The sequence below is a fragment of the Apteryx mantelli genome, chromosome 18 (assembly GCF_036417845.1).
Source record: "Apteryx mantelli isolate bAptMan1 chromosome 18, bAptMan1.hap1, whole genome shotgun sequence".
Lineage (NCBI taxonomy): Eukaryota > Metazoa > Chordata > Aves > Apterygiformes > Apterygidae > Apteryx > Apteryx mantelli.
The window spans coordinates 10900547-11021433 of record NC_089995.1 but is presented as its reverse complement, the minus strand read 5'-3'; the positions used below and the strand labels follow the sequence as shown (position 1 = coordinate 11021433).

At 45.5% G+C, this 120887-nt stretch overlaps 1 protein-coding gene across 4 annotated transcripts; it reads left to right on the top strand.

Moving 5' to 3' along the window:
- The first annotated feature begins 19939 nt into the window (after nt 1–19939).
- On the top strand, nt 19940–106594 carry NFATC2 (nuclear factor of activated T cells 2). 4 transcript variants are annotated; one of them, XM_067308017.1, is made up of 10 exons: nt 19964–20499; nt 21932–22100; nt 40044–40246; nt 42373–42545; nt 53663–53803; nt 66826–66881; nt 67825–67951; nt 69561–70256; nt 94827–94914; nt 100282–106594. In XM_067308017.1, exons 1-9 carry the CDS (start codon nt 20003–20005, stop codon nt 94868–94870), a joined length of 2106 nt encoding a protein of 701 aa, XP_067164118.1. In that variant the 5' UTR covers nt 19964–20002; the 3' UTR covers nt 94871–94914; nt 100282–106594. The 4 variants fall into 4 exon arrangements, with proteins under 4 accessions (XP_013806873.2, XP_067164118.1, XP_067164120.1 ...); XM_013951419.2 differs by lacking the exon at nt 94827–94914 and having other exon boundaries at nt 19940–20499; XM_067308019.1 differs by lacking the exons at nt 94827–94914; nt 100282–106594 and adding an exon at nt 88657–88669.
- The last annotated feature ends 14293 nt before the right edge of the window (nt 106595–120887 follow it).

The following is a 120887-nucleotide window of genomic DNA, read 5'->3' as shown; positions in this document are numbered from 1 at the left end:
CCCCTTCTCCTCCATGGCCACTCGCAAAGCTCTGGGAGCAGCAGCCAGATGGAGAAAGGTTCCATCAGGAAAGTTTAACTCAGCCATGAAGCTGCAGCCAATGGAGGACACGATTCTCTCGCTGAACTCTCCAAAAGCCTTGGAAATCTTACAGTTGTGTCATATGCTGGTTTGGGGAATGCTAGCAGTACCGAGGCCGCCGCCAGCCTTCTTTCACTTTTTTTTTTTCTCTTCACTTTGCACTGAGTTTAATTTGGGTAGCAGGATTCAGCATTTTTAAGTTGGAAAAAACTTGGTGGAAGAAGATATTTTAGGAAAACCCTGTCATGTGAACTAGCGGGAGCCGATCAAACCGAGCTATTAAAAGAAAGACATTGTATTTTTAAACGGTCCAGACTAGGGAAGCCAACCTGTGTGCCATAACCGCTGAGCTGTGACTGCTCCCCCAATTATAGCTCAGCGTGGGAGGAGGCGAAGCTTTCCGTCGGGGTAGCCCATTCTCCGCTCGCTCTGGGATACCCTTTGGCAGCCGCGGTGCTTGTGGGCCCCCCCAGCTGCTTTCCTTTCCCCCCCTGCACCCAGCTGCCCCTCCAGCTCACCCCTTCCTTAATTATTTACCCTCAGCCCTTGCTTTAATGTTAACCCTCCCTCATTCCTCTCCTCTGGTTTTCCCGGTGCAGTTATTATAAGTGATGCTGGGGTGATGAGTTTGGTGCCATGGTAAGGGGCTTGGAGGGGGGGGAGAAGTCAGGCAAAAATAATAGCTCTGCACTTCTCTCCAAGCAAACCAGTTCTCTCTGCTTCCCCTTAATATTTCACAACAGCCATCAGGTCGCTCCAACTTTACTTTAAAGCAGCAACCGATGCAAACAGTGGGTCTGGTCTTGAGCTTGCTTGGAGAATGCGCTGTGGGCTTTAGGCTTTAATAGGCGTGAAACCTAGCACTCATTAAAAGTCGGAGAAATTCGCAGGCAGCGAGGGCCACATGCTCCTGCCGCTGCGGCTCGTGGAGGAGCAGCGCCGGCGCTTGTGCGGGGTCTCCTCTCATACACGTCGTGACTTCAAAGTGGTCAGTTTGGAGGGCTATTAAAACACAGAGTACCTAGATATGAACCTAGGTTGGAGGCATAGGGGTTTTTTGCCTTTTTGAGCCCACTGCAGGAAGTCCCTGGGGCTCAGGGGATGCTTCTGCTGAGCCTGGCATGAAGTAACCGAGAGAAAACTGCTGCAAAGTGGTCAAAAGGCAAAGCTTGCTAACTGCCTTACTGCTCGGCCCCGAACGGCACAGGGGTTTAAACGGGGACGGAAAGAGGAGGCTTCCAGATAGCCACCTCTTGGGGGATTTGCAAATCCCCAGATAGCTCTTATCCCTGAGCGGGGTCGTGATTGATTAAGACGCGGTGCTGGGGTGGCTGGGAGCTGGTCTACACCAGGGGACCTTCCAGCGGGGGGCTGTGCAGCTTAGTTAATTGAACTTAGGTACACGCCGTCAGCGTGAAGCCCCGAAGAGCGGGCTCCCGGACACTTCGAGGGTTCAGTGGAAGTGCATTACATAACAGGCCCGTGGAGCCGGGGAAGGTATTTCCGCCTCAGCATGTCCAAAAATGACAAAGGCTAGGAAAGTGAGGTGCACTGAGTTTCCCTGGCCTGCCTGCAGTTGCTAGTCTGCAAGACAACAAACCAGAGAAGCAGAAAGTTTGATTGTGATACCTCCTTCAAGTCGATTTTGGGACTCAGAGAGTGAAAAATGGAAATGTCGGGCGGGTGCCAGCCAGCCCTCCATGCAGCTCCAGGCCAAGTCCATCTGCAAAGTGACTCACTCCCGGTTGCTACCCGAGACTCTGACCCCGACAGCCATCCCTGTTTAAAATGTAAATGTCGAAGATCGGTCGGATTATACACAAACACTGAGGAACTGCAGAGCTGTCAAGGTCCCAGATGAAGCATTTTATATATCTGAACTCTTGATCCCTTCTGGAAAAAATATATGTAAGTCCAGTTGCATGTAGCCACTGCATCCAGGAAAGACTCAAGAGGCAGATGCTTGTTAACATTAACAGTGAAAACTATACGTTGTAACACAGCACACACTTCACGATATCTTTGACTTTATTTTCCTGTTTTCTTTTGCTTTATTTTCCTGTTTATACATAGTATGTGTAAACACACAAGGGTTGTCTTGGTTTCAGAGGCTTCCTTGGCTATTTCATTCTTTCTAAGCTCCACGTGTATCAGTGGAAAGCCATGGGGTTGCTCCTCTCACTTTCTAAGTGGATCTAAAAATAGCAACAGAGAGAGGTCTGTGAAATGCCACTAAACAAATGAACCGATTTTTTTTTCGTCTTCTGGGTAAAGAATTGAACCAGTGGTAATTAGAAGCCAAAGACTGTGCCAGTAACAAGATGGGCATTAATAGGGTGCTGGCAAATATAAAGACATAAATATAAGCTTGGGACTTGAGTTTTCTGAATGATTTATTCAAAGGTAAAAGCAGCAGCAGTCCAAGCTTGTCTCTGCTGGGAAGAAGGAAAACTTCTGCACAGAAGCCCCGTTGCTTTGAAAGGTTTTGCAGTGCCTGCAAGTTTTGTTTAAAAAGCACACTCTGGGATTTTTAACATCATCCATATTTCTTTCTTTCTCGCTCTCTAACTTTCTGCTCAACAATTAAGTGCTTGTGCTGCAGACTGAGAAAGCCGCAGAGCTGCCTTGGCCCGGAGCTGGGAGACGTCATGGATTCCTGAGTGTGAAGTTTGCAGGAAAGCCCTCAGTTTGGGAGATGGAGGCGATCCAGGGGTTTCCATGGCACTGGGATAAACAGGAGGAAACAGTGAGGGAATCCCGTTATTTTACAGCATTCAAAGACTATAAACACTCGGAGCAGGGAAGGAAGTGGCCTTTCCCTCTCTAGTAACCCTCATCTCAGAGCAGAGAACTGACTTCACTTCAGGAACAAGCACAGCCCAGTTCGGATCCCTCTTTGCACCTCCAAACGCTTACGGAGGAGGCGAGCAACAGGGGTTCCCTCTGTCCGGGCAGCACTGGTTGAACATGGTTTAAAGAAGATTTTTTTTTTTCTTTCTCATACTATTGATTTTTGTTTTTTTGTTTTTTGTTTTTCTTTTAATTCCTGATGCAGAGAGAAACTGCCTGTAGGCTGGTACGCTACCACCACATCATGAGGTCTATGGATCAAGGTAGGGTCTTACTTCTTCTACGCTCTATGTTTGTGTTGTGCGTGTGCCCTCCGGCGCACGTTCCCTTTCTCGGAGGGGGTCCGCGCAGCTCGCTCCTCTGCCCAGGTGGTTTATTCTGCCGGTTTTTACGCTCGCTTGCAGGCAGCTCCGCTTGGTAGGCAGGGAGGGTTCGTGGCGAGAAGGTCCGCGGGGAAGGGACTGAACTGGGTTTAGGTTTGGTTTGAAGCGCTCTGCGAAGGCGATACAAATCTGTCTGGAGAAACCTCCTTTAAACTCCAGCCAGAGGGACTCTCCTCTTCCAAGCCAGCACCAGAGGAGTCTCGCTTCCTAACCTCCCGGCCGCTTAACCCTTCCCTCACCTGCCCAGGTCGGGATTGCAGGGCGTTACAGGCGGCTTTCCCGGGCCCGGCGGAGGCTGCGGCAGGGCTGGGCCGGGCCGGCGGCCCCGCTACCGGCGGGGCGAGCCCGGCTCTGGCGGCCGCCCGTCCCGTCCCGTCCCGTCCCGTCGGGGCCGGCGCCGGCGCGGGGCGCCCGGCCGGGCCGGCGCGGGGGGTGCGCGGGGCGCCGCGGGACCGGGCCCCCCTCGCGCTCGCCGCGGCCGTGCCGGCGCCGGTGGAGGCAAGAGTTAAGCGCGGCGAGAGGAGGAGTCTGCCCCGCTGTGAGCGCTCAGTGCGCGCCCCGTGCGCGGCGCGGACGGGCCGCTCCGCTCCGCACCGGGCACCGCGGCTTTGCGCCGTCCCTCAACCGTCGGACCCCCCCGCGGCCGGAGGCCGCCGGGGGCTGGCGGCAGCGCTCTCCCTCTCGGCCCCGCCGCCGCCGGGACCGGTGCGGGGGCGGCGGAGGCCGGGCGATGCCGGAGAGCGGCAGCCGTCCAGGCATCGTCCGTCCGCGCCCGGCGCCCGGGGCGGCGAGCGGCGCGCCGGGCCCCGGGGGAGGGCGCGGCGCCGGGAGCGGCGCGGCGCGGGGCTGCGGCGGCGAAATGCCGCCACGAAGCCTGGGGAAGGGCAGCGAAGGGAGAGGAAGGGGCATCTCTCCGGGCGGCGGGAGCAGCGGGGACGCGGGGCCCCGGTTTGCGGGCGCGGCCCCTCGCTGCGGAGCCGGGCGGAGGATGCTCCGCGCTTGGGTCCCCGCAGCCCGGCGCTGGTAAAGCCCCCGCGGGGCAGGCAGCCCCGGGGAGCGCTGGCTGCTGCCCGGCGGTGCGGCCCCCCCACCCGGGTGCTCGGCGCTGCACCCCCGGGGGTGGGCGGGGAGCGCAGGTGAGTTACTATTTTTACACGTCAGCGAGCTGCTGGTCCGAGGAGCTGTTTGGCGAGGGGTCGGGGGGAGGAGGTGGGGAAGGGAAGCACTTTTCCATTGACTAGCTCTAGTTTAGATTCCGCCCGCCCCTCTCCCGGCCAGCGCCGATCAAGCCTGGGAACCTGCTCCGCGCCCGCGGAGGGGAGGGGAGCGGAGCGGAGCTGCCCGCGCTGGCAGCGGCGCTCGGCGGTGACTCACCGCGGCCGCGCACAGGCTCGGCCCCGCCGCTGCTGCCGGGGCCGGCGCAGAATGTGCAGCCGGCGTGAAACGGGTGGTGTTAGAGAGCTTCGCTTGAAGGACTCCCAATAGTGGCTATTTATTTTCTTTTGCCTTAGCAGCTCTCATAGTACCTGCCAAAACACACTCATTAACGCATGCACCCGAAGGGGCTCATCCAAGAATTTATAAAAGCCGGTGGAAAGGCTCTGACTGGCTTTGCTGCCCTAGGATCAGGCCCATTGCCCTGTCCCGTTGATGCCCGGCTTTCTCCAGCCATAACCTCCTTTCCGCTGAGTACTTCAGCTGCTCGTAGTCACTCTCATAAATCCCGGAGAAGTTATTTTGCTGCAGAGAAAGCAGGAAAGGCAGGAGATAAGAGACTGCTTGCTCTTCCCCGTGCTGGCAAGGCCACATTCTCACCTGCTTTATGGTAGCAGCATATCAAAGCACAAGGCAGCACTCTGATGGCAGCTACCAAATTCCCTTCCATTATTATGCAGCTCTCTGCTTTCCCCAAGGGTGGCTGTTCCCCGGGAGATCCCTTCCCTCGGGCCCCTGAGCCCTGCAGTCACAGACTGAAATGAAAAGCAGTGATTTTTTTTCCAGATCAAATATTTGAGACCGCAGTAGCCAGACTAGCAGTGCAGTCAGTTGCACAACCCAGCCCAGAGATACTCAAGGAAGGACATACTCCTGCGTCAGGCGTGCATTTTCCCTGAAGTAAAATGCTTGCTTCTGCCGGGGAGTAGGGGTTCAGCCTAACACTGATTTGCCTTTGTGTCACAATTCTGCTCCCAACCGCTCCACAAAGAAAGAGCTGCATTAGGCTGCTAGGGGTTAACAGCACAAGGCACTTTTGGGATCAGCGTCTTGCTTTGGGAGGATTTCAGTACCCACAACAAAGTACAGTAGTCTCATAAATGTAGGGTGTGTAAAAGATACTGTGTTAATAATCCTGGGGCCGAGCTCCTATTTATGATTAGAGTAGGCTCAGAATGGGAAATGAAGACTGCTTGGCCTAAGCCTGTTAGAAAAAGATGCTTCAGCGTCTTTGGTCCCTCGAGCTGTGATTCTGCGAGTGTCAGGGAGACACTAGACACTAGCCATAGTAGGGAGATTCATCAGGTGACCGTGAGCCCCTGCGTCATCTTGTTGGCCCATATCTGTTGCTGCTCTGTCACTTGAGGTGGCTCTTTGCTGGCTGCCTGTGTACACTGCGAGACACAGTCACACCATCTAACCACCAGTGAATCATTCTCAGAGTCTTTCTTATAGCACAGAAATCACATTCACAGATGGGACACTGACATAATTGGAACACTCTTTTATAACATTCCAATAGATATTCTAACTGAAATGTTTCATCATTCATTTTTTGAAATAGCCAAGGATAATAATATCCTAGAACTTCTTTTCCACTACTGGCTTAATCTATTTTTTTTTAACTGTGATATGTGCATTCCTTTGGTTTGCACAGCAGACTTCAGAACTTAATAGGAACATGGAGATATGAGCGATTTTTCCGTTGTCTTTTCTTGCCAAACCGCTTTGAGTCTGAAATTGGGGGGTAATATCTCTGACTCAACCTGACCCCAAAATTGAATAGTAGTGTGCGTGCGTGGGCGTCTCTTAAAGGACGTACCAGAATAATATTTCCCTCCTCTCTTTTTTTCTCTATTAGCACTCCCCACAGTCCAGACCAAGCAACTAGTCACTCACAGTCTGAGCTCATTTTAAAGAGCTTGGATTAAGTCCATGTGCAAGTTTTAGTTGCCTGTTAAATTTCTAGTGCCTGCCACATACACCATTAGAACACTAAGATTTTGAGACAGTATTGACTAGTATTTTCTCTGTTTTTTTAGCTGCTAAATGGAAGTTTTTAATTTTAAATACACTTTTCTCTACTTCTTTTTCTGTTTAAAAGTTTAATGTAAGGGTATTACAGTATCACAAAACCAGTGTAAATTGTGTCATCTGGTCCACTTAATGATTAGCATAATCAACATATTTCTGAGATGATTTTCTAAAACTTTCTTCAGTTTGGAACATCATGTGATCACTTGCATTTGTGAAGCTGCTGATACAGGGAATACAGTAAGATGATATAAGTAGAAAATGAATAATAGTGAAGGACGGGTTTAAATTACTGCAGTAAGTTTAAATACTGAGAAATATGTTGAGCACTTCTTAAATCGTTAAAATATAAAAGCATTTGTATTGCGCTAGAAACTGCTCTTTCTTAGCTTTGTTTTCAGACTCCTAGTCCCTAGTACCTGGGTTGTTCAGTATTCACATACTTTTAAAGTTTATTAAAGCAAAGCCCTGCCAAAGTCAAGCAGTGATCCAACTATGTGGAAAAGGCCTCCTTCCATTCTCCAGTTCCCTGAAATGGCAGCACAGTGTATTTCCAGTTATGCTCTGTGCAGAGGCTGCTGCAAGTATACGTGGCTGCAATTTTTGTTAAAGCTGCCAAGGACAGATTTTGCTTAAGATCTTGAAACACCTTTCTGGCTCATGAAAACAGCTTTACAGAAAAATAGGAGTTAATTCTGACTCCCAGCTCTCTAATATGGGTATTAGGAACCCGAGCAGGGTCGTGGCTGGGGGTTGTGACCATGTTGGTCTTTTGATGGTGGTAAGAGAAGGGTCCTTGAAATGAAGGGTCCCTGTAGGAAGGAAGGGTTTCTGGTGTGAAGAAGACTGAGATTTAGGGAAACCAGCTAGTATTTCCGGTCTTTGGGCACTGTATTCTAGCATTTCACTCCAGCCCTAATGGAAAATAAGCATTAGGAAGTGTTTGTCACATTGTGTTTTTCCTTTGATTTGGTGTGGCTGTGTGCTTTTTCTGAGTGCATGTGTTGAACTGAAGAGTCCACAGACTATTCAAGTCTAGTAGTTTTCCTGCTTTTTCTTCATTGCTAATTATTAACAACAGACTGTGGGCAGTATTTGTAAGTTATGTAGCTATAACAGCTAAAACTTAAACAGTTTATAATGTTTTATTTTCACTGTTGGCCAGAGAGTGTGTCTCAGCTAAAATATGCTCAGCCCTTGGAGGTCTTCAAAGCTACAGCTGTCACTCGGTCTGAATACTGCAGCTGCTCGAACCTAGTAATGGTTTCATGCATATCTAACATTTAGGCCAGATCTGTATTTTGTGGATTTGGACCACTTCTGCTCAAAATAACACATTGGTATGTTCCAGCACAGCCCACAGGGTGTATAGCATTTTAATTCACACCTCTATGCACTTGAAGCCTGTGGAAACTGTTATTCCCATACGATACACCATCATGGTCATGTGGGACCAATGTCCTTATGTGCCCTGGTCCATGTGTTGCAGAAGGGAGCAGAGGGAATCTGCTCAACTGCACGCCCGCCGGGTATTGCTCTGGACATCTGTGAAGCTGTCCGTTGGGCGAAACGGTTGAATTCTACAAGTTGAGCTAATCCATACATTTGTCCAACACTTTTCTCATTGCTGTCTTGTCACCCTAATTCCTCGCCAGTGTGAGAGTTTATGATGACATGAAATAGTGGTGGAACTATTTGAAATTACATGGTCATCTTGGAAAGCAAAAGGTACATTTTCCATTCGTGGAGCGTTACTAATTCTAGGAGTAGCTAAGGATACATTTGAAACTTAACGTTCTTAATAGATTTGCAGGCCAGTTAGGAAATAAAGGATAAAGGACAGGGTAAAGATTTGGCAGAAATTGGGGTCATTTCCCCAGGCTCTCCTGCCAGTCACCCATATCTTACTTTAAAAAGGCCTATGTTATTGTTCATGTCTTTCCTTTTTGTGGCTAGTATAAATTATGCTATCCAATCATGCTCCATGTGTTGTTAGTTGGAAAGATGACAGTTCTCTTTAGTGCTAAGCCAAAATCAGCAAGTATATTTAGTTTTTCTAATGAATTTTAAGTAGAAAGGCGAATGATAAAAGGCTAGCTCTCCAACAAACAGTAAGCATCATTTTAAAATGGATATATAAATATGTCAATTTAATATATTTTTCCTTCAAATTTAAACAATTTAGAATGAAACGGGCAGAACAACACATGCTCCCCCAGGGGTCAGCAGCCAGCAGCGCCCCAGATGCGTTCCCAGGGACAGGACTCAGCCCTGTGCGCAGCACGCCTGCTGGGGTGGCCTCACTTCTGCAGCCAGTAGCCAAGACCGCTAATCGCAGGCAGCGCGGGCCTCCCGCTCCGTGCCGGCGGCGGGAGAGCCCCGTCGCCAGCCCTACCAGAGAGTCAAAGAAACTCCCGCGAGCCAGCGCCTTGTGCAGCAGTGAGAATCGCTGCAGCAGATGAGGTAGACTTTAGCTGTGGTCTCCAACTCAACCACAGAGAGAGCACTGGCTGCTTTTCAGCATAGGCTTCAGCAGTCCCCGCACCAGTGAAAAAGCCACAGCAGGCCAGGAAGAAGCATCGTATTGCACAAGAGCAGACATGCACAGCCTACGAGCTTTTCACGCCTCTTACACGCACATGCACGCGCGCACACACCGAGCTGTGTGCTGACAATGTGGAAACCCAGTAAATTGCTGTTCCTGGTTGTTTTGGCAGTACGTGCAGGAGAAGTTCAAGCAGCTTGGTCAAAGGAAGCTATTGTGTTACTATGTATATTATGCATTAATGAGAAAAAATACTGTCCTTTTAGTCTCTGCTGAGTGAAAATATGGCATCAGTTGCAGTGAAATTGCTCTTTAAGCTAGGGACTATGAATATAGAGTAATGGTTCTTCCGTCTCTGTTTAAAACGCACTCCAGTACTGAATGTATAGGGAGCACATATGAGTAGGGTTCCTGGTATTCCCAGGTAACCATCTCTTTATGTAAATGTCTCAGTAAAAAATCTAGCAAATCAGGTCTACAGGATCACCTGCCCTTTCTGAAAGTCTGGTTTCCCTATCCCTTGGCACTTTCCACTAAAGTATTAGTGTCATAAAGGCCTAATTCCAGTTTGATTATTCCCCCACACACCCCCGACTACATGCAGCTACAAAAGCAGTGCTCTTGCAGTCATCCTTCCTTTCCCTTCATGCCAGAAAGTGCTGTGCAGTGTTTCTGTTCACCAATAGGTGCCTCTAACGCATCCTGGTAGCTGCTGTTGGATGAAGGGGCCATGTGAACATGAGCTGCTGAGGTTCTTCAGAAGCTCCATGTAGAAGCTGATTTGAAAGCATAGGAAAAAGTCTGAGTTCTTGCATCCTAAACTGGTAAAGGATAGAGGAACAGGATGTGACGACAAGCGTGTGTACTGTGTCATTACTTGTGTGGCCATATTAATGATAAAAGTGACAGGGTATTAGCCAAAATGTAGAGATGCTGGTCCATGTGTGCTATAATAGAGACTTTCTGTGACCTGGGACGAGTAACTTAGGGTCAGATTTGTAGAGTATGTACCTAATGCTGTCATGCTAACAGGCTTAGCAAACAAAAACAAAGTTGAAGTAAACAGCAAAATATTTCTGTAATGATCTTGGTCCCTCTACTTTTGCCTCCTTTCCCTGTCTAGAGACTAAGAGCATTTTTCAGACTCAGGCCTGGTGAGAGCAATCTGTGCACTTATAAAGGGGGCCATATAAACAGGTAAGTGAGGGAACAGTCTTCTGACCACAGATGCTCTAAGCACACAAATTTAGGATCCCCAGGTACCCACGAGTGAAGTCATTGCTGTTAGTAGCAGCCATGGGAGGGGAGAAGGCCGTCGGGAGGCAGCGCCCAGCACTTTGTGAAGTGCTCAGGGAAGAGGTGATGAATAGGGCCAATGTGGCGAAGGTGGCCCGGGACCTCGGGAAGCTGGCAGCGCTGGCGGTGTGGTCGGTAGGGAACATGGCAAGAGCCGTGGAAGGCCCATTCTGTGAAATACTGTTTATGAGCGAGGCAGGGAAAGAACAGCGGCCTTGTGCACGATGCAGTTTGCACTTCTGAAGGCGTCCCAGTTAGGAGAGGTTGGCCTGCGATTGCAGAAGGAGACGCATCCAGAAAACTGCCTGCTGCTGCCTTAGCAGCAGCCTGGAATGAGACGAAGGAGCACGTGGCGGGGGATGCACGAAGCCCGGAGAAGGCAAGGGAAGAGCCTGGAGCTGTTGGAGACCCTGGAAACCACATCAGAAAGGGGCCCTGTCGCTGGGGAGCAGGAGGCTGCAGACAAGCGAGCGAGCAGTGCTCAGCCCAGGATAACAGCAGCAGCCGAGGGGCAGAGAGCAGCTCGCTGGAGGGGCTTCCTGGAGGCTCCCCTCGCCGCCGCCGCCGCCACCCCCAGCTCCGTGTAAGGCCATTGCGCTCCCTCGCCCCCGCTGCTCCGCCGCCCCGAGCTCCGCCGGCGCGGCCGCAGGAGCCAGCGCTGCCCCGGGGCCGGGGCCGGGGCCGGTGCGGGCAGGGCAGGGCTCCTCCTCCGCGGGGGCGGCCCCGGGCGGCAGGTGGCTGCTCGGGAGCAGGAAGCCGCCGCGGCTGCTCTCGCCGATCCCCCCTCGTGTGCCGCCGCCGGGGCTCGCCGCCCGCACCCCGCGCCGCCCCCAGGGACCGGGGGAGATTCTCGTCTTTTTTGTTTTGTTCTGTTCTCCCTTCTCCCTCCTAACTCCCGCCGCACTTGCACTTGGAAGGATACCTGCAGGTTTTCTCGCGGCTGTTGCGTCTTGGGCTCCCCTCGGCAGCAGGCCAGCCCCGGGACGAGCCTCCCGCCTGCCGGTGCCCGGCAGCAGCTGGCCCAGATGAGCGCCGCTGCCCCGGCTGCGGAGCCGGACCCGCAGGAGGGGGGGCCCGGCCCCGGCCCCGGCCCCGGGCCCGGCCCCGGCCCCGGCCCCGGCGCGGCCCGGGCGGGCAGCCCCCAGGAGGAGTTCGACTTCTCCATCCTCTTCGACTACGACTACCTGAAGCCGATTGAAGGTTGGTGAGGAGCCCCGGCCGCAGGGGCTGCCCGCCGCGGCGGGGCCCGGGCCCGGGCCTGGGGCCGGGGCGGCTCCCCGCAGCCCCGCGCCCGCCGCAGCGCCCCGGGCCGGGCCGGGCCGGGCCGGGCCTCTCGCCGCCGCTCCGGCGCCGGCGTGCGGGATGCCGGTGGCTCGCGGCTTTCCCCGCTCTGCTCGGCGCTGCGCGTTTGCTCTTGCGCTGGGAAGCGGCAGCCGTCGCTGGCGGCTCGGTCTGCGCGCGGTGATGCGAGTGACTGAAAGCGCCCTGGGACTTTCCTCTGCCTTGCACGAAGTTGTGCACGCGGGAGTCAGGGCGCAGTTGTGAAAGAACAGGCAGCAGAGCTCGGCTGGGTCAGTCTGCTTGTGACTGTCCCGTCCCGTGAGAGGCTGTTCTGGAGCCTCAACCGAAACGGCGGCCCGAGCGCGGGGCGGAGTTGTTACCCGAGTCTGACCCATCCTGCCTGGACGGCGGGGAAATGAGGGGATCCAGTTGGGATCCAGACACCATAAGCTTAAATTAAAAAAAAAAAGAAAGAAAAAAAAAGAGCTAGTCTATTTTCATACTTTCTTGAGCCTGTGCATGTGTGGGATACTAAAAGCATTGCAGCAAGTGTTCCCTGACTCATTAAATGATAGTTCTGTTAATGATGCTAAGAAGTGATGCTTCCTGTCCCATAAAATGCAGGTTTGTGTAAACTAGACGAAGTCAAAGGAGACAGGACCCAGAGGAAAGGATTGCTGGGGTGTTGTTTCTAAGATACGCTCATCGTGATCCAGCACAGTTAAGAGATGGCGTTTCTTTAGGGCATTTGAAGAGAGAGATGTTGCGCTCCTAGGGGACAGTGCAGGAGAAGGAGCCCTATTAGGCCTGAATCGTGGTATCGTTAGTAAAACAGAGTTATTACTGAGTTTTATTCTCATGTTTACTTGTTTAAGTATAAAATATATGTCAACATCAGGATCGTTAATTCATCAAATCTACAAAGTTGCATTTTCTTTCAAGGTTTAATGCAGATCGAAACTTGCTAAAATAAATCAATGACAGGGAGAGGTCAGTGATTTTAATGAAAATGCATTAAATCTCAGTGAAAGCTTCAGATGCTGCTTTTGTTCAGGGCTTTATAGCAGAGACAACTGCTGTGAAGCCTTAAGTGGGAAGTTCCACAAAATATAGTACGTAGGTGGGGGGTAGAAAGTTAAATCTTCTCAACCGCACAAATGCAGAGCAGCGTATGCTTGTAGTAGAAGTCACTTCCTTCTTAAGCCTGCTTTCTCCCCATTTGAATGACTGGAAACCATAATTAGTAGTAATTTTGTTCGTTCCAAAGATGGAAATCATTAGCATAAAAAAAGATCACAACCCTATATACTAGCGTTGTAATCTGGAGAACATTCTCGCTCGCTTTGAAAAGACACCAGCTAAAGTCTGTAAGCAATCCAGTATACATCCGTGACCTTTAATGTACAAAAGATTAAAGCATGTTTACACGAGAACAGAAAATGTTCAAATTTTGAGAAAGAGCTTTATGCGCATGCTGTGGTAAAACGATGCTGGTTGTTGATGTGAGATTCTGGCCTCATCTGAACTGCAGTGGGGAAAACGAGGCCTTTTCGGTGAAGGATTCAGAATGGAACCAAAACCATAGGAGTGTCTGGGGAGCCCAGAACTTGACTCTGGTTCCTACGTTCAAAGACCGGCTGAAAGAGGCTCTGGTTTCCTCAGTCTAGGCTGCTCCACCCACCATTCACAACCAGTCCTATAATAACAAATCTCTGTAAACATGCTAAAAGTGATTTTTTTTTTCTTTTTAAGAAAAAAACCATAAATCTCAGGCTGTAGGAATGAATGGGGAGGAAAGTTGATCTTCGATAAAAATGATTTTTTAAAAGGCTCTGATTTGACAGTATCCATTTAAGCTCATGTTTTAAAAGTAGGATCTATATCACAACTTGTTGCCATGGAAATGCCAGAAATATCCTTACTGAAAGCAGTTGGCACTCACTAGTGCTTATGTGTGCCTGAGACAACAGGAACATGGACTGCTATAAAAGCAACAGGGAAAAAAGGGTAAATAAAAGTCCTACAGTCAATATTATTAATATTAGATATTCCTCTTTAAGCCAGCCATTTCCATAAGCAGGAGCATTGTACAAAGCACCATTTTCCATGTGCTTTTTACTTTTAACTTTGCTTGCCAGACTTTTATTAGTGATCTTCTTCCCAGCATTTTCAAACCAGAAACATCTGCTTTTAGCAGGCTGAACTTAGAGATGTGTCCAGGTGAACAGCCATCCGGAATTTTGCAGAGCAGGTATCCCGGACCGTTAGGCTGAGTTTGAGATTTCAGTTACTCAAAGAAGATTTTTTTTATGCTTCAAAAAAATGTTTTAGATTCATTCTTGAAAGATGCATGTGGAGATATTGTCAGTGGTATCCCAAGTTTTATCTTATTCAGCACCTTTCAAGTTTGAAATATCTTTTTTTCTCAAAGGAGAAGATTGACAGAAAATAGTCACACATGATGAACTTCCCAGTCACGTTACAACTTCTCTGGTCTCAAACCCTATATATATATAGGGGTGTGTATATATACACACACACACACACATACATACAGATAGATTTTTTTTTTGTCTTGTTCCTTCTTTTTTTCCCTAATACAAAACTATTAAAAGGAGGAAAAAAAAAATACTAGCAGCTCAGTCCTGGCAATTGGCTCAGTAACACAGGACACAGTGTTCATCAGCAGCCCCACAGTAAAGAAACAAATATGCACATGTAATAGAGAATACCAGATTTCACTCAGAAAACCAACTTTCACTTTAAGCTTCCAAGCAGCTAGTGTAAATAAGAGAATACAGAGCTTTTGAAAAATGCAAAAAAGGATCTGGACTGGCCCCTTGAAATTATAAGAAGCTACTTAATTTTGAAATTTTGGGCTCTTTTCCTCATGGAGCTAAGTCACTCCATTGAAATCACAGGAGTTGCACCACAGTAGGCGGATGTGAGGTCAAAACTGAACTTCTCCCCCTGCGTTCCCTTGGCTCCGTTCTCCTGCAGGGAGCTATCTTTAGCTTTTCTTAGATGATGATTTGTATAAACCCATCGTGGAACGCAGTTGCTCTGGTGATCTATTATTCCCTAATTTCATGCTAATTGGCAAGGTCACATTTGGCTGCCTGAACAGCTTTGAAGTTACTGCCTTGTTTAAAAAAAAGGGGAGGGTGGGTCATTGCAAATCCGTGTGTGCACGCACTTGGCTCCGTGGATGCAGGCTGGGGAAGTCTCTCAAGGCGAGCAGCTGGAGTGGGTTTTCCTCTCGCTGCCTTTCAGAGGTGTGTGGAAAGGAGTTTTTTTTTAAATCAAGAATCTTTTGAAGGCCTTCAAAACTTACATTTGTTTTTTTCAGCTGTTTTAACTGATCAGTTCTAATGTGGGCCCTGACTGTGAGCACCTGGGGATGTGGCCCAGCCACCAGCTGGCTAGCGGAGCTGCCTGGGGCGTTTGGGAGCGTGTCTATGGGAGCCGCCTTGCGGGTTATTTGTAGGCCCCTACAAATGGGAGCACCCTGCTCCCATTCCCTATTGTGAGGGAATGAATTGGGAACCCGTAGAGAACACGGGACGAAGGGGCGGAATAAACAGCAGGCAGCTTGCAGGCAGCTCACAGGCAGCGATCCTGAGGGGCTGGGAGGGAGGACGTGCTCCAGTCGCAGGACGCCTGGGTGAGAGCTCAGGGGTGAAATAAGCTTGCCGTCAGGCCCAGCTGATGCTGACGGGGACTGCGAGGGCTTGCCCGTGCTGTCGGGATGGGATGTGCGTCTCTTCTTCTATTTAACCCCCTTTCAGCCAAGGGGGCACTGAGTCAGAGGAGGCTAAAATGCCAGTGCGGACTAAGGCTGAGAAATGCCCGAGCCGTGGAAGCTGCGCGGCTCTGTGACGCTCCACCCGGAGCGAGGTGCTGGAGGAGCTGTGCTGCAGCGGCTGCGGATGGCTCGCTGAGAGGCCGCTCCAGCGGCGGTCACAAGAACGGTAGCGAGGACAGTCCTTCACGGGACGGCTTTCAGGCTGCATTCGGGGATGCAATGTGCAGGAAGAGAGGAATCCTCGAAGACGGCGGGAAGAAGTGCAGCGCGGGCGCTGAGCCATACCTCCGCGAGGCCGCCCGGCAAGGGTTTCCAGACGCTGCTTCAGCTGAGGGAACACCTCCTCCACCAGGCTGCTTGGTCGCGTGACTCTCCTCTTGCGGGGGGACACCGTGACCAGCGGCCTCCATGGGGCCCCTGCTGGGGGGAGCAGGGCCGCTGGAACGCCGGTGGCCGCTCCGGCCACGGGAGCAGCCGTTCTCCCGGCCCCCGCGTGGCCCCTCGGCGCAGCAGGCTGCCGCCCTCTGCGAAGCCAAAGTCGTGTGGAGAAGCGGGATGTTGGTGCAGGCTTCCCCCTTCCCGGAGCGATTCCGAGCCCTGGCGGTCTCGGCCAAGCTGGCGGCGAGCGGAAGGCTGCAGGCCCGTTCCCACCGAAACTAAAGGTCAAATTTGTATGGATTTTGGTGCAAGAGCGGTTTCCCTGGGGAAAGCAGGACTCGCCGCCTCACCCAGCCTTGCCTCTTCCTCCTCCGGCCGGGTCGCCGTGTTGCGTCTGTACCATTGCAACCGTTCCCGTGGCGATGGGCCACGACATCGCAGCCACGGGCAATAGCCGCCTCGGACGACGGTTTCGCTGCACCACTGGAGCTGTGCAGGGCTGGGACTTGGGCGGGAGATCTCCCCAAAAAGCCAGCCCCCTCGGCCCTGCCGAACCCTGCGGATGAGTCAGGGAGCAGCAGCCGCCTCTGAGTCAGCGGGAGCTGGAGCGGCCGGGCGCGCTGGCGAGCGTCGCGGCCTCCCGCTCCCGTCACCTCTGCTTATCGCGCTTCCCCAGGCGCTCTTGAAACAGGCTGAGGTTTCTCCTCCAGAGCCTTGCCCCCGTTCCCCTGCTCCTGCCTGCTGCATTGATAACTTGCCGTGGCGGGGGAAACAAAGCAGTTTTGCTCCAAAAAAGGCTGTGGGTGTTGTCTGGTTGGCAAAGGGTGTCTGCCTCGTTCCTTCTGTATTAGCGATGGGTGAGCAATGCTGGCGCGCGTGGCCCGTAAAACGCTCTGGAGCGCTTTGTGAAGGAGGCTGCGTGAAGGCAAGGTCGTGCTGCAGCTCGCTGTTGTGCATGAGCGTTGTTAGGAATGCCTGGGACATGAATCCTCTCAGAGGGAGGGTGAATCGTGAGGATGAAAGTGCTTGTTTAAACACAAAATATTTCAGTGAAAAGCAAAGAAAATTTAAAGTAAAGCTCAGTTTATTTCTGGCAAAAAGTGGGGTGTATTTATTTATTTGCAGGGCCTTAAGAATTGCACTTGTCCATACAGATATGTCTATTGTATGTCTGTCTGCCAGCGGATGGCATTGATGGTACGGTTTGACATGTGTGGTGGGGGCAGTTACTGCTGTAGATGAGGGGAATGGGGAACTGAAACGGTCGTCCGTTCCTTGATGTAAAATCGTCCGGCGTGGAGAGCTTTTCTGCGATTACTGAGGCACTGCACCAATTCTTGTCTCGCGCCTTGATGTCAAGCCCTGCTCTGTTTGATGCGTGTTTGGCTCTCTTGCATCACTCTGAGTAATTTCTCTGGAAGCAGTGGGGATGGTGTTTGGTGTGACCGCGCAGGGCTGCGTTGCTCTGCTCAGCCTTAGGGAGGGAGGTGTTCTTGTTAAAATGAATCATAGCATCAATATCTACGCTTGATGCCTCAGAGGTTGAGTGATGTGAATGGCAGTCTGTTTCCGCAAATGCCAAAGCTCTGATATCAACGATGCTAAAAAATGCTCACCTCAACATTCAGTTACTCTCGTTGCTGTTTTCCCTATCCCCAAAACAGCTATGTGCTGGGATTAAAAGCCAGAGGGAACCTTAAGAGGTCTGCAAGCTGGACTCTTCCCACCGCCTGTGGTGCTGTCACGTAGCAATTCTGTGTGCTGGTTTGTTTGGTTGGCTGGTTGGCGTTTTTCACTAAACACTATGGCTCAGCAATACCTGCCAAATTTGAGAAGAGTTTTCTCCAGGTTGTGCAAAGCATCCGGAACAAAAAGTAGAACTTGTCCAAACTACAGCTTTTTCTTTGTTTTTGCAATCTTGAAGATGAGTTAATCCCTAATGCAGCTAATGAGTTCTTCACTTGGAAAATGTCACCATTTTTCAGGGGGAAAACAGGCTCATCACCAAAAAGTAAAGATGGCTTTGAACTTTTTCATATGCTCACTACAAAGCCATCAGTGGAGGATTTTGCTTTCACATGAAGAAGGATTTAAACCTGAAAACTAACAGAACACCCCTGAAATGAAATCACAGTCTTTCTGTGTGTAAAAGTTTCACTACACCCTTTCGCTCCTTCTGCAAAAAGTACAGTCAGCTTCTACCAGGTTTTATGTGTAATGTTATTTGTTCATGAGAAGCGCTGTCTCATGTAGTGTAGGAGTTAGAGAAAATGCTGGAAAAGTTATTTGAATATTTAAGTGAAACACTCTTTGCCTCTGACACATACTGATCTTTGCCCAAGAGTGAACAGACAGTGCAAATTAATCTAAAACTGTGGAGCCTTTTCAAATATTTTCTGCCAAATGCATTGAAATCTTTAAAAAAAAAAGCATATAAAAATCCTCATTGTATTTTGCATGTTTTTGCATAATGACAAGTATTGTTCAGCCCCAGGCTAGGGAACCCACAACAGCATGGCAGCTGATGTGTTGTACCTTGAGGGGTCTGTCCCAGGCCATTTGGCATGACTCTGCCCTCCGCCACCGCTGGCGTTAAGAACCTGATGGGATGGTGGGACGAGATCAGGACTGGGCTCAGGAATGCCTAGGGGAATTCTGCTGTTGCCTAGAAAAAGACCTATGCGCTGCCATTGGAGACAGTTTGCAAAACTGAGAATCTCTGAAAATGGAGGGCTTTTTTTGCACTAGGAGAGAGTGGTGGACTGAATGCTTACTAGTTATTCTGAATGTTATAATCCCTCTTTGGCCATAGTGTTCCTTGAGCTGGGATTGGGAAGTGATTGACTGTAAGCATAGGGCTGGATCCCTTCTATCTCTCTTCCTTTTCTAACAAATATTTGTGATTGATTGTATTTTCTGATCATCTGGTGCTTCCTCATGTGAATCCTGTAACCAGAATTTGTTGACATGATATGGAGCCAAACAAATCATCACACAGAACTGACTTTTTCATTCAAGAGCTTGAATTCAGCTTTGGTTTCATTAAGCCTTTTTTGGCTGGACTTTGCTGTATAAGAAAGGGTTTTTTTTGGTTTTTGTTTTTCCTTTCACCAAAACCTGCTTCTCAACCTTTTAGTTTTATGTAGTCCTATTTGGAACTGGTTTAGTGATGTGATGGTCTCAGTCCAGCTCCTTGTTGACAAAAGTTGACCAAAATCACACCACCCCAATCGGTGCTAACGGTATCTTTGGCAGAATCAGCAGAGAGGTCAGCAATTAAACAGGCGGAGAGGCTGAAGTGTCTTCTCACCTTTGCAGATGATCCCTCTAGGTCAGGGTTTGGGTAGCAGGAGGCAGACAGGGCAGTGTGGAGAAGTTTGCACTGCTGTGGTCCATGCTGCATCTGCTTTGAGCACTTGAGCTTCCCTGGCTGTTAATCCAGTACTTTTCATGAGCATTAATTGCAGTTAAAAATAATTAAGCAAATCTAATATTTACCTATTGCCAGATCGCATCCAGTTTATAAATATGCTTTTTTTTTTTAATCCATGATTGCTCAGCTTCTGTAGTAATATTTATAGTCTTAAAGAGACCCTTCTTTTTCCAGAAGAACCGACTCCACATAAAATCAACAGCCCACCCTCTGGAGTTGCATACGCTCATGATGTCTTGGACTGTGGCCTCAAGCCATGCCCCCTGGCTTTTTCTAGCCTTTCTGCAGATCCCATGGGCAGATATGGACAGCCAGATAGCATAGGGACAACACCTACGCACCCTGCAAATGCTGCAGGGGCCTCTGCTCCGAGCCCTAGGATTGAAATTACTCCATATCATGAACTGATTCATTCAGGGGGTCCCTTCCGCAGCAGAGACACAGATCTTTTGGTAGAACATCAGTCAAACTCAGCTACCACTAGCCCCAGGGTTACCCTGCCTGTCCCTGGCTTTGAGGGCTACAGAGAACCGCTGTGTTTGAGCCCAGCTAGTAGCGGCTCATCTGCAAGTTTCATTTCAGAGACAAATTTCTCTCCTTACACATCACCATGTGTTTCACCAAATAATGGTCCTAGTGATGACCTTTGTCCACAGTTTCAAAACATCCATACTCATTATTCTCCTAGAACCTCTCCAATAATGTCACCACGAACAAGCATCACGGAGGAAACCTGCTTGGGACAACATTCACCATCACCCCGTCCCAACTCAAGATCTTCATCACCAGGTGCAAAACGGAGGTACTCTTGCACTGAGCTCTACAATACTCAGCCGCCTTCCACTTCTCCACGACAGTCAAGGACCCCCTCTCCACAATCCTCTCCTCGCATCCCTTTGAGAGAAGACAGCTCTTCAGTTACTTACACGCAGTTGCCCAGCGCTTCTATTTCCATGGATGCTATGAGCAGCCTTCCTACGGATCCTTCTTGTGGTGTTCCCACGAAAATTTGGAAAACCAGCCCTGATCCTTCATCGATGCCTTCCCACAAAAACAGCATTCCATGTCACGTCTTTCAGACTGTTGACTTCCATGGGCCTTGTGAGCAGGAGGACAGGAGAAACTCAGCCCCAGAATCGATTTTGTTGGTACCTCCATCTTGGACAAAGCAACTGATGCCTGCCATACCTCTCTGCAGGTATGTAACACTTCTTGTGCTTGTGTGTTTTCTTATCTCATGAAGCCCTCTGTCATGTGTGATGACTCCTAGGGAGTGTTTCCTTGGGCAGATCATCCTGCAGAACAGGGCTAAATGTTCAGGGATGGCAGTGATTGTGCCATGGTGCTCTGTGAACCCAATATATTATGATTCTGAGATAAATCTGGGTTTGGAAGAAACATCAGGAAAGTTGTTCATTGATGCCACAATATACAACAAATTTACCTCAGTTTGCCAAACTATTTGTCTAAAAAGCAAATTCCAGGCAGCCTTTGACAAAGGTCAGGCACTCTCACTCTGTCCTAACACTTTAAATAAAATAGTTTGATTGCTATTCTAAATTCAGTGAATATGTCACTGAGAAATTTCCTTCAAGGATGAAAATGCAGTAAATATTTCCTGATTCAAAATAGAGCATACTGCTCCAAGTCAGACTGAACATTCATTCAACCCCTAGTGATTTATTGTTGCTTGTTAATTTGTTAATTGTCATTTAACCAAGATCTCAGTCGCTTGCACTACCCTCGTCTACTCCCTCTATTGTCTGACGCTGGCACTAGAGACACCCGGCAGCACATGCAGGTTTGGACCCTGCTCGCCTCAGATCTGCCAGGATAGTGGTTTCCAAACTTGTGACTCCACTTCCAATTGCAACTGGAACCCTGTCAGCCCTCTCGTCGGCAAGGTTATCCCCACGCTGAGGTTATCCCATGCTGCTCCGGACCTAGTAAACACAAATTGCAAGCAAAAGAACATGGGCCATGACTTTCCATGGTTAGTTAGAGCAGTCTTGGCGGCAGTTTATACTAATAAGGTAATGGCTGGTTAAAATCCACTGCAAGTTCTAATTGTGCTTTTTAACGTATTCATTTCATGTGATAAACTCTTGTGCATTTTGATAACAGGAAAACTAATATCAGGTAAGAATATATAGCATTTTATTCTTGTTCATCTTGTTATTTATAGAAATCATAAATTTTATTTTAAAATAGTCTTTTTAAGGAAACAATTTATGCAACTGGTAAGTAATGGTGAATGGAGATAATATTTCACAATATATGTTAGCTATGATCAAAGTTTAAGATGCACAACAAAAGTTAAATAAAAGAGGGGGGAATCTTTGAAATAACTTTACCACTACAGACACTTCTATTGAAGAATAGGGAGTTCCCTTGCTTCTGCGAGGAGAGAGGCCCATAGAAAACATTGTGTCCATCCTGAATTTCAGCGAAATTTGTAATCAAAGGTGATTAGGACAGCATATTCTCACTGAAATTAATAGCGAGCTCCTGGTCACTTCAGCGAGAGCAGGAGAGCAGCCGCAGGGGGGTACCCGGAGGAAGAGCAGAGCAGGGCTTTGAGAAATAAAGTGCCAGCAGGGTGTCAGACTGTGTGATCTCGCCCTGCCCAGCTTGCCCGTGCAGTCGCTCCCGCCGCTCGAGTGGCCGCTCTCCAGCCAGTCTGGCTCTTACGAGTTACGGATCGAAGTGCAGCCGAAGCCCCACCACCGCGCGCACTATGAGACGGAGGGAAGTCGGGGGGCGGTCAAGGCACCGACCGGAGGTCATCCCGTCGTCCAGGTAAGGGACTGGAGAATACTTGGATAGCAGTGAAGTTGGGGATGAGATCATTTTTGAAAATTTCGCTTGGGGATGACCCTGAGAAGGGGGGAGCATGTGCATCTGGGTGTGTTTGTAAACAGGCCTAAAGTGTCTCGAGTTGAACAGTGGTGAATTTCTAGAAGCTTGGAAGCTTGGCTTGGATTAGTCTATGAAAGCTTAGAAATGTAGCCAAAATATTTGCCATCTTTTCTGTGCTAGATGTTAAACCTCCTGTGATTGAACTCTGTCATAAGTTGTCCAGCTGTGCTGAACTCCAGCTGCACCCGTTCTGTTTTGGAAACGCTCCTCTGTGTCGCTGCAGACTTTTCGTGAGGTTCAAAATGTGCAAGCGTCGAGCCTGGCTTTCCAGCTCAGCTTTAGCACAGCGTCCTATCCAAACTGAGATTTAAAATAAATAGTAGATTGTGTTAGGTGTGAAGCACCAGGGGCGAATGAAGGTGTCAGCCCTGCTCCTCTAGGTCCCTTCAGCGCAAGTCGGTGCAAAAGGGAGGCGCTACGGGTGTTTCGACCCTGTCTGATCCTTGGCTCCCTTCTGTTGCCTACAGCCAAGCAGAACAAGACTCTTCTACATCCTTTCAGAGTTTAAGAGAAGGCAAGGCAACCTTCATTAACCTTACCGGGAGATGGACTAGCAGTGAATTGATGGATTTTAAACTGCAATTTCCCCACAGTTAGTAACAGAGCCCACACACAACCCACTCGCTGACCCCTGGCTCAGGGGCTTCCCCGTCGGGTCAGGCCGTGCCACATGGGATGGCTGCAGTCACCAGCTGCTCCGTCTCTGCCGTCGCGCCGGCTGCTTTAGTCCCTGCTCCAAGCAGTCGCTGAATTGACGTAATCCAAAAGCGAGCCGTCTTCAGGGCAGGCTGCATCGGAGGTTGTGCAGACCTTTGGAATAGTTTGGGAAACGAATTTCAAAATTATCTTAGGCTAACCAAGCATTTTTTGCACAGTAGTGTAGTGTCCTCCCTCTTCTGATTTGTGCCTCAGGGGCTTTCAAAACCTGATTTCTCTTCTTGTACCCCAATCGGCTCCTTTTTATTTCGTTGAAGTATCAAGAGTGAGCTCACCAATGTAAAAGAGAGGAGAATGTGGCCAAGTGTTTTTCTACACAGTGAGAAGTCTTTGCTTACACAAGGGGGTTGGGAAGCTCAGTTAGCTGAAATGAATCCTTTGTATATCATACTGTGAACTAGTTTTATTTTTCCAGTGAAATTTCTCTTTATGCCCCCTCCGCCTTTGCTAGTCATCTTTTTCCTGCGTTTGCATTTTTTTCATAGCTCCTCTTCCTTTTCCTCCCTTTTTTTCTCTCCCAGATAGGTAGCAGAACTTCTGATTTTAAGCCTGTTTAAGTTTAGGTCAGAGAATTTCACCTGTGTATAATTCGGGCACTCAGCACATTCCTTTTGGTTGATACATAACTTGCTGACACAGGGTCCTCCCTCGCGTGCAGTTCTGCTCGTCATCTGTGGCAACACTGCCTTCTTCTGATGTCTGGATATATGACGCCGATAGGAAATCTCTGCAGTAGCTGTAGTGGTGGTGTGATAAGGACAACTTAATTACGCAGCAGCGAGGATGGCTTCAAAGAAAATTTTGGTGGCCTCTCTAAAGCTGTATATACAGAGAGGGTCATGTTTGCTGGCTTCGTAACCCTAGAGAGAAAGGGTGAGAGAGTTTCGGCAGGAGCTCGCTCGTGAATCGGGTTGATGTCACGACAGAAACAACTGCAAGTGGTGAACAAGCTGCAAACTGACAGTGATGGAGGTAACCAAATCTGGCCCTTTGCTGACCTGAAAGGTGAATGAACTGAACCATTAGTGTGTTACAGAAGGTGGAGGGCTTCTCCTTCATCATGGCAAGTTTTATGTAAAATAATGATTGCGTAGCTGAACTGTGTTCATTTGGGGCCACATCAGTCTTTTCACTCGTTTCCTCCTGATTTCAGCTAGTACCATTCAGGAAGTAAAGCCACGCTTTTGGCCGGGGTTGCAAGGTGCTATTGTGATATTACTAGTAATGATGTACAGCAACTGCACACAGCAACCACAGCTACAACTTTTATTAAGTGAAGTTAGGGTGCATCCTACACATGCTCCAGTCGCAATCGTGACTTGCTATGGCAAGGCTGAGCCAGGAAAACATTTAAGCCTATGCTTAATTTTAAGCATGTGATCAATACCACTAATTTCACTGGTTGATCTGTGCTTAACATCAAACATATGTTAAATGTTCCCCTGCAGGCTAAGCCCCTTTTAAAATCAAGCCATAAATTGTTAAATCAATGAGTTTGTTTACTTTGGTAGGGCTGGACTTATGCGTATGGACTGGATATTTGAGTAAAGGGTGCAGGATAATAATAAAACTCATTGATTTAACAAGTGATCACATTTGATATACTTTAATATATACAATCTTTTTAGTTTATGAATCTGACAAACTCGTAACCCACTGTGGTGTGTTGCAGCCACATGGATACATGAACTACATGGCCAGTCAGCACTTACTCATTTCTCAGTGCGCTTACAAACTTGTATCATTTACCTTCCCAAGATATTCCTATCAACAGGATGTTTATTGCAATGAAGGAGTGTCTTGTGACATGGGGAAATAAAAGTGCTTTATTTCCTTCCCGTAATCAATATCAATTAGAGAGGGATTTATATTTTCAGTTGGAGACAGGAACTGATATTCCTAGTTTTATCATAATTTACCATCAGGCTTAAGGATCTTGAACTGTAAATTCAAAGATGCACGTTAAAGACTCCCAAGCAGATGTGCCTCCGCACAGCTGTGCCTGCATATGGGGAAAATATAGACAGTTTCTTTATGGAGGTTTATTATAAACATGGAAGTATTCATTGGATTTGTGTTCATTTTAACATAACAAGGTTCGTATGGGTACAATGCAATGAGATAGTTGCACCTGTATGGTTTATGACATCTGAAACTTATGAAGGCTAGTAAAATCTCAAGTTTTCATGTCATAAAAGTTATTTGGCTCCAAGTTTTTTTTTTATTATTATTATTATTATTATTATTTCCCCTTAGTGAATTTCAACTTTTGTGTTTTTGTCAAGTTCAAGCAGTACAAAAATAGACAAAACGAAACAGGCAAACATCCATTTTTAAATAGTAGATGCTGTGTTGAGGAAAGTGCAGGAGTTAAAGGCAACTGGTTGCAATGAAATGAAATGAGTTTTCAACAAGATCTATCAATTCCCAGTCCCCTTGCAGGGAATGGTGCTGCTTACCTGGGGATGACCAGGCTGTAGCTCTCCTGCAGGCTACAAACCTTCACTAGAGACTCATGGCACCTTGGAAATGATGGAGACTGGAATCCACCATCCTTGGAATTTTTTGGAGTGCTAGGACCTCTCCGTACCAACTCCCTTGAATTCAGTGCTCTCTCTTAAATCCTTGCACTTAAGTACTGAGAAGCCAAACTCATCCAGAGTGGGAGAATCCCATCAAAGCAGTGTGATTTATACTGCAGCTGAATGCCTCATTCATGTTTTACAACCACTTTTGATAGAATGCGATTCCAGCATTTTGATTAACTTCTCTAAAATATTATCTGGTTCTTAAATTTTCCTGACAGCTTCCCTTTAAATTAATCCTCCATGTGACTCATTATCCAGCTGAACCTTCTGCAGGAGAAAGTGTTGGCTAGTTTTTGCAGCGTGGTGTTGACCTGCAATATTTATTTTTTGAAAACTGTGTTTTGCATGTGAGTTTCTTCTTTTGGGTGCTCTGAAGCTACAGACCAGCAGATCTCATATCCTCCAGGCCTTATCTTGTGGTTTATCTTTCTGATGCTGCTTCCTCTTCTTCACGTGTCTAGCCCCGAGAGCTTGTGCACAAGACTCTGCACCAGTTCTGCACTCGCAGCATGGCAGAAGGAGAGTCTGGTTAAACCAAAACCTCTGGTTAGGTGGTCCATGCAGAAGAGGGCATTTACTACTTTGTTTACCTGGGCAGAAGGAAGAGAGAAGCCCATGTAATGTTCACACTGTCTAACTTTAGAGTCCACCCAGAGCTGCACAGAGAAACGTAGACTCCCAATTTAGGTGTTCTGAATCACTCTTGGGAGGAAACTGCAGCTTGCTATTAACTATAGAGGAGCTGGGCTTCTATTTTAGGGACCGAAGTTGAATGCCAATGTTTAGACAGTGTGAGTATCCCCTAGATGTTAAGTCACTGAAAACAGCAAGGAAATCCGGTGTAGCAAGGACAAAGCTGAAGTTTACATATACCTATCGCTTTGCAGGTCCGCTCAGTGACTGAGACCGCAGAGGGGGGTAGGCACGATTCCTTCTTTCTAACTCTTTCAGCAAATTAGAGGGACAGCTGTTATTTGTACTACAGCTGCCCCAGTCAAAGCTCTGAAAGAGGCTGTCCTCCATGAACAGCAGAGATTGCTCCTGCATCAAGAGCTTATGGATAAAACTGGGATTGAGATGGCAATCCAAAACCAAACCTAGTTCTATCCAAGTTTGCCCAGCAGCAGACTCCCTGTCCAGAGGGGTAAAAATCTCCATCTCTGCTTGCTTTTAGGCAAACATCTGCTAGGAAGGACATGGATATATTTGAATTCTGCTTGGGACAGGAGAGATGAGCTAGAGGATCCCTTGAGATCTCTCCCAGCACTATTTTCAATAATCTTTCCAAGAACTCCCACCACTCAGAAGATATTAACATTTTGGGGTTGTTGGCATTGCTCACTCTCCCACAGTCCCGTTCCCCTTGACATGTGATAGCACTTGAGTCATGCTGGATGCTGGCATGGGCGTCCTTTTCCTCATACTGCCCACAGGAAAATGTTGAAATAAGACCTCTTCCCTCTGTTACCTCCCAAAAAGGAGGAGAGAGACAGAGGATCCTGAACAGAGATTTTAATTTCCTCAGCAAAGTTTCTTCTATCTTTGAACTGTTTAAGACAGTGCTGAGAAGAAAAGACCTTCTCAGTAGCAAAGGTTGGGTTTGGAGGAGCTTCACCCATGGTCAAGCAGAGTCTATGGTCACTTAAAAGCCATATAAATATTATTTTGAAGACTTCCATTAAATTTAGTGGTTCTGGTTTTGTGCTTTGCATGAAGCCAATTTTTTTTCAAAGCACTCAAACATGTGGAAATGATGTTTCACACAATTGTGTGACATTTCAGGGAGTTGTAAGCAGAGCCCTTGTCCTTCCCTAGAAGCAAGTGGGAGTGAAAGGAAATGCTTTTAAAGAGGATAGGCTGTTGCTTTATGCAAATGACTGTCCACATACTCTGGATAATTGGATCTGTACTTGTTTCATTAGAAGTGTGTTGCAGTTACACATGTGTTGCAGCCCACGTGTACAGTTGACACAGACCCATTTCACGTGATAATTTTCCCCCATTCTGAAGTCCTCAGGGCTCCTTGGAGAGGAAGGTGCTCAGTAAACGTATGATTTACTGCTGGATTCGCCCAGTATAACTGGGAGCAGTGACACAGGGCATCAAGTTCAGCTGTGCATCTGGCATGGACTATAAAGAGGTGGAGGTATATGATTTTGTTAAAACGTAGCTGAATTCTCATAAACAAAGTCTTGGGGTAAAGGAGTACATACAGGATTCCTTATTTTTACTTATTGTTACTACTTCCCCCACCCCCATTTTTTTCCGTCTGTGTGTTTTGGACTTATTTTGCTGTACACAATCCTCAAGGAAGCTGTTTTTCTGCACAGCTCTTCAGCATAGTAATTTGTAGTAATTTTCTCAAAGGAACATGCCCAGCTCTGGCATTTTGTTTTTTATTGCCGTCTCAGCAAATCTTTCCCCTGAGGTATTGCTTTGCTAATGTATCTTTATAAAAGGCTCAAATACTTCTGCATGAAAAGCAGTACATAAGTAACCATTGACCTCCTTGAATCTCTCACTTCTCTCATATTCACTGTATTGTTAACTCCATTTTTCATCGGAGACCTTGGTGGTTTTTTTTTTTTTTTTCCACTGCCAGATAATCTAATCAATTCAGTGCAATCTGAGGTGGCAATTTTTGAAAGCAGTTAAGGACGTGAGCCACTCGGGCCCCCAGTTTCCAAAGGCATCGCTCTGTTCATGGCGCGAGGCCAGAACGATGCAGACAACCGGCCGAACCCACGACGCGCCCTGCATCCACGACCACCTGATTCGTGGGGGGCAAATTCCTCCCTAGAGGCCTCCCGTGGGGCTTGGATGTTTGCACCTTCCCGCGGGAGGAAGGGAGGGAAATGGGAGCCGGCGCGACGCAGCGATGGGCCGTGCCCTGGCTCGGCGCCGGGGAAGGCTGCGCCGGGAGCAGCGGAGGTCGGCGCCGTCGCAAAAAGCCGGCGCGGTGGCTTGCGTTTTTAGATAGGGGCGGGAGGACGAGTCGACGGTGGCACTGCTGCCGCCCGCCTTTACGCACCAGCTCGGCGGCTTCGGCGCTTCCCCAGGAAGCGGGGGAGCTGCGTGCGGGCCCTCCCGGCCGCGGCGCTCAGCCCGGCAGCCCCGCCGGGGGCCTCGGGAAGGTGAACGCCACGGGAGAAACGGGGTGGCGTGGCTGGGGCAGGAGGGACCTTTTCCCTTCGAGCTGGACCTCAGGGCTCCTCCTTCCCCCCGTTCGCCCCTCGCAGCAGGAGGAGGTGAAATCTCGGGTGGACCCTGCCCGCACCCCAGGTCCTAAAACCACCCGGGAGCATTACTTAGCAAAAGCTCTGGTGACACAGGTGTCTCAGACGTCAGTGAGGTCCTCGGTCTTCTCTGTTCTGGGTGTACAAGGTAGCAGAAGCTGTTGCCAGTTCCTCCATGGGAGAGGTTTTGGAGCAGTAACCTCCAGCGGGGCAGCGATGGGCAAACTGGGCACGGGCTGGCCTTCAGCAGGCGCCACCGAGCCCAACAAGGTTGTCTCCCCGCAGCCTCGATCCCCGAAGCGAAGGGGAGGCGGTAATTCCCGTATGAGTTGTCATCCTGCTCATGTAGTTGCATCTGTTTGAGGGCTTTTACTGGCTTGAATGTAATGGTAAAAAAAATTAAATAAATTACCTAACTGTTTAATGCTGGTGAAACAGCCGAATGTGGACCAAGTCTACCAAATACAGGTATTGAAATGGAGGGCAGGGAGGTGTGCGGCGTGTTGCCTGATCCCGTGCCGCATGCCTGTGTGCTGGGCTCCTCCTTACTGCAGTTATTTAATGCAGGAAAACTCTCTGGAAAGGGGCTCTTTCTGTTCAGCAGCGCCAACCCAACTTTCCCTTAGGTTTTAACCTCTAAAGTTGTGGTGACTTTCACTGCCTTTTTTTTTTTTTTTTTTTTTAATTAAAAAGAAGCTGTAATTGTAGAGTTGTTAATGGAACACACAGGAGCTGCTTTGCAAGAACAAACTTCTGTTCCACTTTCCTTTTATATTTGAATTTTTGCCCTATGTGTTTTCTTGTGGTTTCGAAGTCAAAGACGACATTGTTTTCTAGCCTAGGCTTCCCGTGGGGCCCCGACTTTTAAATGTATGTGACTTCCAGCATGCTGCTAATTCTCTCGCTTATTAGTAGAACAAGGACCTTTGGTGGAAACTCAGAGCCAGCTCAGAGCCTGATGTTGTGATTCGCACTCTCACGAGTAGGGCTTGATTAGAGACACAGTCCTACTGAAATCAAAACTAGCTTGCCAGGAAGATTTGCTGGTGAGGGCAAATAGGACTGGTTTAGTCCTTCTCTGTCTGCCTTCCGACTTGCCTTTTTTAGCTAAGGAGAAGTCGGGAGCCAGAGCGAAGCTTGGCGTGTTTGCACTTCCTCAGCGTTGGCCGGGCTGCACTCACGCCGTGGAGCAGGCTCGTGCTGTAGAGCGTTTTTGTGCCGTTCTCATTGCATTTACTTCCTTTTTCTAGCAGCAGGAGACTCGTGCAGGCTCTGCTGCTTTTGGATGTTGTAAGGATTATACCCACACAGGGCAGTGCATGACAAATTGTGCATTTCACGCCTGATTTACCTGCAGGATTACGGGGGCTGTTTGCACCACGGTGGTGGTTGTGTGTGCCATTTAAGCTCAGAGCTGTTGGTTTCTGGATGCGTTTACTGTGGTTACATGTGCTTATTGCAGGGATAGATGTGCAGGTCTGAAAACATAGACCTCAATTTTAGGTACATCTGGGAAATTCTGTTCAAAGATATCCCATCAAATTTAAGGGTAGACCAGCCAGTACCCCTCACACTACAGCTTGTGGTGATAGCATGTCCCTACCTTGAGATCTGTCTATCTGAAGGCTCACTGGGGCCACTGAGGAAATGAAATTACTAGATAAATTAAAAGTAGTGTAGAAAAACACAGATAAGCCTGAACTTGGCTTGTGTTAAATGTGGGACTGGATGGAATAACAGGGAATATCAAATATGATCTCTGATAAACCAAGATCAGAGGAAGAGCTGGCTTGTCAAGACATAAATGCTTTCTCTAATACTCATGCAAGAAGAGAGCTGTAGGATAACGGTGAGGATAATTAGCTAGTGGGAGAAATTAACTGGAAACAAGCTGGATCCTGTGTTGCTTAAAGTCTTTAAACCAGGCCTACACGCCTGTGTATGGAAGGGATGAGGTCGCTCCAGCAGACGTTGCATGCAGAGGGAGTGCGTGCTAGGAGAGGGTCTCCGCTTTGGGTTCCTCAAGCTCTTTTCGTAATTGCTGGAATTCCCTCAGACCGATACCCTCCGTGTCACGGGTGTCATGTGCTCTGACCCAGGAGAAGGTGAGGCAATAACACCCTGGTTTGCAGTTGGGGTGCCAAGTTTGGGTGCTGCTTTGTGCTAGAGATGACTGAAGGGTCGTCGCCGAAAGTTTCAGTGTCCAAAAAATAGAGTTCAGTCTAAAATGCATTGCTTTGATAGAAAATAACTTTTGGTGGAGGGGAGGGAACAGAGAATACCAAACAGCTGGAGAATACAGATGTGCCTGTGAGATGCAAAAGGCCAGGGTTCGAATTTCTTGATTAGGTAGATCCAGGGCTTGGGCTACTCTTATGAGTGCTTTAGCTGGGGGACTGTACTCAGGGCTTGTCTGCGTGGGGGAGGCAGCATGCAGGAAAGCAGTGCTGGCGTTGATGGCTGTTAGCCGTGCACGTGGACGCTCACGGCCCAGCACTGAGGCCTGCAAAGCTTGTCCCATTCGCAGCGCGCTAAGAGCAAGAGAAGTTCGTGCATAGCAGACAGTGTCCTGTAAACTCACATCGGAGCTTTCTGGTCGCCCGCTTCGCTGTGCAGCTAAGCCTCTAGTTCCTCCCTGCCTCTCAAGACCACTGTCTATTTAATTGCAACTCTGCCTCGCTCCAAGCAAGGACCTGCACCTGGGTCTCCTGTGTCCTGGGGGAGCATTTTGCTTGGTAGGCTGATAGCTCTTCAGGGCGAAAGGGACTGGACTCCTCCTGCCTGGCTCTTGGTGAAAATTTTCTAGGGTCTCTCTACTTCATTCTGAAACAACTGTTGAAACCTTGACACTTCCAAAAGGCCTGAGTTATTTGCTCTCTGAGCATGCCTCCTGTTGCGGATTTCAGCATGAGAATGAAATCGGGAAGGAGAGAGGCTCCTGGGGCTTTTTTTTTTCCCCCCTCTCCAAAAATGCTTTTTGGCCACAATTCTTTTCAAAATCTGACATTCAGTCAAATAGCCTGTGGCCAAGCAAAAGACTGACCTGGTGTGCCTGGACGCAGACCCTCCTCTGGCGGGGAGACACGGCTCTGAGCCTTGCTGGAGAGCAGCAATTTGGTTTGAGGTTCAATTCTTTCAAATCAGTTGTGATCACAGGCTGAACCGAGTCGCTCTGTGATGCTCTTGCTGCTACTTCTGTCCCGTCTCCCCGCTTCTCAAGCTGTGTGCCCTGCCTCGGCCGCACAGCGGTGTCGGGGCTGTCCAGCAGCAAACAAGTTGCACCCGAGGCCGCACGCTCGGTGCTGCACCTGAGCATCACTGCTTCTTCCATCTACCAGGAAGAGTGAATTGGCTGTTGCAGAGGAAGCTGCAGATTTAGGCAATAAGGCAGCATTTCAGCTTGCCCACCTTCACGCTGCTCCAGCTCGCGGGCTGAGGGCTGTTCCCACACCACCGCTGATGGCCGCAAGGGAGCAACCTGGCGAGCGGGGACGCATGGCGGCAGAGCCATGGGCCGAGGTCACGCCAGCTTGGTTCTGTCGAAGTCTTGCACCCTCTATGTTACTCATGGCAGAAACAATTTTGTCTTGCCAAGAGGTGTTTAAAACTTTTATCTTGAGTGTATGCACATGGAAGCTGTTTAATTATTATTTCTTAGCATGAAGAAAATCACATTTTCACTCAACTGTGAAAATCTGATCTCTACGTACCCATATCTGCTTATGTGCAAATAGTGAGATGCATAATGCCTTTGTTTTTAAACTTTCAACTGAGATAGTCAAAGCATCTTGAAAATGGGATCAGCTCTTCATAGGGGCAGGGAAACTGAGGCGCAGAGCAGAAGCAGCTTGCTCACGTTGTGATGTAAGATCAGTGTCAAAAGCGTCAGGGACAAAACCCTGCTTCAACCCTCGACTGCTTTCTGCTGAGAGTTGTCTTCCCTGGCCTAGACCTTTGTTTTAGTCCAGGGTGAAAGTAGAAAGCCCAGTTAGACTCTGGGAGTCTGGTTGTCATTTACTGTAAGGAGTAGTAGAGCAAATGAGACTCAGTCCTTGGAATTTTGACAAAATCGTCACCAAAATAAGAAACATGCAAAACTAGGTATAATAAAAACTCATCATTTAGCAGAATCAGATGTTCAAAGGATTATCTTCTGAGGCCTTTTTAGACTGCTTCAGTAAGGAGTAAAAAAAAAACCTGAGGCAGAGATTTCCTTCTGGTTTGTGTTCTTTTGCTATGTCCCAAGTACATTAAATTGAACAAAAACATGTGACAAGTTTCAACTTTATTGCTCAATGTCAGCCCCTAACTAAAGCAGGCAGGCGAGCCGCTACATGATACGGTGTCTGGATGAGGTCTTTGTGCTAATTACTGACAGCTATTGATATGCCAGTCTCCCCGAGACAATACAGCGAGCTTTTCCATCTCGGTCAGCGTATTATTGAATAAAGACCCGAAAAAATCCTTGAAATTGTTGCAGTCAGAGTGCATCAGTGATGAGAATTAATGATCAAACCCAAAATGCAGAGTTCCTTCAACCAGGAAAAGAAGTGAATGGGCACAGCGAAAGCGCTGCGGCCAGCCGGATGCATTCAGGCAAGCACATCTTCATCTCGTCTGCTTTGTATTGTCCTAAAACGCTTGCTGGCATGGAAAACTGCCTCGGGGCTGATGGAGAGCCTGCACGGAGGAGTCATTTGTGGTGTCAAAAGCTCGGCGCCACTGGTTTGACTGCAAGCTCTTGCTGTTTCTGGAAGAAGGGGGGCGTTCGGGGTGCGGGGTCTCCCCGGAGCGGGGCAAGCTGCCTGCCGAAACCCGGTGCCGCTCCTTGGGAGCCCGGGGAGAGCTGTGAGCGCTCCCTTATCTCCGTGTGTACAGCAGGAAAAGGGAAGCGGTAGGAGGAAGCGATTTCTCACGCGGCTTTGTATTCTCTTCTAATTAAGCGCTGCCAGCCGAGCTCTGTTTTCGCACTTCTCACCGACGGCTGATGACTGTCTATCTGAATCAGCACAGCCTTGTTTCCAAAGCTGACCACACACATGCACGCCCCGTTCTGAGGGAAGCTAAAGTGACTTCCACAGGGAGATAGCAAGTCATACGCGGCGGTTAATAGGCTAAGCCTCATGTTACAGTGAGCTGAAACAAGCCGGAGAGCTGAATAGTTTCAAGCAAATAAAATCACCAAGACTAGTGAATTCATTCCCCAATTTTATATTTTCCTTCTGGCAGTAGCTGGCGTTGTCTAGACAGGAAGATGTGTGCAATCAGCGTTAAAGATGCAGCTTTATACCTCCCAGGGGAGAAAGTCCTAAATGCCTGACGAGCAAGGCTCTGCTGGGATGAATGGGAAACAAATTATTCCCTTCTACTCTCTAAGGCAACCAGCCTTGGTATCGCAGAGGGTGCTGTTTTCACCGGGGCTCTTCAGAGGTGCCCATGAGACTTGCAGGTGCTCCTGCATTTCTCCTGCAAAGCCCCTCGCCATTAGCATGCGGGCCAGGCCTCTAACTTTCCCATGCGCAATGCCCAAACTAGAAATCCTAAGGAAAATTTGGCTCTGAAACCCGTCGGCTGAAAAAGCAAATAGAGCAGCTTGCAATGCTGGTAGGAACCAAGGTACCGTGGCCGGAGCACGCTGGTGCCATTTGCAGCCCGAGGTTGGCGGGCCATTCTGCCGTGTGCAGGGCGACGGCACCCTCGGGTTTCTCGCTGCCCTTGAGCCACGCGTTCCCCCGGAGCCTGGCAAATCACTGCTCCTCTCCACCTTGGCTCCCCCTTTTACAAAGCTAAAAGGAATATGACTTATTTCCTGCCTACTGGTAATCCTCCTACCTCCTGCTAATAATATTATTCTGTGTAAAATACAGTAATATTTACACTCAAGTAAATATGTGCAAGGTTCAACGGTCTGCATTTCAAAGGTCTCACTGAATTCCCTCTCTGCATACATACATTGCAGCTATAGGTGACCACCTGCAAAATCTTTAAGGAATTTACCTCTCTCACTGACTCCACTGTCAATTTACCACTCAGTTATCTGATAGCATAACTGAGCAATGTTGCGAGCGTCACTTTTGCAAAGGGATTTGCTATTTATACAGCACAGTAAAGATGATTCTGTGTTTTTAAATCCCCACAGCCAGAGGCTATGCAGACTGTGCAGATGCAGCAATTTGGTTCATCTGAACACCAGGACAGGGACTGAATTTCAAACTCCCTCTTTAAGTGCTTGTGTTATTTGGAGCTGAGGTATCAGTTTGTAAGAAGACCAGAGATTTAAAATAGTTCAGGAAAAAATTGTGTTCATTTGTATGCCTAACGTGTGCTCTCAATTGCTGTAGTTGCCCACAGAGTCACAGTAGCTGTGTGTTTAGGTGGGTAACGGGACGGCTGACAGGCAGACGCTCACGGCACATCTGCTCATTTTTTTTGTGCGGAGAATTTTACACATGTGCCATTCTGTGCGATAACATGTGCCTTTAACCCCTTTGCCCAAATTTAACGGGCGTTGATCCGTGGAGGGAGTGCAGAATGAATGAATTTTGTTTTTGCAGAGGTGAGCCAATGATTTTAATCCTGCCACAAATTTCCATTTTGTTTAGAAACCCAGTCGTAGCAGCAAACCAAACAAGAAAAGCCTCCTTGTTTTCTGAATGATGTTATTTGTTTATCTGCCAAAGTGCTTTGCATTTCCTCAGGTCACAGACCAGCCCATGTCTGGCTATGTTAACATTATAAGAGTAATGCAAAAGCAAAGTTTAAGAAAAATCTTTCGACTGAAAGAAATAGGATCTTAAAATCCCAAAATAGAGTATGGAAAGGTACACATCATGTCTGGCTTCTCTTTCCCCTTGTGGCAAATGTGACTCAAAGGAGTTGGGTTTTTTCCAGCGTGATCTGTATACAGTTTGGGGGAGTTTTATTGTGAATAGCTCACCTTATAATGCACACAAATATTTCCTTCCAGGGTTCTCTATTCATAAATCTTTCTCGATTCTCACTCTCCTGAAATTGAAATCCAGATGCTTTTTTTTTTTTCTTCTTCGCTGAAAGAAGAGTGGAAAAAGCAGAGAACACCTTGGCCCTGGGTTGCCCCCTGGTCTCCTCTCTGGTGAAACTCCCATTTAGCCCGAAAAAGTAGTGTAGCCTCATGGCCTCCCCTGGGGCAGCTGCAGCTCATTGCAATGCGAACTGGGTCTCCCTTTCCCTTAGATGAGCAAAAGTGTAGGACTGAGAAATTGTGGCTTTTAGAGTGATTTGGTCATTGCTAGGGCAGAAAAAATGAACTGTAAAGTAATAATTTTAAAATTGTTTTACGTCTTCACTTCTCCATAGAGTTCTTTTAGGGATTGCTTTTCCTCCTCCCTTCTTTGTGCCACCAAAGAAAAGATCAGCTTTTTGGTTACATTCTGAAGTGGCTGGCTAGCATAGCGTAGGTGAGTGTTTATCAGGAATAACGGTCTCTCAGATTTCAATATTGAGGAAAGCTGCATCTGACACAGAGCCTTAATGTGTTCTTTCACTCTTGCTCGCAGTGAATTTCTCTATATAAAAATGCAGGACAAAATATTAACTCATTACTGTCCCTGTGAAGTGGGGTTAGCATCATTAGTCCCATGTTACAGATAAACAGAGAGGTTATATGACATGACCAAAGCCATGCAGCAAATTCGTGTAAGAGCTGGGTTAGGATGCTGATTGTAATGTGCCTGGAGCAGTTCTGCGAGCTCCCACCTTCATTCTGCGCTCCTAAGTCAGCCTGGTGTGTTCTTATAATGTGAAAGGTAGATGGAAATGCTTATCGTAAATCATCACCTATATTAGCCCTTTAAATGCAAAATGTAAACAATTAATTAAAGATAAGGACGTACGCTTTAAGCCTCTGTGCTTGACTCGTATATATATTTTTCTCATTCTATTTGCATTTATAACACTATTTTGATTTTCCAGTGATGTCATCCCAAAGCATTGCCATGATGTCATAAATTACCAAATAATTTTCTTTCTTTCTTCCACTGATCAAACAAAAGATTTAAAATCTGGTCCTTTGAAGGATCAGAAGCTCTTATACTGCATGTTTTATACCCCCTAGTCCAGCAGGTGGTATAAACATCGCCATACGAGCAGGCAGCCAATTCCTTTCTCCTTTAAATATGTATATGTTTATACAGACACCCACCCACAGGCATAGATATTATTAGAAGACCATGAATAGTTTTACCTTGGAACTCATTCTATACATGAGCAAAACCACTATTGCAAATTACTTTTAAAGGTGGCCAGTATTAAAAACTGTGCATGTAGCTGGCTCTATTACAGCTGCTACCGACTATGTGCTCATGGGGGGCAGATTTTCTTTTGTAATTTATTATCCATTTTGCTCCATTCCAGTCTCCCACCTATAATTGGGGGATTTTGTTCTGCCAGGGCAGGGGGCAGAGGGAGTGCTGTTTTGCTGCCACTGTAATAACTCTTCCAGTGTGAGGGATCCTCTCCTCATCTTAGCTGGATCCACGCAGAATTATTTCTGTCAGGCATGAGAATAAACACGCTCAGTATTTAAATGTACTCCTCTCTCCTCCCTTCCCCTTGTAAAGACAATATGGCTTTTTGTCGTGCACTGGCTTTTCACTGAAGGCCAGGAAATCTTGGATTTTGGAAGTACCAAGGTTGGGATGATTTCAGTATGTCTCTCCAAGGAACCGGGTTTAGTGGGCCTCCGCGGATGAACAAGGGATGATCCGAACATTCACTCCTGTTCCCAACAGACCTATCGTTTTGACCTCTGTCGCCCTTAATCTTCTAACTTTCAGCCTCACTCCTTACATTTCTAAATCTCCTCATGGCCACCACTGTATTTATCACATTCTTGGCAAAGCTGCTTCCCTAATACCATCCCTTGTGTTTGGTGTCCGGCTCTGCTCCTCCTCCGTCTCACTCTTAGAGCCAACTTGCATGTCTGCACGGAGCTCCGTGCCCTATTCGCCTATTAACAACCCACTGAAGAGCTCACGCGACTGAATTACCCAAGGGGTCCGCACTGCACCTGGGCTGGATTCAGCCATTTTTTCATACATGGCCCTTACTTAAGTCCCCATGTCTTCAGTGGAGCTATTCACGTGAGTGGAGGCTAAGGCAGCTAAGGCCCTTGGGTTGCAAGGTCCCTGGGGCACAGAGCCGCTCTTTGCATGACTTGCAAATATGCCTGTGATGAATGAGGGTAGCTGGGAAGAGTGAGTGTCACTTTACGTTTGCCGAGCTGAAGGGAGGCTGCCAGGATTGCAGGGATGCTGCATGTGGTCCTGTTCCAGGGGGGAATTAGTCCTTCTTTGCAAAGATACCTCCTGCTGACTGGTGAAAAGAAAAGAGAAAAAAAGGTTTGGCCATGAGTGCTATTAGCCTATCATTCTTTTCTCTGATCTTCCCATACGATTTGCTTTGTATGGCTTCATCAAGGTTTTGTTTGCGGACAGAATAATTGAAAACAAATTTAGCATGTCTCAGACCATAAAGTTCCCTTTCAGCTAGATCACTGGCTATGCGGTAGATAAATGTCTGTTTTTAATTTTTGGTTATGTGAGAAATTTAGAATGGTTTGATTTGTGATTTTGAATGTTAATAAAGAAAAAGATATTTCCTCGTCTCCTGGCCTGTGGAGGGATTCTGGCTTTGTGTGCTTCTCCAGCAGCAAATACTCTTTATAAAAATGCTACTTAGTACAAAAGAGTCTATTTTATTTCCTTGAACCCTAGTGGCCCCAGCCATGAACTAAGACCTCTTGGTGCCAGGTACTGTACAATTACAGAACAAAACCATCATCTCTACCTGTATAAATTGCAATGTAACACAATGCAAGCCCAACGGCTGAACGCGGACTGAAAACAGGGTGGGAGGGATGAGGTTCAAGGAGCAGTGAATCAGCCCCGGCCACATAAGTGACTTAAGGAGAACAAGAACATATTCTTTCTTTTCAAGACTTTTGAAGAGTATTGCAGACAGGGTGGGTTGTAGGGTGGAGATGTAGACACTAAAAGTGAAGATCCTCCCTGGGGGATGAGGCAGAATGGCAGAAAACTCAATGCTGTGAGTGTTTAAGAACCTGATGCTGGTGTTTGGTGCTGGATTTGGGAAGTCTGAGATTAGATGTGGATAACTGGATAGAAAATGAGAGATGGGAGGGCAAAGAGAAGGGAGGAGCTTGAAGTCAAGGACAGCTAGCTTATGTCTGCAATGAGGAGACAGAGGAACTGGAGAGATGTGAAGCGACGGATGACTTGAGCAAAGTAAAGGGTTGGGAGGACGATCCTTCCAGCAGGGTTTGGAGGGGGTGTGAGTGGCCAAGACTGCCTGTGCTGAAGCCAGAGAAAAGGATGTCGCAGGGATCATTAATTTCTGACATGTTTATACATACTTTAGCATTTCAGTTCTCAAAAACATAGACACGTTTTCTAGATACTTCCTGTTTGGGGGGAAAAAAGTATTTTTTACTGCAGTTGAAGTAGAAATCACAATCTGAGCTGGGGCAAAACCATTTTAGTGAATGTTAGGTGGGACATAAACTAGATATGTGTTTACCAGCTGGACAGCACATAGGGCCTGGCCAAAAGCCCACTGAAGCCAATGGGCATTTTCCGTTAGCTTTGTTAAGCTCTTGTGCAGGTCCATGCAGATCCATAACATCAGAGCATATGGGGGTGCAGTGTATACACCATAACATCAAAGCATATGGGTGTATGGTGTAAACCTGGCTGTGATGCCAGCAGAAGGACACTTTGTTTGCTCCTTACTGCTTTTCCTACCGGCCGGAGCAGGGAGCACTGCCCCAGGCTGCAGGTGCCGGGAGTCACCACCACTTCACAACTTCATCCACCCAACAGGGAAAAGTCTTTTGAAACCTGGAATCGGTCACAGCAAATTAAACAAACATGCTAAAAAATATACCTTTCTAGGGGATTTATCAATCCATTTTGGAGACAACCAACAAATTTCTGGTAATGGAGAGCTAAGTCTGGAATTTTTTTCTTCTTGATATGTTTAATATTATAACCGTTAATAATGTGTTTTCATTAGCTACCTTCCATGTGTACCATGGACTCCAGCAAATACTCTTAAGAGGAAATGTGTCTCTGAGAGTAGAAGAGAGGCTGGTTTTAGTACTACACATATCTTTATATCTATATATGTCTACATATCTATATGCATGTTTTTAGAACTTTCTGTTTTCTTGATATGAGGGTGTTGCAAGCCCTGTGTGTGATAACAGATTTTTAATCTCTTGACAGCTTCATGGCTACATGGAGAACAAACCCTTGGGTCTTCAGATCTTCATTGGGACAGCAGACGAACGGATACTTAAACCTCATGCGTTCTATCAAGTCCATCGCATTACAGGAAAAACTGTCACCACCACCAGCTATGAAAAAATCATTGGCAACACCAAAGTTTTAGAGATCCCATTGGAACCCAAAAACAACATGAAAGCAACGTAAGCATTTTTTTATTATTATTACCAAAGTTGAGGAGGATTAAATTGGCATGCAAAGTTCCTCCTACGGAAAAGACTCACTTAAATGAATAAAGATGTTTGCTCTAGAGGGACTCCCCATTCCAACACATTGGGATGATATAAGAATTTAAGACCATTTTTGTAAAAATATGAGCAGAATAGCTGGATTAAAGCTGCTTAAAGAGTTGCCACTCGTCAGCTGACTGCACACGTATTTTTTCCTATTTACTCTAATTGCTGCAGTGACTGTATTGTAATCATCTGTCATATTCAAAGTCAGAATGGTTTTGTAGGAAAATGAGACTTGAATCTGCAGTCTTTATGCTGCAGTGATACAATGGAAAAAGGTGCAAGAGCAGCAAGGACCAGCAGGCAGTGGAGGAAAGGTGTGCGTTTTGTTTTAGGACATTTAATGGAATAGAGCACATCTCCTGAACTCAGCCAAGTTGCTCTGGCCATGAAATCACAGGATGTCCCATTGTAATATATCAACAGAAAAGCAAGTACAGGCACATCTTTTCTGTATTATTTCTTCTAGTTTTATGAGACAGAGGGTTGAAGTGGGCACCAGTCTGAAACTTCAGGCTTGAATGTTTTCCAGGCAGCATCAGAGTGATTGCTCTGTAGAGGGAAGAGCTATATCTCTGTCCTTCAGAGGATTCTGAAAAATTGGCAGAGTTGCTATGTTTCTAAGCCCCCTACTTCTTCGCAAAATCCACATTCTTTCTTTATATATCTTTTTCAGAATAAATACCTCATTTCTCCCTTTCCTTCAAGTCTCTCCTTCCCCCTGCACCCAAGGAAATAAATAATAGTCCACATCTCAAACTTAAGCAGCCAAGCACTAAATGGAACATAAGTGTCTGTTCTTAATGAGTAACCCTAGAATAATAAACCCCTGCACGTGTACAGTGGCAAGGAACAGTGTGGGTGTAGGAAACATTGGGGTTTATGCCTCCCAAGAAGTGATTTTAATTCTTATCAATGAAGGAAAAATAGTGTATATATCAGAACAGTAGTTGGTAGTATCCATTTAGTAACAGTTCTTGTTGCACCCTCTGTGGAGTGTTGCTGAACTGAAGATCCCAGACTCTGTGAAGATTAACTGGTCAGGTTTACACAAACCGGTGTAAGCAATCCTAATCCTTTTCCAGCCCCATCCTCCTCCCTACAGCCTCCCTTTGCGGAGGGACATGGGGGTGGGGAGCAGAGAACCATTTGCTTTACTGCCAGGCCAATCCCTTGGCTGGGAACAACCTCTGAGGGCCTTGGGGGATAACGTGGTAACCTGAGCCAGGGCTGGAGACTGCAGTTTTAGCAGTAGCCCCTACCTTGTCTGAAAGGACAGACAGTGTTTTGGTTCCCACTTTGGAATTGAATTCAGTGCTTGCCCGTACAAACTGTGAGCAAAACGTGCTCGGACGGTGCGTGCGCTCAGGTAGTGCAGCTGCTGAGGTTCCCCGCAGTGCTGGGCTAGTTTGCCTGCATGCTGACAATAGCTGCTGTGCAACCTCTGAGTGCTAAAGCTGTTTGGAGAGCTGGTGGTGGAGGCTTTAGTGCCTTACAGCTCTCCGGCACAGGCTCCGTGCGTTGCCTGTTCCAGTGTGTATTTCTTGTTCGTGTTTACGTGCCCTGTCCCAGTGTGCCACGGCACCAGGGTGCGTGCTGCCATGGGCGCACTTGTGTTTAGCACAGGAGGGAAATAAGACTCAGAGGGTTATGACATTTTGGAGGGGTTTCCAGCAGAAAAGCCACCTAACCCTAACTCTGGCCCTACCCCTGGACTGGGACATGCCTAGGACAAGCTGAGCCACCAGGCCAAGGACCATTTGGAGGAGAGGTCTAGCAGTGGTCCTCACTTCCCTGGGCCATCCTTTGCTGAGCCCTAGTGCTCATTTTGGGTTCCTTGCTCTGTGACCCATTCAAATGGCAATATTGGGATCCTGAAGGGAACAAGAATCTGGAGCTCCTCTTAACCAAATTTAGTCCTCAGGAAAATCAGTCCTAGGACAATTTAGTCCTCTTGACCATCATCTATGTAATAGTTGATTTGAGAGCAGGAGTGTTAAGCTGTGCCTACTCTGAGTGGCTTGTGTGCTTGGCAGCATTGACTGTGCGGGGATTTTGAAGCTGAGGAACGCGGACATTGAGCTGCGTAAGGGAGAGACAGACATCGGCCGGAAGAACACCCGCGTTCGGCTTGTCTTCCGCGTTCACATCCCGGAGTCCAATGGCAGAATCATTTCCCTGCAAGCGGCGTCTAACCCCATTGAGTGCTGTAAGTATGCCCTGAGATTCGCTTGTTCTGTCTCTTGCAACAATGATCTTCCTGCCTGGTGCCCCAGCCTAGCACAGAGGGAGAAAAACCTACATCCACGCAGCGGTCAAATAAGCAAAACGCAAGGTGCTCTGCTGTTGTGGCACACTGTCACTGGCTGGCTCGGTGTGACTGTGCAGCTCTAACTCCTATGAGCTCCTTTTCCTGGCACAAGCAGCTCCACTGAAGTCTATGGGCTCCTCAGTCAAGCAGGGATGGCCCAAAGGTTTAAGCGAAGGTGGGACAGAGACCTTGTCATGCGGCAGAGGCTGGCTGCCAGGTGTGTGCTCTGGACAGGAGAAGTAAGCTTTGATAGGAGGTGGGCTCCTTTGAGCGTGCTTGGAGCTTGTGAGGACAGCAGGACATTCAGAGCTTTTGAAAATGTTGTTTATTAGTTTGTTGCTGATGGATCCTTGTGGCTAGGAGGTCTTTTGTGGGAGCAGTGGAGTCGGTGTGGGCGTGCGTATATGGGTGTACACTCTGTGTGAGTGTGATATTCTGTCTAGCTTCCAGACAGTGATTTTATTTTTAGGAGTGGTGCAAGAAGTTGTTATCCACAAGCATACAGGTGTTACGATGCATGAAATTCAAACCTCAACCAGATCCCAGCATTGTGGCCAATCCTTCCTTTTTAAGGAGTGACCACCATCCTCTGATTTGAGCTGTGTCAGGAACACAGATGAAATGGAGAAGAGGTTTGATTTTGAGACTCAGGCTCATCCTGGTTATTGTTTTTCTAGATAACAGCTCACAGGGCTGTGCAGCTCAGGAGGCTGCAGCTGAACCAGGGAAAGCCCCAGTTATTCTGGTATTCCCCTGAGGGACAGAAGAAAGCTTGCAGTTTTGATTCCTGGAGCAAATCCTACAAGTGTGTAAACTGAGAAACCTGCACCTCCCACTCATTTTAACGTACTGGATCCTGAGAAAGAGAGGCCTCCAGCAAAGTGCCCCCCAAGTCACAGTCATTTCTGGAAGGGCTCCACCCACTTTTCTGGTTTATGTGCATCCTGTGATGCTTTTTGTTGGTAAATGGTGCCTTTTCAGTGGTTTGGGGATTTCACAAATACAAAATGAACAGTTTTCCCTCTACTGAATGACTCATCCCCTTTAGCAGAACCTGTCTTGCCATGTGTCATGCGAAGAAAGTCATTGAAGAGCTTCCCATGTACAAGTTTTATTTATTGATAGGCAGACTCTGCTTAAATATCAACTACTTATTGGTTACAATATGAGAGGAGCCGGTTTTGGATGGGAAATCAAGAGAAAATACAACTAGTGAATTATTGATGATATATTTGAAAAGAACAATAGAATTGAATAAACAAGGGAAGACTAGGGAGAGGATGATGGACAGGTATGATCCCATGGTAACTTTTATGAGAAGATACCAACTATCTAAGTGTTTTACCAGCTGTATGAAAACTCCTGGCACCATGAGGGGGAAAGGAGAATAGGGGGAGTAGCCACCACGTTTCTCCATAGGAAACAGTTATGGTCCTTTATGGAACCAGATGGTTGAAACAATAGCGGCCTCCACCCCGAACAGGCACGTGTCCCAGCTCAAACAAAGGCCCATTTGCTAAAGGAAACATTTGGTAAACTGCAACTTCTGTGGATAGAAAAGGAATTGCAGCAAAGGATCACCGGCTTCTCCCACAATTTCTTTTCCTACTGAAAACAGCCTCCTCCTTCCTGAAATTGGGAGCTATTTGGGTGGTGTAACTCCAGGTGTAACTCTTACATTCACTATACAGAAAAATAAGATAAGCCCAGGGCGAAGGGTGATGGTCCGCTGGTTATGCTGTGAGCCCCACAGCTCATGCCCCAGTTATTTGAGTTCTACAAGGAAGAGCAATTAACTCTTTCAGAAGGAGTTAGCCAGGCATTTCTAAGGACCTTCCAAAATTACACATTTTATTTATTCGCATCATCAAAGAGAGTTCAAGCAGAAATCTGGTTACGGTTTATAGACTAGACTCCACTTGCCAAATTGCGTGTGCACATCTAATTTGCCTGTGCAATGACTGCTATTTGCAACGGTTTCTTTAAGATGGCTAAGCCTTTATTCTGAGGTTATGTTTACTTCGGGTCTTAGAGGCATAAAAAGCCACGAGTGGAGGTACTGGTTTAAGTGGCTTATTTATAAGATTATTAGAATTAAATTGAAAATATTAAAATGTTGGCTGCGTAGCAGACAATAAAGTTCCTAGGAGGAAAAAATGCATTTGTTCACCAAGAAAAAATGAAAGTTTTATCTTTTGGAAACCTGATATACTGGTAATCTTGGAGGGATATGTTAAGGACTATCCTTTACTGAACTCATGGAAGTAGAGTATAAAGTAATCCAGAGAAATAAGCCTATTCCATTTGGAATATGCATTACATATTTAGCAATGCTTATGCATTTTAGTACCACTTTCTCATCTTAGCCCGGTTCTGGGAAGATGGTTAATAACATTAGTTGATTCAACCAGCATTAGAGATGCAGGTTAAATCGCACTATAGATGATAAATCTAAGTTTCTCCAGGACAGTCTGCATATTTCAGAGCTGATAGTCTCCTTTTAACTCAGAGAAGTTGAATTCCCCTAGCTAGCCCTGATGTTGCAAAAGGGGATAGGCTGGGGCTCCGCCACATCTTCTCCTTGGGTCCTACCTCCCTCGCCATCAGAGTGCTCTTTTCTCCTTTGTTTGCTTTTCTTTTTTTTTTGACACGGCCACTTGGGAATCCTTGTTCCTGAGGAACTCATCTGTAAGATCTCTCCTGTCTGGTAGCTGTTAATAACACCCATAGGCAGAGTCAGTAGCAGTTTTAAGATAACCTGCCATTTACCCTAGCCCGGGGGTTCCCCCAGGAGCGCCGTTGCTACCAACAGACTATCCGAGCACTCTCCCCAGCAGAAGCCGATCCCGCTTAAGAGCTCCTGCCAGTGTCAGCAGATCATTAGCTGCAATGAAGCAAGACCTGCAAAGTATCTGCTTTTCATGGGGCGCTCTGCTTCCACCTCATCTATGTCACATGCAGCCCTTGACAGCTTTTAGGAGGGGATTTCACAGGTTCAAAGAATCATTCAGTGCAAGTTCCTCCCCAGGCAGTTGCGTGGGAGACCCAAGGAGGTGATATGTTGTTAAATGATCAGTTATGCCTCAAAATGGACTTCATATCCAGACGTGCCTGCACATTCAGCAGTGAGCAGCTCTTTCCTCCTTTTGCTGGCTGATTCATTCTGAAGCCGCTGAGGAGGCAGAAGCATTTGAGAGCCCTCTGATAATTGTAGCAGCGGGCTGTCATTTAGGTAGGGGTAAAAAGCCACTGTCTTGTGGGTGTGGTGCTGGAAAGGTGAGGAGGACCCCTTCCCCTGGGTGCTGTTCTGCGCCAAGGCCATGCAACGACAGTATGCCCAGCGGGTGCTACGCTAGGTATCCCTGTGATCTGCAGCTGACAGGTCCATGCAGCAATGCCTTCCTTGGCCCAGCGCCTGCCTGCCCACCCCTCTGTGCGTGAACACCTTTGCACAGCTATTTGCACGGCTGTTCGGCACCCCAGGACTCGCCAGGGCAAGGTGCCCTGTGCCGTACCATATGCCACCCCCCTGGGTTGCAGCAAAATGCTGATACCATTCAGCAGTGCAAGGTGTAAACTTTGGGGATCTAAAATCAGTAAAATCAGTAATCATGAGCCCTAATCTCTTAGTATCTTCAAATATCATTACTAGGAGAACTGAACGCTTTTTCTTTGCATTACTTTGGTGCCAAAACATGCTATTTTCATCAGCACCACAGCATGTCTGAATGCAGAGCTGCTGTCACAGAGCTAGGTGAAGTCTCCGACATAAAGGGTTACCGAGCTAACTTGTCCCTTTAAATACAGCCATAGTAACAACAGTCCACTGGGTGAATTACCCCTGGAGGGTTTTGATCTTTACAGATGTGATCATTATTTTCAGACTGTTGAAACAATTTCTATAATATTAGTTCTATTCATTTGCTTTGATTTACCTTTCATGATGAGCAGAAGCTCATTTCTTGGCGAGTGATTGATCATTGAGGTCATGTTTCTACTCCTTAACTGAAATGTCCGTAAGGAAAAGAAGGCAGAGTATTGAAGGGGTTTCGGAGTAGCCACATGAGCACTTGTTGGGCTGATGCAGACATGCAGTTTGTTTTACTCTACGAGATTTGCAACCAAAAATTGCTTTATGCAAATGTCTGAGATGTGCATGTAAAGGGTGTGAGTACCATTCACACTACATCACAGCTTTCATTCTAATGGATCTTGGTTAATCCTTTCCAAAGTGTTTCACAGTTCTTGTGTTATATAATCCATGTTTGCTGCTACTAAGCTATGCTCATGAATCCCTTAAAATGTAAATGATTGCTCTTGGCATGAGGAAGAGAAGGATTCCATAATCTTGTTCTTATAATAGATATTCCAAGGTGGTAAAAACAAAACAAACAAACAAACAAAACCTTATTACTAAAGAACAGAGTGTCCATCTGACGAATTTAAGTGGTTTCTATTATTGACAGTATTTTGTTCCACTAAATTGGGTCAAATATCTTATTTCCTTTTAATCAATTTCCCTGGAAGTTTCCTTTATTTTTCTCTCCTTCTAGTAGATTTTCCCATAAAACTAGACGTTCTGAGCCTATGATGTGTGACACATTAATAACTACAGAGGAAAGAGCTAGTCATTTGAAAGAATGTTGTCTTGGCAAACCAGTGCGTGCTTTTCCTTGGCTGTGAGTTGTGCTGGGTGAATATAATGGCAGGCAAGAAGAGTCCTTGCTTATTGAGATTAAAAAGCAGTAATGAGTCGTATCTTTGCACTTGGGAGATACCCACTTGCAATTTTAACCAGGAGCGTGATTATTACAAGAGTGGCATGGTTTGCAGTTAAATTTAAAAAAATTCCCCCCCCTTCATTTCAACTGCAAGACCGTCATCCGATTTGTCATAAACACAGCTGACACAAAAACAGATGCTTTTTCTAAAGTAAAAATTTTCCCTCTCCTAAAACACAGAGTTTAAAAGTTAATTTTGACATTTGCCACTTTTAATGCACAACCAGAAGACTTTAGTCTGGAAACTCTGAGTCAGACAGAAGGAAAGCTAGTGCCCACCCTTTCTGCAGGCTGCAAGCCTTGGTATGAGAGTGAACTCCTATTTACTTCTTGTCTTTGCACTGCTGCTGTTGGTAGAAGCAAGCAACCCAGTCTATTATGCAGGCTATGGATTTCTGAGCATAAATTAAGCTCAGCAGATCTCCTCCACAAGGGATTAAAGGGAAATGCCCACAGAGATGATCGACAGAGAAGTGAACCGAGGCCATGGTTTTCCTGTCATTAATCACACGCTGGTTTGGTGAGCTGGCTGCAGTTCATAGAAAGTATCATACTTATCTGACACTGCTGCCATCAGTGCTTGTCACCGTGCCTTCTCGAGGACATCATACAATAAATTATGTGCAGAGAAAGGAGGTGGAGAAAAGCTCTCTCTTCTTGGCACTTTTCTTTTGAATGGCTCTGCACTAGTTGTTGGTTAAGTCTGGCTGGCAATGAATTGAAAAGTGTTGTCATCACATACCGGGTTCTTTTTGTGGCTCTTGGGTGTATTTAGATCACAGTTTCAAGGTTTCCCATCTAATCACAAAGGTTGGAAACTTACTTTATTTACTTGATCCTCACATAAGCCTCCCGCTACCCCATACTCCTATAGGAAGATCATCCGATCCCCCCAGTTAGAAGATCATGACTTGATGTGGTGCATTACTGTGTCTGCCTGCCTGCCTCCTAGAGCTGTTTCCTGGCCTTGGTCTCCCCCAGCTTACCACATGCAGCCCCCAGCCTCTCTCTGCCTCCCCTTGCTACCTTCCCAGCAATCTGCATCCCACCCGGAAAGCTCAGAGCGCTTTGGCATGTGATAGATGGGATCAAAGTCTCTCAGGACATTAATGCGTTGGATGAGCGTTGGGCACGGGAGCTCTGCTCCTATCAACCCTGCCTCAGGCAAGCAGTCTGCCATAAATAAACACCCGTCACAGGAGGAAGGAGATATTTACTTTGGCTCATTAAGGTTTGCACTGAGGTGGAAGAATTAATCCGACAACAAATTACGCTGTTGTTAAGGCTCTCCTGTTGCTTCTAGGTTTTTTTAGCATCAGACACCCAGCTCCACCTGCCCTTCGCAAACCTGGCAGGAGTCAGTAGCTTGAGCCAAGGGCCTTTGGGGCTTAGGGGGACAAGTCGGGAATGGTGAATCCCAGCTCAAAAGGTGGTTTACTTGGCTTGTGATGACAATTAGAGGTAATTAGAGGTAATGCTGGCTTTTCCTTCACTGAGTTGGAGGTGTTCCTCAGTCTTGCTCCTTGTGACCACCCAGGATAAGACCTGTCCTTAAGTGTGTTCAGCTGTAGGGACTCTGGATGCAGTTTTGCAGTTGTTAGAAAGACGGTATAGAGCAGACCTTGCTCCAGCAGTTATTCTTTGGCCCCTGTTTCCATAGCAGTGTGCAGGGAGGCTTTCAGGCACCCAGCAGAATAAAGCACTGAGATACTGTGCTGTTACACAGCTGCTGCAGAGGATCTCCGCTGTGTAAGTGGCAGTCAGATCCATGCTGTTCTGCAGAGAGTTCACAAGCCTGTTTCTCCCAAAAGGCAGATCATGTTAGCATTACTGCCTTGCCTGCATTCCCCAACCAGCCCTCCTTCTTATTGCACATGCAGGGAGAGTGATTGCTTAGACGGTTCCTCTCCAAGGGCTGTTAAGAGACGTTTAGCTTCGGTTAAGACTCCTCATAAAACAAGTCAGCATTTGGGCAAGACAAGGCAGTGCTTGGAAGTCCTCCAAGCCGAGGGAAGGAAACACGATGCTAACGCAGGGCTCGCGCTGCTCATCCAAGGAGATGTGTAACAGGAGGAATGCTGAAGGGGAGAGCTGCACGGAGTGGAGAGAAGGGGCTCTCAGGTGAAGCCAAGGTTACTTAAGGAGTACATTAGGGAACACAGCCGAGGGAATTAGGGAGCACGACTGAGGTTGTTACTTGGAACCTACCAGCAGCTATGGGTACCTCTCCCCTGGGCGAGATCTGGAGCCGTGATAGACTTGTCCTAGCAGTCGCCTGTCTCATAATATCGCTTTGTCTTCCCACAAACCCATCAGCCTCTCTGCTAGAAAAGGACCTGACTGTAAATGCTCACGATGGCTGTGGGCAGGTGGGGAAGCCAGCAACACCTTCGCCCTGCCTTGGCATGCTCCAGCCTCCAGGCTTGTGCATCCCCTGGGCAGCGTTTGGCCTGTTGGGCTAGAGATTTAGGCTGGCTTAACCTTCTCCTCTACCTGCTGGCATAGGGAAGGGGATAACTAGCTCCCCACCACGAGATGTAAGCCCCTTCTGCTCCCTGCAAGTGCCTTTGCACCCTGCAGCGGGTTTGGCCAGGCAGCGGGACTGCCGGGAGCTGCCGGGGGCGGCAGGGCAGGGGCCGCGCTTGTCCGCGGCCATGGCTCGCCGGAGGTGGTGTGGAGCATGCAGACAGCAGCTCCCTTTCTCTCTCGTGTCGCGGCGTGCATTGTATTTCTTGGCACCAGGCATCCATGACATCTTGATTTGCAGACAGTCAAATAAAATAGAAAAATAATGTCCCTTGTTAATAGGTTGACACACTGCTTCAGGCCAAGTGCAAGTATTTCTATAGCATTTGCTTTGCTGCCTTATGTCAGTAACTGTTGCTATTGAAAGTAAACACCCCAACTGGTTAAATCAACAGCGTTTTGTTTATTCAAAGCTCATAAACTCCGGTAGCTGTAGGTCACTTTATGAAGTGCCAACCCCTGGGGGAAGAGAAGGAATAGTGTGAAATTATTGCATGCAGTCCACCCATCATGAGCCTTAGAGGAAGGGGATTTATTGGCAATTAATATTTCTTGCAGAGGAAAATAAAGCAATCCTATTGAGGCAGCTCCACACCGAACCTTGAGCCTCCTTACTAGTGGAAATGGGGAATGGGGTGAGACCTTCTTACAGACCTGGACAAAAAATACTGCCTTGGAAAATGAAAAGCTTTTTTTTTGTTGCTTTAGAAAGGGGTTTGCAAACCACCTAGTGGGAGGAGGAATGTGCAGCCAAAACTGGTCAGAGGAAACCTAGTGCTCAGGAGGTAGCAGCATTCTCCATCTATCCCTTTATTGTGGTATCTACAGGAAAGGAAACTGAAACACCTCCAACTGGTATTTTTACTCTTTATATTTTTAGCTGCATAACTGTATGTGCAGTTCCAGCTGTGCACCAGAGCTGGGTGCTGGCGGGCACATCCCTGCTTCTACGGCCAACCTGTCTGCTGAAGTGAGGCCCAAATCGCTAGGGCTTCATGGGATCCAGCCTTTGCCAAGCAGTAACTGTGCATGGGAAGCACACTGCGTGGTTAAAAAGTGCCGTGTGCCAATCCTGCTGCACATTTAAAGCATACCTGGGTTTTGTATACCTGCCGGCAGGACTCATTCCGGGTCGGGGTGAAAGCATCGGTGGAAGTGCCGGCTCTGCAGGCATTCCTGAGCCAGCTTTGCAGCGACCTGGAGCGCGCTAGCCGTGGGCCGTGGCAGCATGGAGGGTAGCCACGACCTCTCTCTGCACATCGCAGGCTTCCAGGCTGTGCTGCCCAGAGCACCGACGCTAGCCTGGGGGTGTCCATACGATTTTCAGCATTTCCTAAGAGCTGGGTACATGCACGCTTCCGGTGAGCATGCTGTCCTCTCCAGCTCCCTGGTAGGTCGTGGCGTACACAAACACTGTGCTCTATGGAAGCTGGACAGAGACTTGGTCTTCAGCAGTGATTTCCGGCTTGCCCAGATCCAACTGTAATTAAGATGAGTCAGACGGTTATTTCCAGGCTAAAATTTGGCCTCCTTCGTCCTGAAAAAGCCTTGAGAACCATTGATCTGTAGGAAGTCAGGTATAAAGCTCTCTCTTAGCACACTGAAGTCTGTGGGACATGAAGGTTAATCTGGAATTTTGGCAATTAGAATCACTGTGGAAGTGAAATCTGTGGATTGAGTAGGAATAAATACTGTCCAGGGCAAAGTTTAAATACGTTTTCTCTTGACTATTGCAGATATGTTTTTAATGATTGCTATTTACTCTTAAGCCTTTGAGCTTACAAATCTGTCTTTGTGGTAAATCCAATTATGAACTCATCAAAAATTTAAGTATTTAGGGAGAGGGATTAATCATACAGCCATGTGAAATAAATTAGCAGCTTCTGTGACAATAATCTGAATATATATTCTTAATTGGCAGTATCTTAGCCCAGCTGTTTTAATATAGTTGATGGGAACAATGAGTCATGAGGTTGTTTTCAATAATTTTTAAAAAATCTCTCTCAAATGGCATAAGAGACTGATAAATGTTGAATTATTTATATTTTTAACAAGAACAAAAGCTCTGTGTCATGACTGGCAGGAAGGGCTCAGCTGAGCTTGTCTTCACTGGAAAAATTTTTCTCCTCTTCTGCGGAGACCTGTCCGAAACATTAATGCTCATGGTTTTCCCACCAAATACTCTAGCCCTGGCATTTTTTCTTGTGAGTGACAGAACTTGTACAGCACTCACTAGGCCAAGAGCTGTTGTATTTTAGGCTTTCTAAAGGGTGCACAGCAGTAAAAGGGTGCCTGGACAGACTTGCAGAAAGCACAGCTTTGCTTCTATGTGAGAGGAGGCCCAGCACCGAACATATAGGATAACATTTCCTTATTTTTGGCTCAGCAGTGAACGGTGTTCAGTGAAGGGAAGACACAAGTGCTCAGGGTCTCTTGGGAGCCAGCTCTTTGTCAGAGAAAGTTAAAATCCAGCCAAGACAGCTGTTAAATAGATGAACGGCATCCTCTAGAGGCCTTTGCAGTTGGGGTGGATGAATCTGGAGGAGTTTGAGTGCAGGTCATGAACTCGCAGCTCACCAGACCCAAATTGCTGCCCACCTGGTCTGGTCACAGGGAAGTTCATGATATTTTCCAGCTGTCTATGTGCTAGGGAAGAATTCTTGCATCTTCGCGTTTTTCGGCTCCTGCTGCTTGTTAGCAAACTGTTGAAATAGGATTGCAGGGAGGGAGACCATGACTCTCTGAGCTTTTCTGATCATGCAAATGGCCCTTTCAATGGAATGAGAGGGAAGTAGGTGGAGAGATGGTGTTACCCTTTTATTTTCTGGCTGGCTGCAGAAATGAAGAATTACTTGCCAAAGTTGCCCTCCCAGCCTGTGGCCAAGAACAGTGGAGACCTTGGAAATCCTTGGTTGCATACATGCCCATCTAGGGTCTACCCCACCCAGGCCATAACCAGAAATACATCTTCCTTCCAGCCCTCCCTGCATTTTTCTTTGTCTTTTATAACCAAACTCAGTCTGTAACATAGGGCCCTGTTTCTTGAATATTCAAGCTGAGGCAAAAAAACCTTGCAAAAAGCACAGGTGGCAGCAGAACCCCGGCACAGCCCCCTCCTGCTCGCCAGGGCTCTGGGTTGCAAACGCCACTGTGTGATGACCCTTCTTGCTGTGTGTGTCAGGCACTCCTCGCGCACAAGGAGACCACAGTGTTGTTGGCACACAGACCGTTCCAAGCCCGACATCTACTGCTTGTTCTGTAAGAAGCGGTGGGGTTTTGTAGAAGGGTTTTATTATTACTATTTTTTTTTTCTGAAGGAATTCAGCATTATTCAGTGGAATCCTCTCTGCAGGTGGAATTTTTGGGCTCCAGGGCTGTAGTGTGCCTGCACTTGAAAAGTTGGCCATTTATTTGGAAACAGAGATGGGCAAGTTCCAGCTCATTCATCCAAGCTGTCCTTTCTCAAGGACAAGGAGTAAGGCCAGCACAGCTGAAACACTGCAGCCAGCTCCTGAATGTTTCCAAATAAAATGCCTTGAGTAAGTTTATTTTTCCCTCTCAAACCTAAATTTAGCACCCTGGAGAAGCTGCTTTGGCAGTCAGCAGATGGTAACGATGACAAGATCGATCTGTGGATAGTTCTGGGAAGATTTGGAAAGTCCTGGTAAAATATAGTTGATTTCATTCATGTCTGCATTTTGTCCACAGCCCAAAGATCTGCTCATGAACTTCCAATGGTCGAAAGACAAGATATTGATAGCTGCCTTGTTTATGGAGGACAACAGATGATCCTGACTGGACAAAATTTCACAGCAGAGTCCAAGGTGGTGTTCACAGAGAAAACTTCAGGTAAGACAGTTTTCTCCAACTTTCCCTAATGTGATAAGGCAAATGGTTAGTACTGTTTTGTCTCATGGTCTCATCCTAAGAATATTTGTGCTCACGAGTAACTCTACTCAAGTGAGTAGCCCCATTCAAGTTCATTGAAGCAAAACCGAATCTCTTGAGGTAACTGCATAAGAAAAATTAGCCATGGGAGCAAACATCTGCATTGTTGGCCTTTAATTTTTCAGGCAGTGTTGAATAGTAAATCAAAGCCATGTCATAGGGAAGGCTTGTAAGAATGCAGGCATTGAGAACTGGCAGAAACAGGAAACCTTATCAAAGAAATGGGATGACTGTTACAAGTTCCCCTGTGCTAGTTTTAATCTCCTGGTTAGTGAACAGTACTGTAGAAATCATAATTGAAATGAACATTTTTCATTGCAAATGAACTACAAACAAAGGTTGGGATTTCCATCCTTAAAAGTCTGTGGGGGAGAAAATGTGCATAATGCATATTTTTGTGTCAAAATAAAATTATCTTCACACTGAGATGGAAGAATACATCATTTCATCTTCTATATTGCTTCATATATTTTTACATTGATAGTTTCCACATTGCTTCTTAGAAAGAATAGTTTTAAGCATAAACAAGACCAAATATTTCCCCACAGTTTGAAGGGGAAACAGTGCCTCCATGGGCAAATGAAATTCAGGGATTTGAAACATGCCGAGGTTAAATGGAAAATAATCCAAGATGTCACAGAAAATACACAAAAATCTATTTTACTGACTGGGAGCCTGCTTCTGTAAGGCGTCTTTCTCTTCCATTTTGATTATCTCTTGGCAGCCGCTGAGATCTTTGAAGGATTTGTCTCTAACTTCAGCACGTATCCCTGAAACATATCATCAAAATTTTCACGAAGCATTTGTATTTGCAAGTCTCACCTTTGTGCTCACTGAATATTCATTGCTTTCATGCATGCAGATTTGCATCTCCCCAGCATTACCCTTGCAGGCTGAGGCACCCGTTGTAATCACGTGGAGATCTAAGCGTGTGCATCCACGTGCATGTGTCCTGCTATCTTAGTGGGCAGTTCCCTGCTTTCCTTGTATAATCATAATACAAAAGGTCCCAAGGGAGTTCTCCAGTGAGCAGTCCACAAAAGGAAGGATCAGACTGTAGCAAAAAATTCAAATTCAGTTCAATTCAGAGAGTCCCCTGTCACAGCAGAAAACTATTTTTTTCAGTAGAGCTACTTGTTTTAAAAATGTTTTGATGGAGTTTTCAGATAATCTTACTAGCTCTTGAAGAACCGCAGAGGGGGAATGAGTGGCAGATTGTAGATTATCTGTTTTCTCTTTACTTCTTGTCTGCTTATTTGCTCAACTTGTACAGACCCAGCTCAGGATGATCCCAAGCCCTGACTGGTGTTACAGGAATATAAATAATAGAATAATGAATGGTTCCTGGTCTTTATTTAGTTGCCTAGCATCACCTTTAATGCCTTTGCTGAACTTTTTATTGTGCTTTCATAATGGCGTGCCATAATAAACATCACCTGATTTCTAACCCAAAGAATACCCAGCCCCAGAAAATATGTTTAGCATAGTCTAATGGTTAAAGTGGGTAGCAGAAATCCAGGTTTCCTTGTTTACAGGAGAAAATGCAAACAAATGCACTCTGCTGTAATTAGTTATCTGTTTTGTCAGCACGGATACTCATTTCTTTTCTAATATCGTATGTATGCAGGCATTTCATCTCTCTTCACTAAGCAGTATGTGTATTTTATTGGATTTTCTAAGCCTTTTGCAAAGGGGTATTTGTTTCTTTAAAAATGGTCTGGACTTGTTTAACTTACCCTTCACTAGGCTTTATTTTTTTATATTCTAAATAATGTGCTCTGGAAGGATATGACGATGTCCAGGGATCAAGAACGCACTTTGCAAACACGAAAGGCCAGATTCTGCCACCCTTCACTCCTGCTGATTTCAGCAAGGCAAAGGACTGTGCAGTTCAGGAGAGTAGCAGCCCGTTTAACCAAAACTGCGCAGTCCCTTTGTGCAGCTAAGAAAACATGTTGCTCTTAAGTTTTCTGTCAGAAAACTAAGACAGGGAAGCAGAAGTGATCTGTCCAGTGAGTTGCAAAAAGAGATCTGAGAAATTTCAACCCCTGAGTGAACAGCATGTGCATGATTTATAGGGTCTTGCCTTTGGCAAAAAATAAAAATAGGGCCAATAATTTCTGCCTGTGGGCATCAGCTGGTGCAATGGGAAGACAGCATGGCTGTGGGTCCCACTTTCACCACGGACCGCCACAAAGTTGTGCGATTTTACAGCAAGAATCAGAGCCTTGGGGCTGCTGAATGGTGAAGGTTGAGCTGAGCGCTCAGTCCGAGCCCTTTTCTTGGCACCCTGCGTTTCCTTGCAAGCCCGTGTGTTAATTCCTTCCCCGCCGTGCTGCCACTGTTCCGCCGATGTCAGTGAGCCGGGAAGGTGCTCGGGAACACGCTTGGCAGCCCACAAGGGTACCTACCCCAGGAAGGCTTTGTGGTAACTGGAGGAGAGGAGGTAGCTCTTAATGCCCTTTTGAGGAAACATCTGAAATGCCCAGCGCCTATTTCCACATGAGAGCAGAGAAGGCTCTGGCTGGGACAGATGTTTGAAAGTAGAAAGAACAACAACATTTTCCACACTAAATCTAAAGCTTTTCTTCACCACTGGATAAACTGTGTTTTTTCTTTTTCTTTTTTTTTTTTTTTTTACCTCCTGGTAACCGAGAGGCATGGCTTCTCCCAAAAGCGGTGCCTGATCCGGAGCCGGGATTTCCGTGCTGGTGTCCCATATCCTGCACGTTTGGCCCCACCACCCCTCGGCCGCTGCCGTCCGTCTCTCTCTGTCGGCGGGATGCTGAATAGACGATTAGCAGAGGGAGAATGTGGAGGGTTGGAGGCCCACGTTCAGCTCCTTGGTCAGGAGCTTGTGTACAGCTTTGTGGTTTGCAGTGTGTCATCTCTGGGGCTCTCCTCCGCGCCGAAGCCTAGCGAGCTCGCTGCAGAGCCGCGCTCTCTTTTACAATGCAGCCATCCCTCTTACAGACATCGCACTGAAGTGCTTTTAAGGTGAAGATTGCTTTCTTTAATAGCACACAGGAGTATCTTAAGGTGAGGGAGGTGAAGGAACTGGCCTGGGTATGCAGATCACGTAGGGTCTGACCTGACCCTGGCTGACTGCAGTAGATTGGGAATTAAATCTTTGTACTTGGGTCGTCAGAGGTTAATGAGTGTCCCAACCTGCTTGAAAATCTCCTGATTTTCTCTTATGCACCTGTGACCTTCAGCTTCCTTTTTTATAAACGGTAGAAGATTGAAATGATCATTTCTGTGGCCATGCCTAGTCATTGTAGCATCAGGCTGCACGAACAGAGAACAAAAAAGGGCACATTTTGTGGCCCGGATCATCAGTTAGAAACGTGGAGGCGCCTGCTGCGTTCGCCTGCGAGCGCTCGCTTGCTGCAGCTCAGGCCCGCGCGGCGCCTTGCACGAAGCCCCGATAAGCTGCTACGAAGCAACCGAAGCCACAAGAAACAGCACGGTGGGCGGATGGCGCCGTGCTCGGGTGACCCTGTCATCGGTGCAGCCTCTTCCAGAGACGCAGACCTGCACCTTGGTGAAGGCAGGAAGATGCCCCAGCTCTCAGGGGACGCTCGGTTTTCTCTGAGTTTCATTTTAGCAGCATTCGCAGTTCCCGCTTCTGCCATCAAGTTTAGCTATAATGAGAATTGTAAGACAAGTAGCATAGACAAGTGTCTAGTTGCCTTGGGCATGTTATATTCTGTAAAACGCTTGGCTTGGCTTGTTTGTCCAGTATTTAAGATGAGGGCGGCAAGACTTTTTTTTTCCCCCCACCAAAACAGGCATTTCTTGTGCAGTGAGAGTTTCTCCTGTTACCTGTTTCATAACCACTCCAAAATCTGGGTGTACCGTGAATCTGGCATCAGGATCAGTGTCTGCAGTGACCTGGCTGTTAAGGAGGTCCAGCTTGGTGTGTTAGAAAGCAGAGGGAAAGGGCTTCTGAGGTTCACAGCTATAAATCAGGTTTCACCCTCAGATTGGCACTCAAAACCTATTGTATTTTCCTCTGGATTTTGTAGGCATTTCTTCACTCACCACTAGCGACACAGAGAAAAGAACCATTTCATATATGTGACCAAAATCCAACATACCTCTAAGAAGAGTAATGAATAGTTTTTACATCTCTGCTCCGCAGCTCTCCAGATAGCATGCTTTTCCCTAGAAATAACTGGAAAATGAACGAATATTCCCCAAATTAGGCTGTGATGGCATTATGAAAATAACTGGCTTGCTGTAATATACTGACTGCAAATTCCTCCAATTAACTCACCACCCAAAACTCTGTAGAAGACTGTCATTTTAAGCTCACGACAGGAAACGGTAGCAGGAAGTGAACTGAAGGGGCTGGAGCGAAGCGCTTGGGGTGAGGGCGATGGGAGAAAGTGCTTGTGTCTGAGATGCTGATGCATAAGTGTCAGTCACTTTCTTAATGATAAGGTTTACCAGCATGCAAGCGTTCTAGTTTTAGGTTCCTTTTAACATTATCTCTTCCTAATGAAAGATTATAATCTTCAGTGGCTGTGAGCCGGGGGAACTCATGAATTTGGTAGAGTCAGCCCAGCATGCAGAAGCAGAGTTTGGCTCAAAGAGTTTTAAGATCCAAATGTTGCTTTAACTCAAAGAAACATAGCTGAGCTCATCTGAATAAAAATAGCTAAGGGGAAGCAACTGGATCTGATTGCACAGCTAGAAATTTTTGAAGTGTGCGTATTCTTTTAATTTTGATCTGGAAGAGAGGGCTCGAAAAAGGGTTCTTATGGCTGACAAGGATTTTGAATGTCCTGAAGATCAAGGGTGTTAGCATTTGCTTGGGGCCCAGATGTTACAATGCAGTTAAAAAAAGAAAAGGTTTGGAATTCCCCTTTTTATTTGTTTTAATTATCATGTAATAATTTGCAAGTCAGATGCTGTTGGTTGCATTGTGTTTACTCCCATTTGTGTACTAGTTACTGCTGCTCTGCTGCAAGTGATAGGGAAGTTTCATGTTTCTCTGGGAGAAAAGTGCAAATGGACTGTGCTTTCCTCTGCCAAACTCTTATGGTGGCCACATGGACATCATGAATCATCGCTAGGACAATGTGGGTGGTGGAGGAACAACCCAAACAGAAAGCGTACGTCTTTGGAGGGAATCCACCATAAATCTCACAATTCGACTAGGCAGTGTAAAGAGAGGAGGTGGCGCGCTCTGTGCCCTTTGAACTGGTGCAGCTGTCAAGGTCTCTGCAGCACAGACTCTGAAAGTCCATTTAAAAATAAATAAATCTTTCCAGCCTCTAGATTCAAGGAGTGGCATTCTACTGCCTTTTCCCTAGAGGTCCTTCACGTGTTCATCTTCACCTCAGTGAGAGGCTCGTGACAGTGGTTTCGAAGGGTGCTGGTACCTGGAGCAGGTGAAGGTGTGCACCATGTGAAGGTTCACCCTGCTCGCTGCAGGGTCGGGGCTCATCATTCCAAAAAAAATCAAATTATTCCAGTTCTTTGAAACATACTCCTTCCAGTTCTAAAAGCAAGCGAGCAAGCAGGCACTGCAGTGATTTCACTCTCAAACTTGCATTTTTCAATATTCCTGCTGTATCACATGCAAGCAGATGAGCACAGCAGCACTTTCTGGTTTTGGAGTTTCCACTCTCTAGAAAAATTCTTGTTTATAAAGCTCAATAAATTGGACTTAATGATGCTCTCAGTCTTCATGCACTGCTCCCTGCAAAACTTAAAGGAAATCACAGCCCACTAGAAAGCTTTTATATTCACAAATTATAGCTGGGGAGAGTGAAGATTTGTTAAAGTATATATTTAATTATAGTTAAAATGCTCAATAGATAAAAACGTAAAAAAATTAAGAATTTATAGCTTCTTACGCAGCTCCCTTCTGGCCTGCAGCTGCAGCGGTAGCTCAATGCTTCTGGGTGTTTGGGCACCAGGATTTGCCTATGAAAAGCAGCCAGGGAGTCCAGTGAAACGGGGTAAAGCTGTTGTTAATGGGCTGGGGGAGTCCCCAGCATCCAGTTCAGGACCTTTTGGCTCTGCGCTGCCAGGCCATAAAGGGAGGAATGGGGCAGCCTTGACAAGGCGGGAGTTAAAGAGAGACAGTATCTTACTCTGAGCCTTAGCTCCTGTGGCAGTTAAAGGCTGAGTCCCCAAAAAGTGTTTCCCCAGATCCGTGGCACATACTGGCTGACGTTTTATCAAAAGTAAAGCAACTGTTGCAAGTGCTCTTGTATGCAGTAGAGAAAAAAAGTAGAAATCTCTGGGAATAGTTATAGAATTAACAAAACTGACAGCGGTACTCCTATAATCTGAAATTACTCAATTTGTTTGGAGCGTGTGAAGTTCTACACAGAATAGATTAAATAAATCTGCTGTCTTGCTGTTTTCTTGGTAGTTTAGATAAGCACACAATCACTAGCACTTTCTCTGCTCTGCTCATTTTGTGGCTGGAGTCCAGCATTTAAAGCTGGATATTTCTAAGTGGATGCACATCTTCTCCACTCTAAACCTGCAGAGCGATGAGATGATGCAGGGGAATAGATTTTAAATGTCCCTGTTGGGAGGCCCATCTGATTTTTACATTAGCTAAAGGTGACCGCCTTACAGGTTAATCTCCTCTCCTTATGCCTTGCAGCGCACCTGAGTAAAGTGGCTGCAAAGTGGAGCCCAAGACCTGCTTGGTTGTTCTCGCGCCAAAAAGATGTCAGACTTCAGCATTGAGGCACAGAACTAGGGAGGAGCAGGGAGGTTTTGGCCTGTTCAGTTTTCTGTTTGCTCTTTTTAAGCAAAGGGGGAAGGCATCTCAGTAAGTCCCATCATTTGGGAACTCTGAAGAGTACCAAGCGCTAATCAGGCAGATTACAGTTCGCCCTGTCGTGCTGTGCAGGGTAAATGGGACACCTCCTGCTTTTCCTTACTTTTGCCATTGCTGAAAGCTCAGCAAACCTTTTTGCCTGCAGATTTGCCCCTTGGCTGAAATGCACTGCCTGCCCCAGGTGTTCTTGTAATCCCACGGGGCAACTGGCAGGCATTAAACTGGGGATCTCAGAAAAACACTGCAAAACAGGAAAAAATCTAAGGCTCACATGCTCAAAAATGCAGAAGAGTGTAGCTGCAGAAATTGAGTTGCCATAGCTGTTAGAGACTCAGCGAGACAGGGTGGAATCCAGTGTTTTGGAAGGTTTCCTCGTATGACACAAGATTTTGGAATTTTACAGCTGGTAAATCCTTATTAACATAGGCAGCCACTACTGGCCTGGATTCCCTGGCTCACTGTTTACTATGGGGGCGCCTAGTGGAAGTATGCCTGGTCCCGATTATTCCCGATTATTTGAATCTTAATTGTTTAAAGAGAATATTAAAAAATAATAAGAATTCTTGGAACAAACAAAAGGCAGAGAGAGAAGCTCCCATCACCTGTTGACAGAAAATTGATCATGTAAAAAGCTGGCATGGGGAGTGGAATTCCCTATTCTCCCACTTAGTCATCGCATCCTGATGTGACTCATTTTATTACATGGAGGTTCCCAGTGGTTTTATTTTGAGTGGAGCTTTTGTTTAATAATTTACACACACACACACACACTCACACGTATAATCTTAAAAAAAACAAAAACAAATCTGTTTCAATGAATTGGCATAAGGAATTATTTGGAAGAGCTTTGGAATGACAGGCTGCCCCTGCTGCTTCACTACTTGACTACTGTATCTATGTTTTATTTTAGTGCGAACTGAATTCCTCAACAATAGATGGGGGGAAGTCTCCTCTAGACTTGTTCTCACTGTGCAAAATGTCAGATTTGGGGCTGGGCTGGGTGGCGGATGACTAATCTGTTGGCCTTTTACCTCCCAGACCTTGACTTGTATCTTTGGCCTGGGTGACTCAAACTCATGTTCCAGTGAAATGAAGGCACTGGCCTCAGCTCACCATAAACAGAGCTTAATTAACTGCAGTGGGCAGTCTTGGTTCAGAAAGAAAAAGAAATCTGTGGAAATGAAGCTCAGTGAAAAATTCAATAGCTCTTCTTTTGTGAGTAGTAAATTCATTCATGCTGTATTTGCTCTAAAGTTTGAAAACTATCCCAAAGTAAAAGCTCGTAAGAAGACAAGTGCTTGGGGCCAGATTCTGAGCACCATGCGTGCTGGTGTGAAGCAGAATAACCTTCCCAGCTGAAATCACGATTCGTCCCCTAAAAGAGTAGCAGAGACTTTGTGCAAGTTTTCCCCTGCCTGCAAGGTTTTCACATCTCCAAAGTGCTGTCTGTTCTGCTAGGAAGCATTCATTTTTATTTGCTTTGTTCTTGGGGTGGCTTAAGAAACCTTGACTGTTTTCCAGGGATGCCTGTCTGATAAAAGCTGACAGAGATAATCTTTGTGTGTTTTTGGAAGACCTTCCAAGAAACGCAGTGAATAGGGACAATTCATAGCTAAGCCCAAAGGAAACTCTGCAGAAATGTTTAGCGAGGGCAGCTGCCCCACCAGCTACCGGGCTCGGTTTCTTTGGAGAACTAGCCTGGTTTGCTGCCTGGGAAGAAGGTAACAGGTTGTTCATTAAGTAATTTGTGTAATGCTTGACTGAAAAGCAATGTACATTTTCAAGCGTAAAATCGCGTGTGGGCACAGAATCACATGCAGAATCAGCACAATAGTACACTTAGTCTTCAGCTGGAGAGACTTGCAAAGAAAATTTCCTGAACCTCTCAGTCCATCAGTCATGTTTGTTCAAATAAAGCAGTAAGTTTGTTTCTCCACTAGTTACTGACCCCGAAGTCATGAGTAAAGGATCATGAATAATGTGTAAAGGCTGTAACCGGTTCGAGAGAACCTTTAATTGGCTAATTAAAAAAAGCCCTATAGGGGACTGCAGAGAATCACCCAAAATGTTCCTAATGCAGCTTGACATTTTGATTTTCCCCAAAGTTTGAAACAAGACTTTTGGTATGATCACAGTTTGGGTTAGAGAGGGTAGAGTTACTTTCTTCCAACAACTCATTCATTCCTCCAAAGAGTGCTGACACAATCAGATCTCTCATCAGGGCTTAATGCTAAGTCTCATAGCCCTGAAGCAGCACAAAAATCTCTATTTCCTGAACGTTTCACTGACCTGTGGTGTTAAAGACTTGCCAACTAAGACAAACCATTAAATGAGCAGGGAGCCACAACAGTAAAAATACTGCAGGAGGCAGCCATGGCTGGTAAGACTTCGGGGTTCTAAATCCAGAAATATTTTATCATCTTTAGTGGAACCACTGCTCTTTTCATGGATTTGACGACACGCTCCTGCATGAGCCGTGTGTGTCGTGGGACCACCTTTGCAGTGGCGCTGGCCAGCGAGTGCAGCTCCCTGGAGAGGCCGGGCACCGCTTACAACTTGCAGCGTGCACGGTCTCTTCATCTTCACACTCGCACTCTTATAATACTTCAGCAAAAATGATGCTATTGCTGATTTGCAGTTTTCTTAACGTCTCTGTTGAAGCAGGTTTAATTTGTGCAATAATCAGCTATTTGTAGACTTTAGATTAAACTATCAGCCAAGCTGGGGCTTAGTCGTCTTGATTTGCAAGCAGGGAGACTAGCGGTGGTTTGTCCCGTTTGTAATAATAGGGTATAGGGTAATTAAGAGGGTAAGAATAAGAGGGTAATTAAGTCTGACAGGGACCTCAGCAGGTCACCTAGCCCAACCTCCTGCTCCAAGCAGGGCACATCCGTGGCGTTCAGGCATCCTGGGTCCTGCTGTTGTCTAAGCGTTATTATTTCTAGTACATCCATTTTCACAATGAAAATCACATCTTTGCTGATGACTTTCTTCAAACATTCACTTCAATGAATTCTAGAAATTCTCATGTATGCACATTTTAAAGACGATAAATGTGCTAAGCTGATGGTTTTGTGGAAGTTTTCTCTGTTCAAAATTTCCCCACATTGTGCTATGGATGGACCTTGGACTTCTTTTTAATATATTCTTCCTGCTTTTGGTTAGCTCTCTGAGTGTGCATAATTAAGAGATTTCTTGCCATTACCAGCAAAAATAATAGGTTAAAGTTGAGAGCTATTTACAAACGCAGCTGTATTTTTCATTTTATTCATGACCACCTGCATCCTTCTGCCAGAAGCTCGCTGTAACGTGTGTATCCAGAGGGGTTAAAGCAAAAGCAAATATTGATCGTCTCGAATTAAAGTTTGTACATTCACAGCTATAAAAGTGAAGCAGTGAGACAGATGGAGCCACATCATGATATTTAAGCATAAAGGTCAGTGAGTGAGCTGCAGAATGGTTATATTCAACAGTGCTTTGGTGCTTAAAGACCAGGAATTGTCTCTGCTGACAGATCTGTTAGAAAACTGTTTAGCTGCCATGAGCAGGAGTATATCCAAACAGAAGCATCCATCATCATTAGAACGATAACCCCAAATACATTTATTCCTTGTTTGGTTTTGGTTGGGGTTATTCTCATTCATACTCCTAATCCCCACAGACTTTGGACTCAGCCTAAGCATCATTTGATTTTTATGGTTGGCTTCATTAGCTTTTAGTGCAATTTCAGTGGCTCAGTTACTAAATCAAATCAACTGTAATTGTGGTTGCATATGCCTCACAGGTCGCCTGAACACGGCAGATGACTTTGAGGCCCATTTCTCCTTCATTTTATGTGTTTTGGACGGGCAAATCCTTTTGATTTCTACCTTCTATGTGAAGTTAATGCTGTTATATCAGCACAGACTGTTTGAATTTAAGCAGTACAGGAACAAAGATGAAAACGTTCTGCCTGGAGGAAAAACAGTGTCAAATATTCCTGCTTGGCTGTCCTTGCTGTCAGGACATCTTCATATTGCACTGCTTAGACAGTTCCTGATGCATGTCTCTAGCCGAGCTGTTATTTCGTGACATATTTTGTTGTTTCCTCCTCTTTCCTTCAGAGGGCTATAAAAATTTCTCTAGCTTGGGTTTTTTTGGGATGTAGGAGGTCTCTTAATACCATGGTTGCTCTTCACAAAGCTTACCTAGACGGGGAACCGCCCTGTCAAGCATCGCCGTGTCCGCACGCGTCCCCAGGGGCACCTGTGCGTGCGGGCCAAAGCGTCGCGCCGGAGCCGGCGGCCTCCCGAGCGGGTCCCCTGCGCGACGGACCACGGGCGGGCTCGTGCTGATCGGAGGAGCCGTCCCTGTCCCCGTCCCCGAGGGGCAGTGACTCAGCCGGGGCTGATTCACGGGACCTTCCTCGCCGCCTCCTCGCCGGGGAGAGCGGCGGCAGCGACCGAGCCGCCACGTCCGAGCCCTCGGCGGGGCAACGCCGGCTGCAGAGCCGAGCACCTCTGCCAGCTCACTGTCCCCCTGGAGCGGGGGACAAGACCAGCATGAAAATGCAAAATGCATTTGAAAAATACGCTTTCATTTCCCTTTTTGCCAGAAGCAGAAGTGCTTAAGTAACAGAGGACAAAAGCAGCTCTTGCAGAATTTCCAAGAATCAGGAAAAATAAAAAGTTCTGCGAGAAGAGGTGTTTTTCTCTGAGACTTCCACTTCTCTTGTGCCAAACCTGGGCACGCAGGCTGGGAACCTACCAGTAGAAACGCAGCCCGGGAGATTCCTCCCCCTCTCTAAAACAAACAACAGGCTTGCGGCTACAGTATTTTATGTCATGTCAGTTATTTTGGATACGTGTCCCCTATTCATTTTAAAGTCAGACTTTCTAAAAGGTACAAAGCAATTTTTTTTCCATCAGTATTTTTCTTCAGAAAATTACTTGGTTAAAAGACTCAGCACAATATTATAAAAATAAAAGGGGTAGAGACTAAAATCTAAAAAAAAAAAAAAAAGGAAAGCATTGCTAAAAGGTATTTCTATGAAGGGTGGGTGACAGTGGGTTTAAGAAGTATTTTGTAGCCAGACGAAGCACCCAGTCTGTCTGCAAATATTCTGCCACTACTAATGTGCTGTTATAGCACTGCATTACTTTGATGATATTTCATAGGAAGAGATCAAATTTTATTTTGCTCTATAAATACAACTTTATGTATCTCAGAATTGAGACGAGCTGCATGGATATAATTAAGAGCAGAAAGACTTCCAGTGGGTCTGAGACAAAAGCCGTTGCACATGCAATGAGCTACTGCTAGAGTAAATATTTAGTCCGTTATAGTGCCTGAAGCCAGGACTGAATGCCCGTGGCACATGGTGGAAACCTGGAGCGGTGGCAGCGCAAAGGTGCGTGTCCGCTGTCAGAGATGGAGGGTTTGTTCCTCGATCAGAGGAGATGCATTGCTAGATAGCATGTGTCTGGGTTTCATTTTGCATATATAAGAAATGGCTATAAGTAGTAAGAACGCTTGCATAACACAGAAATCAAGCACCCTATATAGCCAGCATCCCAATTAAGGTAGCAATTCTGAAAATGAACCCAAAGTGGCTCAGGTTGCATGCTGCAATCTCCAGGCACCCAATATCAGCTTCATTTTTTTAACTAGTCCTTCCTCCACCTCCTCACCCCCTCTGCCGCTTACCACACTAGCGGGGAGCCTTGTGGTCTTAGGTTAAAACAGTGGAAAGTTTGCTGAGCTGCCGACCAGTGTGATCATAAACGAGTTATCTGACCTTCTAGTGCCCCCCACCAGTCAAGCTGGCTGCAATCAAGTTTGGCAAAAAGCAGATGTTGCACCTGTGCTGAATATTTCATTCCTCAGTTCAGCAAATTTCTTTATATACATTTAATTTTAATATGTATGTAAGCCTTTTCCTGCCCAGAGAAGTGTTCAATGATGTGTTAAAATTAAATGGTATTACTTTTGGTTAGGACTGGGAAGGTGCTTATAATTAAGTCAATTTTGAGAGCTTTGCTAACCTGATGCCCTTACTTTGTCCTTTTTTTTTTAAGTCAAGTTTTGTGTTTAAAAAAAATGCAGTGAAGTTAATACTGTGATATTCTTTTAGATGGGCAGCAGATCTGGGAAATGGAGGCAACAGTGGATAAAGATAAGAGCCAGCCTGTAAGTATGCAAAACGCGGGATGTCCTCTCCTTGAGCGTCTCAGACAGCAGCTTGTATTCAAGGGGTAGTTTTCAAAGAGTGTCTCCAAAGCAGAAAGAGCAACACAACTTGCTGTGATGAGCAAATGTCAAATGCTTCAGCAGTAAATGTGTTGCAAAAAGAAACTATTCATTTAGCAGTAACCCTCAGCAAATTGAACAACTGCTAGATTTTGTGTTCTTGCAGAGGACTCTATTGTATCAGCCCAGTTTTGAAAGCCCTCTGCAGGATGCTGGCTGGTCTGACTTCCTCTCGCTTGTGTGGAAGTCTTGGGTGCTCTGTACTTTGCAGGGCAGGATTTGTGCTATATTATTTAAAATTAACATTGATCTTTCAAGGGAATGAGCCTCTTTGTTCACTTTGCTTAAGGGGACCTTACTGTAGTTGTTCAGTGCCTTTTAGGAGCTAGTACTTACATTGCCATGGGCCAAGCCTGCTCTTGCGGAAGACGACGGGACACTCACTGTTAATTTCCATGGAAGGGGGATCCGGCTGTGTATAAGTAATAAGCCTACAGAGTAATCAAGTTTATTGTAACAAAACCAGAAGAATTTCTGCAACGCATACATGTTTATCAAGCACAGTATGATTAACAGCGCTGCTGCAGCCTTTATGACCATTCTGTGTATTTTATTTGTAGCTGAGACTTCTCTCTTCATGTTCAGAACAACATCAATACCACAGAGGATACTCAGAAATACCAGAAATTTCTAATAGTGGAAATTTTCAGGTTCTGCTCCATTTGCCCTTTCTTTCCTTCTTCCTCACATACCCTTCTTTTCAGGGATGGATAATAAGATTCCTTTTCCTTTACCCCTGAATGCATAACAGGGGAGACGTACCTAAGAATCTGCTGTTAGCTTCAGTTGCTAATCAGATATTTTTTGCCTTTTGTTGTTTCAGAGTATGCTTTTTGTAGAAATACCAGAATACCGTAACAAGCACATCCGCACACCCGTGAAGGTGAATTTCTACGTCATCAATGGGAAAAGAAAAAGAAGCCAACCCCAGCATTTTACCTATCACCCAGGTAATTCCCAAGGACAGAGCACATTGTCACTTATTTCTCCTGAGCAAGATTTTATTTTCTGCCATGCTGTTTTCTTGCCATTATCTGGTGGTCCAAATTTTACTAATTTAATTCAGACACGCAGCTAAGCACTCAACAACTGTTTGGTTTAAAGGATGTGTATGACTTAGGAGCAGGAATTTCCCATAAATCTAAGGGGCCAGATATCCTGGCAAGGGACTGATCCTGCCCCATTCAGCTGATGAGAGTTTGCCAACAGCTTCAATGGGAGCAGACTCAGTCTGCGACATGATGTGACCCTGTGAAAACAATGAGCACTGCCTTCCTCAGTTGACGTGTGCCACAGTAAGATAACATCAGATCTGGGAAAATAACAAGGGCTTGGTATGGAGGAAGAAGAGCAATATATATTCTTCAGAATGAGGCTGGTTGAGAAAAACATGAATGCTTTTCTGATGTTCTTCCTCTTGGGAATTGATGAGCAATCTCACCATAAATGCAACAGGATTACTAATGAGATTCCCAGAATTTCTCCGCTTTGGCTGGGAGAAAAATATTGTGAGAAAATCAAAGTATTGTGCTTGCAAAAACCAGAAAGCACAAAATAACAGTACCAGATTTTTTGCAAGCTTCAGAATGGTGTCTTAATTCCACTGGTTTCCAAGGATGGGCAAACATTCGTACTGGTTCTTATTTCAGTCTCTTCTAGCCTAAAATTCTCTGCTCATCTCCCTGAATTTATGATTTATGTAGGGTATTGCTGTTTCGTCACACATGAATCATATAGTTGCTACATTGTTGCACTGTGAAATAGTATTGAGAAAGATGATATTATTTCAATATGAACTTTCAAATAGACCGCTTCAGAGAAGGAAACCTTATACTTCCAAAAAATAACCCTGTTGCATGAACATTATATGGTTTCCATGGTATGGTATCTCTGTACTGAGTTTTGGGGAAGATTTACAGAAACAAGCACTAGAAATGTCAGTATTTGTCTGCAGAGGACCACTGTTTATCCACACCAAGATTCACACACCTTTTACTAAAGTAGAAATCGTGATCTTTTAAATGCTGGTGTCAGAAAGGTCTTCAGCTGTCAGTACTGAGGGAGTCAGTGCAAGCAGCAGGGGGCTAAAAAAGACTCCCTAAAACTTCAGCTAACTTCAGTTAACTTCAGCTCTGCTTAACTAAATGTTTGACTGAAAAATGAGAGTTGTATATTCCATAGGAAGTCCATTTATTCAGCCTTCCTTTGAGATGGAAATACTGCAAGAAACACCTGCCTCCTGGCTTCTTTTGCTTATGTTCCAGCTAGAATGGCCCTTAAATGAATTAAAATGAGTTAAAATACTGAATTTTTAAATTTTCAGAAATCTGCAGTTAAATTGTTGGGTAGAGATTTTCATGTCCATTTTAATACAGAGTGCTTTCAGTAGAGAGTCTCCCATGATTGCAATTACATGCTTTATTAAACCCAATGCCTGTGAGATAAGAGCTCACGCATGCAAACCTTGTAAATGACTTAAATCTCTTATTACTTCAAGGAAAACCTCTCTGTTTCTCATCAGCTTGTTACGAATAATGTCCTTTGCATGCTTTATTCTAGTACCATCAATCAAAACAGAGCCCATTGATGACTATGATCCAGCCTTAATCTGCAATACAGTACACAGTGGTCTGGGAACAGTAACACAGCCTTACTATTCACAGCACACAATGGTCACCGAGTCCCCTTCCTGTCTTGTGGCCACTATGGCCCCCTGCCAGCAGTTGCGCTCAGGCCTTTCTTCTCCCGATTCTCGATACCATCAGCAGAATCCAGCCGCTGTAATATACCAAAGAAGCAAGAGCCTTAGCCCTAGCCAACTGGGCTACCAGCAATCCAGTTTGATGGCTACACCAGTGGCTATTTCAGATGCCCATAGGTCAGTGCTGGTGCACGCTGGTTCTCCAGGCCAAACTTCAGCAGTGCTCCACCACTCTCCAGGCAACCAGCAGTCTTCTCCTGTGATCCACTATTCTCCAACTAACCAGCAACTGAGGTGTGGAAGTCACCAAGAATTTCAGCACATCATGTGCTGTGAAAATTTTACATCCAACGTTGCGAGATCCAGCCAGCCCCAAGTCAGTCAAGCACAAAGGTTAAGTCCAAGTTCGTATCCTACCGTGATTCAGCAGCAGACAGCCTCAGGCCAGCGAGCAGCAAAAAATGGACCACCAGTTAGCGACCAGAAAGAAGTGTTACCAGCTGGAGTCACTATTAAACAGGAACAGAATCTGGACCAAGCATATCTGGATGACGGTAAGCCCCACTCTTTTCTTGTATGGATTGGCTTGTTGGAGGGAGGGGAGAAGTTTACAACTTATAAATCCTACCTGTTCCTCTGCACAAAAACAATGTGGCCTCCTTTTGATGGGAGTGGATCTGTTGCTCATGAAATTCTGCATTTTAGTCTTTCATCAATTGCATTTTTGGTAGATGGCAATGCACTTTGGCAATGGGGCAAAAAATAGACAGTGTTCTGCAGAAAGCCTCTGTCTTGCTTCGTGACATGGAGGGAGCTGTCAGGTTTTAAGCTGTTGCCATTTTGTTTCCGTTTGCCAAACGTTAGTTTGGAAAATGGAGAAACTGAAACAAAATGCACTTTTTAATTATTTTTTTATTATTCATATCAGGGCAAAGTCCACTTTATAAAACGCTTTTGTACATTTTGTACCAAAAAAAAGCCCATTGAAGAATCTATCAAGGCCTGTAATGAATGGGGTAGTGCTGCAGGCAAAACTTTTGCAGATGTTCTAGATGAACAGTAGGACATTGATAAGTAGAACAATGCTGTTTCTTTGTTGTGAGCCCAGCAGATTTAGCCTTTAGGAATGAATATAAGTTAGAGTAAAGCTTTCTTTGAACATATCCTGCTTATTCTTAGGTAGGCAGCTATTGGCAAACTGGTTGATTGGTTCTTTTATTAAAGTAGTAGTACTGTTCCTTGCAAGAGGAAAGCAATGCAAACTTAATACTTGCAGCTGGTTGCTGCAATTATAAAAGTCAGCAGCAAAACCGACACTGGCTTTAGTGGGAGCAGAGTGAGGTTGCTGGATACATTGCTGCAAATATAGGGTGTTCTTAGGTATGAAGTGTGGACCTGCTTTTCACATATGTTCACTGCTCTTACCTTCGCAATCTAGGCAGCTGCATGCATGATTTGATTTTGTGAATGTGCGGAGTTACATGGTTTGCATGTTTAAATTCCGTACCCAGTAGTTTGTGATTTTTCCTGCAATTACTCACCTAGAGTTGTGAAATTGTTTTATTTTCTTAGCTTCAGGTAGTGAGTGCTCTGTGGCTGTATCGTGTTCAGTCTTCATCTCTGCTTTTGCGGGAAAGTAGGGTCTGGAGTGTTTTCCCCCTTAGTCTGTGTTTGAAATGTGGTTGATACAGCTTTGGTGCAATCACAGGAAAATCTGGAGAACTTTTTACAGCTTAGTGTCTGAAGAGGGAACGTTGCTAATGTTGAATTGGGATTTAATAGTGATTTTGATTTAGGAGATTTTGCTGGGTCTGAAATAAAATAAAAAGCATTCACTATTCAGGGAATGGAACAAGATAACAAAGCAAGATAATATTTCTGATAACAAAGCTGAACACTGGGTTTTAAGGCACTTTTATTATGAGAAGCTGACAGATTCTTCCACATTTCTAGAAATACTTGGTACAAACCTTGTAACAGAAATAAAAAAGAAGAAGGATATTTGAAGTTAAAGCTGACAAACTTTAGACATGAGCCCAAGTCCACTTAAATGAACTCCAAAAATGGACTGCAAAATTGATTTCACTGGGTTTTGAATCAGGCCAGTAACATCTAACTATAGCACACCTCACAAGGGATATGTTCCACCTCCGTGCAGTTGGCACAGAATAGCAGCAAGTTAGAAATGAAATTCCCAGCTTCTGCTTGGCAGCCTGGATCATCCTGAATTGATTTGAAACTAGAGATTAATTTATCAGTCATAACACCCCACTCAGGCAAGGTGAGTCTGGTCACATGCAGTCTCTTTGCTGGCTTCGGGGAGTTTACGTGATTAAGAAGTCTGACTGGAGAGAATTGTGATTTACTTTAGGGCCTTTGTGAAACATTTGATTCTAAAATGTTCGGGACTTGAATTGAAAAGCCACTTTGTTTGCTGCTGGGGAAAAGTGACTCAGAACATAACAAAAGCCATATTTTTGCTAACTAGAAAGTTTATTTTTGTGTTTTATAGTATTAAAAGAAACCAAACCAAAAGGATTATAGAGGCTTTTACTCACAAATCCTTTTTATCCAGAAAGCTCTTCTAAGCTAACATGAGCCATTAGGTCTTGCTGTGATTTTTCCTGGGTGGTTGCTCAGGTGATCGCTTCCCAGTCAGGTCTGGCACGAGCGTGTTGTACTGCCGCTGATATACGGATTCTCAGGCAACAACAGTTTTGGTGTCTCTCGCTTCCCTTCTCTCTTCTCGCCCTCCCCCATCTTCCTCCTCCCTCGTCTTTGTTCTTCTTTCTCTATATTTCTGCTGACAGACCAGCTTCTTCCCTTTCTACATTTGTGACCTTCTCTTGCCAACTCCTGTCCTCTGCCTCTGTGGTTTAAGTGCAGCCTTGATGTTCTGGATGTTGTATCTATTCTGGGCTCTGCCATGAACTTCTTGTGTGACTTTGGACAAGCCCCACTCCGTCGCTTCCTCATTTCTTGAGCTGGTGCCTCACTGAGAGGGTGCACTGTGCCCCAGTCTTTGAGCTCTCCTGGAAGTGATCAAAGTATGTCTTACGGATAACACAGCTACTATTTCTCTTTGATTCTTCCAGTCTCCTGCTGCCGCTGCTGGCAGGACCCTTCACTAGCTATTTTCTTATCTTCTCTACTGTAGAAGAAGTTTTTGGCCTTCTTTCTGAGGTCATGGTTTGTTCTTTGCTCAGAGCCTTCCCTGTTGCACGGGGCACGTGATACAGGAGACTTAGCACACCTAATCTCTCCTTACCTCCTGCCTTGTAAAGATCTAGTCTGTTCCACCTCCACAGAAGGATTACAGTCAAAGGCATGACCACAGCTCACAAACTTTTGAGCTCTCTAGGTTGCATAGCACCAGCAGTGTAGCCAAAACAGCATGAACTTTAAAGCAGGTGATGGCCCAAGTGTTCACCTGTCTTCTCGGCTGAGTTTTGCCATTTGCAAAGATCTCTGAGTGCAGTAGCTACACAACTGGTACCATTCATAAACTTCCATAAGCTACCATAAACCATCCATAAACAACTTAAAGATATCTTTAGCATGTCTCCAGCTCATCTGTGACTGCACTGCAGATGTAGAGATCTGTCATTTGCTTTGTTGGAAGCAGATATTTGCCCCTATTCTCCTCTTATCTGTGCTACCTCAGGGCAAGAGGTGCCCATCCAAATGGACCACAGCTCACTTCCAGCTTCTCAACTTCTTTCCCCTCATGGACAGAATCGACAAACCTCTTACACGTGATCATGTGGTTACCGAAAAGTAGACTTTAGCTATCAAGTGGTAGAGGTTGGATTTGAAAATACAGCTGTAAGGGAGACGGACTTAGGTTATACATTGCCTCACATACATCCGTACATCTCCACAGGTTTGGGTTTGGATTTGGGTCTCTCTTCCTTTCATAAACCTATGCTGACCTATTGAATGTAAGGGTGGACAGAAGGTGTAAGCAGCAGGTCAGGCTTTTCTCTGACAAGAATACCATAGCTTTTTGATAACAAATAGTGTAAAGGAGCCTCCCTAGGAGAAGGACCTATTCATGAGAAATTGGCAGACAAACCCTTGCAGCACCATCCCAAACCCATTGAAGCTGATGGGAATATACAGTTGACTGTTATAGGATCAGGATACAGAGAGAGGATCGCCGAGGGATTAGAGCACTGGTCCATCCCATGCATCGCCTGGAGCATGGATCATGCTACAAAGCCACAGGCTTCCTGCGTAGCCTTGGGGAAGCCATTCCGCTGTTGTGTGCCACAGTTCTCCATCTGCAACACAGAGATACTAGGATCGTGTGACAAGAGCAATAGGAGGACAAATATATTACAGACTGTGAAGCACTCAGATTCAACACGATCTAGAGTGCCTTACAGAGATTCAGTGTGAAGTGGGTTGTTAGGCTCTTGTCCTAAACAAATAAATGGACATGTATCTGTTGTTTTGAATGTTATCAATTTGCCTGACTAAGATTTAGTTCTTCTTCAGGTTCAGCTGTAATGTTTCTTCACAAAGAAAAATGTTTGTCATTATTCAAATGGTAATTATCTAACCACATCTGACACTCAAAACGGTGCGTCTGAGATAGTCTCCGAAGTATTTTTGGTGTCTGAGTAACCTTTAATGGGGAGGAGAAAAACAAAGCAGATGCATGTGCAGTGGTTAATCAGACTGCCGATCAGCAGAGATGTTTTATAGTGAACTCATGTATTTTACAGAAAATTTTCAGATGCAGCAGATATTTCATTAGAAAAGGGAATTGCAGTGTGTGCAATGTGGTGCTTGTAGATGACCCAACACTTCTGATCACCTTCACTATCAGCAGTGTGTTAACTTGAGCAGTTTTGCTCCCCACCACAGTAACCATTGCCTTAATCATTGTTCTCATCCCAGACCATTTGGAGTGTATTTAGTCCCTATTTCTCCTTCTTTTTGTGTTCTTTCATTCAACAAGAAAAGTTTGAAAGCCCTCAGTTTGTCCCCTCAGTGGCATGAAACCAAAGGCAAACCTCTTCTTTTTCTTTCTTTCTTGACCTTTCTTTTCCTTCTTTCCTGACCAGCTCATCTCTCCTTAGTCAGGGCTGTAACTATGGCACAAGCCTGAATGGGCTGTACAGCCAGGAGGCCCCAGGTCTCCTGGAGATCCAAGAAGTAAAGCTACTATGTCAGCACTACGTAAGCGGCAGTCAGCGCCCCCAGCGCCTACCCCTTGTTCATTCCTGCAGCTTGGTCCCGAGCAGCCCCTCTGCATGCATGCTGGAAGCAAGGAGAGGGTTTGGACAAGGCAAGAAGAGGAGGAGGAGAAGGCTTAGCAGTTACTTGCAGGACACAAGTCTCCTTCCAGCTGGCACGATCCTCATGGGGCCTCTGCTCCAGCATTAGCATGGCGCAAGCATCCCACTTGCTCTCACCAGCCCCGGCGCTGCGGGTGGAGGAGCGGGTGGCACCGGGCCAGCTCCATCAGTGTGTGCCAGCTGGGGATTCCCCGGTCGGGGAACCTCGGCTGTGGGACCGAGGCAGCTCGAAGCCCTCTGTGCATTGGCAGAGGCCAGGTCCCAGTCGCCAGCATGGCTGTAGGGAAGGCGTCTTTCCCTGTTAGCACTGTGTTGATTTCATACCCAGAAAGTGCAGAAGATGGCAGCTTTAGCAACATGTTTTACTTTGATTTTGAGTTCTCTTTGCCATATGTCAATGCTGGACAAAAGCAGAGAGGCAAATAGTGATGGAGGGCAGAGGGGGAAATGGTGTTCTCTCTTTCTGTTTCCTTGTCTTGGAGATAGGAGTGAATTTGAATGTTGCAAATGGGCTGTGGTTCGGTTAGAGCAACAATTTGCATCAAAAAGGCCACGCTCTGTTTTTAATTAGAACTACTTTTCATAAAAGGTGTGGTCATTTCTGTTCAGGCAGCGTTTGACTAAGAGTGAAGCATGTACATTCTCCAAAAGTTTTGCTCAACCACTCTAGCAAATCTATGCGTTCAGCAGACTCATTCCTGATGCTCTGACTCACTTTATGCCGGATTTCCTATCCTCTCCTGGGACCTTACACTACTCTTTCAGTACACTATATGCTTTATTTTTGGATCGCTGCTATTGTGCGTTTGCATTAGGACCTCGATCTCGCAGTCATATGCCAGAGTCCTGCTTTGAGAGGTGCAGTGTGAACACAGAACTAAAAGGTGGTCCCTGCTCCCGAAAACCTATAGACTATTGCCAGGAAGTAGAAAGATCATTATTTCAAGAGGCAGGTCTGCTAGATTTTGTCTGGGCTTTGCCTTTCAGCAAAATATTTTACTTCCCTGCACCTCAGTTTACCGTTATTAAAATGTATCTTGTTAACCTTCCATCTAGTAGCGTTAAGACATTTAATTGATTCACTTTAAAAAAACCCGCAGGGATTCTCAGAAAAAAAGTGCTGCATACTTGGCTAGGAACTGATTATTTGTATGGCAGACTGGCATTTGATGTTCTTCTTCACCTCTAGAAACAATTGGCTGCTTGAAAACTCCAATAAATCCAGCCCCTTTTCAAGACTGCTCTTTCCCCAGCGGTCTTTCTGAGTGGCTGTCCTGCTGTCTAAAAACATGCAAAACAAAACAAAGCAAAAAAAAAAAAAGAGAGAGAGAGAGAGAAAACCCATACATCCAAAATCAGCAGTGGAGGAAGGAAGAAAATGAATCAAGTGATTAAAAACATAGTTCCACTGGCACCTCTTTGTTCTCGGGTTCAGGAATCTTTAATTGGTGCAGTACAGTGCCCACAGGCGAGTTGTGTTACAAAGCATTTCCTGTTCCAAAGAACATGCAGATCCCATTAGGGGAGCCAGGGCACCGCAGCGAAGGGCCGGCAGCGCGGGATGGGTACGTGGACGCTCCCTCCGGACCCTCGGTGGACAGCGTCCCGCCAGGAACCGCTGCACCCAGACAAAAAGATCAGTCCCAGCCATTTTCTGCTGGAAGACAGGCCACGGTTTGAAGGCTAGGCCGGTGGGCTGTTATCAGCAGAAAGCCCTCAGTTTTCAGAAGGCATCAAGCAATTTTCAGTGATGGTTTTGAAATACTGGCAAAGAGTGACTTGAAAAGAGGAACTTGTTCATGCAGTTGGGAATTGAAAGCTTCTAAACCACAATAAAGTCCTTTCCCAGACTTGCTGTCCATTTACTCCACGCTTATGGCATTCCTTAGACGGTCTGAATCACAGACAGCAGACAGCTCTTATAAAGACGACCATAGACACCCATCTGTTGGAAGACATCTGCCAAAAGAGACCATACATTTACTTTTATTCCTTCAATCCACTTTCAATTTAAAGGGATAACAACAATAACATTTTTCAGTCCAGCGACACTCTCCAGCCAGTGTAGAGAAACAGTAACAAATTAAAATAATTCCAGTGTAAAAAGAAGCAGGCAAGCGTTTTCCCCAAATCTTGCAGATGGGTGAAGTGGGGCAGAGCGCCATTAAGTGACTTGTCCTAAGTGATGCAAAACGTCCCTGGTGAAACTGTAACTGTGGGATCCCATCCTGCGAGGGCTGTCCAGCTGCGTGTGCTACTCCCTTGCACGGGTGCCTTGGTGGCACCAGGGGCCGCAAGGGAGCAGTGAGCGGCAGGAGCGCACGTGTTGCACCCGAGGGATGGCAGAGCTCTCCTTTTCCTGTCTTTCCAGCAGACTTGCTCCTTTCATACTATATTTCACAGAATCACAGAATCACAGAATCGCTGAGGTTGGAAGGGACCTCTGGAGATCATCTAGTCCAACCCCCCTGCTCAAGCAGGGTCACCTAGAGCACATTGCACAGGATCGCATCCAGGTGGCTTTTGAATATCTCCAGAGAAGGAGACTCCACAACCTCTCGGGGCAACCTGTTCCAGTGCTCTGTCACCCTCACAGTGAAAAAGTTTTTCCTCATGTTCAGATGGAATTGTCTGTGTTTCAGTTTGTGCCCGTTGCCTCACGTCCTGTCGCTCGGCACCACTGAAAAGAGTCTGGTCCCATCCTCTCGACACCCTCCCTTCAGATACTTGTACACGTTGATAAGATCTCCTCTCAGCCTTCTCTTCTCCAAGCTAAACAGGCCCAGCTCTCTCAGCCTTTCCTCATAAGAGAGATGCTCCAGTCCCCTAATCATCTTTGTAGCCCTTTGCTGGACTTGCTCCAGTAGTGCCACATCCCTCTATTTCGAGGTATACTAGCTGCTTTCTAGGAGTGAGCTGGTGACTGCTAGCAAGTAATACCCTACTTGTCGCTGAGAGCAGGTGTGTCTGTTAGAAGCGCACTAGTTTTGTAGGGCAAAGCCTGGAGAAAGAGCAAAGTTGTGGTACGAGCAAGTACAGGGTGTAAGAGAAAAGAATCGGTGGTGTTCCTCTCAGCTAGGGATGACACTGGGTGTTCTGTGCAAAACCTGTTTTAATGCGGTCAAAATCATGACTGTTTTGACAATAGTGACAAAATCCAGGAAGGGCCAAGTTTTTAAAAATGGGGGCTTTGGAGATCAGAAGCAAGAAATGCACCTGGAAACCAGCCTATAACCAAACAGTACAAAGCAGGTGAGGGGGCTAACTCCGTCTTCTAGAGCTAAATTCACCAGTTTGCATTGAGCCTGAGCAGGGCTCCCTGGAAACCTTCTACGGGGCTTGTTTTACCCGTAGACGGCTCACCACATAACTATGCTGGTTAAGGTGGTTGATTTTTTTTCTTTTGCTAACACAGCTATTATGGTAAAAGCCCTTGTATAGACACAGCTCTGTTGGTGTAAAAACGCTGGGATCAGCACAGCTCATGCCAAGTCAGGGAACCACCACCAGCTGTTTCAGTGAGAGACTTGTGTACCACTATGACTGTCTGCATTGGAAGGCTTTCACCAGCAATGCCAGTGCTGCCAAGCTAACTAAACTTATCAAGGCAGCTACAGCCCATGTAATATAATGGATTTTCATATGAGCAGAAATTGCACGAGCTCAGCCCACTTGCTTTGTATGTTTACCGCTTCAGAATGAATCCTGATGTTGCTAACTTGCAGCAAAGATGATGCAATCTGCTGGATTTGTTTATGAGAGAGATGCTTTGAGGGGGTTTGTACCCTTCCTTAGCTACATAAGCAACCTGCAGCAGGGTATGTAGTTGTCCTCACAGTTTATCCTCTTATCTCCCCTTTAAAATTAGCACTGTGTAATTGCATATAAGTACAACCCGTTAACTGGCTTTCATCCACATGGCAGCTCAAGGCTATTGCTAAGTCTTTGCAATTTCATTGTGAATCTTGAAATATTTATAATGGTTTAAAGTTCCCTGTGCAGGTGACTACAGCAAAATGTGGGTGTTTTTTTTTTCTTTTAGTGATATTTTCAAGTTAGACCCAAGAAAAATCCAAACATTAGAAATACAAATGTCGATGTTTTGGTGTTTAAAAATCTAGGCAGACAAAAATGATGCAACTTTGGGGGGGGGGGGTTAATTGCATGATTTTAAAACCTGTCTCATGATCATTAGAGGCTGACTCATGAAACCCTGAATGCCTGGGTTTGGCACTGCTGCTCTTCACAGTTTCATTTGTTACGAATTTCGTTAATGTTAAGAATGTGCAAAGATGGGGAAAGGGTAGGGCTCTTTTCCCCCTTAAAGCACAGTAGAATACCTGGGAGGATTGAGCTCCTATTGCAAAGCCTAGTGCAAAGGCAACTTGAGCCATTTTCGAACTGCAACTCTGAAATCTTGCAAGCAGCTGCAAAGAGCCCCGCTGCTTTGAAAAGTTTGGACAACATCTGCACATTTCTGTAACTATTGTGAAATAAAATGTCTGGCAAGAATAACTGTCTTAAAGAAATACAGTCTTCTCATGAAGAGAAGCTTTTCAGCAAACTGAAAGCGAGTTATAAAGTCCTCTAATATAGAAAAATGACTGGATTCTCAGTGTTATTCACACAAGCAGAACTTTTCCAATTAAAGTCAATTACTGCCAGCGATCATGGATAGTTGATGGAGGCCTTTTTGTCCACATGGATCTTTTCTCTCGGAGAAATGAAATCCTATAGATGATTAATTTAAAGCCCAGTTTTCTTCCACTTGATTTTTATACTTTGTTTCTTATAAAAATATTATTATTTATAAATCCCTGGCCATTTTGAAAAAAGAGGAGGATGAATCATCTGAAATTCACATCCAAGTTAGTTTTCTTCTGAGAACTCTAAATAGTGAGAGCCACTTTTTTACCCTGCAGAAGCTGGTAGGGCCTTGCACTCCCAAATCATTTTATAGCACAGCTTACTCACCATTTCCAAGAGACTTTTATGTGCTAATTTGGATGCTGTATGTTTTTAGAGGAATTTTAAAAGTAGACTGAACAACTGTACAAGAAGAAACACCATCAGGAACAATCCTGCCTTGGCTAGGAGAGGTGCTAGATGACCTAACAGGTCATCCCTACTCCTGTGATTTGCAAAACAAGCAGTACATCTGTAGTCATGCCAGCAGGAGAGTCAGAGATAGGGGAAGAAGAGCAAAGGACCAAATACCATAAAACTCCCTTCCCAGCATATTAGCTTCTAAATTGAATTTTCAACCAGCTGCTGACTTTCACGCTCTTTTTCTTTCTCATTTTGTATTATAACTATTTTTAGAATTACCAAGAAGAAACCAGAGGAAGGTAAAGGCCACCCTAAAATGTATAAACAATGCAGTTGTGTCTGAATCAACGCTCCAAGTCCCCATGCTTCAGTTTTGCAAGCATAGAAATCTGGGAGTGCATCCAGCTGTGAATTTCACAGATGGATCTTCTCTCTAGAACGGGTCTGCACAAAACCCCCAAATCCAAATAGTCCCAACTTTGGAAACATTCACATTCCCCAGTTTAGGCACGTCTACTACAAATATTACTATCTGTTTGGCACTTAAAGTCTGTCATCTCTCTGTACTCACATGACTAATAGTGTGATAACAATGACTTTGAAGACTTGGTCTTGAGCTGGATTTAACCAGTGGACAATGTTAGATATAAAAGAGTTAAATCTTCAGCTACTGTAAACTAGAGTAAAACCATTCAGGATCAAAGGACTCCAAAAATGATGTCCATGTGACTGAGCAGGGCAACACTAATTCACTAAGTGAGAAACTGGTCTAATACTCTCCATCTTCCTGCAGGTTCTCTGAATCCACACAGTTCCCATTTTAATCAAGCCATGTTCTTTTGTGGGTTTTTAATTTGGAAACTGTTTGTACTCGAAAACACAGACTAAATTCTGCCCTCAGCTGAACAAACACGATTTCCTTAGAGTGAAATCCTAGTTTAACTAGATTTAGTAAGAGAAGTATAGTTGACTTCTGCCCATGAACACCAAAGTGAGTGATATGTTTGCATCTGAGGGAGAATTTTTCCACGTGGATAATGGTCAGGTGTCAAAGTAGAGGTCAAAGCATACTACTGCCCCTTTCTCTCCTCCAGCCGGAGGCCTTCGTGCACGCTTGGACTCACGGATGGTGGGAGGGTACTGGCAGCGCAACGGTCGTGTGCCAAACGTGTTTGTGCACTAACGCACAGCGGAGTGCATGCCTGGAAAACCTTCTGGGCAGGGGAGAGGGACCTGGGGCCCTGCAGAAATACTCGGACGATATCACAACAAGTGACAGTGAAGTTCAGTCCTTTCTCAGTGCTTATCTCTTAACTTGCTCTGCCTTTGCGCAAAGGACTCTGAACCTTTGCTTTTAACATGCAAAGAATAATTTGGGCCAGGGAGAAAGAAGCAGCAAATTAGAGGAGTGTGAGTTTGTAATCATTCCCTCTGATCGTCCCTGCCAGGGGAGTCTAGTCAAAGATTCCCAAATTGTGGTGTGGTTTGGTTTGGTTTCTTATGATAAATGACTTCATCATCCGTGAATGAATCGAGTCAAATGTAGGACAAATAGTGAGACACATGAATGACTCTTATGACATTTGCAATGTCTCAATCGGTGCTGGTTTATTTAGGTGGTTTCTAAGTTTCTTTGGAAAGAGTGAGAATGACTAAATGAAGGGGGAGCCACTTCAGAAGTATGGGAGCCAGTGGTGAAAGTACTGTGACAGTTAAACCTCCCTGGGTTAAATATCTGGTCATTATGAGCAAGGCAGCATCAGTTATTTTGTAAGAGCTCTCTTCCAGGAGACTCTGTAGCCACAAAGCCAAAGGCAGCCGGATGATGTACCAGACCTTGCCTTCCCTGTATGGTCATATAACGCCTGGTGCTAGAGATGTGGCTTTATCAGCCCCCTCGGGTTTCCTGTTCGTCTAGGGGGGCAGAAGGGCTGCTCTCTGAAAGTGTCTATAAAAGTCCTAATTTTGAAGGGCACGGGACCTCTGACCCTCTGTGGCTATCTGCGTTTGCACCCCGGCTGCCCACCGGCAGTGGCCTCTGCTTTCCAGGCCAAGGTGCTGGCACGGGCACCCAAGGCGGCTGCCTTTCTTATGCTTTATTCATAGGTGGTACCGGTCTGCCACCCCGCTTAAACATATGGCCCATCATTTCTATAGGTGAGCAGTCATAAAACTAGGAAGCTGTCCTTGGACATGAATAATTATAATTTTATACAGACTGAAGTTTACAAGAGGCTGGAAATAGTCTCTAAACATGAACACTGACTTTCTAGGCATTAGGCAAGTTTAGTGACCAAATTGTCTTGGTTTAAACCAGAACTGAGCCAAATCAGAGAATAATTTTTAAGATATTCATTTTCTAATTACATTGTGTTTCATGGTCTTTTAGTTACTTTTAATTCTTCCTCTTTTTGTTTCTTCTTCATGCATCTTCATTTCTTTTCAGTGGGGTGCTGTCTTCTCTCTTAGGAAGCATCCCAAGATGCTGATTTCCAGCAGGCAAAATACAGGGTGAGATTATCAGCTAGGTGGGCTGGGTTACATGAAACCTCTTCTCCTGGGGTCATCCTGCAGCTTCATGTCTTCAAATAATATTTACTATATTTTCAAATCTTTTTCCTTTGTAGGAAAATCACAGAATTTAATACAATTTTTTTCTTCAGTATAAATTTTATCAGCTAGTATTAAAATAAAAATTACTCAACACTGTTCTTTAATTGTCACATTTAAAATTAATATCCATGGAGCTTTGTTTTATGCTTCCTTGGCTTCATAGCTTTTCTCAACCTCAAAGCGCAGCAAGTTTTAGATCAACATTAAGACTTGCCCAAAGTTCAGGTGCTTCTGATAATGGTCTCTGTCCAGATGTAGCTTTTATTCTCCAACCTTTTCTGGCATGCAGAAGAAGACTTCTGCTTTTGAAAAACCACGGCTGAGTGCGAGCCTGTGCTGAAGGGCGGGAAGAAACCTCTCCCACGTGTGACTTCCCAGCGCAGCGCTCGCTCTCCGGGAGGATACCCCAGCAGTGCAAATAATCTAGCCCTTAATCACAGTTGGCCTGTAATATTTACTAGCGTTTCGACAGATTGCGGTGGCTATAACAAGACACTCATTTCCTCCCATGCATGCAAGCCGAGATGCGCGCCGTAGACGGCTGGTTTACTGCAGGAAGCTCGTGCTGCCGCACGCTGCGCTCAGGCTAGCTCGGCCTGGGAGGCTCTGGGGCCGAGGAACCGGGCGATTAGCCAGGGCCAGCCTCTCCCCCTCCTCTGCCGTGAAGGTAACTCACTTCATGCCGCGGACGTGCACCAAAACCTCTGGAGATTTTTCTCTTTTAAGACGTACGCTGCCTTCGGCTGAAAGGCAGATGCACTGCTTATCTGGGGAGTCCCTGTCTGTGGCACCTAGACAAAAATGCTTTGGCAGACGGATAAGGGAGGAAATTAATTTTCTTGTCTTTAGAAAACAGTGTGCACCATCACGCCTGGATAGATCGAATTTGTTATGATAGCAAAACAAGTTCTATGGAAACCATTGTGAGCCCTGGAGTGCGGCTGCCCAGGAGAGTTGGGGAAAGCCGCTTTTGTTTGTTGTGCTTGGCATCGTTTTGCTCTGGATGAAGATGCTTTAATTTTGTGGGGAGACCCAAGAGAGCATTCCTCTTTTTCCATACCAAAAAGCCTTCCAAGCTGGCATAAACGTCCCCTCTTTCCAGCTGCTCCTTTCCAAACACACTGTGCCTCCTAAAGATAGTCTTTACAGTGGCTGGGGCTGGTGGAAAACATGAAGCCTGCATGGATTAGCAGAGGAATTCATCTGGGCTGACGAATTGGGTTTCCCTCTATAAACAGCACTAGTGTTTTCATCTTCTGGACGGCAGAGCGCACTTCGCGTCCCGGCGCTCCTGGGCCCGCCTCTCGCGCGCCGGCCTGCGCCTGCTCCCGCTCCGCCGCCGCGACGACCCGCTGCCGAGGTCTGCTGCGGGGACGGAACACGGCACGCGGGCAGTGAGGCGTTTTCAGCTCTCCCCCTGCCCAAACAGGTTTTTTCCACCCTTTAAAAGAAATGGTGGCGTTATTTTGTTTTCCCAGTTTATTTTTGTTTCCAGGTAAAAGGGAAATGCAAGTAGTCCCTTCTCCGCTGCTTCAGTGATCCTGTAAGCAGCCCACACTATATATGTGTGTGTTTGCTTTGCTGCTTTTTCTCTGGCAGCGATGGGCTTGTTCTCTGCAGCGTATAAAGCCCAGCAGGGGCTGGGGGTTCTCCAAGGAGGGGTTTTGTCTGCCCCGTGTGCCCTGGGCTTGGCAGGCGGCGGGCTGGGTTGCAGGAGCCGCGCTGCTCCCGCGGCCAGGCAGGGCGTCCCGCACTGCCCGGCCCCTGGCCAGCACGGACAGCGTGGCTCCAAGCACCTGAAAAACAGGAACTGTGCTGTTTCCCAAGCACTTCTCGTGCTGGCTCGCAGGATAGGTGCCGAGCGTTGTAACCCCTAGCAGACCCCGGGAGCGTGACTCATTTCAGCCAGGGGCGGACTGGCCGCGATGTGTCCAGGATCCCGACTTCCCTGCCCCGTCACGGCTCCCTCTTTTCCTTCCCGGTTGCAAAACCTTCAGCGAGCGCCTCCCTAGCACTCCTCAGAAAGCCTCTCCTGCAGCAGAAGCACATCTTGTATAGCTCACACTTGTTTTTTTTATAGCTTACTTGGTAAATATAATCATTCGGGGTTATTAAGCACCCGGCATTGTTTCTATCACTGCTTAGGAGGTGAAAGACGTGCAAGGGCCAGTTACGTGATCAGGCTGCGTTTAGTGGTGGTTTGTATTTACCTGACCAGTTAGTAATGGATGATTTTGTCTGTGTCACCAAGTAACTCAGTACAGAGTTAGAGTTGTGGGGATAAAACCTGGGGACTTGGGATTCAGCTGCCAAATGGAAGAATTAAGTAGTAAAGCCCTGTCCCTTAACTTAAGCACCGTGTTTTCACATGCATAACCCCATTAAAAGCACATTCCTTGGAAATAAGTCTGTGCAGCCCCCATCCTCCTGTAACGCGCCCTCCTCCAAGGCATGCTGCACCCGGCAGGGCTCTGGCTCCTGCCAGCTGTATCTGCTCCGCGGCAGGGAGAAGGGTGAGGGGATCCTGGCAGTCCCAAGAGAGCAGGCAACTAACACGGCTGTGGGAGGAAAGGGTGCCGGGGTAAATGTGTTACCCGCACTCATAGATATCCTGTGCTGCTGCTGAATCATGGTCTTTTTACGGATAGCACGTGGGTTAGACTTATGAAAATAAGGCGCTTTTAAAAACAAACTGAAAAAACAGAAAACCTGTAGGTGGAAAGCAATGCCGTAGTGTTTCACAAGTTTTATCAATCTACAGTATATTTATTATGATACAGTTCTTGGTGTAAGCATTGCCCTGTTTTTAAAAGGAGCAAAAGTTGGTGTAAAGATGCTGCTGGGTGCAACTGGAGCATTTTCTCTACCAAATCATTTGATGTGCCCACCTATCTGAGCCGTTCCCGATCACCCCACTCCAGATGCATCGTGTCTGCTGTGGTTCTGACGGCGTCGAGCACTGTTCCCGTCCAGGTGACAAGGCAGCTGCCCTGGGAACCCAAGGGGGAGGCCCAGGGTGCTGGTAGGAGGCAAAGGTGCTGGCCAGGACACAGGCTTTCATGTATCATTGCTTTAAGCAGGCTCACTGGCTGCCAAAGGTTTTGCAGCTGGAGCATCAGCCATGCTGAACCACATGAGGAAAACAAAACCCAGCAGATTTCCAAAATACTAACAGCTGGATGCAGATGACATTTCAGGATTAAAAAAAAAAAAAAAGCCCAAACCAAACAAACCTCTCTCCTCGCGTTGCTCTTTGGCCCCCTCCCGACGTGGCCCCATGCGGCCGCAGCCCCAGGCTGGGGTGCCTCGCGCAAGCGGGTGAGCCAGCAACGCAGCTGGGGTGTTGCTGGGGCGTCCAGCCCGGCGGCAGAGGGGAGGCGAGGTGCCCACCAAAAAGTTAACCTTTCTGAACTTGGAAATTGTCTCTGTCTTGGCGTGCGAAAGGCGAGAACGGGAGCCAAAAGGAGCCAGGGGTGAAGCAGCCGTCTGCATCCCGCTCGGCGCTCTGCTCCCAGCCAGGGCCAGCGGTGACCAAACCCTCTCCTGGGACTGTTGACTGTTGCTATTAACAGTGCTGATTTATGGCACAAATACAAACTGCGCCGTTATTATTAGTGTTGATTACAATCATGCCTAAGGGTCCTTCCGAGAGGAAAGCCCCGTTGTGCTAGATGTGGTGCATGCACGGGGCGGCTAACGCTCCCCACCCCGCGGAGAAACCGCCTCCATGGGCGCCGTGGCCTCCGCGCGGACAGGACAGCCCGCGGGGATGCTGACCGCGGCGCGGGCCCGGGGGCAGAACCCGCTCTTTCACTCGAGGAGGCTCCCCTTGAGGTCACCGGTTGGTGTCAGCACAAACACAGGCGAGTTTGCGTTTCTGCAACTCCCTCGTCAACCTGTTCAGCAAAGCCCTGCAGCATGAGCTTACATTAAAGTCAGCGGGGCTTAACCACGCACTTAAGCTTGAGTGCATTTCTAATTCTCGGCTGAAAAGGGGGAAGACCCAGTCTCTTGGACGGTCTATTTTTTCCCACCGGTAAATTACATCCATTTTTAGGTCTGTTGATGTGGCATTTTTGTAGCACCTAAAATACTCCCTCCCCATTACCAGGCACCTTCCTGTTTTCTTGCTGTTGGGCTGACCAGGACCAGGCAGGGAACTGCAGGTCAGGCCCAGATCTACAGCTGTCCTTTCACTTCATCTGGTTTCCCTGCTGCTTTGGTGTCCTTCTCCTTTGCATTTAGCCTGGGGCAAAGCAAAGCAGCTAGTGGTAGTCAGCAGTGTTGGTAGCTCGGTCCTGAATCCCAAAGAAGAGATTAGGACAGTTCTGTGCAATGTCACTCTGACGGTGACAACTGGATGGTCACGTCATGATGTTGCATAGCACGTGATGAGCCTTCCTCATGCTGCTGCTGCTGCAAAGAGCAGGCCAGGAGTCAGATTTACCTCACCACCGAGAAATCAGGCCCAGGTATTTGCACTTGCTAGTACAAAACCTTTCCATCTCTGTTCAGCATCCCAAAGGATGGTCACAAATTTCTACTGAAAGACCTCTACTATTGCTGTTCACCAGCATTTGTTCCATGTTGTCTGTCTGGGAAACAGCAGGTATGGTCTGGGCCAGGTTCAGAGAGGTGATGAATACTGTGTCTTTGCATACTTTAAATTTTTTTAAAAAATAGGTAGATGTCTAATCCACAGTGATTTGATTGGCCACCAGAATACCTTTAAACTCTGGCCTTGCAGAAGACCTCCAGTGGCTTCGTAGTTTCCTTACGCCGTGTGCGTTAGCTGGTGCATTTCACTCATGTTTGCAGATGTGGCAGTTACTCTCTTTCCAAGACCTCTCAGAAAGAGCTACGGTGATCTTGGCCTTCAAACTTGCTACTACTGTGTCTTTCAGCTCACTGTGCCCAGTTCCCCAACGGCAGGGCAAACAGTCTTCCCATTTAATCTGCGTTCCCAGCCGGAGGAATGGTCTGCCAATTGGTTTTGCATGTGTTCTGTAGTCAAACGAGAGCATGTGAAACGTAAGCAAGTTCTGTCTTTATTTTAGGCAAGAGGGTGTTTTATCCCTGTGTGGTTCCAAAGCCTGATGTTGTTTGGTTGGAATTCACCCAGGAAGTGTAGCAATGGACACTTAAATCCAAACTAATAGGTTCAATATGAGGTACAGCTGCGGAGCTCGTGAGCTGGCTGTGCATGCTCCTGTGTGAAGGACAATGTTGTCAGAGAGCTCACTAGGGCTTGGGAGCGATCACGACGCTCTCACTGGGTACTTGCAGCTTCTTGCATCATGCCCCCGAGGTTCAGTAATGAGTACAGCGTTTAGCATCCTGCCCAGGTGGCATGGGGATACACACAGCACCGAGTCCTCACGGCTGGAGAATTATGATGGCTCGTTAATCCTGGGAAGGAGTACCTGGGCAGTCCAATTTGATGGTTGCTCCTAAGTCTTGGTCTGGAATGTGGATGGGAGATCTGCAAATAATCGAGGCCTAGTGTTTGAATAAATGTCGGTTCTTGCTATTGTGGTGAGGTTGGGAATTGCCCAACCTCAATAGCTCCGGCTGCACTTCAGCTAAAGATAGTCACCTCGACAACTATCATACATTATGGAGCTCAGTCCTATTTCTGGTAATTTATATGCCTCCCCCCCCCCCCTTTTTTCCTTTCCTTACTGAGAACAAAAGTTTTATCGTTTGTGCCATTGACTCAGATCGAAAGTTTTAACTCTTTGGATGATGCATGTATATTTTTCTTATGCTCTCAAGCTATTTACTGTCAGAGGTTTATGGTCTTCTGTAGGTGAGATGCAAAGTCAGTTACAGTATCTGTTTCCCATGGTCTTTGCACTTTTTCTTGTAGTTTTTAGTTACAGGTGTCTCCCATAATTAGTGCTCCCTCTCAATTCATCATGTTCTCCAATCTGTACATATGCCCCATAGTATTATTTCTTCTTATTATTACTATATAACCATACAGGTTAGGAACCCCCTCATGGATGAGAACTCCATCGTGCTAGATGCTGTATCGACCGAAAAGGAAAAGAACTTGCAGTCTAAGTGCAAAATAAAAGATAGTGGCTGCATGCAGGCAGATGTGCAGCACCTCGTATGTGGCACCTCCTTGACGCTGTTGTATGTGAATCTAACCCACTGTCAATAACCACTTAAATACTTAATGGTCTGGATTCTTTCTTGTCACTGTGGCCCCAAAGTTAGGAGCTCGGTTGTCCTGGACACTCCTCCCCAAGCTCAGAACAACTCTCTAGCAGTGCCTGTCCCTTTCCTGCGCCTGCAGAGGAAGGGAAGGTGGGAAGAATCTAGCCCAAAACATTCATTCTCTGAAGGAAGTGGAATTGTGATAGAAAAATAATCAGTATGAAAAAATGATTGCATTTGTTCCCGTGCTCAGTGTTTTTCACTAAGAACTGTGCACCTACTTCCTAGAACCCTCTTTAAAATAAGGCATGTAAGAAACATATGCCTTCTTTGTGCTTGCTGTTCCTAAGCTGTGTGTGAAAGCAGAGTAATTGCAAGCAGAAGCTTATTTGCATGCCTGTGCCATAAGAAAGCTTGGTTTATCTGGAAAAATTGTTTGTAGGCCACTTGTGCATCTTTTCTGTTACTTTGGAACAGTTGTTTTCTCCTGGCCACCAGAGCACCAGGTTCAAAATGCAGTTCAGACATGTTTGGAGGGAAATTTCAGGGCCAGATCCTGCAAGAATCCACAAGTCCTTCAGCGGAGCTGCTTGTGAAGTTAAGACACGGCCAGAGAATTAGAGCCAGTAAATAGTTTTGTGGATTAATATATATAAGCGCTAGAGCTTTAGGGAGGAAAATAGATTATGTTCATCCCCTAAAAAACTGCCTGAAGGGAAACGTAACATGGTTTGCTTACTCTCGATTAAGTATTAGTTAAATGGTTTGCTTCCCCTCAATTAAATATTTGTTCTGGTTCCTTTGTGACAGAAAAATAAGAATCAGTAGCATTGCCTATTCTTGTTACTTTGAGTTAATCCTAAACATGCTGTAACAGTTCTTTGATTCTCCCCCCCCAATTATTTCCTGTAAAAGAAAATACCTTTCTCCCGTCCATTCTTTTTTCTCTGTTTTTTAAACACTTTACTGAATGACTCATATTGCCTCCTAGTAAATAGGTTAAGTCTAGGAGAATGATGAAACTGCAAAGTGACATGTGAATAAATAGTGCTCTCGCTGGTGTGCTTTTCCTGCTGGCAGTTGCTATTTCAGAGGCACTGTGGTATCTATGGCAAATTTCATTAGCGTTTAAACCATGAGGTGCAAGCTACTGTAGGAAAAATTCATCACCAACCTCCTTTGGTTTTGCTGTTTTTAATCTGAAAGCAAGATGTATTAATACCAAGTAGCACTGCTTATCTCAGCAATTATGTAGCACACTCGCAAGGCCCAAACCACGCACAGAAAAATAGACCCGAGCACAATTCACCCTGGTGCTTTGCAGCCGCCGCCGCTGCTGCAGAGTTTGGAGTGACAAAGCAAAGGCTCCTAAGCTGCGGTGCAGGCAGTGTAATATTTCTGTATTGGTTTAGCCAACTAATGTGGTTTAAGAAAATGAACTCCATCCCTTCTGGTATAAGATTTTGTATATTTATTTATTATGTGTGTATTCTATTTGAAATATTTCAGTTGGTCTCATCACATGTTAACTAAAACTAAACACAAACTTAATCTTCGCTCAGTGACTTCCTAACTATCAACCAGCGAGAGCCAGCTGCATGACTCAAACATGTGTCCTTCCCTTACAATTTCGGCCAAAACTATCTGGCATCAGAGTATTGCAGAATGAAAGTCATATCTAAATATATGTGAGCAGAGAGAAAGTCAGTTAAAAAAAGACTTTGTTATGGAAAGCTACTACAAACCAAATCCACGGTGGCCTGGAGTTCCTCATCACACCCAGTCTCATCTAGTTTTCCACTTTCAAGGTATGCTTCCCAAATTGGCTGTCGACACTCGTAGAAGAACTGCACAAAGACATCAGACCTCGGTCCAGCCCTTAATGCCTTACGTATATTAACTAAACAGGCATAAAGGGTTTATCTAAGGAAGAAAGAAAACATCTATGGTCTTCTTAGCAAATTTGATAAGACAACAATTTTTCCATCGTATTCATACAGTTTCTGATTGTGTCGCCCATAATATTCAGTCACTCCGTCTGCCAAGTAGCTTGCCGATGGGATTGGCAGTGAGTGGCACTGGGCGCCACGCTGGATTTCATTAGCCTGGTTCGGTTTCTGTGCGTGCAGTGCTGTGGACCCGGCAGAAAAAGGGTGCTGCGAATGATATTTAAAGCAACACCTCCTCGCGCCCACTCTGATGGGGTGCCTCTTCCCCTGCAATGACTACAGTGCAGCTCCTCTAAATTAACGGGGTTTTTCACACCAGAGGGACTGACCCTGCACGTGGGCTCCAGGGCTTCCTGCAGCGATGTGCTGAAGCCTAGCAGTTTGCACGACAGGAAGGAAAGTGCACAAAATGTTGCCTGAAGGTGCACGTTCCTGATTGCCAGCTGACACGGATTCTTCCTCCCGTCGGAGGGGAGGCAGGGTTTGTGCCTGTCTTAGAGTCTTCTGATAAAAAATTGATGATTAAATGCTGAAATCCATCAAGCAAACAGGAAATCACACTGTGGAGGCAAAAATTGCTCTGCCTTTCCCTCGCCGCTCCCATTAACAACAGCCCGGGACAGTGTGTGTGTCCATGTGTGGCCTGCAGATATCACATAACCGATGCTTGCAGGTTCGTGGAGAAGCTTCCTAGAACACTTAACTCATTGATTTCCAATAGATTCAAGTAGGGATTCAAATGGATTAAATAACTGAAGCCACCACAAATGGCGCTCGATCATCCTTAGAGCTCCTTCATTCAACTGACTTTAATGCAACATTTGGTACCTGTTTCTCTGGGAGATTATGTCATTTGTAGGCAATGTCGTTCTCCCATATATTGTTTGCAGTTCAGATTTCAATCCCCCGGTTGCGGGGTCTCCGTAACTGGCCTTCCAGGGAACTGAGCAAGCAGTTAACACCCAGTTCTCTCCTTAACTGATTAACTGTGTGAAAGTCCTCTGGCCATGGAAGTGTAATGATTTTTTACTAATCACTTACAGGCTCAGGTGGAATTTATTACTGATTTACAAGGTCGTAACCATTTGTGTAGCAAGCTGAAGTGAAGCATGGCAAAATGGACAGGCCTCCAATAGCTCCGTGCATGGCGCGCAGTACAGGGAAAGCAAATGCAGGTTTCAAATGATCTCCGCTCGTGCAAATTGCTCTGTTCTCTTTCCCTTGTCACCGATCGCTTTTCTTTATAGCACCAAGGAGAAATTGCCTGGAGGGAACAGAGAATTGCAGAATGTTTGCAGAGTAACAACTTCTGCGTGAGGATTAAGCGTGAATAAACAGAAGCACAGGGATGCTCGTCTAAAAGCAACTACTCAGAGCTGCTGCTGCTGCTGCTGCTGCTGCTGCTGCTGCCGCCGGGGGATGCCGGGCCCCATGCAGCCGGCAGGGCGAGCGCAAGCGCAGCCTCCCGCAGGCTCCCCGCTACCGCGGCCCCGCGCAGCAGGGATGCTCTTAGTCTGCTGCGGTTAGATGCTATTTTGCAGAGTCAGAACAGACCACTAAGTCTTCAGATTGCTTTCTGTTATCTCCGTTGGCTCAATTTGATCATCCTAATAGGAATACCAAGGATCTAATTTTTAGTGGTATTGAGCACTCCAATCTTGACTGAAATTTATGGGACCTACCACGTCTGTTTGAAGGTTCTTATCGTAAATCGTTGCCTATTAGGATTTTTAGCGTGCCTAAGTGAGCTGAGCTCTTGTGCCTTTCAAAGTTTGCTGAACTACCTAAAGGCTTTCACACATCCCTGTAGGGACCTTCGAAAATGATTGCTTTCCACTGCATCCAGGTGGTCGGTATAGGCTCCTTCTACGCAAGCCCTTACTCACCGTTTTGGGCTGCTCTTTTCTGTTCGCTAGGCATCAGGTAATTAAGTTCCCCGAATGTGGCTTTCAGTGTCTTTCTGCGTTTTTCAGGCCAAAGCAAATCTGCGATAAGCTGGTCCTTCTGGGATACTCTGGATTTGGCCTGGGCCATACGGCAAGGTGATGACGTGGCTGAGGACCAAGTTGTGGAGCCCGGCCTTTCCAGTCTTGTGCCTTAACCACTAGGTCATAGTTTTTCCTAACAGTTTTAAGGCAACTGTTTCATAGAAGTGGGCTGTTGATCTTTTCTGGAAACAGACTGACAATAATTAAAGTACTTAAAATATCTGTAGAATTTCTAGAGTGGTGACACAGGCAGATTTGTGTCGTAAATGTTTCCTTCTTGATACTTTTGAAGCATGGTGCATTTAGCAGATAATTTTTTTTTTAGAAGAAATGCTATCTATCTTTATTTTCTGCTCTTTTGTCACAGGCACACCCAGCTTCCTGTTAAAGATTTTGGGTAGGATACTACAACAGATGTTGCTTTTTTTTGCACCTCACTCTGGAACTGTATTGAAATACAAGGAGAGGGTATTTAAATGTAAAGTGAAATACAGGTTCTGTGAATCACAGAAGCTTAGATATTAATTTCAGTGGAGACAGGCTGTAGCCAAAAATATGCATTTTATTTAGATTCTGTTTTCCATTTCTAGATTTCCAGATTCTGTTTTCAATTTCTGGATTTCCAAAATCTAGATTATGATGTTGAATTTGTCAAAAGATGCTAATGAGTTTTGAGTGTGTTAAACTATTGTAACAAAAATAAATACATCCTGGGACTTAAATTGCCATTTAGTTTGAGATCTGTAACTTCTTCCAAAAATTTGCTTAATTAATGGAAATGACCTGATTGCCATAGGACTGGATGATGCTAAAGAAAGAGGTTTATAGTTTACATAGATTACAAATAGGACAAGGAAGACAAGTCCCAGGGTGTGTCTATTGGCATTATTTCAATATGGAGTTAAACCTTTAGAGATGGACATATAATTAAAGCAAAGCTTTACATGTGAGAAGGATTCAGCAGTTAGATGTCCCCATTTTCCAGACAAAGTCTTTCATTGCTGTTGATTTATCAGACAACCGCCCCAGGGTATATTTCCTGACACAGTTTGTTGGGATTGGGCTCCTTGTGCCTGACACACCTAAGTTTGTATTTACCAGTCAATTAGTTGCTCCGCTTGCATGTGCAAAGGCTGATTTTCCAGGACGCAGGATATGAAATAGGCCATGTACTGAATGGTACGTTCAAGTGCATGATACGTGGCTGCATAGTCTTAGGGCGCCAAGTAAAATATTTCTCTTCTAAATATAGTCACCTGAAATCCAGCAGCAAAGACGCTTCTGAATCTTGTACTCAAAACTAGCTTAGTCTTTAAGAAGCATTCTTTCTTCCTTAATATTGCAATTATTTTTTAATTTCCACATGATTTTGCAGGAAGCACTGACTGTTTTCATGACGAATTCAAAATAAATCTAAACAGATCAGAAAGGAAAAATGAAACAGAATTTTAAATATTGCCATTTTATGAGAAAAAAATTTCACCTTATTTGAGTTTGAAGCGAAGACTATAACTTTCAGAATTTCTTGTTCTTTCCTGTTCTTTATAATTGAGGGAAAGTCTAATTTACATGGCCATTTTGGTTAGATCTCTTATTTAAAAGGGACTGACTTTTGATCTGGCATAAATGTGTCATGTTTTATTTGGGCCACTAAGATGATAATATAACTGAATTTTGCAAAAGGCAGTGACTAGTCTTTGACCTGACTTACAAGACATATGGACCTCCTGTGCCTCTGAAGTCTCAGATCATATTATCAGCATTTCTCATATGTTTTGTGATCAGTTTAGCAGTGTAATTTTTTGCATATTTATTTTTAGATAATATCAGTTGAGAAAAGAGGGGAAAAAAATAAAACATAGTGCTGGATCTGAGCAAACAGAAAGGTCAGCGGTTAAGTTCTGCCTTATGTATTGTATATGCTGAAATGTCCTTTTAATAAATTAAAACACAAAATGGAAGAGTAGCTGAAAAGTGTAACATTTGGCCTTGCAACGTGGGTCGAAGGTTACTTTTTTTTTTTTCTCAAAAATGGTTTTGCAAATCTTTTTCAGAGCTGATAGATACACACCTTAGCTGGATACAAAACATTATATGAAAAAGAATGACTGTGATCTTTGATCCAAGCAATCAAAATGAAAGGTAATTGGTATTTTTCTGCCTTTTCTCCAGCTGTGTGTTTCTCTTAACCTATATTTATTTTTTTTTCCAGTGAAAAAGTCATGCCCCTTTTTATTTGGCTTAGAGGGCTTTAAATCTTATTTAATTTAATTTAATTTTTTAATTCTTTTTCTTCCCCACTTGTATACCACAAAGCTGTCCTGAAATAGCTGGGGCCTGGTGGGCAGGGAAGGAGAGCTGGGATTGTGCATGCTGGGCTAATGCATACAGTTGTTCCCACGCTGCAGTTACGCTCGGTTGTTAGGACCACGGTTTGCCTGGCTATTCCAGCCACACTTTTGCCATCACACTGAAAATTCAGGCTTAAACCTCAGTCCTCCCTGAAGGTCCCTCATATGCCATCTGTCCCTCCACGCGTGTTTGTGTTTGTTTCACATGTAAAATGGCTTTGGCCTTGTCGGTGGAGCACCCATGGCACGTGCGGGATCCCCAGAGGGCAGGAGATCCCCGTCACTGCTCCTGGTTGAGGGTGCTGGGACAGCACCAACTTCAGTGCAGGTGGAACTTCCAGACAAGGGGTGGAATGACACTAGTAAAGTTTTTATTCCGATGAGTTTGTGAATGTGTACGTGTGTACGTTGAATATGAATGTGTGTGTAATCAATTACAAGGAGCTTGACTCAAAGCCAGCTAAAACTGGAGACTGTTTTCTGTCTCTGGACTACTAGTTGGAGCTCGGTATTTAATATAACCCACTATCAGCCCGCAAGAGAATACGCTCCAGATTTCAATCTGAGAGGATGTGAATTGGAGTCTTAAATGTCTTTGAGGCCTGGAGCCTGAGAGACTGACTCTAACCCATCAAAGCCTAGTGCTTAGCGGAACGCAGACGCTCTCCCATGATTTTAGTCAGCCTCTTGCATTAAGCTACCTTGGGGATCTCCAAGCACTGGGGCTGCTGTAATACTCATACAGCAGCGGTATCTGATAAGATAAGCTGAAGGGATTCAGGCCTAACTAGACATTTCCTTAGTCTGGATGGCCGATGTCAGCTGTAAATTCAATATACTTTTTATGATTTAATTTTTCATAATTTTTGCATATGTCATCACGGCCCTGTTTAATCAGTTCTCTCTCATTAAACTGATCAATAACAGTGTGCTCCAAAGCTGCTACATGCCAGGCACCTTAAATAACAACATTTTATTTATTAATCACATCATCTCTCTTTCCTCTCGGCTAGAAATGAGCAAATAATGAGAACTGATACTTGAAAGACATTTCAACCATGCTACCAAAAAAAAGATAGATGGGAGTTCAGAATAGCAAGTTCAGCACATGATCTCAGCTTCCTCTAAAGTTTAGATATGTCTCAGTTTGCTGATCCTGTTCAACCTACTATTGAGACCCAGTCAGTGAGATTACACCTGGATCTGGATTCATGTGCTCCCAAAATCTGGAGCAGATTCATCCAAGATGTGTGGTTTCCCTGGACTCCGTCTGGAGGTGCCTCCAAGCTAGGAGAGAAATATCTGCTTTGGGATCCACTCTTGTTGCCTTTATCTGTTCGTTAGGTTTAGGAGCTCTGGTTGTGGGTTAGGACCTTTTGTGCTGGGGCAATCACTGAATTACACATCCTTCTCTTAGAGCTCCCCAGACAAGTGTTGCCCAGTCTAAACGGCACCAAAATCCCCTCCCTACATGGGTTTAGGTGAAATTCAGGCTGAGTACAGGATGTTCAGGCCAACTGATAATAGGAAGGCAGCTCCCTTGTCATTCAGACATTTACTAGATACTTAAAACAAAAATCCGATTTGCAACCCTTAAGAGCTCAAAGGGAGCGAGCCCAGCTCTGCCCTTGAGTATCATCCTGCAGCTTGTCTGTGGGGTTGATGTTTCATACTGTTCCCCTGCAACTTTTTAGCTCTTTTCAGAGGTTGTATGGTTGTCCCCCTACAACCTCAGCCCACAAAACCCACTGCTGACCTCAGACGCAGCACACAGGAGGGAAAGTGAAGTTTGCAGGTTGAGGAAGCCCTTTACCGCACTGTCCAACCTGCTTGGAGCCGCTGAACTGAGACCTCTGTCCCAGCCGGTCTCCTGGCTCGCTTTGCTGGCACTGTACTACAGATGTTGCTTTGTGTAACGTTCAGGCTGGGAAACAGAACAAAAAATGGACCCTTCAAAAGACTGCAGGTTTAGTAAACCCCATTTAATCACCTGTGCATTTTCGCCTAGTATGTTAATCCTCTCTAGACCGAGATGACTGTTGGCTAAGATGTTTCCATAAGTGGTGGTTGTATTAAATAAAAGGAAACTCATATACAATAGTTTTCTGGTACGCTGGCTGCTCAAGCAAGCATGTTGATAAATAAATCGGCCTGCAGTCTCGGCCCACTTATTTTTATAAAGGAAATGACCCTGAGAGAGTGGGTGCCCACTTCTTTTACCTCACTGCTATTTTTAGCCGAGGCTGCGAAAAATTTCCATTGAAGACCTGCTCCTCTCATTTCCTGGGTAGAGCAAACAGGAAGCTCTTCAAACTGAGTCGCAGTAGGGTTTTGCCTGAAAGTAGACCAACCTCACCTCCCGCTGGCTGCTTGCTTACACTGCAGAGCAGTGATACACCACATATCCTGTGCACGGACTCTGTTTGCATGAACTCACCCTGAAGGTGGTGGGCAGAAGCCAGGAGGTGAAGGTGGCAGGTGGAGAGTTGGGCAGCAGTAGATGACAGTGCTTCTTGCTGTTGCAGTTGCTCTCGGCCACATTTTCTTGTGGGGATCCACATGCTGTCCACCAGGCACTAACTGGGCCAAGATCAAGCATTTCCTGGATGGAATTAGAAATAAGAGCTAAACTCTGGGCTGGTAGCAGTGGGTTTTTGAAGCACGGAGGGATGGAAACCACCTCGTGTCACAGCAGGCGGCAGTGAACGGAGCCGCTCAGTGCTCAGATGTGCTCCCCAGCCCCTCAGGCTTGCTGCACTCCTCCTGGATGGGGTGTTTGAGAAGCAAGCGCCTGCAGAGCCAGCAGCCGGGTCCTCCCGTCGGAGCCAGGGCTGGCACAACCCTTCATGGGAGGTTCCTGTACCCGGACACGTGGAGGGCTGGTTCCCTTCTCTCCTCCCATCGAACACCGATGCTATGCTCAGTACAAATATTTAGTCCTTGAGGATTATAACCTATCACAAGCAGACATCTGTTTAGTAATAACATGGAACTTTGCACAAAACATTGATTTTACTACTTCTGAGATAAATCCCATTGCGTGGAAGGTGGAAGGGGGCTTTCAACCTGCTAGTCATGATCACTAAAAATTAATACATGTGTTCCCCTCCTCAATATACAGACAATATACAGGACAATAAGAGTTCAGGCACCATTTGATTTAATTGTTGGGAAGTGGTGAAATTCTATGTTTATTACAAATTTTCGTACACATTTGTTAGAAATGGGCCTAAATATTGGTTACCTGACGATTAATCAGTTTTGAGTGAGGGTCTTCTCTGATTTGAATTAGTCCTTCTCTAGCTCTTGAATGTCAGAAGGAAGAAATCATATAGTTCTTTCAGTGCATGCCCTTCATATGGGTTTGATCTTGTCCTGGCATTAACCTGGCTATTTTCTATTGAAGAAAATGAAAGTTGCCCACTATTAGCTTAGGACAGACATGTACTTTATCTTGTGAACAAGTCAAATGGCACTGTTAAATCACACGTAGTACAAGCGTAAGAAAATTCAGATTCTCTCTGAAGAAATGTAGTCTCTTCATTGTTAAAATGCCCTAATATGCATCCACTAAAAACATAAATTTATTTTTTTTTTGAAAGGAGCACTGTTGTTTTATGAACCACAAGCTAGTTTATTAAAATGGTTCTTTTATCATTAGAACAGCCTATGCTTGAGTGGGTTCATTTGTTTCTATTGAATTTTAATTTGTGGTGCACTCAGCTGTTGCATTTTCAAAATATATATTTTTTTCAATTAGAAAGGTCTTAGTGTAATTGCCTGCCTTTCGTGATTCAGGAACATATTCAGAAATAATGAACCCTTCCTAAGACAGAGTAATCTGGAAAATTTGTGAGCCCTTTCTCAAATTTGTATCTGTTTGACACATGCCTCCTCCCCCTCTTTCACTATAAATTCATTTGAGTTGGAAAGACATACAGTTTTTGCAAAAGGAATTCCAAAAAATGTCATTGAACTCCAAGGCTGAAGCAAAGAAGTGTGCCCATAACTGCAAGAACAGTAACATGGGTCCACTTGAATCTGGAACTGTATCCAGAACTGGTCTGTCCCCATAGCTTTTGGGAGAAGATGTGGAGTAACTTTGCTACCAATTTAGATCTGGGTCTTAAATGTTAGAAAATTTGGTCTTCAGTTTTAAGGCAAATTTGTCAAAGTAGACAGTTTCCAAACTGTGGACCACCTTGGTGAATATGACACCAAGAAAGCTGCATGCGAGATGGAGTCACAAACAAGCAGTTTGGGTGAGAACATCTGTATCGAAGGTCTTATGTCGCAGGTCTCTCCTAGTGAGAGGGGTTGGTCCGAGAGGAGACCAGACTGTGCTTTAGACAGGACAAGTCTGAAATGTAGACAGAGGAGTTCAGGAGAGTACGGCTGCTGTATATAACACCTCATAGTGTTCTGGATTTTTACACAGAGGATAGAGTGTTTCAGTGTCTTCTTCTGAGCTTTATTAGCAATCGTTAGCACAGAGTCCCAGCCTGTTAGAGTAAAAATTTATAGAGGAGCATGAAAGTTTGCTTATGCTGTCTCGCCACACTCTGCAAACAAACTATAGCAAAAAATGTAGAACAAATAGACTTAGGGTGAGATTTTTTCCCCCCCAAAAAAAGACAAACCCAAACCAAAACCACTTTTCACCTGCATTGCAATCTTTATTTTTAGCAGTCTCATTTAGCAATCTCATTTTTAGCAGTCCCCTGTGTTCCCTCCAAATCTTTCCCTTCTCTTTTCAAAATATTCTTATTTCTGCTTAGTAAAAATGTTAAAATGCTCAGATACTCATTTTTTTTTTCTGCTTGGGTAAAGAAAATGTCTGTGAAAGAGGGAAAGTGTTTTATATAAGGGGTGTAGCATGGACTGGTCACGTGATACAATGTGTCAATCAATCACCTTTTTATAGTACTTGAAGCATGCTGAACACAACGTAGACCCTCTCTCTCTCCTCTCCTTCCTCCTTTTCTTCAAATACTACGTAGTCTGTCTAGTTAGACAAAAAGTTTTAAGTTGTAATCAGAATTATGTTATAAATATTACGGGGATGTTTTCGACTTAATAGCAAACTGCCCAGGATTGCTTTCGCTTCTTGTGTTTTTCAAAGTGCTCTAACATTTCTTTCTCTTTCCTTATTTCACAGTTAATGAAATTATCAGGAAGGAATTTTCTGGACTCCCTGCCAGAAATCAGACATAGAAGCAGAGATTTGCGAGACAACTTTTACCGAATCCTTCCATAACTGACCTCTTAGATCCTTCCAGTGCCCCTGCAACCTCCTGCTTCCTTAACTGTTCATCTCAAGGCACCAATTCAATGCAAGGAACAATGTATTGGCATCAAGCTGACAGCCTTGACTAAGCAACTCGCCACCTCTCTCTGTAAACATCGAAAAGGACACCCTTCCTTTAGTCCAAAGATCGTATTGTTCTCATATAAAACAGAGCATCTGTCTGAGGAAACTCTTCAAGCCTGCTGCAAAATATCTATCTATGTATCGATCTATCTTAGTAATAAGGGAGAAGTAAGATGTCACTTCTGAACACCGCACAAAGCAAGGGAGGTTATATATTAGTGCTTATTTGGGTGGGGTGGGAAACGAGAGAAGAAAGAGTAATATATTCCATAAAAGAATAAAAGCATTTTGCAGTTTGCTAACAATGACTTGCCCTCCGGGTCTCAAAGCCCTTTTGAAAAATTTTATTGTTGTAGGAAACTGAGGCAGCCCAAGCTTGCTCGGCCTTTGGCCAACTTGGGATCAAAACCCATTTTCTCTGACTCTGAGCACTGTGATCTGTATTTCAAACAGTAGCTGTCAGCTGAATCCAGGAGTTTTCATTTTTCTGGATAGGAATTTGAAGGAGAAGGATATTCAAAGAGAATTAGTTAAAAAGAACAATTCAGCAATTCTAGCATTGTTCCCAAGTTAAAATAAACTCTGATAAAACAGAGATTTAATATATAGGAGTCACAATAACCTAAGCACTGTTATGCCTATCCAAAGGTTTTTATGATTGATCCTTATTAATATTGAGGCAGTACATGAAAGCATCTTAGATGTTTTCTCTCTAACGAATTGTTGCTGTTTTTTTTCATATAGAAGCTGGTATTGGCTTGTAACTTGTCTCATTTAGCAGCTGTAGCATTTAACCACACAAGTTGCAGAGGAAAATAATTGCATCTCACAGAAGCCATATCTTCTAAACAAACGCAATACACCTACTTATATTTCTTTAGCTTTGCAAAGCCACCAGCAATTTCTGGAAAGGTTAAACTTCCATGTGAGTTAGTGCATTAGTTAGTTTTGTTTTGCTTCAGGTGTTTGAATATGCCGTACTGATACATGCTTATCACAGTAAGGGATTACCTCTGCCATTTGCAGTTGTACTCCTCATAAGTTTGTAACACTTTTTGGTGTGTCATTGCTGCCACGGTGTGTTAAGAAGGCATAATGAGTGCATAACCGATGTACAGTAAGAGGTAGCCGTAATAGTGTAGGAAAGAGATAGTAATCATCTTCTGTTTTTGTAAATGAGGAATGCTGATATCGTTATGGGTGCCGAGCTAGAGGTCTGTTCTAGAAAACACAGTTAAATGATCATGTTTTTAATTGTTTTAAAGTAAACTTTGCTGAAAACCAACATGTCCCCATGCCCACAGCAGGAATTAGATGATGGGAATACGGCAGGTCAGCAGAGTATCTGTATAAGTTGTTCTCCAACACTGCAAGACAGATAATTGCATAAACCCTTTAGAATATGTGCTAGGTTCAACAAAAATATTCTCAGGAGTAGTGAGAACAATATATTTTCTGCTACCAAAGGCTAGTACTTAACCTATGCAAGGTCTTATGTTTTAGAGCGAGAGACAGCAGCATTATGCTTCTCAGAACATCTCACCTAGGCCTCTGTTATAATCTTGGATTTTAATCTGAAATCTGAATTTTGCAAGAGCAGCTCTGGATTCAGCCAAGTCTTGAGCCGTGACCAGAGCCAAGTGCTGTAGCCTGAGCCCTTCTGTAGTCCAGACCCAGAGCTGGCATTAACAACTGTGACATGGCCTTCGGAGTTTGCTGCTTTTTCCCCAGAAGTACTGCTTAGACGCGCAGGCGGTGCTGGAGTAACATGGAGACGGGTAGCACACCATCCATCTGGAAGGCATTAGCCCACTTTGCAAAATTAAAATCTTTTGTCACAAAATGATTCCCCTGTATCCCATTTCAGCAACACTAAAAAGGCTCTGGCTGTGGCTGCTTCGTTCGGGGGCTCGTGCTGTGAGCTACATGTGGTGTGTCAGCAAGAGCATAAATCTATCCAAGGCTCAGCTTTTCACCTGTAGAGGTGAGTGGCCTTTTTGTCTACTGACTTTTACAGGAATAAAACTGAGGCTTGGACTAGTTGAAATGGCTTTTGTACAGTGAAGTTATTGATTGTTAAACAGCACTTATACTTGTCCAGTACTTTGAGTGCTCACATGCCTCCAACAAGCTATCCTGAGTTGTTTTAAAACTACTATATGCCAGAATCTGCCATACATCATGGAGTTTTTTAATGCAGTTTGAAGTTCTGGACAATTCTGAAAAATTCTTAAGGACAAAATTTGCCTGTCAGAAGTTCTTTATTGCAACTGAGAAAAAGAACAGGCCAAATGTGTCTCCCGGTTTCACAGAATTCACCCTTGGAGCTACTGAAAATGACCATCTAGTTTTCCCCACGCTAACCTATAAGATTAAGGTACAGGAGGATTTAAAAAAAAAAAAAAAAATTAGCAGAACCCAAATCCTAAATTAACTGACAGAAACTTGCCTCTTGCTGGATTTTAAATAGGATACCAAAGAAGAATGTCAACTTATTTGCAAATCTGTAGACAAGCTGATATTGTCTAAAAATACTGCTGCTTATCTGGTGATGGATAGCAACTGGTTTTCAATATTTCTCTTTACTCAGCTGAATGTCTCATCTCTAAGTAGGATGATTGCATATGCAAGGCCTGATGGGTTTTGTTGTTGTTGTTGTTGGGTTGGGTTTTTTTTCCTGCCACTGTCCCCTGCTGATCATTTGAGCATCCTATATCATTTCCCCCTTCTTACTATGAGGCATACCCGTACAGAGCAGACAGGAAAAGTACAGACTCAGAGTGGAGGCTTTTGCGCCTTCAAAGGGGTCCATGCAGGCAGGCCCATGAGCCCCTGCCGGGCTCCATGGAAGCTGCTTTGCAGGATGCACCCATTAAACATGCTCCTTTTAACATAAAGATAAGATTTCCATGGCTCTTACACATTCCTTCAGGCACTTTGCTGTAGAGAGAGGGGGAGAGGATTTTTTTTATGTGCTACGAATAGTGTCCTTGTTCTTGCATTAGTTGTATTTCTTCCTATTTTTTAAGGCATAGATGTTAATCTGTACGTGTGTTTGTGCAGGTGCATATATATATATATATGTGTGTGTGTGTGTGTGTGTGTGTGTGTGTGTGTATGTATGTATACACACACACACACACACACACACACATATCCATAGCTATATGGATGTATGTGATTAGTGTGCACACACACATACACACTGTTACGTTCTTGGGTCACGATCCTGTAATTGGCTCTGGTCCAGCCGATCTGTGCAGCTGCATGAAGCCAACTACTGGATCGAGGGTTCATAAGATGTATATAGTATAGACTACATTTTAGTGGTTTTATTTACAGCTTCATGAGGTCAGGCTGTGCTACTCTATCTGCTTCTACGTGCAACCATTAGATAAAGAATACAGCTCTAACCAACTTCATATTTATTTCTGAAAAGGAAAAAAGGAGTATCCTCAGACATAGTGTTACGCATTGTCTCTTTTTAAAAATAAAGCAGATGATAGATAGATAGATACGTTAAAATCATCTAGCTATGCTGAAGAACTTCAAAATATGCAGTACTAAATTATTTCCTGTTCTTGCTGAGCAGTGTTTTTCCAGTATTAATATTTTGTTACATAATGCAACTTGCTGTCTTTCTGTAGAAGCATTAGATTAACCTTGGAAGAGTTAATACCATTTTGTGAGTAATTTGTTCTCACTTTATCTGGAAGATAGCCATATTTGCACATGAGGAAGTTCTGTCTTTCCTCAGTTATCTGAATGTTTCACCACAGTGCCTTCCTGCCATTGTACCAAAGGCCTCCAAATATATTGTCTACAGGGTGAACAACTCTAATGCATTTTCCATCAAAGTTATACCATGCAAAGTACATGGGGCTCATTGGAACGCAAAGTTCATCTCTTTCTTTTTGTGTGTGTGCGGCTGTGCGTGTGTGCAGGTTTTTTTATTTCCATTTTTCCATCCAAGCTTTGGCTGCAAATACAGGATGAGCTTCTATAAACTTCTGCATCAAATATATCAATACGTAGAATAAAAAATCATCATTCATGATATGTAAACAGTCTGAGAGTGGAATGGGAGTTGACAGATATCAGGAAGAATTTTTTTTTGTCAGTTATGAATGTTGAAAGTAAAGTTTGCCAGGAGAGTAATTGCTTGTGAAGATACTTGCAATGAAATATGAAGTGCCGTTTTTGTTTTTCTCCATGAGAATGAGCAAAATGTAAGATCTGAGCAACAGCGATGGAATGAAAGTGTCTAATGTATGTGTTTTTATTGGTAGAAAGAATGTAGAAGAAGAGCCATGGTTTTTGCACTTGCTTTATTTGTATCCATGTAAATATGTATCACTTCCATTCTTCTTCTAGGAATACAGCATTTCTGAATGTAGAATATTTTCAAAAACAGCACTATGTTATTCTCTATTGTATAAAATGCTGCTGCTTGATAATATATCTAAAACAGTTCTCAAATTAGCTAGCATGTTTTTTAAAGTATATTTTGTAATCCATATCTTTGCAGAAAAGTGTCTATGCTTTTTGTCTGACCAAATATGCAACATCTTTTGGATTAAGGATAGTATTTATAAAGGATCAATTTTCATTTTTCTGAGTGTATTAATTTTCTATGCAATTGTTGTTGAATTTTTATTGTCCTAAAAAAAAAGATGTATTTGATAAATTTTCCAAAGACTTCAAAGACAGCTTTAAACATTTTAGAAATATTTTTCTAAATATTTCAATCTGACTTTTTTCCCTGAATTACTTTCCAAATTGCTACTTAATAGAGAACAATTATCTGCCAGATGGGATTCAAGAAAATGACTGTCTTAATTTCAAATCCTAAATTGAATCATAGATCTTCATAAATTTTGCACCATTTCAAATCATCTGATGTTTCAGTTTATGTGCCACCCTGTATGTTATTTATATTACATATTCCTGTGCAATACGAAGAAACGCCTATGATGTTGGGTTTAGAGTGAGTGAACTGCAAATTTTCCAGAATCAACTGCTTGTTTTGCTCCTTGTTTACATTGCAGTGATTTCTTACGTGTAAATGTAAGGCATCTATCTGCCATCAAACATGGAAAGTTATAATTCTTTATTCATCTCAATTCAGAATGACTAACCCACCTCTTTGAGTGTTTGACATAAAAATGACAGCCCTCTTCTTTCATGTCTGCTACTTTATAGCTGCAGTGGGTGACAGCTGATAGCAATTTGCTTAACTGCCAATTGGTATCTAATCCAGTGTAATCTGTACAAGATTTGTTTAGCCATTTTCGTTGTTCCTGGTGTGCAAAAAATAAGTTGGTACCTGACCCACATTGCAAGAAAAATTTCAGATGAAGGTGCTGGCTGCAAATGTGTGGTTGTCTGGGGAAAAGTTAGTATTTTGAGTTTCTTTTCAATAACCCTCACCAAAAAAAAGCCAAATTGGGTTGAAAGTTGTAGAATGACTGCATCACAAAAGTGAACAACGATCTGTATGTCTGAAATATCCCAGAAGCGCACAGATGTGTGTTGGAAGAATCAGTTATTTTTGAAGAGGGCAAAGGATTAAACTGCCGTCATGTTACTGGTGCTGATCGGTACCTTACTACACAAGTAGCGTGGTGAGACCGGGGAAGATGTAACCAAGGCACAGCTCAGTCTTAATAGTGGTGGCCTAATTAGGACCTATGTGTGTGTGCGTGCGTGTGCGTGTGCGTGCGTGTGTGTGCGTGCGTGTGTGTGTGTGTGTGAAATTATGCAGAGGTTTTGGTTGTTGTTTTTTTTTTCTCCCCCTAGAAGTTCAAGGCTCCTTGCTGGAGTCCTACCTTGCATGTTCAGGTAAAAACCATACATTAACCGTAGACACTTGCACAAAGTGAGCAATTGTCTCCCAAATCATTCTAACAAACAGTTGTCTTTTTAATCAAACTGTTTGTTCAAAAGTCTAACTTTAAGAATTGGAAAGGGGTTTATATCATTCTCATTCCTACAACAACATTGTTAACCTCCAATGTAATGATTTTTTGCTATCTGTAAAATATTTTTATATATTGCCTGTACTATGGTAGTTTAGCAATAAATGAAAGGATATCTGCTGCACGAGTTTTTGGTCTATTCTTAAATGCCTTTATTCCCTTTTTGATAAAGTAATATCAAGGGAGTGCGTCACCCAATCTTCTTGTCATTGTCGCCCTCCTAAATACTCGTGATGAAACTGTCCCAGCGGGCTTTTCAACGTGGGTAAGGCTTTCAGAGTCTGGAGCACAAAAAGTAAATGAGGTTCCCAGTCTTCCTTTGCATCAAAATCCCATTCAGTTACTACTGATGACATTGATTCATACAGTGAAAATTTTTATAAACTCCTTCATCCGCCCTTACTCTTTTTATTTTCCCGGGTTTCATTTCCCCCCTACAGTAAAAAAGCACTAAACAATCCACATCAATGGGTACTCCGCAGAGGTTTTGCCATTATACAGAATTAATTTCCATCCGACTAAACATCCTTCTGTATCAGTATATGGTTTATAGAGATCGGAGATGTGCTCCATTTAATTTTTGTTCATCTAAATCCCAACCCTGCATTTTTCTACTAGAGACACTAAAAGATACATTTTCATACTGCCGTGCTGGAAGGATGCCCAGAGCCCATTATGTCTCAGTACGAGCTGAGTTTATATAGCGTACAATTAAAGACATTTACCTTAACAAAATCAATATTATCCTTTGCATTTAAAAACAGTGAATTCAAACCATATTTGATGCATTTGTTGGACATGGAGCAAGCGCTTTGCTTTGCTTTGCTTATTCACAAAAGCCTCGGAGCAAGAGCCATGTGGAAGCTCTTAACTCCCAGCACACGGTACAAAGGCTGGGAAGCTCATAAACCAGACAGGCTTCGCCAACAAAGAAGCTGTTACTGGCTAAGAGAGAACATTTTATGATGAGCAAATATATGGCACTCAGGATTTTAGCTTTATTCAGCAACAGGAAAATTTAAGTAACTTAACCTGGAAATTCCACAGTTAAGGGCTGCGAACTTGAGCACCTGACCTGATACTCTGACTTTAATTTATATCTTGGGTCCAAATTAAAACCCTACAACAGTAACCCCAGATTTTTAGTTTTAACAGTAAATTTCCTGGATTTTGTAGACTTAACTCACTCCTTTATGCCCCTTCAACAGAGCTGACTTTCTTTTTTTTTTTGGGGGGGGGGGGTTACTTTTCATGGTAGCAGTAAAGAAGAAAGATTCATGTTTCTAATGAACATCTGGGTTTAGTATGAGAACTTGCTTGCTCGCATGCTCCATTGTGTAAATACGTGATTTACAAGATTTTTTTTTTTTTAAACAAATGTAATTTGCTCGATTTAAGACGCTTCCTTTCAGCTTCGTACCAGATTCTTTTCTAAATACATCGCCACTGGCTGCTCAGGTGCCCATCATGCTCGACTGGGTCGAGCTAATAACGCACCTTTCAGAAAAGGTGAAGATTGTCCTTTTCTTCCCTATCCGATGGCTCACCTCCTGCCTCCAAGTTAGACCGGCTGTACCTACAAGCAGCCTATCTATCATCTCCTCCGCAAAGTCATGATGTGCAGAGGCTGGAATTATTTTTATTAGGCAGAGAATTAGGGACGGGAAGTCCACAGTACAGGAACCAAAGGGTAGGACTGCTGGCACAGCAAAATTGCTGAGGTTGTGAGGAACCACTTAACCTAAAAGCCTGGGGGAAGGGGGAGGCGGGAGAGGCCGGCAGGAGCTGCACTGCACGCAAATTGGGCAAATATAGCTGCTAGAGGTGACTGCAGTACAAAGGCAGCTCTTTATTCAGTAGTGGGTAGGACCAAAATTGTAGCTGAAACCAAGTGGGAGAGCCTGGAGGTACAACAGACCAAGAAAAGCAGGCACACAAAATAAAAGCAATCATCTCTATCATCTACCTCTCAGATAAACATATAGATATAGTCATAGCTATATATAAAATATAAATATATTTATATAATCCCAGGTGCTAGGAGCTCTGTGGTCCTCCCTTCCAGCAAAGCAATGAGGAGCGAGAAGAGGAAATATGACTCAAACGTACTGCTGGGAGCAGTTTATTTACCACCTCTAGCTGATAGCAGTAACCAAAGAAACCTCCTAGTCCTAAACACTGCCAAAGATTCAGAGTGGATCAGGATGTCGCCTTGCGGAAACCTCTCTCCAGCAAAGCCTGAGGAATTGCCTGTGCCGGGCGCTCTCCCAAGGGCTCCCTCCTCAAAGGTCTCGCGCCCACCTGGCTCTCGGTGTGAGCCACTGGTGGGGCGGCACCGTGATTCCGAGGGGAAAATATTACAGCCCCTGTCACAGCCGAGCAGAACCGAGATGAATGCTGTGATTTTTTTTTTTATTTATTTTTTTTTTTTTTTGTGGCAGACCTTGAATGACAATCTAGGAGCAATTGCATAAGGAGTCAAGTTTGATGTGTATTAGTTTCGACAGATAATACCAACGATTTTTTGTGACAGTATCATGCTTTTCCAAAAAAAAAAAAAAATAGTTTTTTTTTTTTTTTGTGCAATACCAGAAATTGGCACAAATTCATGTGATCTAAGTTTTCACATCAGTTGAACTTTAGCCATTAAAAACCATCAGAAAGTAAGAATCACACTGCCTCCACCTCCCCACCCCAACACATGACAACAAACTGCACATCTCATTGCCTGATTCCTTGCAAAGTATGCACTAAGCTGTAACACTGCATCTGGAGCCACGGCTCTGACTTTAACACTAGTCTTTTTATACCAAAAAAAATCTCTCTACTTCTAGTTGAAATAAAAATAAAAAACTGGCTGGTGAAGGATGAGAATTCAGTGGTGGCGGCTACGTGTGTGTTGCATGGCAAATGGCAGCAGAGAGACTTTTAGTTTTTATACATCCTCTAGCAAGTGTGTGCAAGAAGGATGACCGTGCATTGCAGGTTTACTGTAACTATCAAACTTTCACCATCCAAAATTAAAATTGACTTCAAGCATAAGAAAAAAAATCCATGGGAAATAAGGCTTCATTAGTGTCATTTACAGTGGAAGCCCTGGAGTATTACTATTAATTCACAGCTTTCCGAGCTCATTTATAAAATGAATTCGTTTTGGCCTATAGCACAGGCATTTCTAATGTTTCCAGCCAGCAATGCAGCAGACTACTCAGGTTTTGTATGGGTGCCTCTATAGCAGCACAACCAATTGGCATCAGAAAGTGTAAAAAAATTGTCCATACTATCTCTATGCCATGTTAGGTAAGAGTATATGAACGTGACAGTAATGTGAATTTATTTATTTTCTAACCAATTGGCTACAATTCAGTCAAAGTGAAGCGGCACAGACTGGCAGGGTATTTTTGCTCACTGTGATAATAAGATCTCAGATTTAACCTGTTCCCTGTGGACACTCTTAATACACCAAATATTTGGCTGAAAGCTTTCACTAGAGGTAAGGCTGGATCACTGGTGAGATGAATAACTCTAATGGTTTCTACCAGCCTAAGTAAATTTTTTGTGGGCCCTTTATTGAAAGTCAGGCACTATCATGGAAACCTTCTGGACTGCAGATTATATCAGCGTGAGCAAGCTACTCACACTATAATAAACACTGAACTGAAATCTAAGCCTAAGAGAAGATTAATTTCTAAGCTTTTCTGTTAGACTTCATGAAAGGAAAAGAGAGAGAGCAAGAAAGGCCTACCTTTTTTGAGCTGAAGTCTCTAGTGAATAGCTCAGTCTACCATTAGCACCCAAGTGCCTTTCTTTCCTTGTTCTTTTTCTTTTTCTTTTTTTCCTCCTTTCTGAACTCAAAGTTCTATAAATCAGGATTCTTGCTGGCTACGTACAGAGATCTTTTGCAAGAAAGCATTTTGGCTTCATTTACCTTAAAAAAATGTATATAAAATAAAAAAATAAATGGAAGGGCTAAATGGGAGGTAGGTGGACCATGCCCGCATTTCTTACATTTTCTAGGCTTTTGCATGGGAGTGGGGTGTGCGGTGCTTTGCCTCACAGTGGCACCGCTCCCTCTAGGCTGCGGGCTGGTGCCAAAGCAAAGTTTATTCAAAATTCCCTCTTCGGGCTGCACGGAGGATTTTTTTTTTTTTTTTTTTCCCCTTTTGACCAAAGAAAGCTTCCCCCCCCCCCCCCCCCCCCCCCCCCCCCCCCCGTTAGGAAGCAAAGGCGGCAGCGCGGGGTCTCGCTGCCCCCTGGAGGCGAGCGGCGCGCAGGGAGCAGCCCCGGCCGCCCCGCTCCGCCCCGCTCCGCGGCTCCGCTCCGCGGCGAGCAGCCCCGGCCGCCCCGCTCCGCCCCGCTCCGCCCGGCTCCGTCCGGAAAAGCCCTTGTTTTTCCAGTCTCCCGGGCAGCTGCTGCTGCTCGGGTCCCTCGCAAGCAGAGCAGCGGGTTGCACGAGGCTGATCGCCGCCGCCACGCTTCACGCACTGGCCAGTGGGTGATGACAGTAGATGACGCCTTTTTTATTAATCTCTTTATTAAACCACTGTTTACTCAGCTGCTGCAATGGCTATGTGACTTCCTGCCCTTTTTCTTAACTCCTTTCTCCTCCGCTCCACACTCCTGTTAGTCTCTAAGAGCCCATAGCCGTGTTTCACAGATGAGAAAAGTGTAGAAAGGTACCTGACAACCAGCACACACCAGGCCAGGCCCGCAGAGCTCCGGGCCGCCCGCTGCAACACATCCACTGCCTTCAGAGACGGTATCAAAACCAGAGCAAGGACATCGTTCCTGTATCCTACACAGACACAGAAAGTGGTAGCCTCTGAACTCGATCCCTGCAAGCTCTCTGGTCCATGCAGCAGGGATGGGTTTGGCACTAGTTTACCATTTCTTTAATTATCCCTACATTCTTTAGAAACAGGTTAAGCTAAACATGTATTTTTTTGACTAAAGAGACACATCTAAACAAGGTCCGTTTTCTTCTTCATTACTGTCCAGAACCAATCCACTTTCCTAAAGTTATACCAGATAAATCTAGATCTTGCTGGCCAATTTAGGGCCCTCTGAAATGAAATTAATGATGAAGGCTTAGCTGTTTTATTTTTCTAAGCCATAGAGAGCACTCCATCAGGAGAACTTAAGGAAATAAGAAGGATTCTGTGCATGAAATGAAAATCTGCAGAAAAGGTGCTTGTATTTTTTTGAGAAATGGTGTCTGACAAGGCATCAGTGGGAAAAGATGCAGTGACAGAGTTAGAAAACCGCTGTGCATCTTCTCTTTCCTGCAAACCTGAGTGCCAAACTTTGGCTCAAAAATGTGACTCCAGATTTGAGTTTGAATGTGACTTTTTATAGGTTGACACTCAAAAGCACCACATCCAAATATGCTGGCACCTTTGGCTGGCTGAAACCTTTGAACCTATCCGCAACAGAGATCTCTCATGATCATCTGGGCTAGGAAACCATTAGCTGCTTGATGAGATCACTTTTATATCTGTGGGTTTCTTGTTTCTGAAATAAGCAGATTTGAAATGAGCTGTGATTTTTTTTTGGAAAAGCTGTTAGAATCCCTCGGGATTGACACACCTCTCGTTTGGAAATAGAAGCACTTGGTAGTGGCTCATTTGCGCTGTATCTCAGGCTGAAGTTCCCCTCGTGAGCAAAATGTGGCACAATGTGATCGAAGAGGAGGGCTCGCTTCTGCCTGAATTCATCCAAACGACATTTTGTAAATAATCAGAGTCGGAGGCTGGCCTGACGGGAGCTGAGAATTAGACCTACCCATTCAGCCTGGCCATCCCAGGACAGTTTTCAGTGATGAAGGAATCCAACAGGGACAGAAATAGAGAGTAGTAAGATTATTTGTAGACACACCATATGAGAGAAAGCCCTCATGTTAAGAGCTCTCCTTACAAGAACTATCCATGTTCACATGTTTATGTGCATTTAGCAGGACCATCAGTCTGCACATTCTTTGGAAGAAATGGCACTTTTTGAGCCAATAAACTTTGACAAATGGGGCATGGATCAATGTACGCAGTTCTGTGTGTGTGACTCCAAGCCAGAGGATCCCCCCCCTGCACTGGCTGTCAGTCACAAAGAAATCAAAACATTCCAAACTTTCCAACGTTTTAAAATTACAAAATTCCTCAGTCACATTCACTGTTTTTCACTCACACAGCAGAAATTACTCAAGGAAATATCGCCTTGTTTTTGCAGAAGGTGAAACTGAGGCACAGCAAAGCGAATTGTCCAAAGTCCCTGCTCCAGCAGCTGGAATAACTGGGACTAGAAACCAGTTAACAAAAGCCCAAGTCTGGATCGATATCCCTGCGCCTACTCTCTCAAATTCACAAAATTTAAGTAGGCTGCAGGCTTCCCTTAGTGAAGAACAGCCCCAGAGAAAGACTGGGTGCTGCAAACGAAGGCCGGCTCCGAGCAGAGGGGGAAGGAGCCACCGCGCGGAGCTCCCGCACAACGGTCTGGCACAGGCACCGCGGCTCACGTTGCCGTTGTTGCTGTTGGCACTGGGTACCTGGGTAGGCTGGAAGGAGAAACACCACCCCTGTTATTCTGCTGTCCTTTGTTTCTGATTTATGGCTCCCTCTAAAGTATATGGGAAATGCATTCACTTCACTTACAGCATGTGGTAGAAAGCGGGATTTCAAGAATGGCCAAAATACCTCTTAAATTTGCTTGCAGAGGCAGCAAATTCCACATTTATTTCCTCTTCGATGGGTAAAAGATTTGCATATGAATAAAAAAGACACCAGGATGCTGCTATGAATAGAGATTCAAGGTATGTTTTCCACCCTGTGATAACACGTTTTTTTGTTAATCAATGTCCAATCCCAGATCTCGCTTTTTTGGCAGCTGGGGTTACACTCTGCCTGCATTGACATTATACGTGGCAGACTGGACTGCTTCCCCTGCTGCTCACCACGGGCCTGGGGAGTACTTATTTCCCTCTTCGTTTTCTCCTGCAGGATTGAAGCTGCCTGAGTGGCAGCACTAGCTCAGCATGGGCGACGCTTTGCAAGTCTCTGATCTGAGCCCCGTGCCACAAACGAGCTGTGGCATCGCTTTGCAGGGGAGGAGCGCATAGCCCAGCACACCCGGCCACTGAAAAACAAACAGGGACGGGCAACATACACTAGGGAGTAAATCTGTACTGCAGGCTGACATGAGCAAGGTGTGTCTTTATACAGATTTGCTGATTCTGATCCAATCCCTTTTCTTTCACTTTCACTGGAATTTACCTATATTAGTGATGCAACTTGGTGTCACACACCTTTCCCTCTGCAGTACTACAGCTCACCAAGATGCAGAATCTGCCAGTCTGGATGCTTGAGTTAAAACTCACATAAATCGCAGGGGGGTTATTTACCAGTGTAGCTGGATCCTGACTCTGCCTGCTTCATGCCATCTGTCTCAGTTGCTATTTGTCTTTACCCTACTCTGCCTCAAGCGAGAGCGCAGGGGCTGCTTCAGTCCCACCATTTCATCCATCCGGCTGCCATGAACTCCCTCACACAGTTCGTTTCCATCTGACTCAATTCTATTTCAGGCTTAACCATAGAAAGATCTTTCTTGCCTCGCATACAACATTCGTGGCATTAGTCCAGTCCTTAACGGAGAAACGTCTGTGTCACCAGCGCATCAATTATCATAAACGGCAGCAACCGGGGGAGCCTCAGCGGGAGGGAGGCGGGCGAGCCGGTGGGCTGGGGAATCGCAGCACATTAGGCTGCACCAGCCTCTCACCTTTTCGCAGAGCCAGCTCAAAACTTCTCAGTGCTGTCGGCAAATTGAATTGTGTCGCTCTTAGCACACAGGGCTGGGTCCACCAGCATTCCTGCTGCGGGAAGCAGAGGAGCAGGGCTGGCGTGAGATGGCAGCAGCCAGGCTACGCCTCCGGGGCTCGGGCACAGGCGGTGGAGCATCTGCCAGTCGGCCTTCCGCAGCTTTCCCGTGCCCGGAGCCCGTCCTGCCCGCTGCCATCCATCGAGAGCCACTGGCATGGAGAGAAGAAGCTGGCACCGGCCACAGGCCAGACACGCTTCGCCCTCTCCCTGGCATCAAGCTGGGACCCCTCATCATCACACACTTACCTGGACCTTTGTTTTAACTCCAGTTGATTAACACATCACAGTTTTTCCTGCTCTTCTTTGTGTGATTTTAAATATCCCTCTCTAAAACAGCTTTGGCTCTCCCTGGGATCTACAAACCGCACCTGAACAGCCAGTACATCGTCCTCTCGTTCTTGGTGCTGTGCATCAGCATGCATAGAACGAGCATGCTGAAAGCATTGGGTTAGTGTTTTTCCAAATCTTTTTTTTCTTAAGCTGTAAAAAGAGAAAAGGGGGGGGAAGAGGGAGGGGAGTTCATCCCATGAAACATATTTCTTGGTTGCTGAGAGACATCTGACTTTAAATCTCCCTAATGAATAAGCACAGCGCATTTAATTTTGTTTATGAAAACAGACTTATTGTGATGGCAAAAAGCATGAGTCAGTGCCCCGACTGAAGGGGTGTGCTGCAGCTGGAGACACTCACCGAGAAGAAATGCCTAGGAAACCAAAAGAGCTCTCAGCTCGACCAGTGCCAACAGATGCAATTTCTCCTTTAACAAAAACCATTAGCATACAGGGAGGGGGGGTGAGGCTTCCTCATTGCTGGGCAACTGGCTGTTGAGCAAGTATTGCCACGAGAAAGCTGAGAATTTGGGAACGAGTGCCGAGCTGGAGGTGCTTGCTGACATCGCCCACTGTGTGCCTACCCAGCGGTTACAGTAACGATGCTCTTGCGTCCGCCGGTCGGAGCCTGGCTTGCAGGTCTGGGCTCCTGGGTAACAGCTGCAGAGCTGCTGCTGGTCCCTCAGCGAGATGCAGCGGAGACCGAAGGGCACGTATGTATCTGAGCCTCTCAAGTGGGACGTGCTGCTGGCTCCCTGGAGCACTTCTTCCACTTATCTCTGCTTCCCCTCTGACGTTTGCAAGGGCATTTATTTTGCTCAGACAAAATGGGCAATTGCTAAAGTGAGGTCCAAAGCAAGAGGGACACAGGGATTTGAAACTATCACTGAGGCTTCCCAACCTGCTGAAGGTCCTGAGGCTTCAAACGCGAAGGGGCAACAGGAGCACTTTCTTTCCTTTAACTAATTTACTGTTTTTACTTACCACCAGATTTGCTTCCCATATGTATCTTCTGAAGGAGAGCCTAGCAAGCAAAATTCACCCCACAACATGCCTTTAAGGGGAGCTGAGCTGCCGGACGCTTTGCTCTCCTTGTGGCAGCGCTCGGCGGTGTGTCGCTGCCGCCAGCGCCCTGGCAGACCGAGCCAAGCGGCCGGGCTGGTTAGCTCTTCGGCTAGTCCTCAGCACATCACTGGCGCTTCATAAATACTAACAGCCTTCCTTCAGCTCAGGCTTTGATTCCTCAGGTTGGCTGATGGAGATCTGCCGCGTATGCGTGAGGTTGGGCCATGGTGATGAACAATCCTGAATACGGAGCCACTCGGCCAATTTTCCCTGTACAAAGTTTCATCATGCAGCGGAGAGTTAACATACAGGGCTCTCTTCAAACAAAATGAGGGAAACAGGAGTTCAATGTCTTTCCTTCCTTCAAAAGAAAAAAATCCGAAGACCAAGCACGGAGGGAGAGAGGAAATTTCAGTTCAAAAATTAATCGCTCATCCTACATTGGTGCCTAGGCAAGACGCAGGCAAACACACTGGACCGGAGCACGAACCCCATCAGGACGAAGGTTTTTAGGTGCCACAGGGAAGGCAGCAACAGGTGCCAACATGTGCGCTGCAGGAGGCGGATCGAGCTATGCAAGCTTGCTAAAAAGTTCCCCAAAAGATTGAAACAGGGAGGGATTTACAGTTATATATTTTGCTTTCCACTTAAGGTAGAAAAGAGCCTGTCAGTCTGCAGGATGGTATCAGAACGAAGCATGCATGCACCAGGATCACTGCGGGCAGCCCCAAGAGACGTGTCCAGCCGTCCCCGCGTTATTTCGTACCCCAAGCACATGGGGCTGCCAGCGTCTGCCGGTCGGCTGGCTGAACAAAACCACCGTGCGGCTGCTCACTCAGCCTCAACCATGTTTTTTAACATCCAGTCCATTGAGGCTGACCCAGAAACTGAAGGCAAGTGATAAATTAGCAGATCTTCCCTATTGACTGTAGTCAATACCTCTGCTAAAAGACAACAAACCAGAAAAGAATGATAGATTTTTAGCTCCACATTGTCCATTACTCAAAACACTCAGCTTTTACCATATAGCAGAAGAAACCACGGCCTGGTGAGGGCTGCGCTTTGCACTACAGTCACACAACCATTTAGTATTTTCAACAGTATAACAGGTCCTCTAACAAGCCAAAAACTATTGCAGGAAGCACATCATGTGTGCTAGCAGAAGAAGGCAGGCGGGAGCTAAAGGAATTTCCTTACTAAAGCCGACCCTTTCGGTCTGAAATCAGCTACAGAAAACCGGTGTAAAACAATCCACTACAGCAAAAGGAGCAAAACTTTCACAGGCTGAAAGGCCACGTTCATCCCATAGAGGAGACACCGCTAGAGGGAGCAGACGACGGCAATGTCACTGCGAGCACTTGGGCAGAGGCAGGACTGCGTGCCCGGACGGACGCGTGCGCGCTGCTCCGGCCGGAAAGGAGCGGTGCCGGGGAAAGGAGCAGGCTGAACGCTGAGGAAAAGTGGGCAACGTGCATGTGGGCAGATGAGAACAACCCCCTGAACAGACTGCAGCAGCACACACGCACATAGGATACAAACAGGCTGGCCAACATAGGTTTGTACCTTCATTTTGCACTCGCGCACATGCAAATACAGGTACAGAGCAGAGTCAGACCCTGCTTCCTCTCTGCGAAGCACATGGATAAATGGTGACCGGCCACTGAGACGAGGGCGTTACCAGTTCGCAGTACTGGTCATGCCTTGTGCTGGCTGCTCTTACCTCTCACATTTTCTCTTCTTTGTTACTATGAGCACCTTGCTCCGTCGCATCCTCCTTCTGCCCCCAGCTGATTTCCTGCACACTAAGAGGAGCCTACAGTTTCAGAGGGTTATTAGTTCAGTACATTTCAGCAACGGTAATTATATGTTCCATTTGAAATTTCTGTTTCAAGTGAGATACGCATAAAATGGAGCCTTGAATAAGTAAGTGATAGCAGGTAATACTAGAAATCCTTTGGTAGATTGTGTTAGCCTGTTACTGTAATTCACAGGAAAAGTCCCTTAAAAAATGAAAATTCTTATCTAAGACTTTTTCTTGATTTTGATACTAGATTTGTTCCCCAAATTTTAAGATGGCTGAATTGCAGCTGGGCCACTTTTAAGTTTGTTTGAAATTTCTGATTAAGCAGTGACTTTTCATGTATCTTCAATGCAAAACCAGGCCAATTCTTCATCTGCCCCCAAAACAACAAATGGGAGAAGATGCAACACCAGCCCAAACAAAACACCAGGATTTTTCATGCAAAACCTGTGGAAATTCCTCCTTAGTTTCCACAGAGTGAGGTCAAGCTCTCCTGATTCCCTGGCTCCAGTGCCCGAGGTGGGAGAGCTCCCTGGAGGAGACACCGACCTCCCAGGGGCATCTGAAACGCCCAAGGGCCCGGGTACACGATTTGCCATTTTATTGTGAGCTGCCATGCACCTGGCTCAAGGAGGTCTCAGCCCTTCTTAACAGTCATAGGCAAGACACTAATGCAAAGAAATAATAGTGAATAATAATTTTCCCAGATGATCCATTTGAAATAGTCAGTATCCATGCAGACTCATAATTCAGGGGGGGGGGAAAAAATCTATTAAAAACTAGTTCTCTGGTACTAAACTTGGCTCAAGCCAGCCCCTTAAAAACAAAACACCAGAAAACCTAAGCACTGTAGATTAGTTGGCTTTTCACCAACCAAGTCTTGATTGAAAATCAAATGCAGATGTGAGCAGAAAAAAAAGCAGCAATTTCAGCTCTCCCAGCAGCCGCCTGTTGTTGGCACGCTCCAGAAAAATATCAGTGCAAACTGGTACCGTCTGGACCACTCCATAGCCTTCGTGGCAATTACGAGGCCAGCGTGTTCCTGCTGTCCCCATTAAGATAAACAGTGCTTTTCCGCAACAAAGAGAAAGGAGGGATTAAAGCAAGAAAAAAGAAAAAAGGACTCAGATGGGAAAGCTTAGTTTTCTTACAGCTAAAGAGTATGTATGCAACCCAGTGCTAGGAGTGAAAGCGTAAGCCAAGAAATTCATTCTCTGCCTAGTCCCTGACAGTGCCGGCATGGGAAGAGACCTCCTTCACATGGCAAACGGGGGCTGCATCACCCAAAACTGTAACCCCCGGCCAGAGACCGGCAACAGCCTGGGAACGGGGAAGACGAATACTAAACACAGCTTTGAGCTCCTTTAGTTTAAGAAACAAATGAAGACGAAAGGGAGAGTTTGATGATAAAAGATGTTTTGTGCTGTACTGGCAGAGGAACAGGATTGATGATGTGATGAGTCAGAGCCCTCTCCAGGGTTTGCAGCCCCAGACATGCATCTTCCAAAAGCAGCCTCTGTTTGAGGTCCCTGACTCCAACATCAGCAACACTTTCCTTGGGACAAGGATCTGTCTTCTCTCAAACTTAATTCTTCTTTCAGGGGAGAGAAAGCTCCCACCGCACCTTTATGAACTCCTGTGGGGGCAGTGAGGCTGTCTGAGTAGCTAGTTGCCTTTAGAAGCAAGAGAGAACATGCTGCATCAAAACAGTTTTCATGTGAATGATCCTATTTATTGTACAAATTTCAGCCTTTTCTAACTTGCCGCATCCAGAAATACTAAGAGAATTAAACATGAATTTAAAATGGCATGCGGTGCCAGCAGCAGAATTTGACTTTGCAGGACTTTTTCATATAGCTCATGCCACTGCGTACACTTCCCAGCATTCCAAACATCCGCTGCCTCGCTCACGCCGTTTGCAGTGGCTATCACACAAGTTACACGTTGTCTGTTGGCAAAAAGATGTGCAAAATGAGAGCTGGCTCGGAGAGCCGTTCACCACCAACAGCAAAAATCGTCCTCGAAGCTTCTTAGAGAAATGCAGCCAGAAGGTCTCGCTCTCACTCTCTCTCTCTCTCTTAATTGATTCTCTCTGGAGAGTGGGAACTTGGAACTTCTCTGCAATACTGACTAGCAGTGCATTTTTTAAAAGAAAACAATTAAGCCCGTAATAATGGATAGCCCAGAAGCGTCGACTTCATTTTGTCCCATATATCTACGACAAAATAATCTGAGAACAGAAATATCATGAAAACAGAGAGGTTGGAAAAAAGATCCTTGCATGAGAAAACCTTTCACCAAGACAGCCAAGGATAAAATATCAGTCTGGTTCATGACTCATCTCTGAATCTATAACTGTTTAAATACCAAAGTACTTTGAGTCTTATGTGGTCATGATAAATAGCAACAGGCAACTGAATTCACATCCTTAAAGTGTAATACCTTAAAAAGAAAGCCCTCCACCTAGTCATCTGCTTTTTCTTCCCCCTCTTCTTTTTCTTGTTTCTTCATCATCTACCTCTTTTTTCTCCCAAGAGGGCATCAAACCCCCAGAAGCAATCAGAACATTGCAGAATCATCTTGAAAGAAATGTGGAATATTCTACCAATTTTTAAAGGAACTTCTTTCATATTCTTTACACAATACCATTGTACTGCATATGTCTTAATGTAAAGAAATGCACAGGAGCTATCTCCTTATTGTTCAGCCATCACTATTATCAGCCCCAGAAAAAGAAGAACAAGAAGTAACGCTATTTAATTGCAATGTCACTCTGAAAATTAAGATTCTATCTGCTTTCAACTCCGGTATCTCCCAGGATGTGTGCTTCATACAATATAACTGCAAGATGTACACTTTCCTGAGGGCTGGTTCTGGTGGGTGTCAGGGCTGTGTCCTCCAGGAACCGAATGAAAAGCAGCGCTCACCCCTCTGTGTGCTGTAATCCCACCTTGAAGCTTTCACCCTCTTCCCAGCCCACGAGAGGAGCCAACAATAATAAACCAATAGCGCTACTCCAAAAAATTGTTCCCAGTGGCTGCACTCTTAATTCTCTGTGAGGAGCCACCAGGCATCTTGCAGTTGCAAACTGTCTCCCCAGAAACCGCCCCGTTTGGGGTCAGCTCGTCCCCAGCTCTCCTCAAAGGAGCCATATGCTCCCTGTGCCCCGTGTGTGGGGCAATTCCGGAGCCCGGGAACGAGGAGGAGGCAGAAGGCACCAGGGACCGTGGATAACGGGGCTGCCACTGCCCGGCGGGGCAGCCACCATAGGGTCACCAGCGAGGGAACGTGCTGACTTTGCTCTGCTAACAAAAACAGCTGCTTCAACACTGCGCAATGAGCACGGGCTTGCCGC

What these genes read in the sequence shown, in the direction of transcription:
- NFATC2 (XM_013951419.2), top strand. Translation starts at nt 20,003, where the DNA reads ATGTCACCACGAACAAGCATCACGGAGGAAACCTGCTTGGGACAACAT. An exon ending in GAGGTCATCCCGTCGTCCAG is followed by an intron (nt 22,101 to 40,043) that starts GTAAGGGACTGG and finishes ATCTCTTGACAG; the next exon opens with CTTCATGGCTACATGGAGAA. An exon ending in GCATTTTACCTATCACCCAG is followed by an intron (nt 67,952 to 69,560) that starts GTAATTCCCAAG and finishes GCTTTATTCTAG; the next exon opens with TACCATCAATCAAAACAGAG.